A 128,705-nucleotide genomic window follows, 5' to 3' on the forward strand; every position below is an offset into this window, starting at 1 on the left:
CTGAAACAAAACCAACAATCATTACCACAACGGTGACAAATATATGAGATGGCAATTTCCAGTTCAGATAAAAATTGTTCTTGCATCGAAGTTTGTTCTTGCACCTTTAAAATCCACAAGCCCCTGATCTTCAATTCTTCATTATTGTGATATACGAACAATACATCCATTAAAGGGTTATAAGCTATGTGACACATAAAGCAGTTATAAAATTAACTTTGAAAATAATAGACAGCTACTCCTAACTCCCATTGATAAACTCAAAGATACATCTCAAAATTAGTAATTACTAATGTTTTTCAACAATAAATTCTAAATAAATTAATTACGAATTCATTGCTTCCTTTCAAATCCTATTTTTTTTTAAATAGGGTTTGGTGTGTATTACTGTGAAAATAAACACCCCATATTTATTGTGAGGCCACATTATACACCTCAAAGACTCTAACAGAGCACATGACTTTGATGTAAGGTTTGTTAGACCACTCAAACGGGCTGGATAGGTCGGCTGGTGAGGCGGTTCATACATGTTAAACTCGAATACGGGTCAGACTAAATATATATGGGTGGGCTTATACGGGTCACGGGTTGAAAAAGTTACATTTTCCAGATGCAAAAAAAACTACATTTGTACAAAATCACGGTTCATACATGTTAAACTCATTAGTTATTTATTCTACGAAGAGAAACTTACATTTTCCAGATGCAAAAAAAAACTACATTTGTACAAGCTCACTTACAAACAGAACACTATTTAGTTACTCGTGCATGGCGATTATAACTTTTATATACACAAATCATAAAAAAAAATGTTAATTTATTTGTATATACTCATATTCTTAAAAAATTATTTCAATATATTTGTATATACTCACATTCTCACGAGAAAACTAACGTTAAGAAAGTAAACATAGCTTCTCAATTGCGAAGATACAATTAGAGACGAATCAATATTATAACCCGTACAACGTACGGGCACAAAATCTAGTACATTATATATTTTGGTGAATAAATATTATTTGATAAAATTATAATTTCTTTGTATCATATTAGTTTATTTTGTAATCCGTATGAAGTATGTTATACATCATACATTAATAAGTGAAATGGGACAAAAAAAAAGCATTATATAATCAAGAGTAAAAAATCGGAATCGAAAAATAAACCGACCGAGATAGCAAAAAAAAAAATAAGAGGCATATTCGGAAATCGGAAAAAAAAAACATTTTCATCCTCACAGTTAGGGCTGAGCATCGGTCCAAGACCGGACCGGACCGGACCGGACCAAACCGGACCGGACCGAAGACCGAAAATAATTTTTTTGTGGACCGAAGACCGGACCTAAAACTTCGGTCTTGGACCGGACCAAACCCGAAATATTCGGTCCGGTCCGGTCTTAGACCGAAATGGACCTAGAACTAATTCTTTCACTATTTCGTGTATGATAATTACATTTAAGTTTCACTAAATTAAATGTCGATGAATAATTAGACCATTGTTTTTGAGAAAAAAATACTCAATATTAATTTATAATGTCTTGGTAAGATAAAATGGTAATTTAGTTTATAATATTCTAATGATAGCCTTTGGAAACATAAAATTCGGTCCATTTGGTCCGGACCTAAAATATCCGGGTTTGGTCCGGACCGGACCGAAGACCGAAAACTCAAAAAATGAGGACCGAGGACCGGACCTAAAAAATTCGGTCCGGGTTTGGTCCAGACCAAATGGTCCGGTCCGGTCCATTTTTCCGGTCCGGACCTAAACTTGCTCACCCCTACTCACAGTCATATTACATTCCAAAAAGAAATGAAAGCTCTCATTTTTCTCTCTCTCCACAACCAGTTCATCTTCCTTCTTTTCATTTCATCAAAAGAAGATCGATCCACACAAAAACAACCTTAGATTCGATTGTCATCTTTTCAAATCAAATTAAGGAGTTGTTAATTACAACTGTGCATGTTCGCTTCTTGAGATATCGAGTGCTTGATCGAATTTGGCAATAGGGAAAGGGCCAAATTGATATTGTTTCCTCACATATTTTATTTTTACTGGGAAGCTGATAAAATGTGAGTTTTTTTTTTTGTTCCAAAGATTTGATTTTTTTACCGTTTTAATTTCATTTTCCCCTTTTATTAACTGGGTTTTGGACCAATCTTGCTGATTTTTGTTCTTGGGTACTACGGAGTATTAATTTTGTTTAGTTTTATTGCTTCAAATTTTTCCACCACATTGTTGAAAGTTCAATTACTGTTCCAGTTGGTCATACTTAAGACCGTCTTTACTTAAGACCTCTCAAACCGCCTTTTATTCTACGTCTATTTTAATCGGGGTGAGAGCCGTCTTAAGTTAATATGGTTTTAATAAGAATTGTAGTTATTTATGAGCAAATTAGCTATGATTAATTATGATATTTTCTCATGGTTTTTTTGAGCAGATTGCCTCCCTTGAAATTCACAAAGAAAGCTTGCAAGACGTAGAAGAGCAACTACGTTTTTTTGTTCACATTCTGAAAGGAGCTAGCATAAATGGTCATCTTTCTCTACTGGGAGAATCGTTTTCTGTGTGGATATGGAGAGTGATTGAAGTCCTGGTAAGAGAGGTCTTTTTTGTGTGTGTGCATGTCAATGTATCCATCCTGCCAAATTATCAGTTTGCACTTTGTCGTTGCATTTTGGTTATTGTTCATATCTTGATGCTTAGATGTTGTCTTTTCATATGCATGGCTTGTAGTCGCTAATTTTGTGGTGTTTATTGCGGTTCCAAAGGTTAAAGCTTTAATATACTTGCAACATTAGTGAATTTTTTAATTGTTTTTAACTATGTAGACGGTCCAACCACCCTTCTTCGAGAACGCAATAACTTTTTAACCGAGAAAAACGATTCCAGTTCTCAATTTATCACAATTATAAATGGAAAGAAGGTATGTTACGGATATAATTGAATAAGGAGATTTTTATGTACAGTATTCGTATTCGTATAATATACTTGTTCATGTCATTATATTTACACGGGCATATTCGTATTCGTATAATATACTTATGTTAAATTAAGCATAAGAATAGAAACCTTATTCTCACAGGTGTATCAAAACCAAACCAAAATAACATCGTAAGAGTTTGACAATCGTGAAAAATATGAAAGTAGATCACTAAAATAAGTCGTAATATTTGTCGAAATAGGTTTAGGTTGACTTTGAGATGAACTCAGCCTGATCTGGAGCATGTTTCTTTGTGGTGCTTAACTGTGCATCATCTTCAAATTCATATGCATCTAGTGAACGCTTTGTCGGCGTGATGGTCATTGAGCTTGTGACGGACTCATCCTCAACAATACTTTGGATTGACTCCTGAGACATAAATGCTGATTAGAATAATCGAACTGATATCCTATTAATCAAAATGGTTCCTGTAATTTCTATTGAAAATGAATTATCACCTTTCCTTTAGTATTCTGAACTACGCTCTCTTCTCGAGAATCCACTTCCAAGCAGTCTTTCTGTCGTATTTAAAGAAATCAAATATGCTACAATTTTTAACTTATTTCAAAGTAAAGTATCAAAGTTTCTGAGAGCATATACAAACTTGTGATGTTGTGCAAGTTTCAAGGTATTTCAGGATTAGATCCTTGTCCTGAGAAAGTTTATTGACACCATATGATTTCCAACCATTGTTAAAGTTATACTTTTCATCAACCTTGACTTTGAATATGAATTTTCTGTTAAGTAATACATCAAGTTCACTTGGATGTGCATTTGGATCCTCTTGCTGTCATTAGAGAATGTTTATGATAAATGTAGAAGCCTCATTAATCAATGTTATGATTGTTTGTGCATGAGCACTATTGCTTGTTTGGAGTTTGTTTGGAATACATACAATCAGATTGATTAAAACAGAAACAAAGTAATACTCTACTGTTAAAAGTATAAAAGATTAGGTATGATGCATACCTTAAGTTGGTTATCTCGTAGTTGCTTTGCTGATTGCTTGATCAAATCGGTAGCTTGAGTATAAAATAGTATGAAGGTTGCGTTTCCGGTATGATCGGCAACTTTGACTCTGACTTTATACCTACATAAGGAGTTATTTAGGACATTTTCGAAGAGCATAGATTATGAAGAAAATAAATTACATTTACTTCAGCGTCTCAAATTTAATGTACCTGAGAATGACATATTTTTGCATATCCTTCACATTTGCCAGTACATAACCATTTCTCTTTATCATCTAACTCCAGTGTCGATTTACATTTTTTGCAGCTCTCAATGTACCACATGAATTCTGTGTCAATTGCTGTTATGGTGGCCAAGGTAACAAAAAATCCCTCCTACATAAAACAGAATAACACAGTAGTGTATCAATAAGTTATTATTACTAATAATAATACAAACTTGGTTATGTTTAATAGTTATTTGGTATACCTCTTGGATCTCTCTAATTTCATCAATTGTCCGTCTGGTAGGTAAATCTAGAAGTTCATTAGCGACTGATTCACAGTAGCTTGTAAAAATTGTTGAGCTCGATGATGAAGATTTCAGACCAACTTCTATCTTTCTGGAAATTTGGTAAGCATGATATATCTCAGTCATGATATGTTGTTATTAATATGATTTTAGTGAAAAATATTATGTTAAGAAAAAAACCTTTTTATGAAATTGCGAACTTCGTGTATTTCAGCATCCAATAATAATATCTTCGAACAAAGTGAATTAGATACGTTTGAATCTGCATCGACAATGAGTGTTAGTACAAAAGTATTTTTAATGCTAAAATCTATATACACACAAGTTTGAAAAATATTCAAAGTACCTTGAAAAGTTTTTATCTTGGCATAACGGATTATAACAATGGGACGGTGTTCATATTTGTCAAACTCGGTTGTGGAGCTTGCCATTTGGTCAGCTAACTTTTCCCAAAGTGTCAGAATCAGTTTTTGACCCCTGTAACAGAATATGTTAGTAATTTTCGAATAATTATTTGTGGTCATATTAATAACAATGATCAGGAATAGGAATAACGACATCACTTGTGGGACTAAAAATAGTTTTTGCAGTAAAAACTATTTTATATGGATGTTTGGTTATTCGATACTCCCCTGTGTTTTAGCTGACACTAAAATTGGTAATGAAACAAAGGTCACCTTCTTTCACCAAAGACTTATATTTGAAGAATAGTCTTTTGGCTATAGTGGCTTGAATTTCAGTACCCTGTAAATTTATACATATTAACAATAGTTATTGAGTTAATTGATTAGGTAACTATGATATGATACATGCATATTAATAGTTGATAATTATAACTTGTATTACATGTGAGTCCCTGATTATGAAATCGAGATCTCAGATCTCCCCAACCTTGCTTCCAGGAGTATATTATACGTCCCTGGATACGCCATGATTCTTTGGCTTGGGTTATGTCTTTAATCATGTCGTGAGTTGTATCAGCCATTATTATTTTTGCTTGAGTAATTTTTTGTTCTAATCAATTGTAACGTGTAGTCCTATTTATAAGTTATTTGTAATATATCTCAATCGGTATGGTTGAAATTATGAAAATATAATCTTTGCTTTAGTTGCAATGTTTTTCATTCAGAATTAAGGAAACAAATATTTGTTCCCTTGTTATTTTATCTCATGAGGATGTCGCAATATTGAACGATATATTCTTTCAGATCAGTCGCAATATTAGGTAGGCTATAATTCTTGTAAATGATATGCTAATATGGGAAAATAAATCAAGGATATGCAAAGAAATAACCATTGCGACTGATTTGTTTGTATTAAAGAGCATACTCAGGATATGCAAAGAAATAACCAACCATTGCGATTGATTGATTTCTCAAAGATTAGTTGGCCCCCCTTTTTTTTGCAGTGTTTGATTGATTAATCAAATATATCTTTCTTATTTTTTTCTGCAGTGAATCGCTTGATTATAAGGATTATGGAAAGATTTCATAGTTGAATGGGTTGGAAAAGGATAAAGGATTTCCAAGAAGATAGCTTGCGTTTTTTAGAGTGTGTATATTGTTTAAAATGATACCAAAAATTTATTATGAAAGAATATCCAAATATTTCTTTCTAATGGTTAGTTACTTGTGGTTTTTAGTGTGTATATTGTTTAAAATAATGTCAAATATTTCCAAAGATTTATTTCCTCAAAAGATTCCTTGATTGTTTACTGGGTTGGAAAAACAAAACGAACTGGCTGTTATTGGGCGTGTAAATAAATGGGCTAAAATGATGCCCAATCTAGTGATAGTTAGGCGGGAAAAGTAAAAATGAGATTGATTGTGAGGCTGACACGTGTCAAATATAATGGATGGTGGTTCCTCTATTATACTTTTATATAGATATAGATACTAGTGCCAAAAGACAGGAAATTGTTTCGATGTTATTTACCAAGCCCTATAAAAATATCGTTTGTAATTTACGGGTTTGTATATGAGTATATAACATATAGAGATCGAAGAATATACATATTGCTATAAATAAAAATTCACATTTATTTTAAGCCATATCTCCCTTTAAACTCGTCTAACATCTAGGTGCGGCCGAGTAGCCGTTTCCCTTGGTCCAACTTTCGTCACCAAGTGACTTACATGAAAGTGACAAAAGTTCAAGCATCACCATTGCATAGTAAAAGTAACGAAGGCAATGAATCACATGATCGATCATTACATAGTAGAAGTAGAACAAACCCGTTCGTGATGTACTAGACCATTTTCTAACGGTCATCAAATCGTCAATAGTAGCAAGTCTCTCTTGTGCTGCGAGCAAGGCAATGAAACAATGCTTGGGTACACCAATAATATTTGAAAACCAATTTTCTTTGTCCTTTGGTCATATTGCATAAGAAGTCCTAGCAAATGTTACTTATTATATGGAGTAGAGCTGGATATCGGTGAGGGTTGGCCGCCTAGCCCACACTAGGTGAGCCCGTTAACATGCTCACTCCTCCCCCATCCCTGGCCGTACTGTGGGTCGACCTGACTCATTCTTAGCCCACACTACACAGTCCGCAGTATGAAGTCAGACAATATTTCAGGAAGATGATGCTGCCACCTTTGCTCAGCTGCCACCGTCGTCTTCTAGAAGCTTCCACTGACACCTCGTGCACAGCTGTATAGTTGACTCATTGTAACCGCCTTTGACTTAGAGTTAGTTAGAAATTCTTGTATATAAACCTTGCTTGTAACAGAATTCTTTAAGTTAATACAATCATTACATTCTATTTACTCTTTCTTCTTACAATTCTCTCAAACAAATATCTAGATATTTCTTCTTTCATTAAGCTTACAAACACCATTAATGGCGTCCTCAAGCTCCTTCAATGGAGGTTTTACTCAATACTCTGTCCAATTTCACATGGTATCAGAGCAGGAATAGCCTGTTTCTGCTTACCTTCTCATTTCTTCCGCAAATACTCTGATTTTAGCTTATTTTTCTTGTTACTCATTGTTTTTAATTCAATTTTCTCTGATCATCATTTCGGCTTCATTTTTCTTCTGATTATCTCCGATTTTCTTCGCGATTCTTCGCTCATCAGAATTACCTAAAAATCTGTTGTTTTACTCTTTAATTCATTCAAAATCATTATGACGAACAATGAAACAGTTGCTTCTGATGCTTCGTATAGTAATCCGTATGATGATCCGACTTTTCTTGCTCCTTCTGATGCACCTGGTATGGAGCTCAGTAATACTAAGTTTTCTGGTACTAATTTCATCTCTTGGAGTAGATGTGTGGTAATGGCGTTAGGAACGAAGAATAAGCAAGGATTCCTCACTGGTGTTGTTGCTATGCCTGCTCTTACTTCTCCTAAGCTTCAGCAATGGTTGCGTAGTGATAATATGGTGCGCTGCTGGTTGCTGAACTCAATTGCATCTCCGCTCAAGGAAAATTTTCTTACTTGTAAATCTGCTAAGCATCTTTGGACTGATCTCTGTGAGAGGTATGGTCAATGCAATGCTCCTCTATTGTTTCAATTAAAAAAGGATTTAAAGAACATTTCACAGGGAAATGATTCTGTTGCTGAGTATTTCACCAAATTGAAACGTTTCTGGGATGATATTGATGAATTAGAGGTCATACCTGAGTGTAATTGTGGTGCTATGAGTGAATGTTCTTGTAATTTGTACAAGAAATTGTTTGATATGGCTCAGATGGAAAAGGTCATGAGTTTTCTGATGGGATTAAGTGATATATATGAATATCCTAGGACGAATATACTTGCTATGGATCCTATTCCTCCTCTTAATAAGCTTTACTCCATTATTCAGCAAATTGAAAGTCAGAAAATGTTGTCTAATATTGTTAATTCGTCACAAGACAACAGTGTTATGCATGCTTCTAAATCAACTGGTAAAACTCCTTGGAATGTGTGGAAAAGAGGTGATAAAGACAAAGATGATGCTAAACCTAAGGTTGATGACAGATGGTGTCATCACTGTAAGAAGAAAGGTCATTTGCCTGATGCTTGTTTTGTCAAGTATCCCGAGTTAAAGGCTAAGTACATGGCTCGGTTCTCTCATGCTAATGGTGTTTTTTCTGGATATATGCCTGGTGGACCTGGTTTCAATCAGCAAACATCAGGATTTCAGTATGGACAGTCTTCTCATCCACAGTTTGCTTAAGGACAAAGTTCAGGACAGTTTGTTCAAGGGCAAGCCACTTTACAGAATCAGAATCAGCAGGGTTTTGCTGCCAATTCCTATAACCAGCAAGGATTTGGAGCTCAGCAATCTCAACCTGCTCAGCAAGTTCAATTTGATCCTGTGATGTTGACTGCATTGTATAATCATATGATGCAAGTGGCACAGGCTAAGGATGAATCTCCTATTGATATTTCTGATGCTTCAGTCAACTTTGCAGGTATCACTCTAGCTTCTAATAAAGCTTGTGATGCTTGTTATGATGCCTGGATTATAGATTCAGGAGCCACAGATCATATGACAGGCCATAAACAATATTTTGATAATCTGAATTTGTTAAGAAAGCCTGTTTTAATTGGTTTGCCTGATGGTTCATCTCAATTAGTGACTCATGGTGGTTCTATAACTCTTGAGTCTGGTATTAAGTTGCATGATGCTCTATATGTACCTGTGTTTAAACACAACTTACTGTCAGTAGGAAAATTGTTAGCCACAACTGGCTTACTAATTCAGTTCTATGTGGGCAAATGTGTTATTCAGGACCCTGCTTCTAGCATTCCTGTTGGCATTGGTCTTCAAGAGAAGGGTTTATACAAGCTCAGACATAAAGCCGTCAAGATTTTGCATTCTGCACATCTAAGTTCCATTTCTGTTCAAAATAATACCAGTTGTAATTGCTCTAGTAGTGTCAATTGTAATAATGTACCTGATCTAGATACTCTTCATGCTAGGTTAGGACATACTTCTCTGTCAAAAATGCAGCATATAGATGGTATTCATTGTAAACATCTGAAGCAATATCAGTGTGAGACTTGTTTACAAGCAAAGATACATAGGTTACCTTTTCCTGGGAGTGTTAGTAGGGCTGCTTGTAAATTTGATCTCATTCATGTGGATTTATGGGGCCCTTATAAAGTGGCTACTATTACTGGTGCACATTATTTTTTGACTATTGTTGATGATCATACTAGAGTTACTTGGACTTTCTTACTTAAATATAAGACCCAAGTGGCTTCTACTTTGGAAAATTTCTTTGCTCAAGTTGGCAATGTGTATAATTCTTCTGTTAAAATTGTAAGAAGTGATAATGGTACAGAAATCATACAAGATACTTGTCTTGGTATGTTTGCAAAGAAAGGCATCTTGCATCAAAAGAGTGCTCCAGGAGTACCCCAACAAAATGGTAGAGTGGAGAGAAAACACAGACATTTGGTTGAGACTGCTAGGGCCATGCTCTTATTTGCCAAGTTGCCTAAGAGATTTTGGGGAGAAAGTATTCTGACTGCTACCTACCTGATTAACAAACTCCCATCTCCTGTTTTAGGGTGGAAGAGTCCTTTTGAGGTTTTGATGGGAAAATTACCCACTTATGAGGAGTTAAGGGTTTTTGGATGTTTATGTTATGCTCCTATAAATGCCAGTCATAAGGACAAATTTGCCTCCAAAGGGAGAAGATGCTTGTTTATAGGCTATCCTTTTGGGCAAAAGGCTTATAAATTGTTTGATTTAGACACTAAGAAAGTTATTATTAGCAGGGATGTGATATTCTTAGAAAATAAATTCCCTTTCCATAATAGTGTTTCAAACACTGATAACATTTCAGTTTCTTCCCCTTTTGATGCTTATACTTTCCTGAATTCTCCTAGCATTGATACTGAGTCTTCTCCCCCTGTTGAGCATAATGCTCCTGCTACCTCAGAGATTCCTGCTACCTCAGAGATTCCTGCTGATTTTACAGCTAACACTGATGAGCCCGTTCATCAGTATAGTCCTAATAACACTCCTGTATCACACAATATCAATCCTCCACAAAATAATTCGTCTATCTTATCCCATAACTCTCCTGTCATTCCTAATCCTACTACTGGTATTCCTGAAGACACCATTTCTAGACAGTCAACTAGAAATAAGAAGATCTCTTCTAGGTTGCAGGGTTTTGTGTTACCCACAAATATTCAAAATATGCTAAAAATTGATCATTCTGATAGTTCTGTTGCTCATTCTCAGTCCTTTTCTGTTTTTGACTCAGATAGTCATACTCCTGCTTTAAAAGCTTCTTTAAATGCTGTCATTTCTACGTTTGAACCCTCTACTTATAGCCAAGCCAAGAATGATCCTAATTGGGTAGCTGCTATGGGTAAAGAGTTGAAGGCATTAGAAGATAATGGCACATGGGAATTGGTACCCCTTCCTAGTGGTTTTAAAGCCATAGGCTCTAAATGGGTGTACAAAGTAAAGTTCAGACCTGATGGTAGCATAGAAAGACACAAAGCTAGACTAGTAGCAAAGGGATATAGTCAGGTGGAGGGAACAGACTATAAACACACTTTTTCACCTGTTGCCAAGTTTGTAACAGTCAGGATTTTTCTAGCTGTTGCTGCAGCAAAGATATGGCCCATACATCAATTGGACATTAACAATGCTTTTCTTCATGGTTTTATTGATGAAGAAGTGTATATGACACCACCAGAAGGTTATAATAAAGCAACACCAGGGCAGGTGTGCAAACTGAAAAGGTCATTGTATGGCTTGAAACAAGCCTCTAGACAGTGGAATTTGGAATTAACCAAATTGCCAACGCGTCTTTTACGCGCTAAATATCGTTAGCTACGTATTTGCAAAAAATATAAAAGTTAGATATTTTTAATGTACTCGTAACGACGAATAAAATAAGATCCCACGTGAATATATTTTCACTTATATATTGGGAGAAAAATCAAATTAAATGCTTAATTATGAATAGTGTACAAAATAGATAATGGTAGTGTGGAGTTGAATGGAGGGAGTAGACCAGAAATCGGAATTGACTAATTTTTTTTTCCAAATTGATTAACTCTTCGAGATCTATAAATTGATAAAACGAAATTGGTCATTCGGAAATTTATGATCGAAGATATGTTTGATTTGAGGTTTTCGTTAAAAAAAACTCTATAAAATGTCAGTCAACAATTTTTTTTCTTAAATCGTAGATTATGACGAGATAATCATTTAATGAAAAAAATTGGCCGATTCTGAATTCCGATCTAGGAGTTATGCGCAATTGAGTTTTTTTACAGCGACAAAAAGGATATGTTGTGCATGAAAATCAAACATAGAGGGTATAATGTACACAAACTTAAAAAGTTGGGTACCATGTGCAAAATGGCAAAGTTCAAGGGTACCACGTGAATTTTCCGTTTTTTCTTTGGAGAATTTCAAATACAATTTATCTTCCTAATTTAAACAAACATAGTCTAATAACGGTATAAAAAAGTTTAGGTTTAAGGTAGGTTTTATCGGGTCCAAGGCTAAAATAGACCACCGGACTCTTTGAGTATTGCTTAAAGTGGTGTTTACAGATTGCCTATTAATAAGACTATATTTTAACTCAATGGAAATCAAATTCGTGACTTTATAACCAGGAGATGGATTGGTAAAATCAAAAAAAAATATAAATAAGCATAAATCTGTGGGCTAACACAATTATAACGTGTGACCGACTTATATAAGATTTCCGGTTGTCATTCCTTTCGCAGATTATTACCTTTAAACATTCAATAATGGAACAAAACCCTAGCGGCAAACGAATTGCAGAACCCAAAAGATGGAGCTCCCTTCCGGACGACATAATCTCCAACATTTTCTCTCGCCTCGATTTTCCTCAAAACTCCATTAATACGATTTCCGATACTACTTTCGACATCAATTTATGGAATCTAATAAATAATATGTCCGAAATAAACCCCATTCTTGATAACCTCTTTACCATATTCACCACACCCTTACTCAACACCGTCCGTCTACACCTTTACCATATTCACCACACCCTTACTTTATTCCATGTTATAGACTCATGGGCTGGTCGACTACGTTTTTGTAACGTCGAGCACGTCAAGATTACATCGAATGATGGTTTATTTCGCAACCCTGGTCGCCTACGTTTATGTAACGTCGAGCACTTCAAGATTACATCGAATACTAGTTTATTTGGCAACGCTGGTCGTCAAGTGCACGTGCCAAACGTTTTCCTAATCCAATCGTTGGTATCACTTGAGTTGGATTTGAATATTCATGGGTATGTTTGGATTTTTCCTGATTCGATTAATCTTCCAAATTTGAAGAAATTTAGTTCGATTTTTGTCGACCTTAAATGCATTGAAAGGTTTATGAGCTCTTGTCCATCACTTGAGGACTTGTCCTTCGTACTACTTAATAATAATTCTGGATGCCCTAAACCTTTTGCAGACGGGTCTCTAACCATCGCCGGTAAGAATTTAACCCGATTATGTATTACATTATTTGGATTCTATTGTTTAAACGACTTTACCGGTCTGAATCTTCACGTCGATGCCCCAAAATTGGATCATTTCAATTTAACTGCTCCTCGATTAATCTTGAAACATGATCAAATAATAAGGCAGATGATCTATTCAGTTTCACATGTCAAGTCGCTTGTACTCGATATCGCTAATCATATGATGATTCGTAGCAATATTCCTAAGACTAAGACTATCTTCCCTAATGTGACTCACCTTACTTGGACTATGTGGCTATTCGAACGATTGGAAACATTACGTTTATTGCTACCTTGTCCTAAATTGGAGGTTCTTGTGTTAAAGATTATGGGTGTTGGTAATGTGGATGTAATTCCGGATGCTAAATTTAAGTTATATGAGCATATGAAGCGACTAGAGTTGGATACGGGTATGGTTCAATTAGACGAACAATTATTGACGCTAGTGAAATATTTCCTAACGAGTGCATTGAGTTTGGAGAAGCTCGTCCTAGGTGCTAGTGTTTCGTGTCCTTATAATAATCGTCGCTTAGCAGAAGCAGCTCGATTTCATCAAAATTTGTTGGATTGTCAGAGGTGTTCATCATCATTATGTGAAATCGAATTTGTAGGAGCCTATCGATCTCTCATTTATCCAATAAATTTTGATTCGGAGTAGCTTCGTACTCCGCTTATTAATTTAGACTCCGTGTTTTGACTTTTGAGCATGGTTAAGAACTTTGATTTAAAGATGGTAGTTTATCATTGGTTTCTTTACAACAACTTGTTTTATTTGTTTATTTTTTTATTCTGAGGTATTTTTTTTATCAAGGATAAACAAATAATAGGGACGAAGGGTATTTATTTACTTTTCTATATTACGTTTAATAATTGTCGGGTCATCAATTTAATCGGGTCAGGTCAATCGGGTTTTGGTCACTGATCATTATCGGGTCATGTAATCATAAGGTTGGGTCGGGTCAGTTTAGGGTTGCAATATTCTTGGGTTCTGTCGGATTAGATTTGGTTGGGTTCAGGTCGAGTCAGACTTGTCAGCTCTAGTTGGGTACAGTAGTATATACCATATTATATTCCATCACTATCTCTCCCACTACTTTCGACGTTAAACTCGAGGATTTTCTTCATGAAACGGACCTCGTTTGGAACATCCTGTAAGATATTTCCATAAATCAAATAAGTATTATATTAGAACATGTTATTTTAGACTATAAAACTTACACATCCTTGATAACCTCTTCACCATATTCGCCAATTCACCGTTACTCAACACCTTCCGTCTTCAACTTCCCCATGATTTATATCTGAGTTCTTCTTACTGGCATATGATTGGCTCATGGATTCGTCAATTACGTGAACATAACCTTCAACACTTCAAGGTTACAAGTAAGAATTTAAAGCAATTAACCATATATCTATATGGGTCGTCTATCCTTGAAGTTATAATTGAGACTCCGAAATTGGAGCACTTGTACTTTTATTCTGATTGCTTATCTTATGATGAAATAATGTTGGATTCAATCACCCATGTCAAGTCGCTTGCTCTCCTTCAACTCTCACCGCGGCTCTACAATTATCCTTCCCCTAATAAGATCATCTTCCCTAATATGACTCGTCTTATATTGGCTTTGGGTCCTTTTAGAAGAATAGAAGATTTGAGTTCAATGCTACATTGTCCCAATCTCGAGGAACTCGAGTTGGAAGTCACTGATTTTTTTGGATGGTTATTACTCGAAAGCCTAAAGTTGCGCCTTTCGAACATGTGAAGCGATTGAAGTTCCAAATGGACGCGATTTGACTTGACCAAGTATTGTTGGATCTAGTAGAATATCTACCAAGTCTTCCAAGAGCTATTCAACTAAATCTCTTTCCTAAATTGGTCTACTTCTCTTTCCTGCGTCTTTGTGCCAAATCCAAAGTTAAACAGATGATCAGGACGGAGGGAGTATCAATTAATCTCACACAAATCCATTACTCTATATTTGCCAAGACATTTCCTTACGTTTTCTTTATTTAAATATCAACTCTTCAATTTTCTCCTCTAGGCTTTGATAATGTTCTACTCCCTCCGTCTCGACAATTGTTGTCCTTTGGTTTTGGCACAAAGACCAAGTAAAGGGAAGAGAGCCAATTATAAGATGACAAGTGGAACAAATTGAGTGTGAATGATCAAATTGCTCATCAAATACAATCCTAAAATAGAAAGGACAACAATTGACTGAGACACCCTAAAATGAAAAAGGACAACAAATGACCGGGACGGAGGGAGTATATAATAGTTGGGTCTTGTGATGGCCTTGTATGCTTGTACCACAAATTAAACCAACATCGTACTTTCTATGTTTGGAACCCTACTATTCGACAATATCGACAAATTGAACCAACATCGTACATTCACTTCTCAAAGAATGGGAAGTGCTTGGTCACCATATGAAGAAGCTCAAGGTGGTTGATCAAGGTAAAGACGGTCTAGAATGTAACGTAAGGAAAACTAATTTTGGTGGACATTACGACGGTTATCTGTGGGATGTGGAAGATTATATTGAGAGTTTTTCTCGCATTTTGGAACGAAGATAGTACTTAATGGAGGATGAAGAACTTAAAACGGTCTTAAATAAGAATCTGTATTTAGGTAAACAAATGTGATAACAAGACAATAATTATACGAAATAAAAATTGGGAACTTACTATACTATGCTATCGAATAATTAGGACCAACATGAACAGAACTTGGAGATCGAGCCAATATCCTATTCCATGCATCATCGTCGTCACAGATTAGTAACTGAGTAAATAGTAACAGAATTCGATTTCACAACATGAAGTATCCTCTGCACAGTTAAGTAAATTTTCGTAAAATTGATCTTTATCCAAAAAATCATCGCTAGAAAGAGTACTTCTAAATCCACTGATGAAGAGCTTCTCCAAAATTGGGGCACTTGTTAACAACCTTGTCAAAAAATTCAACGTTCGTTGGTTGAGTCGAACGTAACTCATTTGCAACTCTAAGTGCTTCACATATTCAACTAGCACAAATCTACCCTTTATATCCCAAATGTTATCACAAGCACCTATAAATGATAACACAAGAAGCTCTAAATTGGGAAAATAATAGGGCAGCATATGTTGTTCAAATACTTCAGACGAACTCACACTTAATGTAAGTTTCGTCACAAAAGGGAAGATCGTTTTGCTTGGACTACTGTAGATCATCGTCATTGATACACTACCAATGAGTCCAATAGACTTGAGGTTGGATATCAAACCGATTATCCGCATTGATTGAAGGGGAGAATTAACATTAAAGTACAAGTTGTCCAATGTTGGAGCATCGATGATAACCTCGACGTCCCCACTGACCCGCGATTTATCTGGAGTTTACTCAATCGCTTCAAAGTCTTACTCGATATTGATAACGAAGGATTTGTACCGGTTGGTGATGGGCTTATCGTATACCTATGCAAAGATAATTACCCTAAACAACAAATGAATGTAGCAATAGGGGTCGAATACAAGGAAACGGGAATTACGCTGTGAAATGCTATGGGAAGATTTCTATCAAGATCGATTTCGTTTTGGGTTTGTTTGGTTGTTTGATGATTAACAAAAATTATGATGTAAATTATATAATAGAAAGGAGTCTAAGGGGGTCGAGTCATACATGCAAACGTAAGTATATAATTATGTTAAACTCGGTATTAAAAATATTGTCAATTGCTTAGGCTTAGAGACACCCACCTTACGGCATTAGTGTCAACCATAGACCGGGTCCTAGAGAAACTCTAGTCCATGACTAGGTCGTCCTACTATACATGCTTAGTCTAATTCAATTCTGTGCCTCTCGACTTTAGAACGAATGAACAAACTTAATCAATTGAATAAGGCCTTAAACAAAGATTAAACATTATGGCACAAGCATGTGATAGAAGCAATATGAACAATATTATTATCTACCTATTTTAACATGTTATACACTTGATTTTGCATGGCTCCTCTAGCCCTTAGACTAGGAAATTTAGCTACTCATATTAGAATGTGAATTGCAAACTATATTGTAAGAAATGTTAAACATGATTGTATGATTTGTATAAACTAGGTGATATAACATGTAAAAGAAATAATGCTAATGTAATCTAAATTAAGTACTTTAAATATAAACTATGTGTAAACTAAAATAGAAATGTAAAATTGCAAGCTAGAAATAAGAATACCTTAATAGAAGATAACTTGTATAGAAGAACAATTGTAACCAAATGCTTGAAAATGTATTAAGAACTAAATGTTTAAGAACTATAAGCTTGACAATATTGAAAACTAACGATGAAAACTATTGAAAGAAATTATAATGCTTAAGGCTATTGTAAGTATATGAGATGTAGAATATGAGATAAGAGATGCCTAAGCCTTGAAAAGCCTCTCCTATCTATAGGAGGAGTGAAACGTAAATCACCAAGAGGCATGCAACCCCGATCGGGGACGTGGGATTCCGGGTTGTTTGCCTTAATTCTCCTCTTAATTACTTGGAGAATCCTATGTTGGTGATTAATTATGCGATTAATCACCCGGTTAATCACTAATCCCTTGGCATCCTAGGTAGCTTGGAATCCTATTTTCTTCCACTTTAACTTGGACTTTGAATTGGGCTTGACTTTGGTTTGTTGACACAATTGCATTGCACACATTAGTCCATCAACTTCCTCATGAAAAACCCATGCAAACACTCCATGCTAGTCCAATACTTGGTCTTGTTTAACTTAGTGAACTTGGTGTACAAAATGATAGGAAAAAGCCTCTAAATGCTTAGATTCCTACAAAAATGTAACAAACACAACAATACAGCTAGAACACAAGATTAGCTCAAAAATATACTAATTAAAGTATGATAAACAATAGAAACCGAGCTAAAATGAGGGGTAAAAGTATATATAAAATGAACATATGACAACTACTTAATAGCCGTCCCAAAAATTCGTGATTAACCGAAACAAGACGAAGTCTTTTTAGGTTTGGAAGAATAATAATAACGGGATGTTGTGAAACAAACTTAGCATATGACAAGTGAAGTGATAGGAGTGATTGAATTTGGAAAACGCTAGGCGTAGGCGGGCAAACGGATTCAATCGCGAAGTGTTGGATGTTACGAGCACGTAGTCGACGAGCCCATGAGTTTAAGATAGGCCTTGCACAAGGTTCCTCATAGAGGGCATGGTGGAGATAAATACTAAAGGTGTTGATAGAGGATGTCGTGAATAAGGTGAAGAGGTTATCAAGAATTTTCCAAAATTCGAAAATATTGGACGTAACATCGAGAGGACGACAATGGAAGAAAAAATGGACTATGAAAGTAGTGGCGGAAATCGTAATGGTGTATAAGTATCCAGGTCGATGAACAAGGTCGAGATGGGAAATAATCTTGGCGATAATGTCGTCAGGAAGAGAGCGCCATCTATCTTGTTGTAGCATTGTCTTTGGTTTTTTCTTTTTTTTGCCTAAACCTAGAGAGGAGCGGAGGGAACGTTTTGTTTTTCTTTTTTTTTTTCTTTGTTGAATGTCGGTGCCTAAACCTAGAGAGGAGCGGCAGCAGGTAAATAGACTGGAGTAGATCCAAAATTATCTTCTCCCTTCTATAGTAAACCTAATAGCTGGGAGTCTGGGACTAGTGTTAGGTGAGAATTACGTAGGATAACAAGTTGTGGACTTTTAGTAGACCAGGTCAACCGAGTCAACTATTAGATCAGGTTTTTTCGGGTTCAATTATTTTCGGGTCAACTATTATCAAGTTATTTGTGTATAAATAATCAGTTTGCAACAATAAATATTCGGGTCAGATTATATTGTGTCGGATTAATTCGGGATGGGGTTTTGAGTTCGGGTGTCGGGTACGGTCAATTTTGCCAAATCTAATTATATTTTATGTCCACAGTAGTTGCAACTTGCAAGTATAACGAGGCACTGGTTGTTCCCACCAGGGATGGTCAACAGGCGAGGCTGGGTTGACCCGAGGGCAGGTCGGGCTTGGACGGGTTGCCCGAAACCATCCCGAGATAGGGACGGGCTACATATATGTCGGGTCAAGGGAAAGTCCGGGTATGGGGCAGGCCGGGTTTAATATTGTGGATCGAAGCCGGCCCGGTATAGGGGTTTGAAAATAGTCTCACTTCAAATCCTCGTGGGAGTTTTGACTTGATCGTATGCCAAGGTGAAAAGGGCGATTGATTTCATATATGTGAATTAACCTGTTTTAATCTTAAGACGGAATATCTGTCTTAAGAGAGACTTATTGCTAATTACGAGGAGACGATTAATAAACATATCAACTAAAGACGATCATACCTTAACATGATTGATGTAGGAATTATTGTGGGTTTCTAATCAAACAAGTAAAACGACAAACCTGATGACATGAGAATTATAAAACGGTTATTTTGGCAACTACTACTCTCAGAAGGGTCATAATTTTCTTTCGATTTTATTCATTCACGGTGCATAAATATAAATGATAAATTATCAACAAAACTTCAAAATATGGTAACAGAAATTCCAAAATGTAGTTGGAATGGCCCAAAAGAATTCTTGATATTTTCTGAGGAAACATTTCTACATTGAACATTAGTACAGGTATAAAGATGACTACAGCAAGATCTCCAGAAGTCTCCGTCAGAGAAACCCCACTTATTACGTTCAGGAAAATGCTCTGCAAAACACCAAACCTTGAACATTAGTACAGGTATAGAGATGACTACAACATCGAGTACCTACTACATACCTATTACAATAACCTTTTAATAGCTGACAAAATAGTAGAGTCTTCGTCCTAAATTTATCGTCCTAATTTATGATGCTAACTTCGACCACTATTTTTTTCCAAAATAGATAGAGATACGATGTCAATGCCTCTTTACGAAAGCTCATAACGAGTGTCATCATAACTATTCTAATTCTACAGACAATAACTTGATCTAGAGTACTTATGAGTTTTTGAATAATTGACAACGGAGAGCAATAAGCAAAGAATGATTACATGATCGTCAAGCTTTAGTCCCGCTTGCTTCTTAAGAACCTGCAAGTAAAACAACAAAGCATCAGTCAGTTGTGTTTCACTCATGAAGGTTAAAACTAAACAAAACAATCATAGACAATCAGATATGCCGCACTTATAATTAATGTTTGTTCCAAATTACTCACTCTGTCCCGGTCATTTGTTGTCCTTTCTATTTTAGGATTGCATTTAATGAACAATTTGATCATTAACACTCAATTTCATCCACTTGTCATTTAATAATTCATCATCTCCTCTTTCCTTGGTCTTTGTGCCAAAACCAAAGGACAACAAATAACCAGAACGGAGGAGTACATTAATAGGAATAATAATAATGGTTGGACCTCAACCATCACCAGGGCCGGCTGAATGGGTGTACAACCCGCGCGGTCGAACAGGACCCCCAATTTAAGAGGGCCCAATAGTAGTCTGTGAGCTTGTTACATATAAATATTAACGAGATATCATGACATAAAACTGTTGGTGTCTTGGTGGTAATTGATCCATTTATTGTCACCAGTGACTCAAGTTCGACTCCTATTACCTTCCTTTTTTAACTTCAATTTTGCATTTATTTAAAATAAATTAAAGGAACAATATCAGGATTTAACTTTAATTTTGCATTTATTTAAAATAAATGAAAGGAACAATATCAGGAATCGAACCTTAGAAAGTTCTGGAAATCATGGAGATCTTGGTCATAAAAACACTGCAAACTTCTAATGGAGGTTCTGAGTCTGATAGCCAGAATTATAGTAACTTTGTTTTACTCTAGTGATTAGATATAATCACAATTCACAAATACAATCAAAAACAGTAGTTATGAAATTGAATGCAAAACTCTAGGTTTTGGAGTCCTGCACTTTGATTTTACATTTGCCTGTTCCTGCACATACTGCACACTCGTCCACTTTCCCGTCAACATGGCTTAAGCAGTAATCAATTCTGTCCTTCATAACATCCTGCAACATCAGAAAACAAACCCGAGTAAAAACAACATTCCTTCTTATAATCCATCTTATCATTCTATTAGTGTTTGCATCATATGTTAGGTAAGATGCTTTTGGGAGGATGAAGTTGTTACATAAGTCTGAATTTGAACAGTTTTCTTTCAGTAATATGTTTCTTTTCTGGAGAAAACTGCTTTGTTATTCCCCATCGAGGATGAATACAAATACCTTGCTCGTACTAGGAAATTAAAATTGAACATATACCTACATCACTTGCTTTGAAGCATCCTTTCGTTTTCAAAATTTTAAGTTGAAGGAACGTGAATGTGTGAAGCTAAAAGAAATATATGTTGATAAATCCAGCTGCCAAATTAATTTTGTTCCCTTCATATTTTCCAAGAAACAAAACAGGCTACGTAGGCGGTAGGCAGACAGAATGTAAGCATCAAATACAATGCAGTTTCAAAAAATGAAAGAAGATGAAGGACATACAACAAGTAACTCGTGAAGAGCCAAAGGTGCTGTGACAAGATAAGGAATACCAGGATACTCGGAGGCAGCGGCTTCTGCTAGTAGAGGAATATCCTATTCACACCCATGAAAGAATTAGGACAAGCATTCATTTGGAACCTCCCTAACTCCTACAACCCCAGCTGTAGTGCATGCAGTCTAGAGGGAACACTGATCGTCTTACCTGATTCCAATGACGTCCAGGAAAGAGAAAGAATGGGCTTATAATCACACGACTTGCCCCTTGTTGGACACATGAACCAAAGGCATCTCTGATAGACGGTTCTGCCAATTCCTAGAAAACAGTAAGGATAAAATGACAAAACGTAAGGTAAACATCAAAAACATTAGAATTGGAATAACGAATCAGTGAATTGGTGTTCTACAAAAGTAACTTGATGTCTAGATATTAACTGACAACTACTCCAATTCTATTTCAAGCCATTCACCATATACTATGGTGTATTAACCCGCAGTACCCATAGACCATAATGCCTATTCTTTGGGCGAGAGGGCCAAAGTGCCAAACCACAAATCAGGGGATGGAACACCATAGTCAGTAATACAATGCATGAAGATACATCTTGCTGTGAAAAACTTGTACCAAATTTGTCTGCCTACGATGACTACACCATCTTTATAAGCCACGCCAACAGCCCCCTCATGAAGGCTAGTATCACTCATTACACAGCGTACACTTTTTGACGAGCAACTGTGCTGGATATCTTTTCTTAATCTGACAAATCCAGGTGCAGCTTCTATTGGTCTGCCTCTGGCTGATTTTGTCGATGTCAAGCTAACCGCCACACCACTTAAAAAATAAATACGAATGATCAACCACCATTTAAGAAAAATAAAACAAAGTGAAAGAGTTTGAGGCTCAGGTACCTCTTAGGGTTAGTAAGTTGATAACTGTATAATAACTTTATTGCCATCTGAGCTCTTTGAAGCCTTGATACTCCCACTCATCAATTGAGAAGCCTAGCAAGATAAAAATGAAGGATCGATAGAGGCGAAATATAATAAAATGACTAAAAGGCAACCAAAGTCAATAACTAATTGTGAAAATAAGAAAAAAGAAAGTAATGTTTGTCACATTTTCATTATAATGGAGGACCATATGTGATACTAAACCTTGATACTATTCTTTTTACATGTTTGATGTTGATAATTGGAAAATACAAGTTCAAATGTCAAGAAAGAGCACACAACAATACGGCAAATGCTGCAAATTCATCTCAAAATTTAGTGTCCTTCCGTAATGTCACCATATACGATTTGAACGAGGGCACTGGAGTAGCTAGGATGGTTTACTTTTGAGGTCTGAACTCAAGAAAAACCCTTCCATATGTCAAAACAACACACGTAGTCATGTTACTCATGTAAGGTAGGATGTAATTCCAGTTTCCAACTACGACGTAATCGATTAATTTAGAGTAGTGTTTTAAAACTCAGAAATGATTTTGTTTCCTTGAATCCATGTTTAGAAATTGCAATGTTTCAATTTTTCATCCAAATTCGTAAACTTGAATGGAAACCATTGGAATTCAACTAAGAATCCGTGGATGAGAAATCTACCCCAGTGGGTACCGAATTACCCATTTCACCATTAAAACGCTCGATAAAAGCAATATACATGCTGAAATACAAGGAATTTGAATGCCTTTAGCCAACATCTAAAATTTGTTCACTTACAAGGCCACAAAGTCGTAAAATGACAAAACAAATGACACATAATACTATAATAGCTAGCAACTAAATGTACTCAAACAAATGAAGTTACAGGCAGGCAGGCAGTGAGTACTGAGTAGTAGTAATTAGCATCAAAAATTAAAAAAATAAAGAAAAAGGAATCAGGCAACAAGTAGACAACATGAACAACAATCAACAAGTTTCAAGTTGGATACTGGGTAGCTAACACTGCCGGATTATCCAAAATCGAATTAGGAGTTTATTAATTTAGGGTTTGAGAGTTGAGAAATTAAATTGGGGGTTATTAATTTAGGGTATAAAGGTGAGCCGGTGAGGTCATACCTGCGGTGAAAACGGCCGGAAAATTCGACGACGGCGAGTTTATCTCCGGTAAAAAACCCAAAAGCAACCGTTAAAAGAGTTTGAGAAAGCTGCGGTAAGGAGGGTGGTGGTGCCGTGGTGGTCACTGGCGAGGGGTGAGGCCGGTGAGTTTGACGGACGATTTTAAGGAGGAAACGTCGTTCTAATTTTTGACGATTCAGAAATTTGAGATATGAATGGAAACAGGAAACCCGGGACCACCCGGGTCCCTCCTGCATAATAGCTACTCCCTCCGTTTAACTCTACTTTACATGTTTGTATTTTATACGGGTATTAAGGAACGGATTAAAAAAACTATAAAAAGTACATAGGAAAAGAGAATGATGAGGTTAAAAATGTTAAAAAAATATAAAGGTGGTGTTTTATGGTGGATTAATGTGGGGTATAGATGACATTTTTTGTAAATATGGAGTGTGAATAAGGATAGAATGGTCATTTTCTTGTCTAAAAAGGAAACATGTAAAGTGTAGTTAAATGGACGAAAAAGGAATACATATAAAGTGGAGTTGAATGAAGGGAGTAGCAACTAAATGTGAAATTAAGTGTCAAATGAAGGTGGTATTTTTCACAAATAAGACAAATTGATCATCTCACAATTAAGACCCTAACAATTCTTCATCTAGCAATCAACATTAAACACCTTAACAAATAATTGAACCAAAACTAGTTTTTTAATATGTAAGGGTTTTGTATAGCTTAATCTCAATATTAAGACTTTCAAGAGTGAAGTTCTCACTATGGACTATAGACAATCGTTCTTGGGCAGATTGAGGAATGTGAAGCAAGGTAAAATTAAAAAAGCAAAATTGGAAAAAATGGCTTCGCCCGGGCTCGAACCGGGGACCTTGATGTGTTAGCGACGTGATAACCAACTACACCACGAAACCTTGGTGTTAGTTAATGGCGCCTTAGGGTATATTATCTCATCTAGGTAACCGTAGTCCTGCTTCAGTTTAAGCATTTTTCTTGGCCTTTTCGATTCTTAGGTTCCTCATGTCTTCCAAGTTTTGTTTCCCCTTGCATGGCCTAAATCATAGCCAGGAATTGATCCTAACCGGGAAAAACCGGTAACGATGTAAAAGAAACTTTAAAAAAGTTAAAATATCTTAACTAAAAATTTTGAAATTCTAACCACGACATGTCATATATTCGTCGCATTTTATTTTGCTTTGGTCGGTCTACTTCGAATTTAAGGAATGTCAAATTTAATTTCATTTGTTCGAGTATTGCCAATTTGGTTCGGGTTGCTCCCCTTGCCTATTCTACTCCTTCAATCAAGGAGTGCAGCTTGTATATTTTCCATAATTGCTTGGTGTTCATGCACAATTGTACACTATATAAATACCGCATATTCATAAGCGAATTAGTGGCGTTTTCCCCTAACTAAATTACCTCTTGATGACTAATTGACGGAATTAAAGTGATTATGAATGTTGTTAGTTTAATCGTGCCCTAGGCTTTCCTTAATTGTTTAAGCCATTATTCGATTACTTATTACTTAGTTTAGTAGTCTTAGTTAATTTAGGCTTTGTTTGTTACTCAGCAGATTAATAATAGCAGAGGTAGATTGGTCAAGCAGATTATAAATAATGATTGGATTTGAGGTTTGACTAGTATATTTCAATTAGAAAATTTAATAAAAGTGTGGTAATTATCCAATTTAGGTTAATAGATTGTTGTATCTATGTGTAAATGGTTGATAGATTCAATTTTCTCAATCTACTAATGTGAATATGCTGGGTGGAGCAACATATTGGAATACAGTAGATTGAAACTCAATCTACTGTTTCAATATGTCATTTACCAAACACGTAAATTAGGGGTTGTTTGGTTCACTATGGGAAGATGAAGTTCCTAGGAAGTTAAGTTCATGTGAATTTGTAATTCATGTGAATTGTAAAAATGTTGTTTGGTTGTCATGTGGGAAATGAATTCATGTGGGAAGTTGCACTTACCAAGGGGGGGCTAGGTAAGCAACTTCCTACATTATGGAGGAATTGAAGTTCCTTGGGAAGTTCTAATTCCCATGAAATGGGCAACCAAACAACATCATATTTAAGCAATTCATGGGAATTTCTACTTCCCATGATTTAAGAGGGTAACCAAACAACCCCTTAGTAGATTGATGAGTCAAATAAACATGCTAAAAGGCTTGAATATGCTGAAAATTCACCAATCTACTGTTTACCAAACACCCCCTTAGTTTAATGGTTTAGCTTAATATTTCTTGATTCATGTAGCTAACTTTTAATTTAAGACAAAACTAGTATTCAATCTTTGATCTCCTTGTGGTTCGACCTCGACTACCATTACTAATTGAGAATTTGTTTGATTGGGTACGACGACCTCTACCCATTATCAGCGGTCAATCAAATATGTTCGATAATTTGATTGGTCAAAGGCTTCATGCCACACTTAGATCCATGGTATTAAATCTTGGTCGTTAGAGACTTGATTTGGATTATGTCATTGAGGCCTAATCTCGACTGTTCTCTATAAATGTGGTTGATACCGCCTCAAAATAAGGAAAAATTTTCACTCCAAGCTTTATTTACTTAAACAAGAAAACAAATAAACATTAAAAAACTAATTTATCATTAAAAAATAACTTCTCATCAAATTAGAACAATTTTTAATCAAAATGAAATACAAGTCTAAATATAAATTGCTAAACTTTATTAGAGAATAATTTGACGCATATTACTTGGTATCTATAAAACAAAAATATAAACTGAGATTATTAGATTTGTGGAAAGAAAAAATCATTAAAATAAGTTGAGAAGTTTATAAAATTAAATTATTAGTTTTGTGACTGAGAAAATAATTAATATATAAATTTCACGATATTACTCAATTTTCTTGATTAATTTTACAGTTCAATTTTTTTTTCTCATATCAAAATATAATGACGTGAAATATAAAAAATTATTGAATTGTTAATTGAACATGAATAAGTAATACAAAAACAACTATATAAATACCGCGCATTCATTGCGCATGATCTATACTAGTTTTGTACTCCATATTATTTATGTTAATTTAATCTGATAGTCAACCCTACTACCAAAGTCTGATAACCATATTCTAGTAATGTTATCCACCATTATAATTTGCTTCTATCGTTAACAAAAGGTCAAAATAAAATATTTCTCCGTCCTATCAATTCTTCACATAAAAAAAAAGTAGAACAGAATAGAGTTGGATATCGGTGTCGGCTGGCTCAGCCCACAATAGTCGAGCCCGGTAACGGGCTCACTCATCTCCTAGCCCATCATCCCAACCTAGGCCCGTACTACCTACTCGGGCTGGGCTCGAGCTCACTCATTCCCAACTCACACTAAACAGCTCGCCAGGCCCGCATAGCCCAAGAGCACAACTAGACCGTTCTAGGGCCACCACATCCCAGCCCGACCGCCTAAGCCCGCACAGGCGCCCGCCATCAACCCGCAATGTGGGCTCGGGCTTTTTTCCATAACCCGGCCCACTGCCCATCATTTAGAAGGGAGTAGTTTAGAATGGGCCTAACTAATCATACCAAAAGTTTAGGCTAAAAACTAGAACCATACTTTGCTCGTTACTTCTAAATCTCCAAATATATGCATAGCTGCCGATTAACAATGGAACAAAACCCTAGCCGATTAACAATGGAAGAACACCATAGATGGAGCTCCCTTCCGGACGACATCATCTCGAAAATTATATCCCACCTTAACCTTCCTGATTTCATCATAACCATTTCATCAACTATTTTCAGCATCAAACAGATTTACACAGAAACGTTAATTGCAAACAGCGTTTATGAGCCTCGTTACTGGACCATTTTCGATAACCTCTTCAATTATTTCACCACGCCCGTAATCGACACTTTCTATCTTAATCTTCACGTTAGCTTCTATAAAGACCCGCTTTGCTGGCCTATCATCGATACGTGGGCTCATCGACTTCGTTCTAGTAACATCCGGCACTTCACGATTAATACGTTCGATAGTTTTGAATTTAGCATACGAATGTGGCCACCGAGCATTTTCCGAATGCATTCTTTGGTATCACTTACATTGTATATCTCGTTTAAAGAGATTGCTCGTAGTGATGATCGACTTTCAATGATTCTTCCTCCGAACCTCAAGAAACTTCATCTAGTTTCGTCGAATTATGAACTTTTGGAAGAGTTAATAAGTCGTTGCCCGTCACTTGAAGACTTGTCCTTGACCCTTGATATTGATCAGAAAAGGAAAAGTTCGATATCAATTACAAGCGAGAAATTAAAGCGATTATATATAAATCTATATAAGGTTTCCAATTATTATTGTAAGGTTATTATTATTATTGATGCTCCAATATTAGAGCATTTTAGATATTTTACTAGGGACATATTATCAATGCAGATGTTGGATTCGATTTTGAATGTCAAGTCGCTTGCACTCCGTGTTGAAGATTATTGGGACCGGAAGTTTTACACTAGTCCTAAGAAGACCGTCTTCCCTAATTTGAGACATCTTACGTTATCTTTGCCTTGGAAATTATATCAAAAAATGTTTGACGAACAATTGCTTTGTTGTCCGAATTTGAAGGTTCTTAAGCTACATTTTAGTAATTATTATGATGAGTACAAGGCGATGATTTTGAATGTAGATGCCAAATTCGCGCTAGTTGAACAAGTGAAGCGCTTAGAGGTGTATATGATTGACGGCAAATTTAGCAAACAAAGATTGAATCTATTGACATGGTTGCTAAGAAGTGCCAAGGTTTTGGAGAAGCTTGTTCTTAGTTCAGTTAACCTTTGGGATTATAATAAGTTGGCAAAATCTCAATTTCTCGAAACTTTATTCGAGTGTGCTGAGAGTACATCGCGTTGTCAAATCGAACTTCTAGGAGGTTGTAAGCTAGACTGATTCTTTGTTATCTTTTTTTTTTGCCATGAAATTAATTTTCTGTATTTGCTTTTAGTCAAGTTCGTTTGTATTCAAAACATTATGTTTATTGCACAATGTGGATTTAGTTCCGGATGCTAAATTTAAGTTATATGAAGCGGCTAGAGATGAATAGAACCACGGTTCATTTTGACGAAAAATTATTGAAGCTAATGAAATATTTCCTAACGAGTGCATTGAGTTTGAAGAAGCTCATCCTATGTCCTAGCGTTTCGTATCCTGACGATAATGATCGATCACTTAGTAGAAGCAGCTCGATTTCAACAATATTTTGACGATGAACTTCGTTGTCCTTCCACGGCCACCACGGCAACAACATCACGAAATCAACATGGAAACACGAATAGAGGGAGTAATTAACACGAAAATAACAAAATACGAAATCAGCACAAAATAACAAATTACAATTAAAATCAAGCCAAACATAGAATCAAAACCTTGTTTGTTAAATGTTAGAAGCAGATTTGATTTATAATTAAAGATGATATTTTTAGATTACGGTTAGTATAGGGAGGTGTCAATCGGATCACTCGGTCCGATTACGGGTCGTGTTAAGGCGGTTCGGGTCTGTCGGGTTAGGCTTGACCGGCTTAGATTGCTTATTCGGTTCGAGTTGGGCTCAGGTCGGTTCATTTACAATCAGGATAACCGGGTCAGTAACTACAACAATTCTACCGGGTCAGGATATATCTGGTAAATATGCTTGATTAGATCAAGTCTGGTTCAATTCGGTTTCTGGTCATTCATGGGTCGATGGGTCGAGTCATTTGTATTGTCGAGTTTTCCGAAATATTGTTTTGATACTAAAGTCTAAATGTAAATATATTCGTTTTATTTGGAGATAAAAAATTTATATCTTTGACTTATTCATGGTCAAAATTTTCTAGCTTTGACCATAAACCCTAACACATCTTGCCTGTTACTTCTAACTCTTCAAATATAACAATGGAACAAAACCCCAGCCGATTAACGATGGAAGAACACCAAAGATGGAGCTCCCTTCCGGACGACATCGTCTTCAAAATTATCTCCCACCTTAATTTTCCTAAAGATCAGTTCGTCATAACAATTTCAACAACTATTTTCAGCATCAAACAGCTATACGGAAGTGACAGAAATGCATACAACGTTTATGAGCCTTGTTGCTGGACCATCTTCGATAACCTCTTCAACTTATTCACCTCACCCGTAATCGCCACTTTCTATCTTAGTCTTCACGCTAGCTTCTATAAACAGCCTCTTTGCTGGCCTATCATCGATACATGGGCTAAAAGACTACGTGCTCGTAACATCCGACACTTCACTATCAAAAAGTTCGGTGGTTATCGATTTTTGAAACCCGTGTGGCTACCAAGTATTTTTCGAATGCATTCGTTGTTATCACTTACATTGTATTTCCATTTTAAAGAGATTTCTTGGACTGATCAACTTTCCATGGTTCTTCTTCCGAACCTCAAGAAACTTCATCTAGTTTCGTCTAATTATGGACTTATGGAAGAGTTAATAAGTCGTTGCCCGTCACTTGAAGACCTATCCTTGATCCTTAATCACGATCCTCAGAAAAATTCAATATCAATCACAAGCAAGAAATTAAAGCGATTATACATAAATCTACATTATTATTATTATGTGTCGTCGTCTATCCTTAATGTTATTCTTGATGCTCCAATATTAGAGCATTATAGATATGTTGCTGGTTCTATATTATCAATGGAGATGTTGGATTCGATTTTGAATGTCAAGTCGCTTGCACTACGTGCCCAACCGGATCAGCTGAAGTTTTACAATAGTCCTAAGAAGACCGTCTTCCCAAATTTGAGTCATCTTACGTTATCTTTTCCTTCTAAAATATATCTAAAAATATTTGACGAACAATTGTTGTGTTGTCCCAATCTGAAGGTTCTTAAGCTACATTTTATTATTTATGACCCCAGGGAGATGATTTTGAATGAAGATGTCAAATTTGTGCTACTTGAACCAGTGAAGCGCTTGGAGGTGTATATGAACGACTACCAATTTAGCAAACAAATGGCGAATCTCGTGATATGGTTGCTAAGAAGTGCCAAGGTTTTGGAGAAGCTTGTTCTTAGTTCACATGACCTTTTTTCTTATTCTAACTCGGCAAAATCTCAATTTTTTCAAACTTTATTTGAGTGTGTAGAGAGTACTTTGCGTTGTCAAATCGAACTTCTAGGAGGTTATAAGCTAGACTGATTCTTTGTTATGTTCTTTTTCTCATTTGGCATGAAATAAATTTTCTGTTTGGTTTTAGTCGTGTGAATTTGTATTCAATCATAAGAAAAAAGTTTACTCTCTTGCGTTCAATAACGAATTTGTTCTTAAATATTGCTCTCTTCATATTCTTTTTTTTTTTTTTTGGAACGAATGAACTTAAATTAAACACATAAAGTTCGGTTATATCAAGGGAGTGGATCGGGGGAACAGGGGTATTAGCCATTACAAAGTCTATTGTACAAATCTCAATTACAAAAAGGGGAGCATCCGCTACATGATTTGTTGATCTCCTCTCAAAGACGATCTTCAAATTAGGGGAGTTCTCTAATAGTTTCCTACACTCAAAAATGATGTTAGTAAATGGGCCACAAGAAACGTCCAGTTTCACAATATTATTTACGGCAGTGGTGGAGCTGGGGGAGGCTAGCAGGGGCGGTCGCCGCCTGACGGATGAAATTTTCGAAGTTTTTAGTTAAATTTTTCGAAATTTTTTCAAGGGTGCCTTATGAAATTAGCCGTTCCCCCCCCCCCCCCCTCCCCCCCAAATTCAAAGCCTGGCTCCGCCACGGCATTAATACAATCCGAAGCAATCAAGACATGATTTCCAAAAAGACTAGCACGACATAACCCTTCCCTAATGGCAAGCACCTCGCAAATGAAAGGGTTAGGGGCAAACAAACGAGTAGACCTTCCATGTTTATCTGTCAATTGCTTAGCTTCCATCTCGAACCTCATTTGTCATTTGTTATCAACTCATGGGCTTGCAAACTACTTGATATTGACATCCGACACTTCAAGTTTACATCTAATGGCGTTCGCTTGTTTCATTGTAATAGAGTTTAAGAATTCTTGAAGAATTGATGTTATCCCTGTCGCTGCCCCGAAATTGGAGTACTTGAATTTAGTTTAGTTGCTATTTAGTTTCCCTAATGTTATGCGGCTTTGCCCCTCTTTAGCACCAAAAAAAAAAGGAAAAATAGTACAATGACTCGTAATATTCCTAAAATATTCCGGAGATATTATGTATCTCATGATAAACTCCTAACTATATTTTCCTAAAATATCTTTCCTAATAATATATCCTCTCTAATATATATAATATTTCCGGTTGTCGTTCATCTCGAAGGTTTACCATAAAACATTCGATAATGGATCAAAACCCTAGCAGCGAACTAAGCGCAGAACGCAAAAGATGGAGCTCCCTTCCGGATGACATAATCTCCAACATCCTCTCTCGCCTCGATCTTCCTCAAAACTTAGTCATTACGATTTCCGACACTACTTTCAACATCACACAATCGAATAAAGTGAAGAATATACCCAAAATAATTCCCATTCTTGATAACATCTTTACCGTATTCACCACACCCTTAATCAAGACCGTCAGTCTACATCTTCACCGTGACTCGTATACACATCTTAGTTTAGACCGCGCTATCGACTCATGGGCTCGTCAACTACGTTGTAGTAATGTCGAACACTTCAAGAGTACATCGAATAGTCGTCACTATCACAAGGGAGGTCAAGTGGACGCACCAAGCGTTTTCCAAATCCAATCGTTGGTATCACTTGACTTGGATTTAAGTACTGGTGGATTTGCATGGACTTTTCCTGATTCAATTAATCTTCCAAATTTGAAGAAACTTAGTTCGATTTTCTTCAACGATGACGTTAAATGCATTGAAAAGTTTATGAGCTCTAGCCCATCACTTGAGGACTTGTCCTTCACACTTATTAAAGAATCTGGATGCCCTAAACCTTCTGCAGACGGGTCTCTAACCATCGTGGGTACGAATTTAACCCGATTAAGTATTACATTACATGGATTCTATGGTTTCGAGGACTTTACTCGTCTTAATCTTCACGTCGATACCCCAAAACTAGAGCATTTCAATTTTACCGCTCCTCAGTTAGCTTTGTCATATAATCAAATAATAAGGCAGTTCATCGATTCGATTTCACATGTCAACTCGCTTGTATTCGATATCGCTTATAATATGATGATGCCTTCCAGTAATCCTAATATTAAGACTATCTTCCCTAATGTGACTCATCTTACTTGGACTTTGGGTCGATTTGAACGATTGGAAACTTTACCTTTATTGCTACCTTGTCCGAAATTGGAGGTTCTTGTGTTAAAATGTGTAAATTCTGACAATGATGTGGGTGTAATTCCGGATGCCAAAACCACGTTATATGAGCATATGAAGCGGTTAGAGTTGAATATGACCAGGGTTCGATTCGACGAGGAATTTTTGAAGCTGACGAAATATTTCCTGAGGAGTGCATCGTGTTTGGAGAAGATCGTCCTAAATGCTAGCTTTACGTGTACTTATGATAATTATCACTTAGCAGAAGCAGCTCGATTTCATCGATCTTTATTGGATTGTCCAAGGCGTTCATCGTTCTGTGAAATCGAATTCTTAGGAGTATATCATTCTCTTATTTATCCACCAAATTTTGATTCTGACTAGTCTCCTATTTTTTTAAATTTTTTTTTTTTTGTCAAATAGCGCATTATATGTGGGAGTATCCTAGTTATTAATTACCTAGTAGAATTTTGTGTCATTTGTTAGAACATCCGTAAGTGTTACTTTTGAGCATAGTTAAGAACTTCGATTGGAATGATGTAATTTATCATCGATTATCATATATGCTTAAAATAATTATCTAAATAAATATCTTACCAATATATGAGATTTTGAAGAATAAGATCATGTATTGCTGTCAAGGAATATGGGTAATTAGGTTGATCTAGGGTTACTGTATTATGTTGTTTATGTAAATAAAATATATAATAAAATAAATACGGGCGTTTGGTTGGGGGAATAAGAAAAGGGAAAGAGAATAAAAATGGTTGATTTCTTTTATTGTTGTTTGTTTGACACAAAGAAAGGGTAACCCATACCCCCCTTACCCCCAAAACCATTCTCATCCTTACCCCTCCCCCCTTGGGTAAGCCCATAACCCCATAATCCCTTCTTCCTCCTACTCCCTATTTCCACCACTCCACCAACACCCACCACACCCTCTCACACCGACAACCACTGCCACCAACACCCTACACCCACCACACCGACACAACCACCACCAGGGACGCCGACACAACCACCACCAGGGACGCCGACAGTCCACGCTACCCCATATCCTCAACCACTAAACACCACACCAACACCTTCAGTAACTCTCCCACCCCACCAACCACCAACACCTTCCTCGGCCACACCACTGCAACCGCCCGACGCCGGCCACATCAGATCTGGTGTTTTAAGGGGTGGGGTTTTCGAAGGGTTGTGGTGGATTTTTTTTAGAATGAATAAGGTGTTTGGGGTCGGGATTGTGGTGTTTGTTGATGGCGTGAGGCGCGGTGATTAGGTTCGCCGTGGGGTACCGTGAGGAAGATCGTCGGCGCCGCTACTTGTGGTAGTGTCGGTGTAGATAATGGTGGCAGGTGGTGGGTAATGGTGGTGAGTAATGGTGGTGGAGGTGGTGGATGTTGGCTTTTAATTCCCTTTTCCTCTAATTGTCAACCAAACACCCAAGTATAATATGGGTGATCTCATTCATTTCCCTCTCTTACCCTTTCTTGATTTCATTCTCTTACCATTTTCCGTACCAAACGTCCCCTAATTAATCATATTTTGACAAGTTTCTATTGACCACTATTAGGTACATTTGGAGTCACTTAACATATAATAATTCTGTTTTAAACTTTTAATTAAGCAGTATCAAATCCATTACTTTTGTTATTACAAACAAAACGATATGATATGATATTAAGATAGTGTTAGTGATTTTATTGAGTTTTTATATTTGTTTTATTATATCATTGTGTATAAAGTAATTGAACGTTATGAGCTAATCAACTTTTGGCATGAAAGGTCGTCTTACAAATCTAAGGACTAAAACACGAGTTAGGAAAAGAGGAAAACCGAGTTACATCCACACATCTTTATTTAATAACACAAATTCTCATTGAGGACATGACATTACTCACTTCATCCCGATCATTTGTTGTCCTTTAGTTTTGGCACAAAGATCAAGGATAAAGAAAGGGATCAATTATTAAATGACAAGTGGGACAAATTGAGCGTGAATGATCAAACTGCTCATTAAGTTCACTCTTAAAATAGAAAGAACAACGACAATTCACTGAGACACCCCATTATAAAAAAAGGACAACAAATAACCGGGACAGAGGAAGTATATTATAATCATATCTAATTGTTTACCATATTTCCTTAATAACTCTAACGCAAATACAAAACTGTAACCGATTTTCTACACACAAAAATCCATGACTCCATGTCTAGGGATGCCATTGGGTGGGGCGGGGGACTGGCAAGTCTGACTCGGTCTGAACCCGGGTAAAACCGACCCTATCCTACAGAACCCGGAAATATTACAACTCGAAATCGATTCGACCTGTAACCCGACATGACCTGAGATCAGTGACCCGAAACCGATCCGACCCAACACGATGACGACCCATAACCCGACATAACCCGATAATCAGTGAGCCGTACCCGACCTAGACTCGATCCGATAGTGATCCGATTAAACTGATGAACCGACGATTATTAAGCATAATATTGATCAAAACGAAAGTAATTTTATATTTGGATTGATATGGTTGACTTAATAATGAAGTAATTAAACCAAAATAATGGTTAAAAACTAAATTTAATGATTAAAATTGAAGTAATGTGATAAAGTAACCGGACTCGATAGTGACCCGACCTAAACTTGACCGACCCGATACATCGTTTACCCAAAATGACCCGACCTAAACCCGGCCCAACCCGATACATCATTTGGCCGAAATGATCCTACCCGATAATGACCCGAACCTGGCCCGAAAGAGTTGGTTGACCCAAAATGACCCGACCCGACTTGATCCAACCCTAACCTGACACGACTGACCCGATTGCCACCTACCTCTACGGGGAGGTGCTCAATGTAGGCTCTTCTACACCCGTACCAAGCGAGCAATTCTCCTACCCATATTTATTCCACTACCCATGATTAGTACAAGTTTTCCTACATGTACCTGCCCTTAACTGGTGAAAAACGAGACATGTACGCTCCCCATTTAGTCATTTACCCACCAGCAAACTATATCATAATTTTAGATACTTTTTCTATTAGATGTTGTAGAAACAGTTTTTGTGTATAATTTTTTTTTTTTTTTAAGAATTCCAAATTCAATTGATCTTCCTAATTTGAACAAGCATAGCCTAATGATGATATAAAAAAATGTAGGTTTAAGGGTAGGTCGTATCCAGTTCAAGGCCATGACAGACCACCGGACTCTTAGAGTACTTAAAGTGGTGTTTATATATCGCCAAATCTATATTTTTAACTCAATGGGAATCAAATCCCTGACTTTATAGCTAGGAGATGGACTCTTTATTTTTGGGGCCAACAAACCTTTGTTGGTAGAATCAAAAATATAATAAAGTATAAATTTGTGGGCTAACGCAATTATAACTGAGACCGACTTATATAATATTTTCGTTTGTCATTCCTCTCGAAGATTATTACCTTTTAAACATTCGATGATGGAACAAAACCCTAGCGGCGAACTAAGCATAGAACGCAAAAGATGGAGCTCCCTTCCAGACGACATAATCTCCAACATTTTCTCTCGCCTCGATTTTCCTCAAAACTCCATTAATACGATTTCCGACACTACTTTCGACATCAATTTATGGAATCTAATAAATAATATGTCCCAAATAAACCCCATTCTTGATAACCTCTTTACCATATTCACCACACCCTTACTTTATTCCATGTTATAGACTCATGGGCTCGTCGCCTACGTTTCTGTAACGTCGAGCACTTCAAGATTACATCGAATACTAGTTTATTTGGCAACGCTGGTCGTCAAGTGCACGCGCCAAACGTTTTCCGAATCCAATCGTTGGTATCACTTGAGTTGGATTTGGATATTCATGGGTATGTTTGGATTTTTCCTGATTCAATTAATCTTCCAAATTTGAAGAAATTTAGTTCGATTTTTGTCGACCTTAAATGCATTGAAAGGTTTATGAGCTCTTGTCCATCACTTGAGGACTTGTCCTTCGTACTACTTAATAATAATTCTGGATGCCCTAAACCTTTTGCAGACGGGTCTCTAACCATCGCCGGTAAGAATTTAACCCGATTATGTATTACATTATTTGGATTCTATTGTTTAAACGACTTTACCGGTCTGAATCTTCACGTCGATGCCCCAAAATTGGATTATTTCAATTTTAATGCTCCTCGATTAATCTTGCAACATGATCAAATAATAAGGCAGATGATCTATTCAGTTTCACATGTCAAGTCGCTTGTACTCGATATCGCTAATATCAGAATCAGAATACTAATACTTCTGAAAGGCAGCTTTACTCAAGTAATATCACTATAATTTTCTCGCTTTGTATTTCATAATATATGGTACTCCTATGACTGTACGAGTCTAGCCATGCAAGTGCAATGAACGGATAGTTTCACAATATTTTACTACAAACCGTTTTCCAAGAGACTTTGTATCTAAGAATTACGAGTACGAAGCAAAAGGATTTGAGCAACAGCAGTGAAACACTTGATCTGCAAGGAGCAAAGTCAATACCCCTTGAGTCCTTGACTACTCCCATAATTCGGATTCGGGAGAGCTACCTTCCTCTTACTCACATAGCAGGAGTGAGTAAATGATAAACAAAGGAGAGAAGTTCAGCTTGATAAAGACTACCACTCACATAGTCACATCCGTTAAAATCTTAAGAAATTCAATTAACTTGGTACTTACCCTCCGTATACAGCTCTCATGTCCATCACGTTTCTTATGTTAGACCAGCTGATGCCCATGCCATTTAGGTATGATTGGCTGACCACATGTTTCCAGTGCTGGTAATCTGCGCTGAAATCCTCAGGTGCCGGCTTTCCATACACTCCAACCTGAGAGCTAGTTAACCACATGTTTCCAGTATGGTACTTTCTGTACTCTTTCAGGCCATTGCTCGGGCCACTGACTACCCCGTTCTACTTCGCCTTCTGGAACTTTATGCAAGCATGATTGCAAGGGGACTAGCCTGTCAAGTGTTAAGACACAAAAAATGAACAATTTGATAACCTGTTTTGCAGCTTTACTTGAGTAAAGCTGCCTTTCATGTGATGATTCGTAGCAATATTCCTAAGACTAAGACTATCTTCCCTAATGTGACTCACCTTACTTGGACTATGTGGCAATTCGAACGATTGGAAACATTACGTTTATTGCTACCTTGTCCTAAATTGGAGGTTCTTGTGTTAAAGATTGTGGGTTTGGCTAATGTGGATGTAATTCCGGATGCTAAATTCGTCTTATATGAGCATATGAAGCGACTAGAGTTGGATACGGGTATGGTTCAATTAGACGAACAATTATTGAAGCTAGTGAAATATTTCCTAACGAGTGCATTGAGTTTGGAGAAGCTCGTCCTAGGTGCTAGTGTTTCGTGTCCTTATAATAATCGTCGCTTTGCAGAAGCAGCTCGATTTCATCAAAATTTGTTGGATTGCCCAAGGTGTTCATCATCATTATGTGAAATCGAATTTGTAGGAGCCTATCGATCTCTCATTTATCCAATAAATTTTGATTCGGAGTAACTTCGTACTCCGCTTATTAATTAAGAACTTTGATTTAAAGATGGTAGTTTATCATTGGTTTCGTTACAACAACTTGTTTTATTTGTTTATTTTTTTATTCTTTGTGAGGTATTTTTTTTATCAAGGATAAACAAATAATAGGGACGAAGGGTATTTATTTACTTTTCTATATTACGTTTAATACTTGTCGGATCATCAATTTAATCGGGTCGGGTCAATATCGGGTTCTGGTCACTGATCATCGGGTCATGTAATCATAAGGTTGGATCGGGTCAGTTTAGGGTTGCAATATTCTTGGGTTCTGTCGGATTAGATTTGGTTAGGTTCAGGTCGAGTCAGACTTGTCAGCTCTAGTTGGGTACAGTATATACCATATTATATTCCATCACTATCTCTCCCACTACTTTCGACGTTAAACTCGAGGATTTTCTTCATGAAACGGACCTCGTTTGGAACATCCTGTAAGATATTTCCATAAATCAAATAAGTATTATATTAAAACATGTTATTTTAGACTATAAAACTTACACATCCTTGATAACCTCTTCACCATATTCGCCAATTCACCGTTATTCAACACCTTCCGTCTTCAACTTCCCCATGATTTATATCTGAGTTCTTCTTACTGGCATATGATTGGCTCATGGATTCGTCAATTACGTGAACATAACCTTCAACACTTCAAGGTTACAAGTAAGAATTTAAAGCAATTAACCATATATCTATATGGGTCGTCTATCCTTGAAGTTATAATTGAGACTCCGAAATTGGAGCACTTGTACTTTTATTCTGATTGCTTATCTTATGATGAAATAATGTTGGATTCGATCACCCATGTCAAGTCGCTTGCTCTCCTTCAACTCTCACCGCGGCTCTACAATTATCCTTCCCCTAATAAGATCATCTTCCCTAATATGACTCGTCTTATATTGGCTTTGGGTCCTTTTAGAAGAATAGAAGATTTGAGTTCAATGCTACATTGTCCCAATCTCGAGGAACTCGAGTTGGAAGTCACTGATTTTTTTTGGATGGTTATTACTCGAAAGCCTAAAGTTGCGCCTTTCGAACATGTGAAGCGATTGAAGTTCCAAATGGACGCGATTTGACTTGACCAAGTATTGTTGGATCTAGTAGAATATCTACCAAGTCTTCCAAGAGCTATTCAACTAAATCTCTTTCCTAAATTTGATCTCCACACTAAATTTAATCCATTTGTCATCCAATAATTGGTCTACTTCTCTTTCCTGCGTCTTTGTGCCAAATCCAAAGTTAAACAGATGATCAGGACGGAGGGAGTATCAATTAATCTCACACAAATCCATTACTCTATATTTGCCAAGACATTTCCTTACGTTTTCTTTATTTAAATATCAACTCTTCAATTTTCTCCTCTGGACTTTGATAATGTTCTACTCCCTCCGTCCCGGTCAATTGTTGTCCTTTGGTTTTGGCACAAAGACCAAGTAAAGGGAAGAGAGGCAATTATAAGATGACAAGTGGAACAAATTGAGTGTGAATGATCAAATTGCTCATCAAATACAATCCTAAAATAGAAAGGACAACAATTGACTGAGACACCCTAAAATGAAAAAGGACAACAAATGACCGGGACGGAGGGAGTATATAATAGTTGGGTCTTGTGATGGCCTTGAGCTTGTATGCTTGTACCACAAATCTAACCAACATCGTACTTTCTATGTTTGGAACCCTACTATTCGACAATATCGACAAATTGAACCAACATCGTACATTCACTTCTCAAAGAATGGGAAGTGCTTGGTCACCATATGAAGAAGCTCAAGGTGGTTGATCAAGGTAAAGACGGTCTAGAATGTAACGTAAGGAAAACTAATTTTGGTGGACATTACGACGGTCATCTATGGGATGTGGAAGATTATATTGAGAGTTTTTCTCGCATTTTGGAACGAAGATAGTACTTAATAGTACTTAATATCCTATTCCATGCATCATCGTCGTCACGGATTAGTAACGTTCGTAACAGAATTCGATTTCACAACATGAAGTATCCTCTGCACAGTTAAGTAAATTTTCGTAAAATTGATCTTTATCCAAAAAATCATCGTTAAAAAGAGTACTTGTACTTCCAAATCCATCGATGAAGAGCTTCTCCAAAATCGGGGCACTTGTTAACAACCTTGTCAAAAAATTCAACGTTCGTTGGTTGAGTCGAAAGTAATCCATTCGCAACTCTAAGTGCTTCACATATTCAACTAGCACAAATCTACCCTTTATATCCCAATCATTGTTGTATGAGAAACGAAAATATAACACTAAAGTACAAGTCGTCCAATGTTGGAGCATCGATGATAACCTCGACGTCCCCACTGACGCGCGATTTATTTAGAGTTATACTCAATCGCTTCAAAGTCTTACTCGATATTGATACCGAAGGATTTGTACCGGTTGGCTTATCATTAAGGGAAAAGGACAAGTCTTCAAGTGACGGACAACTACTTAATAGCCGTCCCAAAAATCCGTGATTAACCGAAACAAGACGAAGTCTTTTTAGGTTTGGAAGAATAATAACGGGATGTTGTGAAACAAACTTAGAATATGACAAGTGAAGTGATACCAGTGATTGAATTTGGAAAACGCTAGGCGTAGGCGGGCAAAGTCGGTCTTTAATCGCGTCTTCAATCGCGAAGCGTTCGATGTTACGAGCACGTAGTCGAAGAGCCCATGAGTTTAAGATAGGCCTCGCACAAGGTTCGTCATAGAGGGCAGGGTGGAGATAAATATTAAAGGTGTCGATAGAGGGTGTCGTGAATAAGGTGAAGAGGTTATCAAGAATTTTCCAAAATTCAGAAATATTGAACGTAACATCGAGAGGACGACAATGGTCGAAAAAATGGACTATGAAAGTAGTGGCGGAAATCGTAATGGTGTATAAGTATCCAGGTCGATGAACAAGGTCGAGATGGGAAATAATCTTGGCGATAATATCGTCAGGAAGAGAGCGCCATCTATCTTGTTGTAGCATTGTCTTTGGTTTTTTCTTTTTTTTGCCTAAACCTAGAGAGGAGCGGAGGAAGCGCCATGTATCTTGTTGTAGCATTGTCTTTGTTAAATGCCAATGCCTAAACGGCTAAACCTAGAGAGGAGCTGCGGCAGGTAAATAGACGGGAAGAGATCCAAAATTATCTACTCCCTCATATATAGTAAACCTAATAACTGGGACTAGTGTTAGGTGGGAATTACGTAGGATACAAGTTGTGGTCTTTTAGGCCTGTTCTTTCTGACTTATTTTCATCTCACTTCAGTTCAACTCAGCTCTATTCAGTTCAGTTCGGCTCAACTTTATTCAGTTCAGTTCGGCTCAGCTTTATTCAGTTCAGTTTAGGTCAGCTCGGCTCTATTCAGTTCAGTTCAGCTCAACTCAGCTCCATTTATTTCAGCTCTGCTCAACCCCATTCAGTTCAGCTACTAAATTCAGCCCATTTCAATTTTGCACATCTTAAACTTAAAAGTTTTTATTAATATTTTTAATATTATTTATTTATTTATTTATTATTATATTTATTATTATTATTATTATGAAGGGATGCGCACAACTTTCATAGATAGAAAAATAATCACCCTCATTATTGTTATCATTTTGAATATTATAGTTATTAAAATCAATAAAATTCATACTAAAAAAAATTAACATTATTACTAATATTATTATTAGTGTGGAACAATAAATCAGGTCTTTTCGGGTTTGATAATTTTTGGCCAACTATTAACAAGTTATTTGTGTATAAATAATTAGTTTGGAACAATAAATATTTGGGTCAGATTATATTGTGTCGGATTAATTCGGGATGGGGTCTTGAGTTCGGGTGTCGGGTAGGGTCAATTTTGCCAACTCTAGTTATATTTATGTCCACAGTAGTTGCAACTTGCAAGTATAACGAGGTAGTGGTTGTTCCCACTAGGGATGGTCAAATGTGCAGGGGAGGCCGAGTTGACTCGAGGGCGGGTCGAGCTTGGACGGGTTGCCCGGAACCGTCTCGAGATAGGGACGGGCTACATATAGGTCGGGTAATAAGTTACTCGAGAGACGGGCTTTGAGTGGGCCTATGTCGGGTCAAGGGCAGGTCCGGGTATGGAGCAGGCCGGGTTTAATATTGTGGATCGAAGTCAGCCCGGTATAGGGGTTTGAAAATAGTCTCACTTCAAATCCTCGTCGGAGTTTTGACTTGAGAGTATGCCAAGGTGAAAAGGGCGATTGATTTCATGTGTGAATTAACCCGTTTAAATCTTAAGACGGAATATCTGTCTTAAGAGAGACTTATTGCTAATTACGGGGAGAAGATTAATAAACATATGAACTAAAGACGATCATACCTTAACATGATTGATGTAGGAATTATTGTGGGTTCCTAATCAAACAAGTAAAACGACAAACCTGATGACGAGAATTATAAAACGGTTATTTTGGCAACTACTACTCTCAGAAGGGTCATAATTTTCTTTTGATTTGATTCATTCACGGTGCATATATATAAATGACAAATTATCAGCAAAACTTCAAAATTCTGGTAACAGAAATTCCAAAATGTAGTTGGAATGGCCCAAAAGAATTCTTGATATTTTCTGACGAAACATTTCCATTATTGAAATACTGGCAAGGGCCAGCCTTCCTTGCTCCTATCTTTCTATGCTCAATAAATCGAAAGGTTCGATTCATAGCTTGAGAACTTACAATTTACAAGTACTATATGGTGAGATACAATGGTGAAATTGAGTATGTGTCTCGTCTCTTGATGTATGTAGTCAATAATCTAGTCTCCTGAAAACCTTATCAATGACTTCTTTCAAATTCTTGCAGCCGATTATCTGAATTTCAGAGCTAATGGCTCCTAGAGCTTTTTCAGCTGATTCGGGAACAACACACTTCTTATATCCAAGTTTCGCCAATGTAATAACTCTCTTTTTTATTCTTGGAACCTGCGATTAAGTTTGATGATTTAGAACCAAACACACCCTCGACAACAAAAATTGAGACAGGAGGAATTAGCTCCATTGTATACGGAAATGCAAGTGACCTCCCAAATAGTGTGACATTATGCGTAAGTAGCTTTCCTTAATGTATAATAAAGAATATTAAACTGGAGATGCTTACCATTAGAAGCTCGCCACCAAGGCCAATTTCTCCGATAAATGCCACACGATTAGGAAGAGGGAACTCTAAGAAGCTGGAGATGGAACAGTTTGAGAAAATGTTATTTAACAATCAAATGAAAACAAGATTATAACTAGCATTACAGAAAAACACCATGGTTCATTACAACACCAAAATTACTTAGTAAGAAGTAAGAACCAAAGTAATTGGTAAACCGACTGCTACTTCAAAAAAAAAAGGTTGTGATTCTAACTAAAGGAATGCGTTGATAAGAAGTGATGACATGCCTGCTACAAATTGCCACTGCCACAGCAAGATCTCCAGAAGTCTCCGTCAGAGAAATCCCACTTATTACGTTCAGGAAAATGCTCTGCAAAACACCACCACCAACAACGACAACGACAACAACAACATCAGAGCCCAATGTACAGAACCTTACCCTCAAAAATCACTCTAATAATAGATGTGAAACTGACTTTAGAACCTATCAGAAAGTACAGTACAAAAAATATACTTAACACTATAGAAGAGAACATACGAACACAAAGCAATAAGCAAAGAATGATTACATGATCGTCAAGCTTTAGTCCCAGTTGATTCTTAAGAACCTGCAAGTAAAAGAACAAAACATCAATCAGTTGAGGTCCTTGACTAATGATTAAACCCCCCATCAACAGATATGTATGATCAAAACCTTTCGAGTCTAGGAGGTACAGAGTAATTCCTAACTCAACCCAAACAACACCCAAATGCAAAACCGAAAGTCAAAAGCTGTTGATCAACTCATATACTCTATTACATTTTAATTAAGCTGTTGATCAAGGACGTACCGAAAGAATTAAACCAGCTCTGCTTAGTTGAACACCATTAGCAAGCCTACTAACACCAGGTCTGGAAACACATAAAGCCTACAAGTTAAAGTCATAAGACCAAACAGCAACTCAGGCATTGGAAATACAAATGACGCAAATGGTGTATCCTTCCTGAATAGACAAAAGAAGGCTATGCTTCTACAGATATGAATATATGACGCAGGCTTATGTTATTGGCGGTCGGACTCGCGTATGGGTATTGGACACGGGTAAGTATGAACGTATCCAAGTGATGGACTTGTCATGACACAAGCATTGAGACACGGGGAGGAGACTGTCCCCAAAAATGACGGCATAGGGGACATGTCCTCAGATCAGATATTTAATCAGATATATGAAATAGCGAAGCTATTTAAAGTGAAATTGAATCTGTATGAAACAACAAGTCTTAAAATACAAGACTTCTTTGTGCATCCACTAAGAGAACTGCCAACTATCCACTGAGGATTCTGTAGTCATCCTTAAGGGTCCGTTTGGATTGAAGGAATTGGAGAGAAGGGGAGGGGAGGGAAATGGAGGAAGTTAATTTCCTTTGTTTGGATAAAAAATATGGGAGAAAGGAAATGGAAGGGGAGAGAAATGAGAGGATTTATTTTCCCTCCTATAGAACAAATTATAGGCCCTGTTTGGTAATCAGCAGATTGATATTAGCAGAAGCAGATTGGTCAAGCAGATTATAAATGACAGATTGGATTAACAGGTTTGACTAGTATATTTCAATTAGCAGATTTAGTAGAAGTGTTTGGTAATTAGCAGATTTTGGTTAATAGAATGTTGTATCTATGTGTAGATTGTTGACGGATTCATATTTCACAATCTACTAATGTGAATATCTTTGGTAGAGCAAAGATATTGAAAAAAGAGATTGAGCTCCAATCTACTCTTTCAATATGCCATTTACCAAACACTCAAAATAGTAGATTGGTGAGTCAAACATGCTAAAAGCCTTGAATATGCTGAAAATTTTTCAATCCGCCGTTTACCAAACACCCCCATAATCTTTCCAAGGGTGGCAAGATTTGGAAAGAAAACATTATTTGGACTCTAATTATACCACCAACATCTTTCAATCATCCATCCATTCTTCATCTCCCTCCTTCCTCCCCTTCCATTTCCCTTCATAATTTTTGTTATCCAAACACCCACATCCCATTTGCCCTTCCCTTCTCTCCCCTCCCTTCACCTCCCCTCACTCCCCCTCCCCTCCCTTTCCCCCCTAAAATTGTATCCAAACGGACCCTAAGTGTTGCGTGACACGATTACAACCATAAAGTTGAGGAGTCATAGGATGCAGTCAATCAAATATGTTCGATAATTTGATTGGCCCAAGGCTCCACGCCACACTTAGGTCCATGGTATTAAATCTTGGTTAGAGACTTGATTTGGATTATGTCATTGAGGCCGAATCTCGGTTGTTCTTTTATAAATGTGGTTGATACTGCCTCAAAAGGTGGTCACAGTAACCTTGATAACTTAATCGCGCTTGGGTGTTGCAGGCAATATTTAGCACCATGACCAAATCTGTAAATTACCTGAACTTTAACAAGAAATGATAGAGACCCATCGATAATTACAGCAACAGCAAGCCCAACTAAGTTCTCTGAATCTGAATGTTCTTCACTTAAAAACATCTCACTAGGATTTGAGACAGCTTCTAGTCCAGATTCTGACATTTCAAAAACTCCCAGCTGCAACCAGGAGTGAATAAACATGTGAATAATCAAGCAGCTCATCTTGTTGTAGGGTATAAGTGCTCTGAGTACCGAGCCAATCAATAACATGAAAGGAAAACAATAAAGTTGAATTTCACCAAGGAACCTCCAATAAATTTCATAATCATTCAGAATTCTTTGTAAAAATAAAACTTCGTACCATTTATTGCAATGAAGTTATACTCAGGGAAGAGCTCAATCAAGAAAACTAGGAGAAGCATAGAAACACATGGACATTGTTGGGCCTGGAAGGGAAAAAAAAGTACTCAAAAACGAGTAGAATAAATTAAGAGAGCCCCGCATGTATCTCAAGTTTAACATATAGAGACACTAGCAAGCTACCGTTCACGACACGGGATCACACTGCTATTTTTGCTTACAATCTGATTGACATTTTATCGATAAATATTCTAGCATTTACTCATTTAGCCATATGAAAGTATTTGCAATGAATATCCACAAAGTTAGACCGTGTGAACCAATGGAAAATGTACAGCAGACATATTAGATCAATCAACAATGATTTTTACCCTCTCCTCAAAAAGTGGATGGCGTTAAGAAAGAGATGCAAGGGCATTTAAGCCTTTAAGATAGATAGATCTGAAGGACGGGTCATTACAGGTTCCGTTTATTTTGGGCACGCTACTATCAAGTCATTTACGGTATAGGTCATTTCGATTTGGGTCAGATCAGCCGGGTTGAGTTAAGTTTTGTACTCCCTCTATTCCAATTTTATTGTCCCCTTCTCCCTCTCATTTTTTTTCCAAATTAATTGTGCCCTTTCTCTTTCGGAAGGAAAACAGTTGCACAACAATAGTGGAATGAAGGGACTAATGTCTAAGTAAAGATTCATGATTGAGATGCAACTTATGACCATATGACAACAGACGATCACTTCAGGGATTCTTCATTTCACCAAAAAACATCACGAGAGTTCTAACAGCTTTAAAATATTAGTATGTGGGAACAATGAAGCTATATTCAAGCAAATGTAGACAACAAAGGCGTGCACCAGAAAACTTAATAAAATCGTAAACAAGATTCGAAAATGGATTGATTGGTTTTGTAGTTTGTATGACAGTTGCACATGGCTAATACAACCACCTAAAGCTTCACAAGAATCCATAAATTCTAAACAATTAGAAATCAGAATAATTAGGTGAGGTCCAAAAAATACAAATGATATATTACCTCATCAGTGGAGCCAAAACGGTTTTTAACAGAACGAAGCAATCGATGTGATGGGTGCTTTTCTCCCTGCAGGATCAGGCAATAAATGGGTTATGTGAAACAAAAAAACAGAATAAGAGACATACCAACATAATTTCTCCGAATAATGAGAAGTTTAGGGAGCAGAAGATCTAATGTTTAGTTGATGCATTTAATATTCTTGTCATCACCAGACATTAAGTGGCGCTGCATGAAATAGTAATGACATTCACATTGTGAACAATAAACAAGTATTTTGACAGCACTTGCAGGAAGAAACGCCATAAACACTGGATGCACATAATAGAGTGACAGAACTTGACAACTAAACATCCATCCAACCTATCAATAGATCTCATAAAGTTTCCTAATTTTGATTTTTAAATCCAAAAACTCCGAGAATTTTGAATCTGCAAATGAAGAGAAATTTGCAACTCCTTGTGGTGAGAATTCCATTTGTCATGTAAGATCAATCTCCGCCACTACCAATCAATGGACGATCATGGATTCATGGCCTTCATAGGTTTCTGAATGCACATTGACATGTGACTCTCTGACACGATGTCGTGTCTGACATGTCAGAGTGTTGGACGGCCCTTTTGAGCTAGGTTTTCTATTTTGTGGTTAAAAGTGAAGTGGCGAAGTGTCAGAGTGTTGGACAGCTCTTTTGAGCGAAGTTTCTATTTTGTGGTTAAAAGTGAAGTGTTGAAGTTTGTGTTGTAGCGGACACACGACACGGCAGCTAAGTGATGTGTCGCCGTCGGAGCAACCTATGCACATTCTACCCACTAGGCCCAAGTAAAGAGGTATTTTAAAGCCTAATCCATGGTATGATATGAATTAAATATTTGAATCCCCTTGTCTAGTTATACTTTTTTGAGACTATTAAACCATTTGCAGCTCCTATGGCAAGAAAACGACCAAACAAAAGGATTTAAGTCGACTACAAAATAACAGGAACAGAAGAGGAAGAGAACCATCAAGAATATTTACAAATGAACAAGGCAGAACCAACCTCCATATATAAAACGACATCAACTATGTCCTCCAGAACACGAGGTCCGGCAATTTCTCCATTTTTGTTCACACGTCCAATCTGTCACAGAGAAGAATACTATTGTGAGAGAAAGTTAAACTGAGGACACACAATAGGTTTGAGGCCGTCTTGACCGAGTATATTACAGCCTTCATACTCGGTCAATCAGTACCACCTAAAGCGGTGGTGGGCAGCCGGTACACGATGGCGTCGCTGCTAGGCGAGGGTCCGGGGAAGGTCCCACCACAAGGGTGTAACTGGGGCAAGCCTTCCCTTGCCACTTTGGTAAGAGGCCGCTCCAAGGACTTGGAAGCCGTGACCTCAAGGTCACAAAGCAACACCTTAACCGGTGCGCCAAGGCTCCCCTTCTCACCTAAAGCGGTGGTATCAGAATAAATTGTATTCACTAGCTCTTTACAAACCAAGTGACAACATTTCTTCTACCATTAAGAGACAACGAAAATGACGTTTTTAACCACTTTATTATTTGATATTAGATCACTTGCAGTCATCACAGCAAATTTAAACCTCTCATATGTTTCTCGACAATTTTCATAGTGGTTGTTCCTCATGAGGCTGTCTTAGCGTATATTAAAGGGGCAAAGTAGCAAATAGCCCCCAAAGGTTTACCCCTATGTGCATTTCACCCCCATAAGTTTTAATATGTGCCAATCGCTACCACCCGAAGTGATGGGAGACACCTTTGTACCACATGGGTACCCGGTAAGCAGTCTTGCGGTGTTTCGACGAACCGTTCTACGATGGGAGACACCTAATATGGCGTTTATGAGCTCATTATTATTTGACATTAGATAATTTGTGATCATCACAGCTATTTTGCACTTGCAGTATTATTCTCAGACAGTTATTACTCGATTTTGACACCAACTCGCATGAGGCCATTTTGAATGTGCATTATATATCCTTAAAATTCGCATTCGGCACCGCCCAAAGCATTGACATCAGAATGAGGCAAAAAACCATGTTACACTATCAAATCCTTTTCTTACCAATAAAACAGGGATATTTGTCTTCTTTGCAAAACGAAGCAATGCTGAAGTACATTCCTTCACCTGCAATAAAATATACGCAACAGGAAACCATCTTTAATTGTTCTAATCAAAATGTTACTTAAGGGTATTCCAAACCCTTAAGTTTTACAAAATAGTTTTAATCTTTATTCTCGTTTTAAATTCTAAGTTTTTATACAAGAAATGCGGGCAAAAGGTTGTTAATAAGGCTCGAACTCAGGACCTTTTGTTTTTCACTTTTCCTTTTCAATATTTTCGCTTTTTGGAGGTGTGTCAGCCGACCCCAAATCATTTTGGGATTAAGGCTCTGATGTTGTTGTTCTTGTTGTTGTTGTTGGTTATTGATAATAATGATACTTAGAGAAAACTTGTACTTTGAGGGAAAGCACGGTAAACATGTAATTTTTATTCATGTAAGCATACTTCTATTTTTTTGATATATTTATGTCCGTAAATCCCAGAAGCAAGAACTGAAAAGAGGGATAGTAAGATAGTGTTTGGATAGTGTTCCAATAAATTATACATTCATACCTGCATCAACCCGCCAGGACTTCCAGCCACCTCATTTAGATACACAGATTGAATGGAATCAACAACAAGAGCACGTGGGGAAAGCAGTTGCACCTTTTCTAAAATATCCTGCATGAAAAGGGCAAACACCTTAGACTTTACAATTGTCGAACAACGGATTTAATATATTATCCCAAAACCAGAGTTTCCAATAATTCGAAGAAACAATATAGCCGTCAAATAGAACAGCTGATGAGAAAATAGCAAGTGTAAGATAAAACAAAAGGTGGAGTTTTTGTTTGCTTGTAAGCATACAATGAGTAAGGACATGGCTATTTTTGGGGGAAAATCAACTGATAACTCGTAGCAAATTCTTGGAAGAACTTAATAAAAAGTTATCAGGAAGAACAAGTTTACACATCAGGAAGAACTTAATAACCAACCTCAATAACAGTGCTTGAATAAAGGAAAAGGTCCTCTGTATCGATGCTCAGCTGATCTGCTCTATTTTTAATTTGCTTAACACTCTAGAGATGAAAATATAATTAGCATCTTGTCACTATTGGGTTCAACCAATCAAAACAGAGAAGGCTTCACAAAGTCATTAACAATTCCCAAATAAACAAAATCAAAGTCAGAGATGCCGTCGACGGTTGGAATCCATAAAATGAAAGGTAATCAAGAACGTATTGTGAAGAAAGTGTTCACAACAAACAGCAATAATTAAAAATTTTAAACAAGTTGGACCAGCAATTAAATTCTAGTTCATATACGCTAAAGAATCTCCTCTCTTTTCAGGATAATTTGAGTGAACTATTTTGCACATTGTAAGGTCATCGAATGACTTTGCCTAACAATGTGCTCATTCTCAAAACAGAGGTTTTTAAGCTTATATGCAATTTCTCGTAGCTTCAATAAGTTTAACTAGCTTCTTGGATGCCTGTCTGTAGAGGAAAACCATGACATAATCCAGAAAATCACTAAGCTTTCTCTATCTAGTGACCAAATGTACGGTCCTTGTAAGTTGTACCATTGCACAGGGTATATTCTGGCCTGTTCCACCTTCCACATATTGGAAACTAATGTTCCCTGGGAGATAAACAAAATTTCTTACTAAATCTGTATGCGCGGTTTTATTTTCAATGCCCAAACCCCTTGATGAATCATGACTTCTGAATAGAATCAAAGATAAAATTTCCATAGTAATCATTCAGAGCTGCAACACCGCATCACGACCAGTTCTAAAGGTCTTGAAGATTACCATGACAGCATGACTTCAATTAAGGAAATATACCACTGCATTTTTAAGCGTCGCGATCGAAATGAAGGTGTGGCGTTCGATACTAAGATCAGGATTGAAACCCAGGTTTAATGCCATGAATATCCCTTACTCATTTTTGCACCAAACATTCACTCTCTTTTTAGTCAAGTTCGTTACCGATATTATGTGAGCTAGACAGTACTACCCACCTTGTCCTGTACCCTTCACTTGCTTTCAAGTATATCATTTGGCCTTTTTCCCTAGATGGGAGATATTATTGTCCCCCAGCATAATAGGTGTTCTCTGTTCTACAATTATAATAATTAGCAGAGCACTAAACATTAGAATAATGGAAGGGGGTGTTGCTTCTAGTGCACTGACCTCTTCACCGGATACGTAGAGCACAGGCGCTGCTCCTCCAACGTCACAGCTTTCTGCTATAAGTGCAGCCATCTTCATTTCGAACATAACTCATTAGTGAAACATGCAATATCGCAGCACTTGAACGAAATCTCCCGAGATAAACAACTTAAGCAGGTTTATGTGACAAAAATGGATCTTACCTGTAATGCCAATGTACTTTTGCCCACACCAGGATCACCACCAACCAAAATCAACGAGCCTATAAAAACTCGCAAGAAAGTTTGTTACAAGAGTTACATGCTGAGCAAGCTCATCTTGGGAAACAACAATAGTGTAAAGCTCGTAAGAAGCTAGACTGCTAGCGAATTAGAAGGCAAACCAATGTACTCCGTCCGTCCCGCTTTTGGCACAAAGACCAAGGAGGGAGGAGTGAACCACTTGTACTTAATTGTTATTGGATGCAGGTGGACTAAAATGTACTCCCTCCTATTCACCATTTTCTTCCCTATTTCCTTATTCGGATTATTCGGGTTTTCTTCCCTATTTCCTTTTTTGGGTTGATTTGTGTGGTCCAAATTAAATTACATGTGGGGTAGTATGTTTTGTGTGGTCCAAAATTAGTTTCTTATTCCTTGTGCAAAAAGAAAAGGGGAAGAATATATTGAATAGGAGGGAGTATGTGGGTAATTACCCAAAAACACGCATTCCTAAAATAGAAAGATAAACAAATTATCAAGACACTCTAAAATGGAAAAAAGTAGGACAGAGCGACTAGGACGGAGGGAGTAATTGTCAAGAGAGAATCTTGTACAATAAGTCAAGAGTTCTCTCCCAAAGCAATGGGGATGTCACTAACTACGGCTACTATGCTATCCCTTGAAGCCTCACGCTGATACATTAACATGCAAGTAAGATGAACATGCTAAAACAGAACACAATACATGAGAGAGATGAATGGGGGGAAGATAATTTGTAATGACCAATGAGAGAGATGAATGGGGGGAAGATAATTTGTAATGACCAATGAGAGAGATGAATCGGGGGAAGAAAATCTGCTAAAACAGAACACAATACATGCACACGTAAGTGAGAAAGACTATGATGGTACAACTTCATTGACTAAGCCTCAACTACAAGCTAAGGCTTTTGCTTGAGATAATAATTTCCCAATAAAGTATTAACCATACTATCTCAGTCATTTTCCAGGTTTCCACATTCAAACTATTGTTAAAGACTTAAAGACGCCAAGGACATATAAGCCAACGTAAATAAACAAAAAAGACAGAGCAAGTATTCGTCAAAAATACATAAAAGGCAATATAACATAATTAGACACTCAATCTGTACCTGGCACAACACCACCACCAAGCACCCTATTAACTTCCAATCCGAGCAAGCCAGACCTGAAATCAGCCAAATCAGACCTTAATTTTCAGCATTTTGCAAAATATTCGCTTTTACAAACAACATAACATAATTAAATTTCTCTGTTAAGTCTAGGCTGCTAGAATTGCACCACTAAATCCGATATAGTTGACTCCCAACCTAGCTACATGTAATGAAAGCAATCAAATTAAACATAACCTTATCAATGTTTTAACCAAACATCCAACTTACAATCGAATACGCCATTCCATATGGTTAATCCCTGGATTCACATCCATCAACCTAACCGGTGCATTATGCCCAACCATTTGCTCAGGCAATGAACACGACTTCATCATATTCTCAGAAGTCTCGTTTTCCCCACTACTACCTACGCCCTTAATTGAATTTGTTGGGTTACTCGGAGGAGAACTGAAGATTGACCAACCCCTATAGCTCGGTTCAGAAGTTGATTCTTCCGATGCACCCTTGACGTGGATGAGAGGCGATTCGGGAAATGAATTGGGGGTAACTGGATGAACCGGTGCATTATGCTCGGGCAACGAAGACGACCTCATCCTATTCTCAGAAGTCTCATTTTCCGACACAGACGACAAGTTCACTCGAATCCTCGACCCCTCTTCCCCATTACTACCTACACTCTTAATTGAATCCGTATGTTTACTCTGCGCATTACTGAAGATTGACCAACCCCCACATCTAGGCTCAGACGCTGGTTTTTCAGGTGATGATTCGGAGGTAATTGGATGAACCGGTGCATTATGCCCAACCATTTGCTCAGGCAACCCAGACAACTTCATTATATTCTCAGAAGTCTCGTTTTCCGACACCGAAAACTTATTCAAAGTCCCAAATTTATTACGTAATTCACAGGTTCCCTGCCTTCCTTCTCTTACCCAATTCTTCGACCCCTCTTCCCCATTACTACCTACACAGCTTGCCTTCTTTCTCTTCAACACCCTCAACAGAAAACGACGGGAAAAATTAGGGTTTTGATTCTTCGACCCCTCTTCCCCATTACTACCTACACTATTCCTTCTGTTATCTCTCCTAATCACCCGATTCTTCGACCCGTCTTCCCCATTACGACCTACGCTCTTAATTGAATTTGTAGATTCACCCGATACTTCGACCCGTTTTTCAGGTGATGATTTGGGGGTAATTGAATTAATTGGGCGGAAATGACGGGAGAAATTAGGGTTTCGATGGTGTTGAATGTGTTGATTCTTCGACCCGTTTTGCCGATTACGACCTACACTCTTAATTGAATCTGTAGGTTTACTCTGAGGATTACTGAAGGTTCGCCAACCCCCAGGGCTAGACTCAGAAGCTGGTTCTTTGGGTGATGATTTGGGGATAATTGAATGAATTGGGCGGAGATGTTGTTGATTGTGGATGATTAGAGAGTTAATTGAAGGGCGAATAAGTTTGAATTTGGAAGAATTAAGAAGGGAAATTTGTGAACGAAGTAGATGAATTGCTGCCATTTTTGAAGCTTGAATGTGAGAGAATTAGAAATTAGGGTTTAGGGTTTGGGGACGGGGGGAATCCTTCAGTAATACTCAGAGTAAACGTACAAATTCATATTATCTTCTCACCTGGAAGCAACAACAATGGCGGCCATACTCCTTCGAAACCCCAAATTCAACCTGCGTGCTGCCGCAAGTGCTCCGTATAATTTAGTTTTTTTTTTTTTTTTTTTGGTGAAGTCCGTATAATTTAGTTGTGAACTTGTGATCTTCAAGCTTCCACATTTTATAGTCATTTTTTTCAGCATGAATAGTTGACCATTGTTTAGTAGACTACCTTACATTTTCATTACAATAATAACAATCGTGTTCTTAATCTTGGGTGATTATTAAGAATCCAAAATAAAAAGTTCTTTTATTATAAATTAAAAGTTGTTCTTAATTTTAAGAATTGAGTTCCAAAATAAGAACTTGGTTGTTCATACTTGAGAATTTAAGAACCAATAAACATACTTTGATTAACATTAGTTTCAAGTTATAGGGTAATTCGTGATTAGCAACACTAATTCAGAAGGCACCCCAAATTTCAGATTTGCCTAATTAATTTGTGATTAGCATTTAATTAATATCATATTTTCAATCCTAATGGTCATCGCTAAGTTTTCTTATTTCAACTTTAATTGCAAAATTCTTACACAAATAGTCAAATACATAAATTGGAAACAGAGATAATGAGCAATTATTTTCCTTGATTAAAGATAAAAGTGAAGAAGGTAAAAAGAAGGGTAATTTGGTAATTTAATCGGGTGATATTACTAATTTATGGGCGATAATTTTTTTTTTTTTGTTACGATACATCCTTTATTACTAATCAATCCTAAATTCCTAATCATAATCCTAGCACTACTAGTAAATCCCATATTCCCCGCCGACATTCTTTACTAATCCTAGCCCTACTCGTAAATTCCATGTTAAACCTACTATAAATACGGTCTTCTACATGTTTAATTTATTTGTGTTTATTGTTGTTTTAATTTAATTATCATACTAAAAAGGCAAAAAAAAAAAAAAAAATGGAGGAAGATCGGCTATGCGTTCCTTCTGAAACAATGATGGTTGAGATCATGGACATTATGAGCTTGAAATTATATAAATGTCTTAAAGAGAATGATAAGGTTGATGGCGAGGTCCTCTTCATATTCAAGCTTTGTAACTGTGAGTATGCGGGTCAACCCGGCATGTCAAACCATAAAATCATCAGCCATCGTCCTCAATACACACAAGTATCTTTGGAATCTCAACGGCTTTATAATGTAAATGATGATCAGTTTTTAAAGACCGTTTACGAGGTTATTTCTACGGCCGATTTATTCTTCTATACTAAGACTGATGAACAATTAGCTTGCACTTTAACTCGTTTAATTAGGAGTTGTTATCGATTTAGTCTTGGCATGTTGAGCACTTTCACTACTACAAATCCAGGCAACTACAACGCCCCTTTAACAACGATTATTCACGAAAATCACAATAGACGTTGTAGAATGTATGGCGCGAATTTTACTAAACTAAATTACAACGGGTATGGTTATAAAAACCGTTGTTATTAGTTTTAACAACGGGTCACCCATGCACAACCGTTGTTAATAATTTGGCGCAAAATTGGCGCAAAGTTAGTGAAAAGTAATCACAACGGTTATTTTTGAAACCCGTTGTTAAAACTTATTTAACAACGGGTGTTTTTTACAACCGTTGTCAAAACATATTTCACAACGGTTGTTGTTTAATAACCGTTGTCAATACCTTCCATACTATAAACCACACAAACACAAGTCTGCTGCAGCCACAAAACACAAACCTTAATACACAAACACAAACCAAAGCCAAGATGACCAAACACAAACACAAAACACAAACACAAAACACACACTTTCTCATCGTCTCTTTCTCTCTTTCTCATCGTCGCTTTATCTTCTCGCCGTCACTGTTGATTTCATCGTCTCTTTACGTACGTTCTGTAATTATCAGGTTTGTTTCATCGTCATTATTTTATTGTTCTAATTATTTCATTTCAATGTATGTGTTTTTATCGACCATTAGGTTCCGTTCAGCATCTGCTAATTATTTCATTTCCATGTATGTGTTTCTAATTATTTCATTTCCATCTTCTTTGGCGTCCTTCAGTACGGATCGAGCATGTTTTAGCAGTTAGGGTTTGGAGAATATATTGAGATAATGGAAATGCATGTTAGTTGAGATAATGCAATGTATTTATACTAATGTGTGAGTTGAGTTGTTTTTTAATTAATATATATGTTAGGAAGTTGTGCCATATATGTTAGGAAGTTGTGCCATAATCAGATCTTGATGATGACTGATAGATCTATGGAGTTGAAAAAATGGAAGCAAATCAAACAAGCATAACTCAACACTTTCAAAATGATCATTTCATTTAATTTTAAACCAAATACATTACAAAGACAATTATCGAAATCAAAAGATGTATAATAAGCCGGAACAACCCCGGTTAAGCGTAAAAAGCGCTTCTCAACCCGCCACCAATCACGCCACTCTGGTATACCGCTAACTTCCGGGTCATTGGCTTCATATTTTGCAATACCAGATTGAATATATGCAAGGACACGACTTGCATGTGGAGATAAGGTTGGAAGAGTACAACTCAACATATCTGGTCGACCAAGTTGCGAAAGTAACAGCCGACTAGGGTATGAAGATGATGATGATGATGAGGCTTTGTTGACAAGCCGGACTGCTTCACGCCTCTTAATCCAATAATTCCGTTGATGTTCAAGGGATGCTTTGATTAATGGGTGTTGATCGCGGAAGCTTGGCGAGAACCTTCCCATCATCTTCAATCGTTTGTGTAAGCCATTCTTCGTTGTTGATAAAATTAGGGTTCATTGCCATGTTGTTTCAATTAATGAATGTTAGTAAAGGATGCTTTAATATGTTGGTAAAGGATGCTTTAATATTTATAGCTAGTAATATTATATTTAATTTTTTTTTATTTTTTAAGAACAAACAACAACGGTTATTTACAAACAACCCGTTGTCTTTAGTTATAACAACGGTTTTGTATATTAAAACCCGTTGTTATAACTTTCCCCCCAAAATTGAGTCACACTTTCCACAACGGGTTTTTATACTTAAAACCGTTGTTAATATTTTTAACAACGGTTTCCGTAAGAAAACTAACCGTTGTTAAAACCTTCTACAACGGACGCTTTAACAACGTCCGCTTTTTTATATAACAACGGTTTTTGACCGTTGTTATAGCCTGTATCTGTAGTAGTGTTTGAGTGATTATTCTTTGGTTTTTGTTGTGGAAGTTTGGAGGGCATATGCTACTAAAGGTTATATCGAGGCTATGCAGAGGATATTGTTAGATGACCATTCGACTACGAGACTAGAATCAAGTGCTGATAATGATAAGAAAAAGGGTGAACAGGTGATTGTTGATACCTCCTTAGTGAATAATGGAGATGTGTTCGATGACGAGGGTTGTGAAGAACCGAGTATGAGTGATGAGATGGACAAAGACGAGATGACTAATGTGGATAATGCCAATGTGGCCATTGATGACGCGGATGATTTTGATGAAGATACAGAGGAGTGGGAGGAGGGCAAGACGAGATAGATTGGGAAACTATTCAAAAGGAACAAAAAGAGATGAATGATATAATCAACGAGGTAAGGAGTTGGCAACAATTACCTAATGATTCTGGGTTAATTTTAGAAGAGATTAAGCGCTTCATTACATTTGAAAATTTGATTTGGGATATAATTGGGAATGAATATGTGATAACCAACGAAGAAAAGAAGCGAGGTAAATGTGCTATTTGTCTGTCACTCTATACCGGAAAGGTAAGGAACAATCCTATTTTCAGATTTTTCACATGGAATCAAGAGACACATTGTTACACGCTTGTCGTATTGGGTTGCGGACACTCGTTTCATCATCGTTGTATATTCAAGTGGCTTGAAAAAAATCCGACCTGCCCTTTGTGTAAATTGGTCAACTATGTCACTGTTTGATCATAATGATTGACGTGAAAGAACAAGATGCTTGTAACCCCCCTTATACTAAAATAATTAGAGATTACTAAAAAATTTCCGCCTAAATGATTTATTCTATAATTAGATTTCACAATATTATATCTACAATGGGCCATACTTTCCAACAATAAATATCTCTATTTTGTAATATATAATATGTAATATGTAATATATAATATATATTATATTTTTCAATTTGCATAAATATATTAAAAAGATATTCTGATTTTGTCATAAATGAAACTGTACTAATTATACGTATGATGTGATAAAATATTTTATTGTTATTATTTTTAAGACTAAACACGATGGCTACGTACAATTATTTAGCAAACATTTTCATCCCTCTTATACTATAAAAGAATAGGAGATTAATAAAATTTTCCCGCTTAAATGAAGTATTCTATAATTAGATTATATCATATTTACACATGCTATTACAAACAATAGATATTGCAGTTAAAAGGGGTATAATATTTTTTCAATTTGCATAGACATATTAATTAGATATTCTGATTTTGTTACATAAATGAAACTAGTTTTAAACCCGTGCAAAATTGCACGGGTATGTATTTGGGCCAGTATTAATGTTTTTGAATGTATATTTGTTTTTGCATTTCTATTGTACTTATCTAGTTGGTCTAAATCTACGATCTACATAATTTATGTTTAAATTTGTTACAAACACGTGTTCACATACACTGGTTTATAAGGAAATAACGTAATCTACTCTTGTAAATAAAAATTGCATACATAAAAAACTTTACATCCGGATAAAAGAAATATAATCCAATATGTTGAAATATGTCGAGATATCGAGATATCCTAATTTAGGAATATGACATATCATAATATGTCATATAGAATAAATGAGATATTATCGAATATTTAGAATATTCTAGATTATTTTCTAGGCTTGTGTGTTTCGTTATATATATGATCGAGTCATTGTATCGAAGCAACACGAACGATTATCATCAATAATACAACAATTACTCTTATACAATTCTCCCTTCTCGATTCCTAACATGGTATCAGAGCCTCACGCTTTTGAGGCCTAAAAACAATCTTCCGCTGCCCTGTCGGAGGGACTAATAAATTATAGTGCCCTCCGGCGGGAATTTACGAAAATATAATAATTTGTGTTGGCGAAAATTTGATATACAAAGAAAAAAAAAAACGATTGAATTGTTTTGGCTAAACAATTTGAATTGGCCAATAATGGCTTCAATTTGAGCAAATCTATCATTTTGATTCATATACACCGCAATGGTGTTGCTTTCATGGCTTTTTTTAATCATCTGATGAGATGGTATTTCAATGTCTAGACTGCGTTCATCACATGATGATCGGTGATATGGGACGTTATAATTATTGGCGATTTACTCGAAACTCGGTCTGGCGAGTCCTATACGCATCGACTGGCGAGTTACGCACCGAAATTTGTCAAGTTCGAAAAATGCGAAGTTCTTGACAACGAAATTTCAACGATTTGGTGGGTTCGAAAAGCGACGACGTTCCCACCCGACGAAACCGATTCAAAAAGAGTGGTGTTCCTTTTGAAGATCGAAATCGAAGAAATCGATTTTTTCATCATATTTCTACGAATTCGAAAATATTGATCGTTTTGACGGGTTCGACACGTTCCCGTTCCTATCGAAGTGTTGAAGATCAGAGGTCGAAGAAATATAACTTTTTCTTCTTACCTTTTTTTGTTATTTGTGTGCAAATTAACTCATGGAAATTTTTACAAATTGCCATGAGTTTGAGGGGAGATGTTGAAATATGTCGAGATATCGAGATATCCTAATTTAGGAATATGACATATCATAATATGTCATATAGAATAAATGAGATATTATCGAATATTTAGAATATTCTAGATTATTTTCTAGGCTTGTGTGTTTCGTTATATATATGATCGAAGAAACACGAACGATTATCATCAATAATACAACAATTACTCTTATACAATTCTCCCTTCTCGATTCCTAACATAATATAATCAACTTTAACATATGTATGTAATTCATTTGCGTTTGATGTTCGATCTCGTATATAAATGTTATTCCTTCTTGAAATTATATATGTAATTTTGTTTTAAAAATTATGTAATTCAATTTCATTTACTCGCATTTATAATTCATTCTACGTATATGTTATTAATTTTATTTACACGGAATGTATAAAACTATTTCATAATATTAATTCATAGAATTTTTTCATAATATTACTTCATAGAATTTGTTGTAAAACGGAATTTATCGTATGTTTGAAAAGACGGAAATCTGAAGAAATAAATACATTGCACACTCACGGGTCCCACCATAACATGAATTTCGAAAAAAAAAAAAAAAAAAAACTGCATTAGTGACGTGGCGCGCCGAGAATTGAGTATTGTCTTTTGTATTAATATAGATAAGATTGTATTGAACTAATTATAGTACTATACGTATGATGTGATAGAAATATTTTACTTTACTGTTATTATTTTTATATGATGGTCACGAGCGCTTTTTTAGCAAACACTTTCTAAATAATTCTATTATTCTATCTTTTGATAATAACTTACAATGATGTAATTATTAACTTTTCTAATATAACTATCTAAAAAGCACGCATTCGCGCGAGATCTATACTATAGTTATAGGATTATATTGTATTCCAGTTTTTATTTAATTTCATTCTTTGGTAATAAGTATTTTTTCAAATTATTCTTTCAAATTATATCATTTTGCGTTGCAATTGGAACTGCTACGGTCTTCACTCCAAAATACTGAATAATAGTCGACTTCCGGAAATGTGAGGGTGCAAAAGGTTAACAGTCTCACTTCTCCAGTACGAATTTTCAGGCTCTATATACGTTCCACTCAGAAAAAAAAAAAAAAAAAAAAATCTTGTCATCATAATTTTCTGGTTAAAGTATACCAAACCCGAAAAACCGATCGAAAATAACTGAATTGACACCTGACCGTACATCCGAAAGGTATAATGAATTTCACCCCGAAACACAGAATCGACCTAAATTGATTGAAATCGAACCGAATTTTTAATATCCGAAATAGACCCAAGATCGAATGAACTCGAATCTGTTTCAACTCGAATTGTTTTAGTCCGAACCGATATATACCTGAACCGATTTTAACCCGTACATTGACGACTGAAACCCAACATTGAAACCCGAAATGACCCGAATGTACCTAGGCGTCACATTTAAGGTGTCATTTTTTTTTACATGAGTGTCACCCATTTGACGTCAACAAATTAATATTATATCGTAGTTGTACAAAAAAACATTATATATTACTTTTTTGAAAAAAAATTATTTGTATTATGTCCAATTTTTTGAATAAAGACCTTATCCCTTGACATCCGATCCGATTATGACCTAACTCAAATCTCATCTGCTCTGATATTGACCTGACTCGAACCTTATTTGCTCCGATATTAAACCGACTCGAACCTGAACCGACCTGATATATCTACAACCGATAAAAAGTGAAAACTGAATCCAACCTGAGTTGAACCGAATTGAAATCGAAAAAAAAGATAAATCGAAATAACCCGATCCGAAAGACAATTAATTAAAAACTGAACCACCATGTATTTCTGTTTTTACAAATAACCCCCAAACTTTTACGTATACTCCCCAATTACCACCGTATATTTGTACCGATACTCGTTTTTCATATTTTCCGACTCGTTAATGAAAAATTTACGCAAAATACCCATATTACCCTTACTTACCTACCTCCACTAATAACTTTACCCAAACATAACATACCCCGTATTCAATCACTTTTCCCCAATTTTTCCAAATCAATTTATCTTTTCAAACCCTAAACCCCCCAAATCACTCTATCATTTTCCAACTTCTAGCAAGGAACAACAAGAAATGGTGCTGTGAGTATCGTTTCAAAACATCTAAGCTATGGAGTTTCACGAGGAACAACAAAGAAAAGTTCTTAATGAACACCCATAATTATTTGTCAAGCCTAAGGCCATTTTAATTACTCCGTAGACTGTTAGTTCTATATAAGCACACTCTATCATCTATATTATGGCTAGTACTCTTGTTGCACCTTCTCTTCCTTTTTCGCCCTCGGAAACAGTAACCAAACGTAACGAACTAATCTGGTACGTCATTTCCCATGATGACACAATATCTGCTCGGGCAATGATATGGTATCATCAGTAACTACAGTTGATGACTTTGCAATTCCGGACTCAGACTTATACACTTAAAATCACATAAGCTTTAGTTGTCAAATAATGTACTTAGAAAGCCAAATGTAAAAAGAAAATGCAATGTAAAAGGCGTAAGGAGGTTAATAGTAATGGTTGTGGTATTTTGCACCATTTACTTTTAATTGGGGTGTATTTTGGGTGGAATTAATTTGGGGATTTTTGAGATTTAGGGTTTGAAAGTATAAATTGAATTGATTTGGGGGAATTGGGGAAAGTGATTGAATATTAGTTATGTTATGTATTTGGGTAAAGTTAGTGAATGTAAATAAGTAGGGGTAATATGGGTACTCTGCGTAAATCTTTCATTAACGAGTCGGAAAATATGAAAAACGAGTATCGGTACAAATATACGGTGGTAATTGGGGAGTATACGTAAAAGTTTAGGGGTTATTTGTAAAAACAGAAATACATGGTGGTTATTTGTAAAAATACGCAAATACATGGTGGTTATTTGTAATTTTTCCTTTTTTTATTGAGTATATTGATTTTAGTATGTGGGGTTTAATTTGTTGCAGGATGGATTGAACCAAAATAAACCCAGAAATTATGTCATGATGTCTTAGTTTAGTTTTACACGTTTGATCCGTCTTAAGATTAAGACGAATAATACAGCCTTAAACAAACAAGAATTTGTGCTAAATAATAATGTCATTGTAAATCCCAACCAAATTTCATGAACTAACTCCCTAGTTCCCAATTATTTATTTAACTTTAACTAAAATAATATCCCTTACAAAGAATAAAATAAGGTGAAAAAATAATTGGGACGGAACAAATTTTTATTTATAACAATACGTATATTCTTCGATCTCTATATATTATATATATACTCATATACAAACCCATCTAAGTAAATTACAAACGTTATTTTATAGGGCTTAGTAAAATAACATTAAAACAATTTCTCGTCTTTTGGCACTAAGTATATACGCCCTCTTATTCAGCCTGATATTCCCCTCTTCAAAAAGGCCAGACGAAATTCTCAGGGTGTGTTTGGATTGACTGATTTGGAGGAAAAAGAAAGGGAGGGAGAGTAAAGGATTTAAAATCCTTTATTTGGATAGCAAATGAGGGTGGAGGGAAATGGAGGGGGAAAGATTTGGTGGGATCCAATTTCCCTCCTCCACGGCTAATCAAAATCTCTCCAGTCTCCACAATGGGCAAGATTTGGAGGGAAATTGTATCCAAACAACCACACTTCATTCCCCCTCCCCTTCCCTTCTCTCCCTTTCCCTTCCCTTCTTCCCTCCTTCCCCCCCCCCCCCCCCCTCCCTTTCCCTCCATATTTACTATCCAAACACACCCTCAGTATAATCTTCCACATCCCATAAATGACCGTTGTAATGTCCACCCAAATTAGTGTCATCCCCTTGGTGACATTGTGTACCGTCCTGACCTTGATCGATCACCTTGAGCTCCTTTAAATGGTGTACCAAACACTTCCCATTCTTTGAGAAGTGAATGAAATCGACATACCCGACATTAACATAGAACAATTTCTTCCAGGATTTCCAATCATTTCGATCTTTCAACATCCAAACATCGAAACAAGTATTATCTATGTACCGACACAATGACAAGCAACCTAGTATCCCTAACAAAGGTAGGTTAGCTTCGCTCTCTTGAAGCAACCAACTCATCCATGGGTGTACCTCTAATTTTTCCTCGTAAATTAAATCAAACAATGCAATTTTCTTGATTTTCTTGTGTTAAGGAGATATTAGGGGAATGCTTAATCTATTAGGTTAGCCATAATTTGGCTTAAATAGAGTACAAAGGTAACAATATCCACCGTAAATCAAGGCTAGGATAATGCTATTTAGGAAATTACAACCACGTAATATTATCTATAATATAATTTCCTAATACCCCCCCCTCAAGCTGGAGCATGGAGATCAAGAGTGCCCAGCTTGCGGAGTAGAGCAAGAAACTGTGAACCCCCAAGAGCTTTGGTAAGAATATCAGCGAGCTGTTCCTTGGTTGAAACGTGTGAAGTCGTAATCAACCCTTCGGCTATAGCGTCACGCACGAAATGGCAGTCAATTTCGATATGTTTCGTGCGTTCATGAAATACCGGGTTACTAGCAAGTTGGAGAGCGGACTGACTATCGGAAAAAACATGCATTGGCCGAGACAAAGTGACCCCAAAATCCGAAAGAAGCCCCTTCAACCATTTAAGTTCACAAACAATATTTGCCATAGCCCGGTATTCCGCTTCAGCAGAAGACAAGGATACGGTGTGTTGCCGACGAGTCTTCCACGAAACAGGGGACTCACCAAGAAAGATGTACCAGCCCGTGACTGAGCGCCGACTGCGGGAACACGTACCCCAATATGAGTCGCACCACCCTGAGACGGTTAAAGAACTATCAGCACGCAGGAGGATGCCCTGACCCGGACTACCCTTAAGATAACGGACAACCCGTTGTGCGGCAGCCATATGCTCGGGTCGTGGATTATGCATAAATCGAGACAGAACGTGTACAGCGTAGGACAAGTCAGGCCGGGTAACAGATAAATAAACCAAACGACCAACTAAACGCCTATAAGGTTCGGCATCCTGTAATATATCACCCGTGGCATCTTCCAATTTGTGGTTTTGTTCCATTGGTGTAGCAGCGGGTTTTGACCCAAACAAACCAGTTTCAGAAATAATGTCAAGGGCGTACTTACGTTGAGAAATATAAATACCTTCAGCACTGCGTGAAACTTCGAGGCCTAGAAAATATTTTAAAGATCTCAAATCCTTCATATTAAAGCAAGTCCCCAAATATTCCTTGAATTGCGCAACAGCGGAAGAATCGTTACCAGCAATGACTAAGTCGTCCACATAGATAAGAATAAATAGACGTACCTCGCCTTGCAAGTAAGAAAATAATGAATAATCGGAATATGACTGCTTGAAACCATAGGCCTTAAGAGCAGAAGTAAGTTTAGCGAACCAACACCTAGGAGCCTGTCGGAGACCATATAATGACTTCTTGAGACGACATACTTTTCCCTCCTTTCCACGACTAAATCCAGGAGGAAGCCGCATATAAACTTCTTCATTTAAGTCGTCGTGCAAGAATGCATTATGGACGTCCATTTGATGTAGCTCCCATTTATTAATAGCGGCCACAGCAAGGAAAGCGCGAATAGTACCCATTTTTACTACTGGAGCAAATGTCTCTCCATAATCGATCCCCTCGACCTGATGATTTCCAAATACCACGAGTTGAGCTTTGAGGCGTTCAACAGTACCATCCGATTTAAATTTGATCTTGTACACCCATCGACACCCAAGAGCCTTTTTATCCGTCGGTAAATCACACAATTCCCAAGTATCATTACGCTCAAGAGCATCAATCTCTTGGCGCATTGCATCACACCAGCCGGCCTCTTTTATAGCCTCTTTAAAGGAAGGCGGTTCCATGCCCGCGGTCACGGCTGCAAGAAACTCACGATGTTTGACGGAAAAAGAATTACAATTGACATAATTAGCTAGAGTGTATGGCGTACCTGAGGAGGACGTTGGAGAGCTCGGTGTGCTAGAAGAGGAGGACGGACTAGTAGTGATGTCAAGAACGTAACCAGTAAGACGGGAATTAGGAAACTTCAAGCGGCGACCTTTACCCATTTTTTCATTTGACCCTGAGGAACCCGAACCAGAATTCTCTCGGAGAACCGGACCCCAGAGGGTCGAGCCGAACCGGAGGAAGAATTTGGAGCGAGAATCGAGGCGGAATTCAGAGTCCGATGTTGCATTCGGATCGGCGAGAAAATTAGCGCGAAACGAGAGGTTGAATGCGGGTGCATTGTTGCATTCGGATCATGTACGGTGGTGTGTGGTGCTTGAAGGTCGGGTCCGAACCATTAAACGGCTCATCGGTGAAGATTGTATCGGGGGCGGAAGTTTCGGTAGGTGTGGTAGCAAAAGGAAACTTGGACTCATGAAAGACAACATCACGGGAGACATAAATGGATTCAGTTTCAAGGTCGTAAAGTTTCCATCCTTTTTTGTTATGTGGATACCCAATAAAAATGCTACGACGACTCCGTTTCTCGAATTTGTCACCATTGGTTTTTTGATTATGAGCATACGCCAAACAACCGAAAACCCGTAAATTATCGTATGAAGGGGCTACACCATAAAGACACTCATATAGAGTTAAATTATTAAGCAAAGGTGATGGTGTCCGATTTATCAAGTAAACAGCCGATAATATACATTCGCCCCAGAAAGTTTTTGGTAAATTGGCTTGAAAACGGAGTGCTCGTGCTACATTCAAAATATGACGGTGTTTACGCTCCACCCGCCCATTTTGTTGGGGCGTACCCACACAAGAAGTCTCAAATTTAATACCGTTTTGAAAGAAATAGCCAGCCACACAATTGAACTCGGTGCCATTATCACTACGGACACATTTTATGGTTTTGGAAAATTGAGTCTTAACCATGTTAATAAAACTCATAAACATTTCGGTTACCTCAGTTTTGTCCATCAATAAATACACCCATGTTGCACGAGAATAATCATCGACAATGGTTAAAAAATATTTCGCACCACAAGACGAAACAGTACGATAAGGGCCCCATAAGTCGCAATGGATCAAATCAAATAAATTCAAAGCACGCTTATTGTTCAAAATAAAACTATAAAGAGTTTGTTTGGCCAAATGACAAGCATCACAAATGACGTCTTTATTGCAAAATAAACTGCTAAAAGAGGGAATAGTCTTGACCACTTTATATGACGGATGTCCAAGACGCCTGTGCCAAAGATCCAAACTCCCGTGCCCAGACACCGTATTCACCGTCAATGGCCGCTCCCCCGCTGTAATCCAAAATAGTCCGTCCCGTAGCTCACCGGCTCCAATCGTCTTCCTCGAAGAAAGGTTCTGAATAAGACATGATTTCTTAGTAAATTCAAAAGAATAAGAAGTATCCACTGTAAGTTGGGAAACGGATAGTAAATTGCATGTTAGGGTGGGAACAAATAAAACACAGTGAAGAGTAAGAGACTCGTTGACATAGACCGAACCCATCACAGAAGACACGACCTGCTGGCCATTGAGAAGCCCACGGATCGCCGGAATCATTTTTGATTTTCCAAACATGACAAAGTGCCAGTAACATGATTGGAGGCACCCGTATCAATGATCCAATTAAACATACCACTTAGACGATCCGAGGAGAGCAGGGAATGGGCCGAAGCAGTTGTGACCACTGCATTAGCACGCACTGTCGGGTCTGATTTGGAAGAGCTACTGGATGCGCTCGTACCAGAATTAGCAGAGGTATTAGTAGTACCCCCAGAACCACGCGAAGCAGCACGAGCCCTATAAATACGGTACTCTGCTAGGTTACGAGGCCTATCACTCCACCATTCCGGAAAACGCATGGTCTTAAAGAAACAGCGAGCAGCCTCATGACCCGTGTCTCACAGGCCGAGCAAAATAGAGTGCGTTTTTCAACACGTTCTTTGTCACGAAGTGTACGCCAATCGACATTAGGAGATGGGGTAGCAAAAATTGCAACATCAGACACATCAGGAATAGTTTCAGCACGCAAACGTTCTTCTTGGAGAACGAGATTGTAGGCACGGGAAAGAGCAGGCAGAGGATCCAATTGAAATTGAGAGGATCGGATATTACCGTAAAGGGTGGGATCAAGTCCCATGAAGAATTGATGTAACCTTTCATTATCCTGGCGTTGAATAGCCTTCTCTCCGATACCGCACTTTTCGCATTTCCCACGACGACAAGCAAACGGCGGTTCATGCTTAACAATTGAATCCCAAAGAGACTTAAGCTTTCCGAAATAAGTAGTCACGTCCATTCCCTTGGTTTGCTTACAAGTTTGTTTAGCGGGTTTTGAGTCCGTGAATCATCGTTCCATCAATAACAGCGTATTGTGCTTTGAGTTCCGACCATAAAATGGCAGCGTCATCAGGGTATGATATATTATCAAGCAAACTTGGATCAATCATATTGCGAATCCATTGGACGATGGTGCAGTTTACAACCACCCAATTTTCAAGATCGAACGCGACAGTGGGCTTCTTAATCGTCCCGTCAACGAATCCGAACTTGCGACGAGACTTGAGAGAAAATGTCATAGATTTCTGCCAAGAATCATAGTTGTCGCGGCGAAGAACAATGTTTGATATTTTTGCACCCGGAACATCGTGTGAACCAAGGTAATAAGGGCTAAGAGGATCGATTTTGGGAAAGGCGTCTGAGTCAGCATCTCCGGCCATGGTGTCTGATCGTATGATTTTCGTGATGAGGGAATTAGGTTAGTTTTTTTGAGAGGAGAGGAATCCCTGATACCATGTTAAGGAGTAGAGCTGATCAAAAGCGGGCTTGGGCCGGACATGGGCCGGGCCTAGCTGCTAAAAAAGTGTCCGGCGCCCGAGCCCGCTAAGCGGGCCATTTTCCACTGTCCGTACCCGCCCACTTCAAGAGAGCGGGCCGGCCCGTGGGCCTGACTAAAATAAAATACAAAAATTAGTGTTTTTATTAAAACACGAGTTTGTTATAGCTACATCCCCTAAATCTTAACAATTATCTTTAAAAGTCTACCCTTAAAAAAGTATACTAATTTTCAAAAGATAAGTTTACTAATTTTGGAAAAAACACAAATTTGGCAATGTTCTACTACAAACATCAAAAGTTCATTTTTGCCTCGATATTTGTGCAGCACTGTTAGCGGTTACATACATTCCCGTGTAGGGATGTCAATTTCACCCGCATCCATCAAAACCCGATTCACCCGATCCTAAAAGATGGATGAAAACCCGATTTAAATGGATGATGGATGGATGACGGATGAAACGGATGATGGATGACGGATGGGTTGGATGAAGAAATTCCACCGCCATCCACCCGCCATCCATCCATCACCCGATTTTATTATTTTTTATTTAATTTTTTTTACATATAACACATTATTAAGATATAAAATATTTAAATTTTCATATTTTTCTACTCTCAATATAAATATTTTGTGAACCTACCCACTAGAAAGTTAAACTAAAATAATTATCTAACTTTATTTTTGTAGAGAAAAAAAAATCATCATTTTTTTTAACTTGAAATATATAAATACACAACACCCGTTTATCACCCGATCCACCCGTTTCATCCATGGATGATAGATGGATGGATGACGGATGATATGTTTCACGGATGACGGACGGGTTGGATGAGATTTTAAAAGGACGGATGGATGACGGATGAGGCTTCACCCGACCCGAACCCGATCCATTGACATCCCTATTCCCGTGTAAATACTTGAAAGGTACTATCTTTATACGACAATCCCGTTAGCATGTCCAATCTCGGAGAATCTTTATACGACAAGTGTAAATACCGACAATCTCCCACTTATATGTAAGGCATAAGTATTCATTTGCGCTACCTAATTGATTTAGAGTGTACAAATTGCAAATGAAATGAGCATAGAACGTCTGAGATTGAGGGTTTGAGAACTTTTATGAGGTTACTAATAATAGCGGGCCTAGCGGGCCGCCCATGAGCAATTTTGTTTAGTCCAAGCCCGTCCATTACTTCTAGTGGGCCGAATTTTCTTGTCCGTTACCCGTTTAATTTTTGATTTTTCTTGTCCAAGCCCGCTATTTTAGCGGGCCGAACGGGCTGGGCCAAACGGGTCGGCCCGCACTTGATCAACTCTATTAAGGAGATATTAGGGGAATGCTTAATCTATTAGGTTAGCCATAATTTGGCTTAAATAGAGTACAAAGGTAACAATATCCACCGTAAATCAAGGCTAGGATAATGCTATTTAGGAAATTACAACCACATAATATTATCTATAATATAATTTCCTAATATCTTGATCTCCATGATCGCGAATTCTAAGGGGCCAGTACACAGCGTTATCGATCAAAACACCCTTATGAATTCCTATCGTAGACACACGATTATTATCTAAAACATAAGTTATTCTTCGCCATTTTCCAGAGAGCGAAGAATATACATATAAATGAGTATTGAAATCATTAGTATAACTCGTAAAAATGGCAACAATCTTGTAGTCATCAATGGATGATCCATGACCGAACCCATAAGCTGCCGTGAACATAAAGGGTTCGATTTCTTTAAGTTCAACAATTTGGTCAATTTCTCGACTTTGTCGAATAGCAGGGTTCCAAAGATAGAAAGTACGATGTTGGTTTAATTCGCGGTACAAGCATACAAGCCCGTCACAAGAATCAACTATATCTACAACCCCACCTACATCATTATCAATGTCTAGGGGAAGTATTACGGGTTTTAAATCGTGTTGAATTTCGTCGTAGAATATCGTTCTGAATCATTTGCAAGTAAAAGAAAGTTATGAGGGCGCCAGGATGAATATCTAAGGTGCGATTTTGCAAAATCATGGCTCGAAATGGCGTATAACCAATCCTTACAAACGGACTTGAAGTGAAATAGAGATCTTACCGGAAGTCTTGGTAATATATTTTCTAGTATCAGTATCAGGTGATCAGGAAGACGCGTCATTAGAACGGGTTTGGAATGGTTTGATTAATCACCGGTAAACTCGTTTTATAGGAGACTTACTAGTATGATTATAGATGGTCGTTGACCTTGTAATTAGTACAAAGATGTGTAAAGGAGTTTAATTAGATGTTAGTTAGAAGAGAAGAGATGGGTTGATTATAATAGAGGAGACGTTAACATTATTGACAACCAACTAACTTCCAAGGCATCGTTGGCAAAATGACAAGGTATCACGTTACAAGCTATCTTATTCAAATCGTCACGCAATCAAGTCCACTAAAGTAATAATTGGAATAATAATGAATGAAATAAAAGTTAAATTATACTCGTATATCATTAGTAAAAAAAAAAAAAAACTGACATGTTTACATATTTTTGAAATAACGACAGGATGTACGTACGGTATACCCGTGCAAAAAATGCACAGGTCGTAATAGCAGGCGTTATCATTAAATACATGAACATATAATTGAGAGTGATTAAGTGTTAATACCGTGACAATATAAATAGTTCATATTTGGAGATTCGAATAATTGATAAATATTAGATACGAATATCAGATAATATACAACCGTAATTTATTAGAATTATGTTAAAGGTATTTGACACGTTAGACCCGTTGAATGTATGTAAATTGCAACATTTTATGTAAATTGTGACATTTTAACTTATCTTTTAAAAGTAATTAAAATAAAAATAGGAGATAGTAATAGGAATTAAATAGAATAGGAAATATTTACTCGTAATGAAGAATGTAGATAGGGATAGTAATCAACTAAACCCGAATAATAAGAGAAGATACGAAGAATAGAACCGAAAGCATGAAGACACAAGAAGGTGGAGAAATAGTAGAGGCATAGCCTGCGCTTTTGTATTTGTTTGATTCTTGCTTTTTCTTGGAGTTCCTCGGCATGGTTGTCGTTTTCATGACACGACGGTATAGACTATCTTGACGGACATTTCCGACGCTTCTTCTAACTGCAACTTCTGGACTATATTTTGGATGTCCTTCAACCACATGAACGAAAAGAATTGTCGCAAACACTAAGACACTTAGTATTGTCCTTCCTCTTTTATTTAAAAACGCCATTTTAAATTGATCTAATTTTCTTGTGATTTTCCTTTGATCTATTTTTCGAAATGTTACTTATATAAAGATATTAGATGTTCTATTAACAATAATTTATGGGGTTCTTTGCCGGGTCCTATTGTCACAAACTCACAATGATAACATACTCTCACGTTAGTTGCTACTTTTCTCCGGATGGTTGGACTTTTGATAAAACGTGCATGCATGTTGCAATTGAATTGCTCAAATGTACATAGCGTTATTAAGGCGATTAAGGCCCTGTTCTTTCTGGCTTTTTAGAGTGAATCGAATCGAATAGAGTGAGTGAATCGAATCGAATGAGAGAATCAATCGAATCGAATCGAATCAATCAATCGAAATGAGTTGAATCGAATCGAATGAATAAAGTCAATTGAATCGAAATAATCATATTAATAATAATAATAGTATTCAATATTATTGTTATTATCAACTATAATGTATTAATATTCATAGTATAATAGTAATACTAAAATTAATATTTATAAGAAAAAAGTTATAATATTATTAATGAATAATCATAAACTATAATAATGAAAAAATAGTATTTTTCTACTAATAATATTTTTAATAACAATAATAAATAATAAGGTCATATTAATAATGATATTAGTAAAATAATTGTTTAGAATAAAAACACTCAAGTAAGCGTTGCTCGAATTCAGGTCGAGTCAACGCCCTACTCTCATATGGCATCTCGAGCCTATGCTTGCTCTTTTCGGATGGATCTTTCACGCGTAACAAAGGCCTTAGAGGGTATGCAAAAGGTCCTTCTCTGATGCCTTACGGTAATGGTGGATAGTCGGGACCTTGCTTGAAGTTAAGTTCTTTGTGCCCTCTTGTAGTAGCTCGAGTAGTCTTACTTCTAGAGAGAGGAAGTTGTTGGTGAGAAGTTTTTACCATTGATTGGTGAATAGTGAGATATTTATAGGTTTTATGTGTACCTCAAATGATGGTTTGGCAAGCACGGTTACCATATTCGCTATGAATACGCCTTACCGATTCGCGATTCGCTTATAGAAAATGTGTTACATGTATTTTCAGTAATCAACTTGATAGAATTCCCTTTTAACAATTTGTGATTCGTAGGGTACCAAGCGAATTTTTAACCATGTTGGCAAGCGTGTTGACTTGTAAGACCCCGTATTGGCAAGTGAGTCAAGTCGGTTCGGTCTGCCTCATTAATAATATTAATAATAAATGTTATGAATTTTAATAATAATACCAATAAATGTTATGAATTTTAATAATAATTATAAGAACAACGACAACAACAACAACAATAATAATAATAATAATAATAATAATAATAATAATAATAATAATAATAATAATAATAATAATAATATCAATAATTCTCTGAAATTAAGCGATTTTCGAGTGGTACACTCAAACCCTAGCTTGAGAGTCTCGTCGGCATGCCGAGGGGCCGGCCGCCCAAAATTCCGGTCGCTGGTCGGTCAACTAGATCTACAGAAAAGATTGTTGCAGGGAAACACGATGTGGTTGTTAATCGTTCTCCAGGATCTGTCGTTCTTGGTGATTTTATGGGACCTTCGTCTCCAGTTACAACGCCGGTGGTAGTTGATGGGGCTTCCACGTCAGCTGTGCCAGAAAAGGTATCTCCTATTCCCTCTGTGAAGACTCCTGTGGCTAATACTGCGGCTCCAAACCCTCCTTTGAAGAAACCTTATGCTCAGGCCCTGAAATCATCTAGTAAGGGGATGACCTTGTCGTTTGTCAGGGGTGGGGAAAAAGAGGTGACTATTGATGAGGCTGATATTGCTACAGAAATTGAGTATTGGAGTTGTACTTTGGTGGGAACAGTTATGGGTAGACAAACTTCCCTTGTGGAATTAAATTCCCTAATTTCTAAGCACTGGAACCATATCACTACACCTGAGGTTCTCTACTTCTCTCGTGGGTGGTATTACTTTCGTTTTCTGTCTAAAGAAGATATGGATGCTATACAGACAGATTCCTGGAATGTTAATGGTTACCCTCTGGTCTTTAAGCCATGGTCACCCACGGTAGCTGAGGAATTGGCTGAATTGACCACAGTTCCTATCTGGGTTCTGTTTCCAAATCTTGACCCTTGTTTTTGGTCTCAGGCTGCACTTAGTAAGGTTGCCAGTTTCGTAGGGAGACCTATCTGTGCAGATGAGCCAACAACTCTTAAGAGTAAGATTGCTTTTGCTAGGATCTTGGTTGAGGTGGATCTTTCAAAGGACTTACCAAAGGCTATGACACTCCAAACTCCCTACAGAGGTACTGTTCTCCAAAAGATTGCTTATGAATGGGTGCCACACTTTTGCCATACCTGTAAAAAAATTGGTCACACTCAGGATAGATGCAATAGAAATAAGCCAAAGCAGGTTTATAAGGCAAAGGAATCTGTTCCTGTTGCTGCCCCAATTGCAAAGGTTACTGAAGCTTCTAGTAGTACCCCTGCTAAGAAGGGTTCTCCAAAAAGAAGTTCAATCCCTCAAACTGATCCTGTGGTTACTACTCTAGCTAATAAGTATTCTGTGCTAGCAGAGGAGGCCCCTGTTATTGTTAACCTTGATGTGGAACATGAGAATGTTCACATTGAATTGGAAGTTGGAAGTGTTGTGGAGATTGAGCCTGGAGGGCAACCCCCCCTCTTTCACCTCAATGATCATTTCCTCCTGGAATGTGAGGGGGATGACTGACCCCCTAAAACAGCAGGAGGTTTTAGGCTTTCTGCAACATCATAAGGTTGATTGTGGTGGTATTATTGAGACCCATGTAAAATCAAATTATGTTGGTAATATTCATAGGAAGAAATTTCGTCATTATCACTTAGTAACTAACTATGATAAGCATTCTGGTGGTAGACTTTGGATTTTTTGGAATCCTTCAACTGTTCATGTGCAGGTTTTAGATAGTGGGGCTCAGTTTATGCATTGCTCTCTTCTTTCTCATGCCACTCAGTTGAAGGTTGTGGTTACCTTTATTTATGCATTTAATAGGGCTTCTGAAAGGATGGTGTTATGGGATAGGTTGAGACACCTCTCTGTAGGTCTTACCCTACCTTGGGTTTGTCTTGGTGATTTCAATGTTTCTCTAAATCTTTGATGAGAGAGTGGGGTGTGTTATTCATGAAAGGGATATCTTTGGAGTTTAGGGCTTGTACATCGATTGTGCTCTTTCCGATCATCCTTATCTTTGGAGGGGTTTTCACTTGGCATAATAAGAGAGATAGCTCTCCTAAATGGGCTAAATTGGATAGATTATTGGTCAATACTAATTGGTTCCTTCAAGTTGCTTGTTCAACAGTGGCTTTTCTTCCTGCTGGTGTATCTGACCATGCATCTATTGTTCTTACTATTCCTCAAAATTATTCCAGACCCAGGTCTTTCAAGTATCTAACTTGTTGGGCTCTTTCTCAAGGCTTCCCTCAGCTGATTGCAGACCAGTGGAATAGACATGTGCCTGGTACTAAAATCTTCTCTCTGTTCTCTAAATTAAGGGGGCTGCGTGAACCTTTGAAGACCATTCATGCTACGAGTTTTGGAATTGCAAAGAGGGTGGGCCGAGGCTAAAGTGAACGACTCGAGTGCCAGTTTGCTCTTCAAAGCTCCCTCGAATCAACTCCTTTTGGCTAAAGAGAAGCTTCTTACTCTGTCTTACCTTAAAATCAAGGTCTTTGAAATGAAAATTTTGGCTCAAAAGGCTAAGGTTCAAAGATCTTACTCTTAGTGACACTAATACTAGGTATTTTTATGCCGTATTGCTTTGCTAGGAGAAGTATTAATACTATTGGTATTATTGAGGATGCCCATGGTCATGTTTGTAAGGGGCAAAATGAGGTGGCTCAAGCTTTTGTGGATTATTATATTCAGTTACTTGGGACTGAGGAGAGTCATACCCCCCTGCCAAGTGATCTTTTCTCTACTAATACTCTTCCTAGTGGGACTGATCTGGATGGCATGGCAACTATTGAGGAAATTAGAGATGCTCTTTCATCTATAAATAGGCATAAAAGCCCTGGGGTGGATGGTTACTCCTCTGGGTTTTTTCAAGACACTTGGGACATTACTGGTAAAGCTTTCACTGATGCTGTTCAGGAATTTTTCAGAAAGGGTAAGATGCCTCGCTCTGCTAATTCTACTCTTATTGCTTTGATCCCCAAAAATGAGGCTCCTAGGACTGTAAAAGACTTCAGGCCAATTTCTTGCTGCACTGTCTTTTACAAAGTGGTGATAAAATTTTGGCTAATGAGACTTAAAACTGTGTTGGGGGCCTGGTTGGTTTGGAACAAGCGACTTTTATTGAGGGGAGGGATCTCTTTGATAATTCTATCTGGCTCATGAGTTAGCTTTTAAGTATCATAGGAGTCTTCTCACACCTAGGTGTATCCTCAAAGTGGATATACAAAAAGCCTTTGATTCTGTCAGTTGGTCTTTTTTGGGCAACTGCCTTCATGGATTTGGTTTCTCTGCTAAATTTTCTGCCTGGGTCCTCGCTTGTGTCACCTCATCTTATTTTTCTCTCAATGTGAATGGTTGCCCTACTGGTTTTTTCCCTGGAAAAAGAGGGCTTCGTCAGGGGGACCCTCTTTCCCCTTATCTCTTCACTCTTTGTATGGAAATTTTATCTCGATTTGCTCGAAGGCTTCCTACTTATCCTGGCTTCTCTTACCATCCCAAGTGTGTGAAGGTTAAGCTCACCCACTTGGTTTTTCCGATGATCTCTTGGTGTTTACAAGGGGGATCTTCCTCTATTCAGCTTTGTTGATTGTTGTTTGGCTCGGTTCTTTGCTTGGTCAGGGCTTAGAGTCAATCCTATGAAGTCTCAGTTATACTTTGGTGGGGTTTCTCCTATGGTGAAGCAGCTAATCTTGTCCACTACTGGCTATGTAGAGGGAGATTTCCCTGTCAGGTATCTTGGCATCCCCTTATTTGGAGCTAGGCTTACTCAAAGAATGTTTATTCCTATGATGGATAAAATTAGAAGTAAAATTTCTCATTGGGCTAATCACCTTTTGAGTTATGCTGGCAAAGTGGCACTCATCAACTCAGTTATCTTTGGGATTCAGAATTTTTGGGGAGCTAGCATCCTCTTACCTAAAGGGATTGCTAAGAAAATCCATAAACTTTGTAAGGACTTCCTTTGGGGGATTGAGGATGGGAAGAGAAGATTGGTTTTAAAAGTGGGACAGAGTTTTGCAAGCCTGGCAGGGAAGGAGGAGTGGATATTAAGGAGATTTTGAGTTGGAATAAGTCTCAGATGATGTCTTGGATTCATAAACTTGAAACCAATACTCCAAATGTCTGGGTGCAATGGGTTAGGGCTTACATTCTTAGGGGTGCAAACTTCTGGGATTTTTGTCTTACTGCTGCTCATTCCCGGTTTTGGAGTAATATTATTGCTTGCAGGGACACTCTCATTCAAGTAGCAGGTACAATTGACAATGCCAAACATCTGCTAAGCTATTCTGACTATAAGCAGCGGGTTTATGATTTGCTAAGGCAGAAAGGGTCCATCTTTCCCATGTACAAAACTGTGGGAGACTCATTCAATTATCCTAAGCATAAACTCATTGGCCTTCTTGCTATTCAGCATAAGCTCCCTACTTTGGATAATCTGAGCAGGAGAGGTCTGATAATTGCTAACGGATGTCTTATTTGTGTGAGAGCCAATCGAAAGTGCTTCACACCTCTTTTTTGAATGCGCTTTCTCTGCTGTTGTTTGGTGTCTTGTGTGGCACAGTGTGGCTGGCTATTCCTTCTATGCTCGATGGCTGCTATATCTACGTGGTATAAGGGCCATAATAGGGGGAAGAGCTTGGTTAAGAGGCAACGTAGATGTCTTCTTTTGTGTACCATCTATCAGCTATGGAATGAACGCAACAGAAGGATTTTTAAAGGAGTGAATACTCCTCCTGCTAGCATCATTTGGAAGATCAAGTACCTTGTAACTCTTCGTCTGAGTCATATTCAGAAGTAGTTGTTCAGGAGTAGTTGCTTGTATGGTTAATTTTTACTTCGTTGTTTTTTTGGAATAGGTGACCTCTATGGTTCCCTTGTAGAAGTTTTCGGATCTTGTACTTTACCTCTTTCCTATTTAATGAGAAATGATCCTAACCTTTCTGCAAAAAAAATAATATCAACAACAACGACAACAACAACAACAATAACATTAACATTAATAACGTTATTATTCATTTTAATAATATTCATCATCATCATCATCGTCATCATAATAATAATAATAATAATAGTAATAATAATAAATAAATAAATAAATAAATAAATTATTAACAATATTATTAATTATAATTATAATAATAATAAATAATAAATAATAAATAATATTAATATTAAAAAATAGTATTATTGTTAACAAAATTAATAATAACTATTATTTAAATTAGTAAAGCTGAAATGAGCTGAATTTAATGGAGTGATTTGAACTAAATCGAATCGAATGAATGAATGAATGGAGTCTGAATCGAATGAATCGAGCTGAATCGAATCGAATGAATAGAGCTGAGTTGAACAGAAATGGGCTGAAAATAAGCCAGAAAGAACAGGGCCTAAGTATATATAGAATCAAGATCTTGTGTAAACTATATTACGGTGTTAACCTATGAACTAAAGAAGGACCATTAGATGAAAAAAAAAATAGAGAAAAACAAGTCATATAAGAAAGAAATTAACTATGCACTTCACCAAAGATAGACGCAAAGAATCGCGTATACTATTATAGGTTTTGCACGCAGATGTAACCTAGTTTAGTTGATAAAGTCATGAGAGTTGATGCTCATGAAAGAATTCATGGATCATCATGTTCAGGAAGATGAAGATAACAAAATATGATTGATTAGATGAGAGACGAGAGAAGAATACTGAGAGAATTGTCTAAGAAAGAATTGCTTATAATTGTATTAAATGAATAGAATGAATTGTGTTACGATGTAAGAAAAGCATTGCCTTATATACTAAGTGCTAAACCGACATAAGGCAGAGTAACAAACTCCTAACAAACTTTCCCTAACAGCTTTCTTAACTAACTTTTAACCCTAGTTTAGTTAAGTTAACTAGTGCTGAATTTCATATATTCCTACACCCCCCCCCCCCTCTCAAGTTGGAGGGTGTAGAAGACATCCCCAACTTGGACTGCAATAGACGATGCTGAGGACCATTCAAAGCTTTGGTAAACATATCAGCAGGCTGCTCTTTGGTAAGAATGTGGGAGAGACTGATGAGACCTTGCAGTAACTTTTCACGAACAAAATGGCAATCAAGGTCAATGTGTTTTGTTCGTTCGTGAAAGACGGGATTTTTAGCAATATGGATTGCAGCCTGACTGTCGCATTTGACTGGAATGCTGAAATATTAGGAACATCCAGTTCAACAAGTAGACGGCTTAGCCAAGCCAATTCTCCAGTAAGCCTTCTAAGTGATCTGTATTCAGCTTCTGCTGAGGATAGGGAGCCTGTTTGTTGCTTTTTAGACTTCCAAGAGAGTAAGCTGCCACCTAGAAAAATCACAAAACAACTGACTGATCTCCTTGTATGAGGACAAGCTGCCCAGTCAGCATCACAGTAACCCTCTAACTTGAAGCTTGAATTATTATTCAGGAGAATCCCTTGATTTGGATCTTTTGAGAGATACCTTAGAACATGGAGAGCAGTTGTCCAATGATTTTCCATTGGAAAAGACATGAACTGACTTAATAACTGGACTGAAAATGCAATGTCAGGCCTTGTGTTGGTGAGGTAATTCAATTTTCCCACCAACTTTCTGTAGTCTGCAGGATTATCAATTAGGTTGCCTGACTCTTTATCAATTTTGATTGTTGGGTCAAGAGGACAACTAACTGGCCTGCTATCTTGACAACCAAATTTAGTCAACAACTCTGTGGTGAATTATTTCTTCTAAGAAATAGCCATTCATGTGGTTGTCCTTGTAAACTCCATACCCAGGAAATAATTGATGCTACCAAGGTCCTTGATCCTGAAAGTCTTGTCTAAGAAAGATTTTAAATCGTCAATTTCAGTAGTATTGTCTCCAACTAGCAGTATGTCATCAACATAAACTGCAAGATAAACCACTTTCCCATTTGTCTTCTTCTTGAATAGGGAATAATCATTTAAAGATTGCTCATATCCTCTAGATTTTAAAGCATGACTTTTGCAGTTTACAGACTAAGTTCTTGCCTTGAACAATCATGCCAGGAGGAACCACTAGTAGAAAAAACCCCTATCACGACGCAGTTATCATGGCGGTTCTAATAGAAACGACGCGAAAAGCCCAATAAAATGGCGGGAAGGAAATTTTTATGTATCTAAGAGGTCTATAGTGGCGGTTTAAGTAAGAACCGACGTGATAACATAAACTTTTTATGGCGGTTTCGAAGTAAGAAACGCCACCACAGATCAATTGTGACGGTTCTATTAACAACCGACGTTAAAAATGACGCTAAAAGTTGATACAAAATTATAATTTTTTGGGCTAAAAAACCGCCATAATATGTTTTTGTGTCGGTTTCTAATTAAAACCGACTTTAATAAGTAAAATAAAAAAAATAAAACCTCCAAAAACCCTTTACATTATACTCAGTAATCAATATTGATTTTGTTAATTCCTTCATCGTCTTCTTTATTTCCAACCGCCAAAACCTCACAAACCCCTCACAATTCAACCCCGGCAACCAAAACTTCCTTTCCTTTCGCCGCCGTCGACATCATTACGCCGCTATAAACTCCTTGTCACTAGGTTAGTCACATACTTTATTTCATCGATTTTATGGTTATAGGGTTTAATCGATTTCGGCTAATTAATCACCATTTTATTTCATCCTTTTGTTTTCAGTTATCGTCGACCCACCTGCCATCCAAGCCGTTCGTCAGCTACCAGTCACTACCCTTGATTTCAAGGTTAGTATTCTTCTTTTGTAAAGCTATTTTTTGTTTTTAATTTGTGTTTTATATGTTGTTTTATGATAATTAGTATGGTTTAGGATGTGTTTTGTTGATTTATTATATAATTATTGTAAATTTCAGATTTTAATTTAATATTTTTTTTGTGAATTATGGTTATCAAAATTGGAGATTTTGTATCCTAATTGGCGAGTTACTGGATTCGTTGTGAATACGCCCTTACCGATTCATGATCCGGCCTTGTAGAATATGTGTTAATATGTATATTCACCAAACGACATGATAGAATTCGCTCAGCGATTTAGAGAACCCCGAGCAACTGCGGTACTATTGTAGTATGCTGGAAGAGTAATTGAATATGTCTAACCATGTAATCGTGTTCATTCTAATTGTTTTTCCTGGGATGGGAGAGAGTACAAGTAATATTTTGCATAATGAAGTTTTCAATCTTGCATATTTTGACTGGAGTGATACACCTAAACAGCTAGAGCTCTCCTATTTGGGGTAGACAACTAAGTCCTAGATCATAACAAATTCCTATCTAAGCTATGTCCTTTGACAGAAAGCATGTTCTGTTTTCCAACACATTTGTGGAAAACTATTGACTACATGAGACTATTGACTACCAGATTGAATTCCTTCGTCTTCTTCATTTCCACACCGACAAAACCCAAAAACCCTTTACAATCCCCTCACAATTCAACTTGGGCAACCACCGACGTCAGGTCTCCCCCACCTGCCCACCACCGCATCCCGTCTGCCAGACCACCAACAAAATGCCGACCACACTCAGCTCTCCTTCCTCTCTCCTTTCTTCCACTCGCCGCTGCTCACGAGCACCAGTCACCCTACAATCACCACCAAATATTTGTAATAAGCTGTCACAGATGCATATATGGAAGATTACAGATTCGATTACACCGACAACGATGCCGATGAACTAATTGTCGGCATTGAGACCAATACTACAATTCCAAAGGTTGCTTCTTTTAATTTGAAGCTTTTCGAGTTTATTTAGTTCTTAATTGCTTGATCGCTTTTTAAGGTTTTAATTATTTGTTATAATTTGTTGCTGGTGTACTATAGAACGAAAACAAGTTTGCTGTTTTCTGACGGCTCAATATCAACAGGTCGCAAACTACTTTATTTTCTTTTTCTCATACCTTTTGTTTACATCTCCAATTTCTCATCATCACTTTATTTTTAATCAAGCAATCCATGATTATTATTTTTGTTTTGTTTCTTCCAAATTCAAGGTTTTGGTTTTTTATTTATTTCCAGTTCTTCAACAATACATACAAGAAAATAGCAGCAGCTCCAATTTCTATTTTTTCTGATCAGGTAAAAATTGTCACTTGCTTCTCTTATAATGTCAGATACTCTTGTTCCGGGTGTAATTCCGAAGCAGAGTTTGTGACCACGTAAGCTTGATGAATGACGTCTTTTCTTGTCTCTTTCTCTCGGTCTCTCCTGTAAAGATGTAAAGATGAACAAACTGAGGGCTCAGCTTGGTACCGAGCGTACTCACTCCGACGCTCAAGTCAGTAAACTTAAAGTGATTAAGTTGTGTGTTACTTGGCAAAGTATTTTGTAGAGAGATAAGGGAGGTAATACCAGATTAATAGTGAGTTTTATGGAAGAATTGTGGATTATTGGATCGTTTTCTCAATGAGGATTGAGGAGTATTTATAGACTTTCACCTTTTGTCACGTAGTGGCCAAGTGGCAGAGCAGGTGGAAAGACTGTTCTACCCTCGGCCGAGGGACCCATGGCAGGCGGCGGTGCCTGGTTGACTCCATGCCGAGGGGACTTGGATGTGAGTACGCGGATATGTCTCCCGGATGGCTAGTTGCTTAGCCGAGACCCAGTGACAGCCGACAGCCGAGTCGGTTGCAGGGTCTAATACGTTGACTTGCTGTTTTTTGACTTTGACCTTGCTCAATATGTTGACTCGGTCAGCGGGTGCAGAATATGCCCCATCAACTCTACTATAGTAATATTTTGATTCTATAATTGATTGATAGGCAGTTGTTTTAATTAGCTTAAATAGTCAAAATGTTAAATGTGATGCCAATTTTGCATCACTTATTTGATACGTCTTGTTTAATAAGGAGTAGTATGATCCCAATTTTCTTGTCTTTTCCACAATTGCAATCAAATGCCTATTTGCTTGTGTATACTGCAGCTCAATATGGTCATTTATAGTGGGTTTCATTCATTTACTGCTTTTTTTCCTTTTTCTTCAGCATGGTTAGTCAGTTTCTTAGTCATTTACTCGCTCACTCTAAACATCTGTAAATTTGATGTTCAACTTTTGCCGAAATTGCGCTCTTAGGTTTACAAGTTTATTGGAGAATGGGTTGGTTTGCATTTTATTGACTTGATTCAGGTTATTTTGTTTTGCAACTGCACGCCGAAGACTGGACTTTTAAAAATGAAATTAGGTAATAATGCAGACTTAACTTTTTTTTTTCTTAATATTATTGTTCTTCTTTCGAATCTTATTCGGATTTTGCTATGGAGTGAGAGGTCTGTTGATATTGAGCTATCAGAAAACAACAAACTTGTTTTGCTTCTATTAATAAATAAATGAGCTTGGCTTATAGTGATATGTTGATAACGTGCTCAACTTTTTCTATCCATATCATGTCCATCTCCTTCAGAGGGTGATGTATTCGACTGCTACATCTTTGCTTCATCTCCACCTTGATTCGATCAGCATGGTTGTAGGTCTGTCAATGTATCCCTACACTCTACTCTTATTCTTTTTGAGTCCATACCTGGTATATGCAGGAGTTAAAAGAGCCCCTACATACCTTATCTGAATTCTTGATTTTTTGTACTTTAGGGGCTCTGATCTGACAAGTTTAATCCCCAACCATGCCTCACAATCGGTCCCATCATCGTAAGGTGAGGTTTAGTTTTGTTGTGATTTTACTTTTACGCTTTTGTGTGTTCCCTTTTAATTTATTTAACTATGCACGTGTGCCGCTTGACACTGGCGAAAGTGGTGCAAGAAAAATTGAAACAGCTAAATAGGCAATGTAATATTTGGCTATTGTTGGTGGCGGAGGAGATGGAATGGAACATAAAGTTCTTCAAATAAATTGTATACTGGAATCATTTGGAAACGTTAAAGACATTGAGGAATGATAACTCTAGTCGATTTGTAAGGTTCTTCTACCACCTTTTGCCTCCCTGCCACTGTTCTAATATTTTATTCTGTGATTAATTTATTTGTATATGACTTAGACAACACTCTTCTGTACATGCTTCATAAAAGATGTTACACTGAGTTTCTCATGTTTTCCAGGGGAAATTAGTCGAAATTCCTTTTAGTGGAACTGGAAAGATGTGTGGCGCTACTATTCAAACATGTAGGCTACACCCGTTTAGGTGTATCTGTATCTGTATTGTTTTTTTTTTCTTTTTTCTTTTTTCAGAAATTCACCCTCTTTGTTTTATCATGACTGACTACTACTTGTTGCCCCTGCTTTCTGCTAAACTTAAACCTATGACCAGTATTGCTTGAAAATGCGAGATTTGCTGTAGTTTTTGAATCGGAACTTTGCTGCTTTATATTCCTTTTTTGATCTAGTATTGTTTATCATGCAGTCAAGAGTGGTTCAGTTGGCCCCTGCGGAACACTCATATCATGTCTTTAACCAACTTTGTGTTGGCACCCCATCCGATCTAAGAGGTATTTCTTTTGTCCCATATGTAGTGATAATAATGTCATAGGATACTTTTTTGTTCCTCTTAATCGTAGCAATGGTTCTATTTTTCAGCCTGACATACTTTTTTGTTTATCATGTCTGTCTCTAAAAGAAAGATCTTGGTAGTTATTAGCATCATTTGAATGTCATTTTCACTGCAGGTAAATTGAACATAAGAATGACCAATGAGTACAATTATCTTAATGAGAGCAAGTGCTTGGCGATTAATGGTATTGATGACGCTCTGAACTTCCTAAAACTAGAAGCAATGTTAAAGAGGTGTGGGATATCAAAGATGTTAAAGAGGTGTGGGCTATCAAAAGTTTAGAGAACATGTAATGTTGATTAGTTTATTAGCTAAGACGTGTATGTGATTATTTGTGATTATTTATACACTTGGAAGTATATTGTTTTTTAACATCAACAATACTAATTTGTTGATGTCGGGTGATACACAAGTTTGTTGGTTGCCATTCTCTTGTATGTATTGTTTGTTCATTTCGGTATTTGGATTGTCAAATCTCTAGGATATTGCTACCAAAATTTTGGTAGCAAATTTTTTTTTTTTAAAAAATAACTACTTATGGTGGCGGTTCTTCACCAAACAACCGACGTTATAATTACCTTTAATGGCGGTTCTGTACGAACAACCGACGTTGTAATTACCTTTAGTGGCAGTTCTGTAACAACAACCGCCGTTATAGAGAACATGTAGGGGATATAATGATATTATTGATATACCTATGGTGGCGGTTTTCAAATAATAACCGCCACTATAGGTGAGTTATAATGGCGGTTCTTGTCTAACAACCGTCGTTTTATATAAACCTATAATGGCGGTTATGTTGAAAAACCGCCACTGTAGGTAAGCTATGGCGGCGGTTGTACAACCGCCGCAAAGTGTAAACAACCCCGTGATATACGGCGCACCCAAAATTTGTAAAAACCGCCACAAAAAGGTCATTTATGACCGCCACTATAGGGGTTTTTTCTACTAGTGAACCTTCATGTAAACCTCTTCATCTAGCTCTCTCCATGGAGGAAAGCATTATTAACATCTAATTGAAGCATGCTCCAATTTTTCTTAACTGCAACAACAACAAGGCTTCTTATGGTAGTCATCTTGACAACTGGTAAAAATGTTTCAGTATAGTCTATACCCTCTTTCTGAGTGTAACCCTTCACTACCAATCTTGCTTTATATCTCTCTATGGACCCATCAGATTTGTGTTTGACTTTGAATACCCACTTGCAGGAAATAACTTTCTTCCCAATGGACAAAGGAATAATGGACCAGGTGTTATTGTCAGCAAGTGCCTTGAACTCTGCTGCTATGGCTCCTTGCCACTCTGGGAAAGTTGTAGCCTGTTCATATGAAGTGGGCTCTTGGATTGGTACCAAGGCCTTGTCCACAGATGTGGCATTGAAACAAACAGATAGAATTTTGTTGCTAGAAGACAAATATTCACATAAAGCTGTGAGAGTGTTACTACAATATGAATCATTCACTGCAGCATTACAAGATTTTCTTGTTTTATGAGGACAGACATACTGATCTAGATAAGCAGGTGGCCTAGATGTTCTAGCTGATTGTCTAGTGGCAGGGTTAGTAGTTGTACTTTGTGGTTGATCAGAATGAGCATTTTCGTTATTAGTAATAGGAGAAACAGTTCTAGTATCATGGGTATTTGTGACAGTTTCAGTGTTTTGATCTGTATTGTTAACCATATCAGGCACAAAACCAACAGTGTCATGTATAGCAATGGGTCTGAAACTGTTAGAAGTATCATTAATGTATGGAAAAATTTCTTCATGAAAAACAACATCTCTAGAAATAAGAATAGAATGATTTTCTAAATTCAACAACTTATAGGCCTTCTTTCCAAAGGGATAACCCAAGAAAACACAGGTAGAAGCTCTTGGAGAGAATTTATCTCTTCCTGGTTTAGTGGTAGAAGCATAAACAAGACAATCAAAAGCTCTCATGTGAGACAAATCAGGAATTTTGCCAAATAATACTTGAAATGGTGAAACATTCTTAAGAACTTTTGAAGGTAATCTATTTACTATATATGTAGCAGTTAATACACAGTCATCCCAATACTTAGTAGGCAAATTAGACTGAAACTTTAAAGCACGAGCAGTTTCTAAAAGGTATTTATGTTTACGTTCTACTACTCCATTCTGTTGAGGAGTGTGAAAACATGTTGTCTGATGCAAGATGCCATTGTCAGTAAAAAATTGAGCAGTAGAATCACTAGTACCTAATTCAAAGGCATTATCAGACCTGATGATCCTGACTTTATAATCATTTCTGCCATCTGAATAAAGGATTTAATGAAGGAGAAAGCATTACTCTTGCAAGATAAAAGGTGTGTCCAAGTGCATCTAGTGAAATCATCCACAATAGTAAGAAAATACTTATAACCATTATAAGTAGAAGTATGATAGGGGCCCATAAGTCTACATGAATCAATTGAAAAGGATGCATAGAAGTGGACAAACTAGAGGGAAATGACAATCTGTGTTGTCTAGCCTTGGCACAAATAGCACAAGATATTATACCATTTTCAGTAACAGGCAGTACATTACAAATTTGCAATTGTTTCAATTTATAAAGAGGAACATGTCCCAGCCTATGATGCCAGGTTTTACAAGAAATTTTTGAAGTAACAGAATGAACACTACAACTATGATCTCCTTTATTCTCTAGTAAAAATGGTCTAGAATTATCAGACTGAAGCAGATAGAGATCATTGTGATTTCTACCAAGGATCAAGTGCTTCCTGGAAGAGTCCTGCAGGTAGCAAAGGTTGGGAGTAAAACTCACCACTGAATTCATTTGTTTATTTAACTTACTGATAGACAAAAGATTGTATTTAAAGCATGGAGCATAAAGCACATTATAAAGAACAAAATCTGGTGTGATATGGACAGTGCCTATGGTATCAATAGTGACTACCTCCCCATTTGGTAAGGTCACACTATATGGTTTGTCAATGCTTCGAAAATCAGAAAATAAACCTTTATTTGAACAGAAGTGGTCACTGGCACCAGTGTCTAGAATCCAATTACTTGCAAGATTTGAACAACAAGCATTACAAGACAAAGAGGAGGATAAAGAATTCATACCAGCAAAATTAGCAGAAGAAACTTGACTGTTATTATTATGGTTGCTAGAAGTACTTGCTCCATCTCCCCTTCCCTGACTGGATTGACCCTGTGCAGTATTGAAATTGGATACTGTACCAGATACAGCACTTGAGAACTGACCACTGTCAAAACCAGAACCTGCAGCTTCTTGGTTGTTATAGAAAGCATTAGCAGCAAGCTTTCTTTTCCTGTTCATCAGATGATAGCAATTATCAACAAAATGACCATACTTCTTGCAATATTTACAAAAAGGTGGTAGTTTGTCTTCAACAGCAGAAGGATTAGGGTTCTGAGATATGCCCTTATTGACACCATTGAAATTATTGAAATTGCCATGATTATTATTGTTCCCATAGTTTCTGTAATTTGCATTAGAATTGTTGTAATTTCCTTGATGATTGTCAGAATTCATGTTTCTATTACCCTGATAACCCTTATTATTCCAGGAATTTCCTCTATTGCCCATGTTCTTGGCCATCATTGCAGAGGATTCAGCCTGAAATTGTGTTGCATTATGAATCCCTCTCTGTCTTTCCTCTTGCAGAAAGTTGTTATAAATGATGGACATCTTTATTGCAAGTACAGCAACATCTAGGATTCATTCCCATGCTGGCTATCTCATCCCAAACAGACTTCAACTTGGTAAAATATGTGACGATATCGTCACTTCCTTGAGAAAAATCGTTCAATTTCTTCTGGACACCATAAAATTGTGCCTCGTTTGACCGTCCAAATCTTTCTTGAAGCTCATCCTAGGCATCTTTAGCTGAGTTGTTGAAGAGGATTGAGTCAGCAATAGTGGGAGAAACAGAACTCAGAATCCAAGAAAACACAACATCATTGCATCTTTGCTAGGCTTTAGCTGTTGGAGCAGTTGATGCAGGCTTTGGAATAGACCCGTCTATAAACCCAATTTTATTTTTAGCTGAAAGAGCTATCAACATAGATCTCCTCCAACCGCCATAACCAGTACCTTCAAACACATTAGCAACAAGTTTGCCACCAGGAGCATCAGACAGATGAACATAATGTGGATCGTTCACATCAATGTTATTATTCTCAACTTCAGGCATTCTGATCTTTGATTATGAATTTTCTTGAAAGAATAGAGAAGAAAGAAAGAGAGAAACAAACGTATGTGCGGAAGCGTAAAGACAAAAGAAATGAAAAAGAGAGAATCAATCAAAGTAATCGGAAACAGAATCAGAGAGATCCTGCTCTGATACCATGAAAGAATTGCATAATTCTTACACAAATAGTCAAATACATAAATTGGAAACAGAGATAATGAGCAATTATTTTCCTTGATTAAAGATAAAAGTGAAGAAGGTAAAAAGAAGGGTAATTTGGTAATTTAGTCGGGCGATATTAGTAATTTAAGGGCGATAAAAAGAAAAAAGTTTTTTTTTTTTTTTTTTTTTTGGTACTATACATCCTTTATTGCTAATCAATCCTAAATTCCTAATCATAACCTAGCACTACTGGTAAATCTCATATTCCCCGCCGACATTCTTTACTAATCTTAGCCCTACTCGTAAATACCATGTTAAACCTACTATAAATGCGGTCTTCTACATGTTTAATTTATTCGTGTTTATTGTTGTTTAAATTTAATTATCATACTAAAAAAGCAAAAAAAAAAAAAAAAAAACATGGAGGAAGATCAGCTCTGCGTTTCTTCTGAAACAATGATGGTTGAGATCATGGACATTATGAGCTTGAAATTATATAAATGTCTTAAAGAGAATGATAAGGTTGATGGTGAGGTCCTCTTCATATTCAAGCTTCGTAACTGTGAGTATGCGGGTCAACCAGGCATGTCAAACCATAAAATCATCAGCCATCGTCCTCAATACACACAAGTATCTTTGGAATCTCAAGGGCTTTATAATGTAAATGATGATCAGTTTTTAAGGACCGTTTACAAGGTTGTTTCTACGGCTGATTTATTCTTCTATACTAAGACTGATGAACAATTAGCTTGCACTTTAACTCGTTTAATTAGGAGTTGTTATCGATTTAGTCTTGGCATGTTGAGCACTTTGAGTGATTATTCTTTGGTTTTTGTGTGGAAGTTGGGAGGGCGTATGCTACTAAAGGTTATATCGAGGCTAGAGCTGATCAAATGGCCCAAGCTCATTGGCCCTACCCGGCCAAGCCCGCTTTTTACAAGGGCTTGGGCCTTTTATTTTGGCCCCCAAAAGCCCATGGGCTGGTTTGAAAAGGCCCAACATATTTTTGGGCCGGGTTTGGCCCAAGTGTTTGGCCCAAATTTTGGCCCGATCCGGCCCATATTTATTAATAAATGAATATTTTTTTCTAATAAAATCTATTAAAATAGTGTTAAAGTTATAAAAAACTTTTTAAAAATTCAAATATATTTTCTTAGATTTAAAAACAATGTTTATGTAACATAAATCATATCACGAATGCATGATTAAGCATTATAAAGTGGCGGTGTTTGTCTTTATTTTTATTTTGGAGAGCAATTTATAAGCATTTCATCATATTTGTACAATTTTATAAACTACGTATGTGCAGAAGCGTAAAGACAAAAGAAATGAAAAAGAGAGAATCAATCAAAGTAATCAGAAACAGAATCATGGAGATCCTGCTCTGATACCATGAAAGAATTCATGGATCATCATGTTCAGGAAGATGAAGATAACAAAATATGATTGATTAGATGAGAGACGAGAGAAGAATACTGAGAGAATTGTGTAAGAAAGAATTGCTTAGAATTGTATTAAATGAATAGAATGAATTATGTGTTACAATGTAAAGAAAGCATTGCTTTATATACTAAGTGCTAAACCGACATAAGGCAGAGTAACAAACTCCTACCAAACTTTCCCTAACAGCTTTCTTAACTAACTTTTAACCCTAGTTTAGTTAAGTTAACTAGTGCTGAATTTCATATATTCCTACAGCTCATGACCTGGTTTCCAACCTCGTCAGCATCAAAATCGCCCAAAACAAAAAAACGCACATATAATCAATCTCTTGAACAAATGGGAGACCCATATGCTCCCGAAAGTTGGATTTGGCAGTGAGAGGAAATCCTTGGATACTTGTATAAAGATCGATAGAACTCATCTTCCAGGAGGGAGTTCTTTGAAAGGATGAATGAAGACCTAGCATACAGTATCAGCTTCTCCAAAACAAGCGCACTTGTTAGTATATATATGCTGCTAGCTCCAACAATTCTCCGTCAAGTCGAATCCCGTCCATTTCCAAATTTCACATTTGCCTAATTAATTTGTGATTAGCATTTAATTAATATCATATTTTCAATCCTAATGGTCATCGCTAAGTTTTCTTATTTCAACTTTAATTGCATAATTCTTACACAAATAGTCAAATACATAAATTGGAAACAGAGATAATGAGCAATTATTTTCCTTGATTAAAGATAAAAGTGAAGAAGGTAAAAAGAAGGGTAATTTGGTAATTTAGTCGGGCGATATTAGTAATTTAGGGGTGATAAAAAGAAAAAGTTTTTTTTTTTTGGTACGATACATTCTTTATTGCTAATCAATCCTAAATTCCTAATCATAACGTAGCACTACTGGTAAATCCCATATTCCCCGCCGACATTCTTTACTAATCTTAGCCCTACTCGTAAATACCATGTTAAACCTACTATAAATACGGTCTTCTACATGTTTAATTTATTCGTGTTTATTGTTGTTTAAATTTAATTATCATACTAATTATCAAAAAAAAAAAAAAAAAAAAAAAAAAAAAAAAAAAACATGTAGGAAGATCAGCTCTGCGTTTCTTCTGAAACAATGATGGTTGAGATCATGGACATTATGAGCTTGAAATTATATAAATGTCTTAAACAGAATGATAAGGTTGATGGTGAGGTCCTCTTCATATTATTCAAGTCAGAATCGTGAGTATGCGGGTCAACCCGGCATGTCAAACCATAAAATCATCAGCCATCGTCCTCAATACACACAAGTATCTTTGGAATTTCAAGGGCTTTATAATGTAAATGATGATCAGTTTTTAAGGACCGTTTACAAGGTTGTTTCTACGGCTGATTTATTCTTCTATACTAAGACTGATGAACAATTAGCTTACACTTTAACTCGTTTAATTAGGAGTTGTTATCGATTTAGTCTTGGCATGTTGAGCACTTTGAGTGATTATTCTTTGGTTTTTGTGTGGAAGTTGGGAGGGCGTATGCTACTAAAGGTTATATCGAGGGCTTCGAGGCTATGCAGAGGATGTTGTTAGATGACCATTCGACTACGAGACTAGAATCAAGTGCTGATAATGATAAGAAAAAGGGTGAACATGTGATTGTTGATACCTCCTTAGTGAATAATGGAGATGAGTTCGATGACGAGGGTTGAGAAGAACCGAGTATTAGTGATGAGATGGACAAAGACGAGATGACTAATGTGGATAATGCTAATGTGGCCATGGATGATGCAGATGGTTTTGATGAAGATACAGAGGAGTGAGAGGAGGGTGAAGACGAGATAGATTGGGAAACTATTGAAAAGGAACAAAAAGAGATGAATGATATAATCAACGAGGTAAGGAGTTCGCAACAATTACCTAATGATTCCGGGTTAATCTTAGAAGAGATTAAGCCCTTCGATCATTACATTTGAAAATTTGAATTGGGATATAATTGAGAATGAATATGTGATAACCAACGAAGAAAAGAAGCGAGGTGAATGTGCTATTTGTCTGTCACCATATACCGGAAAGGTAAGGAACAATCCTGTTTTCACATGGAATCAAGAGACACATTGTTACACGCTTGTCGTATTGGGTTGCGGACACTCGTTTCATCATCGTTGTATATTCACGTTGCTTGAAAAAAATCCGACCTGCCCTTTGTGTAATTATAGGATTATATTGTATACCAGTTTTTATCTAATTTCATTCTTTGGTAATAAGTATTCTTTCAAATTATTCTTTCAAATTATATCATTTTGCGTTGCAATTGGAACTGCTACGGCCTTCACTCCAAAATACTGAATAATAGACGACTTCCGGAAATGTGAGGGTGCAAAAGGTTAACAGTCTCACTTCTCCAGTACGGGTTTTATGGCTCTATATACGTTCCACTCAGAAAAATAAAATAAAAAAATCATGTCATCATAGCAGGACATTTAGAGGCGATATCTCCAAGCATTACCACAATAACTTAGCTCCCAATATTCCAATTTCGACGCCATCCTTTCACATGCAATAAGTGGGGACTCACATAATAATTGTTAGATTTTGAGTATATACGAAAAAAGAATTGACAATAAAACTACACCGAATCGACTCCGCTTTCCTAATAGAATAATTCGACCCTTAACAGTGTCTGAGTATAATCAAACTTTCTATTGAGATAAGACGGTGCCCTCTGATTTTTGGCACAAAAATCAGAGACGTTATATAGAAATTATTTTGTTGTAGAATGTTAAACGTTCTTTTAATGCAGTAGAAGATTATGATTTTTTATATCTTTTCTTCTCATCCTTTATCTATTTATATAGAAAGGATTGGGATTGGCTGGAAACAGGGGGATGCATTTGTGAAAAGTTGTAACTCTTCACAAAAGTATTTAAATTACGCGGAATTTAATTACTACCACGTTGCGTCCCCGAACCCCTAAACCAGGGCGCTTCGCCCCTGGACCCAAACTCGCTGACCGGTCAGCGGGACCCCGTCATAGTTATTCGAACGAAAACTATTTCGCAATCCCGTAAATAATTATACGAGTGTACACTCCGTACTTCCCGAACTCGTATTATATTATTTAGAAATTACCCTTCAGTGAACCGATCTTAATTACGCCAAATGAACCGGTAATTACTCTTAAATCACCAACGATAATGGATGTAACTATTAATATTAAGTGGGGACCCCAATAATAAATGGTGCATAAGAGAGGGTGGCGTCGAGATTGAACGTCATCCGATGACACGTCATTATCCTTATCTTAGTTAAGGTGGTGGTGGTTGTTGAGTCTGTACTTTGTACTTTTGTAGTATATGCTTTATTTGACTATTTTCAAATCCCTAATCTCAAAATTCCTTCCTATTCAGTATTAATTCGCAATTCAACAGTCAAAATCAAACACATTCATACTTTCATAATTTCGGCGCTTTACTTAAAATTGGTATCTCATTCTTCAATTGGTCTCCCTTGTGACGGGTTACCATTTGTGACGGATATTTTGTGAGATAAAATGGTAACAAAATGGGTTAGTGGAGAAAGGGGACCACATGAATAGTGTTGCAGAGAGAGAAAAAGTGGGTACATTGTGAGGTAAAATGGTATCCGTCTTCAGCTTGTGACGGATATGTCATGTCTTCAATGAGAATTTGTGCTCATTCTTACTGTATTTTAATTAATTGTCTTTTTTTTTATTGGGTATATTGATTTTAGTGTGTGGGGTTTAATTTGTTGCAGGATGGATTGAACCAAAATAAACCTAGAAATTATGTCATGACTAGGTAGAATCCCGTGCTTCGCACGGTCTGTTTATAAATGCTAATTATATACGCCTATTTGTTTTTATGGAAATATAAGTGAAGAGTTTGTTTTTATTTTATCTTTCCAAGTAAGCTTTTCTTTTGTAAGGGATATTCTACATGGTACCCCTTAACTTTTCGACTTTCTACGTCGTATCCCTACACTTTTTAAAACATACATGGTACCCCTAATTGTTGTCATTATCACTAAGTGCACCCCTAAACTTTATTTTCCGTCAATTAAACTCAGTTTTAGGCGTTAAATGATGACTTGGGCGCGTAACCAAGCTTGTCATTTGTTATCCCATGACATATGGACTCTATTAGGCTCAATATCCATCTCGATTCTAATATTTATTGATATATATGGGCTAAAAAATTTTTGACGGAAAATTTATTGATCCCATGCCAAATTATCACGTCCAAAGATGGATATTGAGCCTAATAGAGTCCTTGTAACGCCCCGTAAATTTCGGACCGTTAATATATTTCGGAAATAATTTATTAATCAAATAAAATTTGATATTTAAGGTAATTAAAGTAAAAATAATTCAAAGAAATATAATTTTATTATATTTTGAAGAAAAGTATTTATTTTGATAGTTTTGAAATGTTTAAAAATAGTTTAAACCGTGTAAAATCTTTTATTTCGAAATAAGGGCGTATCGGGGGGAAATGACAATTCGTTTGAACGTTGGGTAAACGAAATTGGAAATGGGTCGTATGAATACTCAATTTTATTGTAATCTCGTGTTTAAAGACTTTGGACTTGACGGAATTTGCGTTTGACTTACGGATTTAATTATTATTGAAACAAGTCAAACCCGACTCGTAAATCCCGACTAAAAATCCCGACTCCCTCCTTTCCCTTTCTCCCTTTCCCGCGTGACAGCCCCCTCCCCTTCCATATTCTGTTTTTTTTTCTTCTTCTTTCATCTTCCTTAAGCTTCCAAAGCAATTCCAAACACCATTAACATATTTCAAGCTCAAAATCGCCATAAATTCTTCGTTACTAGTCCGTTTTTCGCATAATTTACCTTTCCGGAATCCCCTCGACGCGATCTACAACTTGGTACAATTTAATTTCAGTTTTCATTAAGTTATTTTAAGACCAAATTTCGGAATTTTCGGTATATATGTTTAATTATTGTGTTTTAATTGTTTATTTAGGTGAAGGATTGGAAGACGAGTTCGGGGACTCGTATATTGTAGAGGATAGCGGCTAGTGTCGTTAGGGTTTGGGTTTTCAAGGTGCTAATTGCTCATTTTCTAGCTTAAGGTAACATATTTCGAGTTACTCGACGAAAGATCGTCACATGTTTTTGATTCTTGTATGTTTGGTGAATTTTTGTTGGGTAGTAATTTTCACATGTTAAACTTAGTTGCATGCAAGCTTAATTTGTGCCTTTTGGTAGTTTAAATTATCAAAGTTGAATTGGGGACGATTAATTAATTTTTAGACGGTCTTATAATGTATAAAAATGAAAAAAAAAGAGGAGAAATGGTGCGGCAGCGGGCCCGGCAGCAGCCGGCAGGCCCACGGCAGCCCCGGCCGGTCTTGGGGTTGGCCCGGGTTGGACCGTGCTTGTTTTGCGGTTTTTCGTACAATATTGGTCATTTCGGGTTAATTAATATTAGAATAGAATAAATAACAAAAGGGTAGTAATTTGGATTGAAGCATGCTAGTAACTAAAAGTTAGGTTAATGGTAGAAAAATTATGTTATATTGATAGTTATCACATGTTAGGATAGTTTACAAAATGAATTTTATAGCGATAATTGTAATGTTTTGTTGTTTGTGCCGAAACCTGAGCCTTAGTCCCTTTGACTGATGCGATGTCGATTAATGAGTGATTGGTCACCGCAATTTGACCCGTACTGTCGCCGCAGGTGGGGTTGCGGGTAAAAATTCGGTTGAATGATTTAGATAATCGGCCTTTTTCTTGTTTTAGGCCATTTATTATATCTCTATTTCACATGTGTAATTAGTTGAATTTAAATAGCTTCTTATTTAGTTAGTTGAATTTAAATAGCTTCTTATTTTGTAGTAATGGCCCTAGATTTCCCTAAAGCCTTTAATATTGTTAAAATTGCTAGAATTGGAAGTTAGTATTGAATTCTTATTGAGGAACTGTTGGGATTGTATGCTGTAAATAGACATTTATATAGCCTTTCAAATGATAGAATGTTAGCATTTAGGTTGGTAAGTAGGACTTTTGCCCTCTTAAGGTTAAGTGGGTGTCTTACTTGACTTGTGTGGTGAGTCTTGTGTGGTGTGGGCTAAAGTATTCAAGCTGGGACTAGCTGTGACTAGGTCCTAGGTGAGTATTTCGTCCTTCATCATAGATAGGTCTTTATAGTCTTTGACGAGTATATGTTCACTGCTTGATAGCCTTTGTGTTCCTGACTAGTGGATGTTTATCCAAGTTGGGGCATGACCTCAGGTACTTATTTTGATAGTATGGGGTTAGCTTTAGTACTAGCCAACCCTTCGGTGGTGTCCTTAGGGTACTCACTTCACTTTGTTTTAAAAAAAGTTGTGGGTCTTGGGTGCGGTGGTGTGTATCCGCATGTCTAGGTCTGCGCAGATTTTAGGCTAGGGTTGTGTTGTCTCTTGGCCATGTTTTCTTAATAGTAACCGCTGAGCCAAGATACCGGTTCGATTACCTTCCCTACCTCGTGGTATAGACTAGAGTTACAAAGTGACTATTGACGGTGCTAAGAACTTATGCCTGTCTTTGATATATTGCCCTTTCTTGTATGGTGATTTTATGAACTGTAATAGGTGAGATGTAAGCCGGTTACAGTTGATAAAGTTTGGATTCCTATTTGAGTGATATGATTCACATGATAGATTAGTGGTCAGTTTAGGGGTCATAGGTCAGAATTACATGATAATCACATGGTTTATCATATTGCTTACATGTTTTACTACATGTTACATTAATTTTGACGATTCGTAATTTGGGAGGACTCGAAGTTACTCCCCACTGAATTGTGGCTTTCGTGTTTGTATAAAATGCGATTGATAGGTTGTTGATGCTTTGTTTGGGGTCACAGACGGCTAGTGAGCAATGAACCTTGGACCTAGTTTTTGGCTATTATTATAGTAAACCTTTTATCTTTTGGTTTGTATATTATTTGAAGGGACATATATCTCCCTTTTTCTATTTTGGGTTTGTATCATTCTACTTTCTATTTAGCTATGGCATGTAAATTAGTTTATCAGTTGTTGCAGGGTTTTTGACACTCTTCTTGAGTTGGAATTGGTTGTGAATGGTTTAGTTAGAAATTTTTTGAAATTGCAGGTTTTTGGACTAGTTGGACCATTTACAAACATATCCTACCAGTTTTTCTGTAGAATTTACGTTTTATTTTAGGCTAGAATTAAGGGTGTCACAGTCCTTATGTCATGGGATGATAAATGACAAGCTTGGTTACGCGTCCAAGTAATCAATTAACGCCTAAAACTGAGTTTAATAAAGTTTAGGGGTGCACAAAATGGGACACAAAATTGGGACAGAAGATCCTTACTGCTAGTATATACTCCCTCTTATTCAGCCTGATATTCCCCTCTTCAAAAAGGCCAGACGAAACTCTCAGTATAATCTTCCACGTCCCATAAATGACCGTCGTAATGTCCACCCAAATTAGTGTCCCCTTGGTGACATTGTGTACCGTCCTGACCTTGATCGATCACATTGAGCTCCTTCAAATGGTGTACCAAACACTTTCCATTTTTTGAGAAGTGAATTAAATCGACATACCCGACATTAACATAGAACAATTTCTCCCATGAATTCCAATCATTTCGATCTTTCAACATCCAAACATCGAAACAAGTATTATCTACGTAACGACACAATGACAAGCAACCTTGTATCGCAAACAAAGGCAGGTTAGCTTCGCTCTCTTGAAGCAACCAGCTCATCCATGGGTGTACCTCCAATTGTTCGTCGTTTAAATTAAATCCAACAATGCGATTTTTCTGATCTCCTTGATCGCGAATTCTAAGAGGCCAGTACACAGTGTTATCGATCAAAACACCCTTCTGAATTCCTATTGTAGACACACGATTATTATCTAAAACACATGTTATTCTTCGCCATTTTCCAGTGATCGAAGAATATACGTATAAATGACTATTGAAATCATTAGTATAACTTGTAAAAATGGCAACGATGTTGTAGTCATCAGTGGATGATGATCCATGACCGAACCCATAAGCTGCCGTGAACATAAAGGGTTCGATTTCTTCAAGTTCAACAATTTGGTCAATTTCTCGACTTTGTCGAATAACAGGGTTCCAAAGATAGAAGGTACGATGTTGGTTTAATTCGCGTTACAAGCATACAAGCCCGTCACAAGAACCAACTATATCTATAACCCCACCTACATCATTATTATTAATGTCTAGGGGAAGTATTACGGGTTTTAAATCGTGTTGAATTTCGTCGTTGGATAACAAGTTGAACACATAAGTACATCTTTCTGAATCATTTGCTAGCAAGAGAAACTTATGAGGGCGATGAGATGAATATCTAAGGTGCGATTTTGCAAAATCATGGCTCGAAATGGTGCATAACCAATCCTTACAAACAGACTTGAAGCGAAATAGAGATCTTACCGGAAGTCTTGGTAATATATTTTCTAGTATCAGGTGATCAGGAAGACGCGTCATAGAACGGGTTGGGAATGGTTGATTGATCACCAGTAAACTCGTTTTACAGGAGACTTAGTAATATGATTAGTATGATTATAGATGGTCGTTGACCTTGTTGTAATTAGTACAAAGATGTGTAAAGGAGTTTAATTAGATGTAAGTTAGAAGAGAGTAGATGGGTTGATTATAATAGAGGAGACGTTAACATTATTGACAACCAACTAACTTCCAAGGCATCGTTGGCAAAATGACAAGGTATCACATCAGGGGCGGATCCAGGAATCGAATCCACCTAGGGCTAAATTTTAAAATTTTATAAATGGATAAGAATTTTTTTCCCGAGATTTGAAATATAAAGTAGAATATAAGATATGATCAGCCGATAGTTTCTAAAAGTTTTAATGGGTATTAAATTTATTATTTAACGTGTCACTTTCGTAATATTTAAACGGAAAAAAACTACTGTTCACAAGCAATTATTTTGTAGTGAAATTATACTATTTATATTGAATGAAGCTAATTTATAATTGCTCTAACTATTTTAACGACATATTATTTAAATTGAACCTCTAAAAGATTTTAGCAAAATTATTTAAATTGTTATACTCATACAAGGGAAGTTATGAAAAATATACACACTTAAATTATTGTACACATATAAGGGAAGTTATGAAAAATATAAACACATCATTGTAATAAAGTACATATGTTTTTCATATATTTAACTCATTTATTATAAAATTATTGATGAGAAGGGAAAAAATCATGAAGAAGAAGACACACCCCTATAAAAAAATATAAGAAAGAAATAAAAAAATATCTGCGGTAACATACAAACATGGAGGTAAGGGCTAACGGGTAAGTAGAAACAAAGTAGAAAAAGGCAAAATGAAAGTAAAAATTTAGTTCACTGTGCAATTCGAGCGCGGGTTGTTTGTGTAGAAACTAAATACCAGACCACCAAACCACAGGGATAGCACTGATTCTCTATTAATAGATATAGTAGATATTGTTTTCCTAAAAACTACTCGGGCTTTAGCCCGAGTAGCCTAGCCCTAGATCCGCCCCTGTATCACATTTATAAGTTGTCAAAATCGTCACGCAATCAAGTCCACTAAAGTTTTTGAATGGACATGTCACATGTAATTAAATATACTTTGGCACACACAAATAGGATGTATCCAGTTGTACCATAAGCATGGTACAACCAAGGTATAAGAATCCGAGTTTATATGTATTCTTTCTGAGCTAATTTAAAGTTCATGTTTTTAATGTGTAAATGGATGAACTGAATACTTTCTAATAAAGCTCATATTCTTTAACATAAAGCTCGGATACTTTATTACAGAGCTCAGATTCTACACCGTACAACATATACAACTGGTTGTATAGTCTATGAATTGTTTGGCACATATTTAAGTTTTAGAGTTTTCGTTGAAAAATCATATTTTTTTTATTTCAACTCTTTATTTACCTATTTTATTTAGTCGAGTTATTAATTGATTCTATTTCTATTTAAAAAATGTCTTTCATATATAAATTGATCAAATTGTATAAACCAATTTTGTCTAATTGTGTCCAGAATCAATAGCTGAAAATATACGTAGTAGTACTTCTCTATCCGAGACTCCGGGTCAATAAATTTAATTTAATTTACTTGAGTAAACGTAAACACTTGACTGGTAAATTACGAAAGCGTGCCAGTGTGCCTTTATGAGTATTCTTGTTGGGCCACAAAACCGGGCTTTCTGGCTCCATTTTGCCACTCATGAAACGTGCAATTGTTGGGCTATACCAAGGAACAAGCCCATTAGCCCAATATTCATTCTGAAAATGAGGTGAAACTCAAACCCTGATATATTGGTTGGACGTTGGTAGCTAGAAAATCCTTAGGAATGGGTTCAAACCTGTTTCAGCACATACGAGCCTTCGTGATGATAGTTATATGCGAGTATTCGAGATTTCGTACTTATGTCCCAGTCGATTGTTTACTTAGTTTTTGGCGAGGGATTTTTTTGTACTTATGACGAAAGATACCGTTGCTTTTCTGGGTAAGCCAATAGCGATTATTCTTTTGTTGTATATTACTCCGTATTCGGTTTAGTCTATATTCGAGTTGGGGAGAATCACTAGGCGGTAAAGCTCTTCCTCATGACTCATGATTTTTAACACGACTGACATTTTTACAAGGCTTAAACTCGGATTTCTGGTTAACATATGCAAAGAGCCAAAGAGAACTGTAATAAATAACTACTATAGTTTTCATGCATGCTTTAACCTCTCTATGCCATAGTCTATACATACTGACCCTCCGATTTTGTTTCGAGCCTCGACGATTCTAAGTTTCATAGTAAAAACAAGAGTATGCATTCATGGCAAAAGAAATAAAAATAGAGAAAAACATGTCATATAAGAAAGAAATTAACTAAGCACCTCACCAATGATAGACCCAAAGTATCGCATATACTAATTATAGGTTTTGCACACAGATGTAACCTAGTTTAGTAGATAAAGTAATAAGAGATAGTACTCATGACTGGTTTCCAACCTCGCCAGCATCAAAATCGCCCAAAACAAAAAAACGCACATATAATCAATCCCTTGAACAAATGGGAGACCCATATGCTCCTGAAAGTTCAATTTGGCAGTGAGAGGAAATCCTTGGATACTTGTATAAAGATCGATAGAACTCATCTTCCGGGAGGGAGTTAGTTGAAAGGATGTATGAAGACCTAGCATACAGTATCAGCTTCTCCAAAACAGGCGCACTTCTTAGTATATATGCTGCTAGCTCCAACAATTCTCGGTCAAGTCTAATCGCCTTTATTTCCAAATCTAATCGCTTCAAATGTTCGAAAGGGTTAACTTTAGGCTTTTGAGGAATATCCATCCCATAAAAACTAGTAACTTCCAACACGAGTTCCTCGAGATTGGGACAATGTAGCATTGAACTCAAATCTTCTAATTTTTTAAAATAACCCAAAGCCAATGTAAGACGAGTCATATTAGGGAAGATTGTCGTCTTTGTCGTTGTAGGGTAATTGTGAAGCAAAGGTGACGAGTAAAGGAGAGTAAGCGACTTGACATGGGTGATCGAATCAAATATTAATTCATCACAAGATAAGCGATCAGAGGAGAAGTTCAAGTGCTTCAATTTCGGAGCATCAATTATTATAAGTTCAAGGATAGACGACGATCCATATAGACATACATTCAGTCGCTTTAAACGCTTACTCGAGATTTGTATCGAATCCTTGTTAGCCTTTTGACGCTTATGAATGATGAAGTTCAAATCTCTAAGTGACGGGCAAGAACTTATTAGAATTCCAAAATTTGTATAATCGGCCAAAATTAGACTAAGTTTCTTCAAATTAGGAAGATCAATTGAAATAGGAATGCACCAAAGAAACTCGTACATAGACAAGTTCAAGTCAAGCGATACCAACGAATTAATTCGGAAAGCACTTGGTATGTTCACTCGATAATAATCACCATATGGTACACAACTACGATATGATTTAACCTCAAAGTGTTGAAGGTTATGTTGACGTAGTCGACGAGCCCATGAGGCTATAACATGCCAAGAAGAAGGTTTTATTACATATAAAGAAGTATTGGGAAGTTGAAGACTAAAGGTTTTGAGTAAGGGTAAATTAGCGAATATAGTGAAAAGGTTGTCAAGGATATTCCAAAGGAGGGGCGTATCATACAGATCATATTCCCCGAGTTCAATGTCGAACGTAGTGGCCGAAAAAGTGACGGAAGTGGTTGGACAAAGGCCAAGACGGTTGAATATGTCGGCGAGGATGTCGTTCGGAAGGTAGATCCATCGTGCCACGGCCAGGTTACTAGGGTTTTCTTTCATTTTTTTTCTTTTTTTGGTGAACAAGGGGTTTTTTCCCATTGTTGTGTAGTGCCTAAACCCTAATCGCCTATGCTTGATTGCTTCTTGATTTTTTTTTTTGTAAACCCTCAATATATATTCGTAAAAGCGTGAATGCAAATCACTTATACCAGTCCCAGGGCCGGCCCAGGGGTGGTCAACCCGTGCAACTGCACAAGGCCCCCAGTTTTAAGGGGCCCAATATATACCATCAAATTTACACTGCCTCAATGGTTATCATATGTATCCTTCTATTCCTAACATCTTGTGTTCGACTCCACACAATATCTTTATAATGAATCACCCTCGTTTAATTTCATATGATGAAAACTTTAATTCTTTGTGGAAAACGACTTGACTACCAGGGGGCTCATTCATGTTTTAAAGTTTATTGTTATCATTTAGACAAAGTCCATGTCTTAATGATATACGTATATGTTTGTGTTCTTGTTTCTGTTTTTCATGTAGCATTGAGATGATATATGACAAATTATTTGCGAACCTGCTTATAATAATACTTGTGTACACATTTCATTCCACACCGTTATTCCTCTCACTTTTAAACCAAGTTACGAAACTTACACGACTAAAATCAAACAGAAAAATTTCATTCATGCCTAAAAAAAACATAACAAAGAATCAATCTAGCTTATAGTCTCCTAAAAATTCAATTTGACAACGCGATGTGCTCTCTACGCACTCGAATAAAGTTTGGTAAAATTGAGATTTTGCCGACTTATCATAATAAAAGGGGCCATGTGAACTTAAAACAAGCTTCTCCAAAACCTTGGCACTTCTTAGCAACCATGTCACTAGATTCACCGTTTGTTTGCTAAATCGGTAGTCATTCATATACATCTCTAAGCGCTTCACTTGTTCAACTAGCACGAATTTCACATCTTCATTCAAAATCATGTTCGTATGGCCAGAAAGATGTAACTTAAGAACCTTCAAATTGGGACAACAGAGAAATTGTTCGTCAAATATTTTTTGATATACTTCAAAAGGCAAAGATAATGTAAGATGACTCAAATTTGGGAAGACGGTCTTCTTAGGACTATTGTAAAACTTCAGGGGACAATAATCTTGACGGAGTAGTGCAAGCGACTTGACATTCAAAATCGAATCCAACATCTGCATCGATAATATGGAACCAACAACATATCTATAATGCTCTAATATTGGAGCATCGAGAATAACCTTAAAGATAGACGACGACCTATAACGTTGATTAATATATAATCGCTTTAATTTCTTGCTTGTGATTGATATCGAATTTTTCTGAGTATCACGACTAAGACGAATAAGGGTCAAGGTTAAGTCTTCAAGTGACGGGCAACGACTTATTAACTCTTCCAGAAGTCCATTATTCGACGAAACTAGATGAAGTTTCTTGAGGTTCGGAAGAAGAATCATGGAAAGTTTATCACTCCAAGAAATCTCTTTGAAATAGAAATATAATTTAAGTGACACCAACGAATGCATTTGAAAAATGCGTGGTGGAAACACCAGATCACATAATCCAAAACCACCGAAATTATTGACCGTGAAGTGTCGGATATTACAGGAACTTAGTCGACGAGCCCATGTATCGATGATAGGGCAACAAAGAGGCTGTTCATAGAAGCTAGCGCGAAGATTAAGATAAAAAGTGTCGATTAGGGGTGTGGTGAATAAGGTGAAGAGGTTATCGAAGACGGTCCAGCAATAAGGCTCATAAACGTTGTATGCAGTTCGGTTACTTGTGTATAGCTCGTTGATGCTGAAAATAGATGTTGAAATGGTTATGACGAAATCTATAGGAAGGTCAAGGTGGGAGATAATTTTGAAGACGATGTCGTCCGGAAGGGAGCTCCATCTATGGTGTTGTTCCATTGTTGTTAATCGGCTAGGGTTTTTCGGCTAGGGTTTTGTTCCATTGTTAATCGGCTATGCTTATATTGGAGATTTAGAAGTAACAGGCAAGGTATGTATTACAGTATTAGGGTTTATGGTCAAACCTAGAAACTTTTGACCATGAATAAGTCAAAGATATAAAATTGGGATATTCAACTGCGTCTTCAATTTTTCGGTTTTACATGTTGTATCCTTATATTTTTATATAATACATTGTACTCTTAAACGTCTTACTTATTTCTCTATCATGAGATTCATGACCTCCTTTAACTCTCCATTAACTTTATTAATATCAAACAACCGTATTTTGATTTTTATTCTGACTCGTTAATATTCTATCACTATCCTATGTAAAAAGTATCACAAATCACTTTTCATAAGCTTAAATTACTATTAAAAACCTTAGTTATGATTCATGAAATGATAACTTCAGATTTGATGAATTTTTAGTTAGATTCATATACTATTTGGTGGGTTAATGGGTAATTTGGCGAATCCCCTATTTACTAAATAAATAGATGATTCTACGTTTTTTCCCACCTAATTATATTATCTTCTATTTGCGCCTTTAAATTTCCATTCTATTAGACACACTATGGGCCAAATCTGCAAGCTCAAAAAAATAAAATAAAAAATATAATGTAAACTAGATAATCATCAACTAGTATAGAGCTCGTGCAATATATTCACGGTATTTATAAAGTTTTAGTTTTCAGTGTATTATTTATTATCTATAAAATTTAAATTGACAATTCATTTATTTTTCATGTTTCCTCATTGTATTTTGATTAGAGCAATAAAAATTAAATCGTAAGAAGTACAGAAATAAGTATTTTTTTTGAAATTTTTTGTTTTGTTTTTTTTTTTACCGATAAATTAATGATGTCAATTTACAAATATTTACTAATAACATATTTTTTAACCGCAACTTTTATCATAAGAAGTTAATGAATTTTTATCATAAAGTTCTTTAAAAAAAGAATTCCTTTACCATAAAAAGATCGAAGATAAATTTGTGTAGAATGCGAAATATTAAATGTTATAACTTATGAATATTTAAATACAAAAGATTGTGTGCATTTATAACCTATCATGTCCATACCTATAGTATATACTAAGAATATCAAACACTATTCTAGGAAACATGTTTTAGGCGAGAAAAATTGGAGTTGCGCCTATTCTTTTAGTAAATGGGGATCATTGCTATAATTAATTTATCTCATCCCCTATATAATAAGAAAATAAAATTCTCTAAGATTTTCCCTCCAAAATCATCAAGTTAAATAAGAAAACGAAAAGACTTATTCATTACAATTATTATCATTTCATCAAAATATAATCTTTTAATCAAATAATAATATTTTTATTAAAATCTTAATTATAATCATTTAACTAAACTAAGATAAATTTGCTATAATTTGATAAACTATAAATTTCTAAGTTTCTATTTTTTTTATTGTTATATATTAGAGAATGACCTAACATGGATATTATTGGTTTCACCAAAAATAAAGATCATTTAAATAAATTGTAAAAAATTATAAATTGTAATCATTAGTTTTATTGTAAAGAAAAAATATATTTTTTTCCCAGTAAATATATATTTTATAACTTTAATTTTCTTGATTAGTTCATAGCTCAAATTTTTTTTTTCTCATATCGAAAAGTGAGGTGCATGTATGACAAATAATGAAGAGTCAATTCAAAATATAAATAATAACTAAAAATAAAATCTCTAAATATACCGCACATGTGCGGAATCTTTAGTTAATAAGTAAATGAGTAGGTTATCGAGTAATTGGAACGGTAAATAAACGATCTAATAGATCAATTAAGAAAATAACATATCAAAGACAATAAATAAGGTCATACTGTAGACTAATGTATAGAGTTCAGGGGTACACCATAGAATTTCAAAAATATAGGGGTACAACATAGAAAACCGAAAAACTCGAGGGTACATCGTAGAATATCCCTATAAATTTTTTATCAAATAAAATGAATATATTTACATTTAGTATCAAAACAATGTTTCATAAAACTCTACAATACAAATGACTCGACCTATAAATGACCCGAAACCGAACTATACTCGATCTAATCAAACATATTGACCCTATATATCCTGACCCATTGGCCAACAGACCTAGACTCGAGAGAATTGTTGTAGTTATTGACCCGGTTATCAAATTTGGTGCACAAGTGGCAAGACAAAATATCGAAAAAAAATTAAAAAAAAAAAAATTATGAATTAAAAATTTCAATAGTATTGAGCTTGTTGCATAATAATAATAATAATAATAATAATAATAATAATAATAATAATAATAATAATAATAATAATAATAATAATAATAATTAAACGAAAATAGCGAAACAAAAATTGAGTAAATAAAAATTGCTATGAGTTCAGCGTAAAAACTTAGATAACAAGATCTTTATAATTAATCAGTTAAGAGAATAAGAGTTAGCTCAAGTGATAATAGTTCTCTTACCCCAGTTATGAAGTTGAAAGTTCGATTCTCACCCACAATCATCCGCATAATGAACATTAGAAATCACGTTCAATAACTACGTCGTCAGGAAGGGAGCTGTCCATCAATGGCGTTTATTGAACGCAAGACGGTAAAATTCTGCCATGTTAATTATGTGTGGGAGATTACTTGACTCATTCATGTTTTAAAGTTTATTATTATCATTTAGATAAAGTCCATGTCTTAATGATATATGTTTGTGTTCTTGTTTATGTTTTTCCTTCGTATCAGATCTCTTATAATGTAGCATCTATAAAATCTTAATAAAAGTCTAGCCTCAAAAGGCCATGTAGACAATGCCATGTAGGATAAGGAAAAGCCACGTATGCATTTACAATGCCACATTTTAATCCACGTGTCACTCTAATTTATAAAATTTTATTAAATGTCCATTTGAAACACCTATTAAATGTCACGTAGACATCGACTAAAAGCCACCTAAGATTATAAATATCACGTAGACATCGACTAAAAGCCACCTAGCAATAAATTATTTTTTAATCCACTCTTTTTTTCTTCTTTAAAAAAACCAAAATCGGATTAATAATCCCTGGTCTTTTACTCCACCCACATATGAATCAACTACATATACAATTTTCAAAATATCATCTTCCCCATTTTTTTTGCCAAAATGCCTTTGGATTGCCGATGACCGCGTTGAAATATATTTCTATCTATACAATATAGTTAAATGACTAGCTAAATCATTTATAAAATACCATTAAAATACTAACTTGAGTAGTATTTAATTGCCATGTGACAACTCTCAAAAACCTCCTAATATGCTATAATATTTCATGTCTAATTAAGTTATAATAATAATAATAATAATAATAACACATTCAAGATGTTTTATAATGCATTTACTCCACTTTTTTTTTTTCCTCTTCTCACATTCATTGTAAGTTCGTAACCTAATTTCAACCTTTCATCTTACTCTTGAATTCTTAATCTTAATGAATGTTATAGCATTTTTTTATATATATATATACTTCATCTCTTAAGTAAAATTACATATATTTTGTGTATATATTGGTATTGATTTTTTTTTTATGGTTTTTTTAATATTTCTATTAACAAATTAAGTCTAACCTCTTTATTTTGTTGTGTTTTGTAGGATTCAATGTCATGATCTTCTTTGATGTGAACGCTTTATTGTTATGTTGTAAGTTACTACTTTCGCCCGTTGTTTTATTTTTCCATTTTTTTAATTTGTTTAACCCTTTCATTTTCATATATGTATAGTTTCTATTCTTACCAGGTTTGAGTTTAACATGACAAACAAAACCTTATATTTCACCTCATTCATAAATTTTTTAAAAAAATTAAAAAATATAAGTTGCAAATACAAAAAAAAAAAAAAAAAGTAAATTGATGCAAACCTTTTATCTCCCTCCCATAACTTTGGCTATCAATTTACCCTATTTATTTAACTTTATTATTTTCTTAATGTCGATCTTTTTTATTTCCCCTCACTATTATATAACAATAATCATAATTTCCATGTTATTCAAAAAATTGGTATGTAAAGTACGATATTATAAAAAGGCAAGACTAAATATTTCAATAAGTCATCTCACTAAGCCATGTGTCATAAAAAGAATTCATTTTTTATTATCATGTGTCACATGCTTATTAGTAAAAAAATTTAAAAAATATAAAGTCTCAAACATACAAAATTAATTAAAAAAATTTGATTCAAACTTTTTATCTCCCTCTCATAACTTTAGTCATCAATTTACCCTATTTATTTAACTTTATTACTTTTATTTAATAATGATCTTTTTGCTTTCCCCTCACTATTATATAATAATCAAAATTTCCATTTTATTCCAAAAATTGGTATGTAACGTTTACATAGATAACTAGAATATTTTTTTACTTTTTTTCTTTATTGTATATTGAATTAAGGTATATTCTACATGGTACCCCTCAACTTTTCGACTTTCTACTTGGTACCCCTACACTTTTTAAAACATATATGGTACCCCTAATTGTTGTCATTATCACTAAGTGCACCCCTAAACTTTATTTTCCGTCAATTAAACATAGTTTTAGGCAATAAGTGATGAGTTGGACGCGTAACCAAGTTTGTCATTTATTATCCCATGACATATGGACTCTATTAGGCTTAATATCCATCTCGATCCTAATATTTATTATATGGGCTAAAAAATTTTTGATGGAAAATTTATTGATATCATGCCAAATTATCACGTCCAAAGATGGATATTGAGCCTAATAGAGTCCTTATGTCATGGGATGATAAATGACAAGCTTGGTTACGTATCCAAGTAATCACTTAATGCCTAAAACTGAGTTTAATTGACGAAAAATAGAGCTTAGGGGCACACTTAGTCATAATGAGAACAATTAGGGGTACCATGTATGTTTTAAAAAGTAAAGGGGTACCACGTAAAAAGTCAAAAAATTGAGGGGTACCATGTAGAATATCTCTTGAATTAGTTATAATCTTATTTTTAATTATTTTTGTGTTTTCAAATTGCAGGAGGATGATACATACTCACATATCAAAACAACTGTTACCTTAAGCAACTTTTTATTAGTTGAATATGAAATTTTTTTCACTATGAAGTTTCATGCAGCGGCCCTAAAACCCCATCTATAATCTATACAATCTAATTAAAGGGGTACTTAAAATGACAAATTTAATTAAATGTAACATGAAAATTTTAATGTGACGTGGATTATCAATTTATAGTTACATGGGATTGATTTCATTCACTCATCTATAAATAAATCTATACAATTTAATTAAATGGTACCTAAAATGACAAATTTTAATGTGACAAAAGAATGTAAATGTAATAAACTTTTTAGTTTCCTCTCATCTTTATACCTATTAATAATTAATACATTCTACTAATTTAACATCTAACTTTTTTCTTAAAAGATGAATTTTTGGTTTCCCTCCTCATTTATACTACCTATACACATTGCCATATTTTTGTCTACGATTATCATCTCTTGTGTTATCACAATATCTCTACTTGTCTACCTTAAACACCTTTGAGATTTTATTTTGTCGGTCTAAACACTCTAATTCATTCAATCAATAAAGAGAACTTAAAATAACGCCTAAATATTTGTTGGAAGATAAACATTCATAGTCCATAATCTTTAAGCTGATTAAAACAATAAATTATTAACGATTCTGTGATTTTCACGGGCTACAAAACTAGTTGAGAATGATATACTCACTAATTATTTTTATGAATTTGAGTGGAGCATATTTATTTCTAAAGTTAATGAACTAAGAAAGAAAGAAGTCGAGTTGTTGAGGGGAATGGGGCAAAACTGCAAAGGCCTATTGATTGAGGAATTTGTGATGGATACTGGAACTTACTTATGCAAAGAGGGTCTAACGTAGCCATAGATAAACTCATACTTGTGTACACATTCCATTCCAAACCATTTTCTCTCACTTTTAAACTGAGTTAAGAAACTTACAAGACTAAAAGCAATCAGAAAACTTATTCATACCAAAAAATAACATAACAAAGAATCAGTCTAGCTTATAGTCTCCTAAAAATTCGATTTGACAACGCGATATACTCTCTACACACTCAAATAAAGTTTCATAAACTTGGGATTTTGCCAAGTTCTTAAACTCTTTATAATCTGGACGAAGGTGATGTGAACTAAGAAGAAGCTTCTCCAAAACCTTGGCACTTTTTATCAACCATGTCAATAGATTCAACAGTTGTTTGCTAAATTCGCCATAAGTCATATAAACCTCTAAGCACTTCACTTGTTCAACTAGCTCAAATTTCACATCGTCATTCAAAATCATGTTCGTCGGGCCAGAAAGATGTAACTTAAGAACCTTCAAATTGGGACAACAAAGCAATTGTTCGTCAAATATTTTTTGATATACTCCGAAAGGCAAAGATAATGTAAGATGACTCAAATTAGGGAAGATGGTCTTCTTAGGACTATTGTAAAACTTCAGCGGCCGATAATTTTCAGCACGGAGTGCAAGCGACTTGACATTCAAAATCGAATCCAACATCTGCATTGATAATATGGAACCAACAACATATCTAAAATGCTCTAATATTGGAGCATCAAGAAGGATAAACGACGACACACGTTGTAGATTAATATATAATCGCTTTAATTTCTTGCTTGTAATTGATATTAAAATATTCTGAGGATCATGATTAAGGGTCAAGAATAAGTCTTCAAGTGACGGGCAACGACTTATTAACTCTTCCAAAAGTTCATAATTCGACGAAACTAGATGAAGTTTCTTGAGGTTCGGAAGAAGAACCATGGAAAGTTGATCAGTCCAAGCAATCTCTTTAAAATGGAAATACAATGTAGTAAGTGATAACAACGAATGCATTCGAAAAATACTTGGTAGCCACACGGGTTTCAAAAATCGATAACCACCGAACTTTTTGATAGTGAAGTGTCGGATGTTACGAGCATGCAGTCTTTTAGCCCATGTATCGATGATAGGCCAGCAAAGAGGCTGTTGATCGCGAAGTGTCGAATGTTACGAGCAACAGCATCAACAATCCATTTGGGGCAATGATCCACCCAAACCCGAGAGGAGTAATCCAGTGGAATGTAATGGGCCATACCATGTGCCGCCGAATTGCCCGATCGTTTAATGAAAACAAAACTTAAAGAATCAAAAGACGACCTTAGTCCTAGAATTTCCTTCACCACGACATTTAGTATCAAAACAATGTTTCATAAAACTCGACAATACAAATGACTCGACCCATGAATGACCCGAAACCGAATTGAACCAGGCTCGATCTAATCAAGCATATTGACCCGATATATCCTGACCTGAGCAGAATTGTTGTAGTTACTGACCCGATTATCCTGATTGTAAGTGAACCGACCTGAGCCCAACTCGAACCGAATAAGCAATCTAAGCCGGTCAAGCCTAACCCGACATGACCCGTGTTCCGGGTGTAATTCCAGAGCAGTTATTTGTCACCACCCGTGCTTGTAGAATGACGTCTTTTGTTCACTCCTCCTTGCGGTCTCCTGAAACAATGAGCAAACTGAGGGCTCGGCTTTGGGCCGAGCGAACTCACTCCGACGCTCAAGTCAGTAAACTTAGAAAGATAAGTTGTGGTTACTTGGTGAAGTATATATTGTAGAGAGATAAGGAAGATATTACCAGATGAATAGTGATTCTTAGGTTAAATTGTGGATCCCTTACTCAATGAGAGTAGAGGAGTATTTATAGACTTTCACCTTTTGTCACGTAGTGGCCAAGTGGCTAGCAGGTGGAAAGACTGATCTACCCCTCGGCCGAGGGACCTATGGCAGGCCGGCGTGCCCTGTTGACTCACCGCCGAGGGGTCTTGGATATGAGTTCGCGGATGTGTGCCCGGCGATTGCCCCGGCCGGGACCCATCCGACAGCCGACTGAGCCTCGTCGGTTAGGGCCGCCAAGCCGTTGACTTCTTTGTGGATATCTTTGACCTTGCTCAATATGTTGACTGGTCAGCGGGTGCAGAATATGCCCCATCAATTTGCCCCCAGCGTAGTCTATGCCGTGGTATGGGCTCCGATGTACGTTGAGCGTATATTCTGCGTAAGACGAAATTTTCTGCCCCGGCTTCTTCTACCTCGGCGTGGTTCTGCTTAGGCCGTACCATATCCCCCCTCCACATGGTTGTGTAATGGACATCCGATGTGGAAAAGGCAATGACGCCGGGCCGAGACCAGGGTTGAGAGTGCCGGTTGTTTCTGATTGCCCCCTGGCCGGTGCTTTCTGGCTTGGTTGATCATGTGGCCGGCGGAGAGACGGATACTTAGGAATTTGTTGAGGAAGATGAACAGGCAGAGAGATATGAAGGGGCGTGTTGAAGACGCTTAGTCACTGTTGCATTGATTGACATTCAACTGTTGCAACGATTGACATTCCGTGGTTGCATGTTCGACACGTGTCCGTTTGTTGATTGGTCGACGTTTCATGGGTCTGTGCCCTGATTGGTCCCTCTTCATGGGCTTTCCTCTATAAATAGGGTACTTAGTCCCTGAAATTGGCCACCAATTTCATTTTCTCAAAAATTTTCTTCTTTCTAGCCCTTGTGACGAAACCTCTCTCTAGCTTTCAGAATCATTACTCCGGCGTGGCATTTTTCTTCAAGGTAAACAAATAAATTCTCTTTTTAACTCGTAAGTTTTGTTGTAACATGTCTTCTGGTGTCTTTGGACCTAGTAAGCCTGCGCCGGGGTTCCCGTCGCGTCTTGATGAGGAGGAGATACTAAACGCCATTCCGATAAGGTTTGGGGGCCCTAGGTCTCCGTCTCTTGAAGTCGATCCAAAAGCTCCGGAGGGTGGGGAGGATGATGATGTTGATGATGACTGTGAGGAAGGGATCCTTCGGTGAAGAGAGGCCGCATATCCTGGACCACGGCGAGGCGTGCATGACGGGTCCCGACCGCGCCGGACCAATAAATTCGCCGATTGCCCGGTGGAACTCTTTTCGAGGGTCATTTCTACTTCGGTGAGGGGTACAAAATTGTTATCCCCGGGGAGGGTCGGGCGGTCTGCTGCCCTCCTCCGGTCATATCGGCGTATATATCGGCATCGGAGTATGGCCTCCGGTTTCCTTTGAATAAATACGTCACGGCCATCATCAAAGCTATGAACGTTGCCGTGGCTCAACTGCATCCGTTGGCCATTAGGACGATAGTTGGCTTCGTGTGGCTCTGTCTTTTCAAGGGGGAGGTACCTACAGTTAACTTATTCCGCCGGCTTCATCATCTTCGGGCGTCGACCCCCGGTAAGGTGGGGTGGTACAGCGTGCAGATGGAGCCGGGCGTCCTCTCTGTTGATAAGCTTTCTTCCTGCAAGGACTGGAAGGGGCGGTGGGTGTATGTCGAAGTCTTTGGATGACTATCCGCTGCCCGGTCCTTCCAAAGACCAAGTCAACTTACGGTGCGAGAGTAAGAGGGAGCGTGAAAAATGGGTCTCCCAGAGTAAGCACAAGATGGATGCGGCAGGTTCCTCTTGGTGCCGACGAGGAGCGATCGATGTTGTTTGATCCGAGAAGGGATGGGTGCCCCGACTCAGATTATTCTTCAGGATGAGCTGCTTTGCCGCGTCGGCCTCATACCGGCCCTCAACCAGGGTGAGTAGGGTCGGTGTGAGGCCCATCTTTGCCTATTACGCTCCTGTTTTTAGAGCTTTGTTTTACTTCTTTTATGTAACCCTTGTCTGGTTTCTTGCAGACCGGTTTGGCCAGGATCTGTCTGAGGAGACCTTGAAGAGGTTAGGGCTTGATAAGGACGAGAACGTCGTTGAGCGGCACCCTCAGGCTGACGCGCGTGATCGTAGATTGGCTCCCACCGAACTTATGGACAAGCAGCTGAAGGCACTGGATCAGGCGGCGGCTCAAGCACGGGTTCTCGGGGGCGTTCCGAAGAGATCATCAAAGGCAAGGTCCAGGTCGGCGACGTTGTCGATCCCAACTCCCTCTTCAACCCCAACGGTCCAGAAGGAGCATGTGGAGGTCATCGATGTCTCCGAGGAGATGGTGACCGTTGCGAAGGGCCCTCCTCCTCCAAAAAAGAGAAAAGAGTTACTGCCGGCTTCTGCCGCTGCCGGGGAAAAGAGTGATTCACCCGGTCCTCCAACTAAGAAGGTCCAGACTGGTACGGACCTAACCTGTGGTTCAGACTTAGCTGGTTCATTATGCATTCCCGATGACAGACTCTCTGATGTGTCAATGAATGTTGACATGGATGCGCTGTGTAAATTTTTTGTAGATCCGCCGTTGGTAGCCGCCGTTCTTACATCGATCGGCAATTAGACAAGCGACACGAGAAGGCGGGTGATAGGAATGTCACCGTTGACTCCGCACTCCAGAAGGTTCCCCCGCCGAGCTTGTGGCAGAGGGTGCAAAAATATCCAAGAGGTCGGCGAAGTGGATCGGAATCGGCGGCTCCTACATTATGGAGCAAGAACAGGCCATGGCCCAGGCTGGGCCACTGATCCAACGGCTTAATCTTGATCTCTCCGCGGCAAAGGGGGAAGCCGGGAAGGCTAAGCTTGACCTCCTAGCTGCTCGGAAGCGTGCGGAGGAAGCTGAGAAGCAGCTACTGGCCGAGAGGGCCAAAGTCGAGGCTGCTGATACCACCTGTAATACCCGGTATTTTAACATGATATTATATTAGGACGAGTTACCAGCTTGGTCGCGTAGTGTATTTGTGACTCGGGTAATTATGTGACTCGGGTTTTAATTAATCTAACTAGGCTAGGCCCATATCGTCTTATTAGCACCTATCCTATATGTATAACTCATCTAACCAAACCCTAATCTCCCTATCACCATATTCACTCTAACCATGAGAAAAGAGAGAAAAAGAGAGAAGAGGGAGCCGTGTGTGAAGGGAGCCGCGTGAGGCATTGCGAGGCGATTTCTCAGCCTATTCTCATCCTATTTCGTAAGTAGACTATCCTATTACCTCTTTATTCAATTATTAGCATAATTATAGTAGTGTTGGGATAATTTTCGTAACCCTAGAAATTGGTTTGGGGGTTTTGATTATAAATTGTATGAGATAAATGAATAGAATAGTTACAGCAATTTACAGATTCGTTGGTCTGTGTTGTTTGAGTGTTTTACCTGTCTTAAGGTCGTGAGATGCAAAAAGTTAAAGAAGAGACTCATGTTTATTCCAAGCCTAGTTTATGCCTGTGAAAATTGGTAGCATTTCACCGTGTAGTTTTTCCTGAAGAAATTATTTGTGAACGTCTATCTAAAAAGTCCGCGAATCAGTAGAGGCTGAAAGATTACTTCTAAAACATAATTTAGATATTGAATTGGTGCTGGGTCTTTTTCATATGTTTAATTTAAAGAGTTTAGATGAGTTAGGCGTTGGTTTTACTTAAAACTCATTTGTCAAACTCGTTTTATGAATCAATACTCTTTATGCGACGGTTTCTGTCAGTTTTTGGAAATCAGTCTGAAAACCCTTGATAAGTTTGGAATTTGAGAAAAACACGTTAGATATAATTTGTAGCTAAGACTAATGGTGTTCCAATTCAATTAGATTTGCATCAATTCGAATTTTCTGGAATTAGTTATTCATTTTATACCGAGTCTGCCATGCGCAGGAAAATCAGGGAAAGTCGTGTTTGTTCCTTAAGTTAATATTCCTATTAAATTTCGATGAGTCTAGGTTATGTGAATGATTAATTGACTGAGTAGGTGGTAATTATACATAATTATGTTATGTAGGTGATGGATATGTGAAGGATCATAATTGATTGCTTGTGCGTGCTTGGATTGCGAAAAGGTAGGGAAATACACTTGACTTCTTATCGTGTTATTGAATTGTGTTGACTTGTTTGTGTTTCATATGACCAAAATTGTGAACGTGACTTGATTCGTGGTTGTTGATTACGCTATGATATGGTTGACTGAATCACGTGTTGAGTGTGTTATCACAACATTTGGTAGTCGGCATGATTTCATTCATTGATATACATATTGTATTGCATTGTTTTCTGTTGAGCATTCATATGCATTGGAGATGGAGGATGTTGAGGTGATGTGGTGTGGTGATGATGATGTTGTGATAAGGCCCGGGCGGGTTCTCGCAGACTTGCCCTGGTGTCCTCACAAGGAAATGAGCGAGATCGGCTACGGTCGATATCTATAGTCTCTGGGGATCGGTATGGTGGGTTGTCCGGTTATGAGTTATGAGATATGAGTTATGAAATATGAGTTGAGATGGAGATGGAGGTGACGGAGGAGCATGCATATCATATTTTTGTTGTTTCATTGTTTTCCCTACTCAACCTCGTGGTTGACCCTGTGTATTCGTGAACACCTGTGATGAACCTTTTAATGGGGAGCAGACTTGACAGGTTTAAGAGATAGAACGGGAGCTTGATGGGCGTGAGACACTGGATCGGAAGACTTAGTAGCTAGATCATCATTTAGAAGACTTTCACTTTTATTTATGTTAGTTCTTTGTATTTTGACGTTAAAGAGGTTTTGTAATAATTAAGTTAAGAATAATTATATAAATTGCCTTGGAGTTTAATTTGTTATTCACTACCTCGGGAAACCGAGATGGTAACAGTCCGGTTTATTAGGGAATGTCTTGCTAAAGGCTCCTTCATAAACCGGGGTGTTAAAAAGTGGTATCAGAGCAAACGATCCTCAGGCCTAAACCAATGAACCCAATGAACGTAGGATGTGTCTAAATAAAATGAACCCCTGGGAATAAACCGTTAGGAGCTCACAGTGCGGTTAAGAAGGCGCCCTTAATGCGTGCTCTTTTGCCCTCTCAGTTTTGAACCAGGTAACCCGAGATAAATTGAGTGAATGGGGTAGTTAGAAGGAAAACCTTGGATATAATCAAGTTGATGTATACCTTGAGACCCATATATTCTAACCATTCTGCAGGACAACGTTACGGTAAGTATTTTGTATGAATGATGACGTGATCATATGATGTTGTGGAGATGAGAAATAAATTTTCGTGTTCAGGTTGATAATCAATTAAGTGTTGGATTGTGGTAATCGTGAGCGTAGAAATAATTGCGAATTGATGATATGTATCTGGATGGATGTTGAATGATGTGTCGATAGTACTATTATGTCTAATGATATGCGGTTATGTGATCCCGAAGCCATGCTAGTATAGTATTGTGATAGTAATCAGAAACACTATTGAATTGCATGTTTCTAGTCATAGCAATCGTGATTTAGATGTAAGGAGTAAATCGAGATGCGAAGGGATTCTATGGGATAGATGTTTATCTAAGTACAAAGTGTGAGATTTAAGTTGGGATGGGTTAGTATACATAGTATGTTCATAAGAGCTTGTAACATAGTAAAGGATGACCTAGTGCTGAAACTCGTTTTGTTTGATTTTACTCTTTAATTGACCTTACTGCCATTTCTTTTCTGTTTATTGGCTATGGATGACAATTTTATGGGAGATAGCCTCGTGAGTTAGTGTTCATTTGGCGTTGGTTTCATGCTTATAGGATATACGAATTAGGAGTAATAAATATTTTAGTGGGCTGTGGTCAGGAAGTTCCTGTGCAGTGTTGTTTTGACCAACGATTTTGTAAAAATCCTCATTTAAAATGTATTACTAATTTTTGCATAATTCCAACTCCATCGATCAGAAGATTCGCATATGTTTTCAAATTGATAAGCCACGAAAATTCTTGATGTCTTTATATTAAATGGTAAGTTTTGCAAACTGACCCAAGTTTCGGACCAATTGCTGTCACATACTTGTTTGGACCAACTGAGTTGTAAAATCCTTTAAAAATTGAATTCTTGAGCTTTGGACCTCATTCTTTTTCTCACGAATTATTAACTCTCTGTATGTTATAAAAAGTAATATAACTCAAGTTTTCGTTGAACGGTTATTTATTCGTGATTTTTGGAAGTTACAACGTGAATCATAACTTTTAAAATGTGACTTCTATGTTGAGTTTTCATACAGTTGTTCGATTATTTCATGAGCCTTATTAATGTGAAATTATAGTGTCCTCATATGATGATAGTACCACACATATTCATTGGTAATGTATCTTAACAAGTGATAAAAAAAAAAAAAAATTTAAAGTTTAGTTTATAACATTGTTGGCATGATAGTATGAGTGAAATTGAATAGCTTAATCTGATCCTTAATCGAGGGTGAAATATTTTATACGAGTCCAGTTGTTGCATATTTTATATATGTTTGGCATGTTGTAATATCTCTGGTGTGTTCATCATATTTGTATAGTGCTCGGATATATATAAATATAAAACTATATTGTCATATCTTGGTAAAGTTGGTGGCGTTAAATGTTAACTTGATTGTTCTAATATACTCGCGTGAATATTTATAATAATTATGTTTAACTGTTTACACATGGATGGTAGTAATGAGTATGTCTAAATGTTCACACCTGTAGGATGTCATCTGAGTTTTCATGTCTTTTATGTGAGTCTGTGTGCCTATAGTTATACTTATTACTTTCATTGCATTAATTTATTTCAGTTGAACCTATACTTATGAGATGATAATTAAATAGTGTTGTTGTTCCTTATTGGATATGTTCATAGTTGTATGGTCATGAAATGCTAAGGTGATTGTTGCAATTGTCACGATATTTGAAATATAGTTGATATAGTTACGATATAGTTACGATATTTGACATATATTCTCGAACTGTCGAATTATAATGAGATAACCCTTTGATGATTCACATGTCATGCGTATGTTTAAATGATAATCGTTATAGTTACGTTTAAATGAGCCGCGAGTTGCCTATTTGTTCAAACCGTGCAAACCAGAGAACTTGTTCACCTTACTAATCTTTTGTCATAGATAATGTTTTACAAGTTATATGATGGTATATGTCCATGTTTAAGTTGTTTATGCGATATCTTTTATTTTTCTTTGAAAATGAATTATCTTGAGTTGATGGATACAATTGAATGGTATGGTTGCTAAAATGTTAAACATATGTGTGATATGGAAGTAATTTTGTTGTTATTGTGAATCATATAACTATTAATACTCAATTGTAATTTCAGTTGTTTGACTTCTACATTATTAAGTTAATTACTCATGACGCATACGATCGATGGTTCCGTAAGGAGTTTAACTGGGAATTTTATAGTGTGCCTCCGATCTAAACTAATAATCTTCTTATATTGACTATATGGTTAGACTCTTGTCTAGTTCTTATGACGTGATAAATCGTTTTAAAATTTAACATGTAATTGAGTTGGTACTTATACTTGGTGTGACCATGCAACTTTTGTGATAAATAGATCGTAATAAAGAGGTAAAATTTTGATTGAACACGTTAATTTGTAGTTACTTGCTTTACATTATGGTACGAATCGTATGCTTTGATGAGACGTCACCAGGGAATGTGTACTATCTAAAAGGTCTCCGATTAAATGTTGTAATCGTGTTAGCCGTGAATATAACTGAGTAAAGAAGTGCAACTAAAATCCTGACGTTGAGGTAATAGTCGTTCATTAGTAAAGATAGGACTGAAATGAATAAGATGAACCTGTAAATTACGATATATGAGTCGACACCTAAGCTTGTATTGTTTGAAGGAAGTGAGTTAAGTTTATCTGATATTGAGTTAAGTGGATTCTATGGACGGCTCTGTTATAAGATTTATGTTAAGCAAGTTATTCACCGTCCAGTATGAAAGTAAAAGTTTTGAAAATGAAGTTAAATTTTGTCGTGTGAATATAAATTCGGAATGAGGTTCCCAGCCAGTGTCTGGTTGTATGGTTTCATGATATTTGCTAGTCTGGAGGAATGAAGCTAGAACGGAGTCACAAATAGTGGATTAATTTAGTCATGTTGTTCGTTCATGTAGTGAATTGGTGGGTTGTGATTAGTTACGAATGTCAAAACGGGAAATGTAATGTGGTGATTTAAGTGAGTTGTGTGTTAACATGGTATGTTGATATTAGCATGATATGTAATGAATATTTGTAAAAATTGGTGTAGATAAATACATTTAATCTTTTATGTCATTGTGTTGGGTGCAGTTTAAATATATTTAACACCAAGAACAAAATTTTATGTATGATAGTCTTGTATGTTAACTTTCCAATATCATTTGTTTACTCGCTTGATCGACTCGACCAATAAGCTTGTAAAATTTGCCAATCAATGTGCATTCGTAATTCGTGAATAAATCCCAACCCTTTGTTATGAAGATTAAAGATATTTCTAGGACGATAAGTCTTTAAACCGGTTGTCTTCATTTTATGGGTGATTCGTGTCTTGACCTAAATCGGTACAGATTATGTAAAGGAAAGTCGATCGACCTATTAGGTTACAAATTTTCATAAATCGATTTATTAAGTTTTGACCCTAATTCCTTTCTTATGTTGATTGATTCCCTATGTTTCTAAGGTATGAGATTACAATGATTAGTGAAATGAATAATTACTAATGATTTTTACTAGTAACCTTATAAAGCATTGTTCCATCCATAATTTGATTATTCACATGAATAAATGTTACCAATATTCCTTGGAAAATATGCTATTTGACATGAACCATATGTGAGCACCTAAGCATCTTCGTCTTTGTAACCTGAGTGCTAATGTATAAATTAGATTGACAAGCAGATCCTGTGAATGTTATTGCATTTATTGATTGATATGAAGAGTGTTTAGATTAATACTGAAATGTCTTAAGTTATTCAACGTGGCTTTTGCTCCGATCCGTGGCGATGTCTGTCAGAAAGCGAAGAATCGTAGCTTCCTTGAGAGAGCTTGTATATTGATTGTCTTTAGTAGGGATTAGTTAACTTGAGCGTGAGTTGTGAATCTTTTATCCTCTTTCAGTTGTTAGCAGTAGTTTGAGAACTTTTGTTATAATAATGAGGGTTACGAGGACGTAACCATGTTTAAGGAGGGTAGGATTGTAAAATCTTTATACTTTCATGTGTGATTTCTCAGTTTGGCTATATTGGTTATGCGTTGTGTGGGTTATGTTGGAGTGTTACATGATGTGTTTCTGTTATGGTTAAACTTCGGGGACGAAGTTTATTTTAAGGAGGGTAGAATGTAATACTGCGTTTAATATTCAATTTGGTGGGTGCCTTACATACTTTTGTATATGCGTTTCATAATTCGTTTGCGTTGGTTGGTAGAGAGGGTAAACTTCGGGACGAAGTTTCTTTTAAGGAGGGTAGACTGTAATACCCGGTATTTTAACATGATATTATATTAGGACGAGTTACCAGCTTGGTCGCGTAGTGTATTTGTGACTCGGGTAATTATGTGACTCGGGTTTTAATTAATCTAACTAGGCTAGGCCCATATCGTCTTATTAGCACCTATCCTATATGTATAACTCATCTAACCAAACCCTAATCTCCCTATCACCATATTCACTCTAACCATGAGAAAAGAGAGAAAAAGAGAGAAGAGGGAGCCGTGTGTGAAGGGAGCCGCGTGAGGCATTGCGAGGCGATTTCTCAGCCTATTCTCATCCTATTTCGTAAGTAGACTATCCTATTACCTCTTTATTCAATTATTAGCATAATTATAGTAGTGTTGGGATAATTTTCGTAACCCTAGAAATTGGTTTGGGGGTTTGATTATAAATTGTATGAGATAAATGAATAGAATAGTTACAGCAATTTACAGATTCGTTGGTCTGTGTTGTTTGAGTGTTTTACCTGTCTTAAGGTCGTGAGATGCAAAAAGTTAAAGAAGAGACTCATGTTTATTCCAAGCCTAGTTTATGCCTGTGAAAATTGGTAGCATTTCACCGTGTAGTTTTTCCTGAAGAAATTATTTGTGAACGTCTATCTAAAAAGTCCGCGAATCAGTAGAGGCTGAAAGATTACTTCTAAAACATAATTTAGATATTGAATTGGTGCTGGGTCTTTTTCATATGTTTAATTTAAAGAGTTTAGATGAGTTAGGCGTTGGTTTTACTTAAAACTCATTTGTCAAACTCGTTTTATGAATCAATACTCTTTATGCGACGGTTTCTGTCAGTTTTTGGAAATCAGTCTGAAAACCCTTGATAAGTTTGGAATTTGAGAAAAACACGTTAGATATAATTTGTAGCTAAGACTAATGGTGTTCCAATTCAATTAGATTTGCATCAATTCGAATTTTCTGGAATTAGTTATTCATTTTATACCGAGTCTGCCATGCGCAGGAAAATCAGGGAAAGTCGTGTTTGTTCCTTAAGTTAATATTCCTATTAAATTTCGATGAGTCTAGGTTATGTGAATGATTAATTGACTGAGTAGGTGGTAATTATACATAATTATGTTATGTAGGTGATGGATATGTGAAGGATCATAATTGATTGCTTGTGCGTGCTTGGATTGCGAAAAGGTAGGGAAATACACTTGACTTCTTATCGTGTTATTGAATTGTGTTGACTTGTTTGTGTTTCATATGACCAAAATTGTGAACGTGACTTGATTCGTGGTTGTTGATTACGCTATGATATGGTTGACTGAACTGTACGTGTTGAGTGTGTTATCACAACATTTGGTAGCTGGCATGATTTCATTCATTGATATACATATTGTATTGCATTGTTTACTGTTGAGCATTCATATGCATTGGAGATGGAGGATGTTGAGGTGATGTGGTGTGGTGATGATGCTTTGTTGTGATAAGGGCCAAAGGGTTCTGCAGCAGACTTGCCGGTGTCCTCCTGAGTGCGAGATCGGCACGGTCGATATCTATAGTCTACCAGGGGATCGGTATGGTCATTTGGGTTGTCCGGGTTATGAGTTATGAGATATGAGTTATGAAATATGAGTTGAGATGGAGATGGAGGTGACGGAGGAGCATGCATATCATATTTTTGTTGTTTCATTGTTTTCCCTACTCAACCTCGTGGTTGACCCTGTGTATTCGTGAACACCTGTGATGAACCTTTTAATGGGGAGCAGACTTGACAGGTTTAAGAGATAGAACGGGAGCTTGATGGGCGTGAGACACTGGATCGGAAGACTTAGTAGCTAGATCATCATTTAGAAGACTTTCACTTTTATTTATGTTAGTTCTTTGTATTTTGACGTTAAAGAGGTTTTGTAATAATTAAGTTAAGAATAATTATATAAATTGCCTTGGAGTTTAATTTGTTATTCACTACCTCGGGAAACCGAGATGGTAACAGTCCGGTTTATTAGGGAATGTCTTGCTAAAGGCTCCTTCATAAACCGGGGTGTTAAACCACCTCTGCCCGGTTGCTGGAGGAGCGGGATAGGTATAAGGGTGGCTACGACGCCGTTGTTGCCAAAAGGGAAGAATGGAGGGGGATGTATGAGGCTCAGTCGCTGGCACTTGCGGACACTAGGGCTGTTCTTGCCCAAAGGGAGAAAGATATTGAGGTGCTTCAAGATAAGGTCCTCCCTGACTTGTGCGCTCAATTCCGGGATCTGGCCGAGGAAGCGACCAGGGAGGCAATCAAGAGGCTCATTCCTGAAGACTCCTTCCCGTGGGAGAAATTTGAACAGCTTCTGGATGAGATGGCCGATGCCGCGGAAAAGGCGGTTGCGGAAAAAGAGGAGGCGGCGAAGGCGGCTCAGATAGCCGAGGCCAAGGCGGCTTATGATGCAAAGGTGAAGGAGGCCGAAGAGGAGGCTGAAAGGCTGAAGGCTGATGACAAGCTTTCCTCTGGGCCGCCATCGAAGTTGACGCGCGCGTCAATGGTGGGCAAGCATCAGCGTAGGGAGACGGGCGGTCGTCACCGGACTCACCCCGCGTCTCGGATAGCTTTAGCTTGTTCGGGGCCAACCTCGAGCCTTTCCTCCCCGCCATCTTTTGGCGCTTCAAATATCATGTCTGTAATCTTTTGCTTTTCTTTTCCTTGTTTATGTAAGACTTTGGTAGGTTGCGTTTTGGCTTATCTCTATGGGGACGGCCGTCGTCTGCATTCTTCTCGCTTGTAATCTGTTGTCATTAATGAAAGTTTGCTTGTTTTGCCTCTGGCTTGGCCGAGGTCTTTTCTTGTCTTCTTGCGTTATTAATTGAGCGCTTTTTATTTTTACCTTCACTTAGCAAGGCGGCTAGAACGCGTATCTCAACTGCGTTTAACGTCTTTTTCTTGAACATGTTAGCGTGTTGGTCGCTTCCTCTTTCACTCTCGGTCTGACCGAGGCGTCGGATTTGCGCTTCTCAACCGCCATTGTGAACATGTTAGCGTATCGATCGTTGTGTCCCCTGCCAGGCCTTCGGCGGGCCGAGGCGACTAGGGGTTACGACGCGACAGCGTAAGTTGGCTTATCGATCGTTGTGTCCCCTGCCTGGCCTTCGGCGGACCGAGGCGACTAGGGGTTACGACGCGACAGCGTAAGTTGGCGTGTCGACCGTTGTGTCCCCTGCCAGCCTTGGCGGGCCGAGGCGACTAGGGGTTACGACGCGACGGCCGTAAGTTGGCGTATCGATCGTTGTGTCCCCTGCCAGGCCTTCGGTTGGCCAAGGCGACTAGGGGTTACGACGCGACAGCGTATGTTAGCGTATCGATCGTTGTGTCCCCTGCCAGGCCTTCGGTTGGCCGAGGCGACTAGGGGTTACGACGCGACAGCGTAAGTTAGCGTATCGATCGTTGTGTCCTCTGCCAGGCCTTCGATTGGCCGAGGCGACTAGGGGTTACGACGCGACAGCGTAAGTTGGCGTGTCGACCGTTGTGTCCCCTGCCAGGCCTTCGGCGGGCCGAGGCGACTAGGGGTTACGGCGCGACAAAGATTCTTGGGGTAAATCGCCCGGCGGCTGGGGCGGGCGTCTATCACGATATGACCGCGGAGGGGATAAACACTTTGATGGAAAAATTGGGTGATTCTTCATTAGATGTAAACATGCGTTGGGGTGCCAACAATTGTTTTGGACACCTCCGCCGCTACACAAAGTATTTCCTGAGATTGTCAGTGTTCCAATGGCTCATCAGAGGCACACCCTCCATGTCGGTCAGCCGGTATGTACCCGGCCTCATTTCTTCAACCACTTTGTAGGGACCCTCCCAGTTGGCCGTTAGTTTACCATGAATGCTTCCCTTGTTGGTGGCGGCCGACTTTCTTAGGACTAGATCCCCTACTTTCAAGTCCCTTTTGTGGACTCTTCGGTTGTAAGCTCTTCTCATTCGGTTTTGGTACACCGCCAAGTTGAGGCGTGCTGTATCTCGGCTTTCTTCAACTAGGTCTAGGGAGGTTCTTAAGCCTTCCTCATTTTCAACCGGTTGAAGGTGGCGTTCGAATGTCGGCACCGCCGCTTCAATTGGCGGGACGGCTTCGGACCCGTAGACTAAGTGGAACGGATTTGCACCCGTTGCTTCTTTCTCCGTGGTTCGCAGGGACCATAGGACGCCGGGTAGTTCATCGGCCCATCTTCCCTTTAGGTCTTCAACTGTCTTCTTCAAACCATTGAGGATTGTCTTATTGGCCGCCTCCGCCTGTCCGTTGCTCTGTGGGTGGCAGACGGAGGAGTATGCAAATTTGATACCGAGCTCTTCCAGCCAGCTCATTATTGTGTCACTCCAAAACTCTCGGCCGTGGTCGAATACCATGACTTGGGGTAACCCAAAACGAGTTATGACATTTTCCCAGATTACCTTTCTTACGGCTGCCGTCGTCTTTGCAGGTACTGCTACAGCTTCAACCCATTTGGTGAAGTAGTCGACGGCGACAATCAAGAACTTTCTTCCGCCGGATGCCGTTGGAAATGACCCTAGTAGATCCATCCCCCACTGTGCGAAAGGAAGGGGATTAAGCACCGGCTGCAGGTCTCGGGATGGAGCATGTATCACCGAGCATGCATTTGACAGTTGTTGCATTTTTTGGTCTTGGCTCTGGAATCTGCAAGCATGGTGGGCCAGAAATAGCCGGCTCGGAGAGCTTTGTGGGCTAGTGTTCTTGCCCCCATGTGATGGCCGCAGATGCCTTCGTGTATCTCTGTCAGTATTAGCTCCGCGTCGGCTGGACCGACGCACTTTAAGAGTGGCCTCGTCACGGACCTCTGTCTGATTCCCCTTCAAACACCAAGTACCTTGCTGCGATCCTCTTTATTTTCTGCGAGAGACTGCGGTCCTCCGGTAGTTCATTTGTCAATTTGTATTTCATTATCGGAGTCATCCACTCGGTCTCTATGTTACCCACCATGCCGACGGCCTCAGTAATGCTCTTGGCATTCCTGATGTCCACCAGCACGGTTCGGCTGACATTCTTGATGGTTGAACTGGCGAGTTTTGAGAGAGCGTCGGCTCGGTTGTTCTCAGACCTGGGAATGCATTGTATCTGAAAAGATTTCAACTTTGAGGTGTCAGCTTTTACCCTTTCCAGGTATCTTACCATTCCGTCGTCTCGAGTCTCGTACTCTCTCTCTCGATTTGATTAGCCACCAAAAGTGACTCTGTTTTCAAAATGATGTGCTCCGCCCTGCGGCCCCTAGCTAGCTCGACTCCGATTATCACCGCCTCGTATTCGGATTCGTTGTTTGAGGCCGAGAAGGTAAATTTCAAGGCGTACTCGAACTCGTCCCCGTTTGGGTGATGATAAGTATCGGCTCCCGAGCTGTTCGTCGTGGAGGACCCGTCGGTGTATACCTCCCATACTCCGGGGTTTTGCTCTTCTTGGTATGTGCATTCGGCCAGGAAATCGCCGCGTCTGTCCCTTTATTGAGGGCCTTGGCTTGTACCGAATGCCGGCCGGATAGCTCTACTGCCCATTTGATGAGTCTGCCGGATTGCTCAAATTTTTCCAATGCTTTCTCCAACGGCTGGTCGGTTAGGACCGTCACGGGATGTGCGTCGAAGTAGGGTTTCAGTTTCCTTGCAGCGACGACGACAGCAAAGGCTGCTTTTTCAATCAGCGGGTAATTTCTCTCGGCGGGCAACAATGTATGGCTGACAAAGTAGATTGGGTGTTGTTGCTTGTCCTCTTCTCTGACGATCACGGATCGACCGTGGCGAGGTAAATCGCTATGTACAGATATAGTGTTTCCCCCAGCATCGGCCTGGACAGGGTTGGGAAAGTCTGAAGATGAGCTTTCAGTTGTTTGAAAGCTGTGCTCTGCTCCTCCTCCCAGCCGAAGTCTCTATTCCCCTTCAACACCTTGAAGAATGGGGTGCTCTTGTCGGCTGACCGAGAGATGAAACGGGCTAGAGCCGCCATCCTCCCGGTCAGCATCATGACCTCCTTTCGATTCCTCGGCTCCGGCAGGTCTAGGATCGCCTGGACTTTGTCTGGATTGGCGTCAATTTCCCTGGCACTGACAAGTACGCCGAGGAACTTACCTGCCCGGACACCGAAGTTGCATTTCATTGGGTTGAGCTTCATCTTGTACTTCCTTAGTGAACAAAATGTCTCGTGCAAATCGGCTAAGTGCTTGCTGTCGGACTTGCTTTTTACAATAGCATCGTCGACGTAAGCCTCAATGTTTCGCCCTTTTTGATTTTGGAACACTTTGTCCACCAGTCTTGTGTAAGTTGCACCGGCGTTCTTTAAACCAAACGGCATCATTTTGTACATGTATGTGCCGTTAGCAGTGATGAATGCGCATTTAGGCATGTCTTCCTCGGCCATGAACACCTGATGATACCCTGAGAAGGCGTCCAGCTCAAGATAGTGTAGCCTGCCGTCGCGTCGATTAAACTATCTATTCGAGGCAAGGGATAGCAATCTTTGGGGCATGCTTTATTAAGATTGGTAAAATCCACGCACATCCTCTATGCCCCCGATGATTTCTTCACCATTACAACATTAGCTAACCACTC

General features: G+C 37.3%; 9 protein-coding genes and 1 long non-coding RNA gene across 12 annotated transcripts; 4 read left to right on the forward strand and 6 right to left on the reverse strand.

Annotated features, from left to right (window-relative positions):
• Positions 1–3,184: 3,184 nt before the first annotated feature.
• LOC141612856 (uncharacterized) lies at positions 3,185–5,394 on the reverse strand. Its single transcript, XM_074431606.1, has 9 exons — positions 5,354–5,394; positions 4,809–4,939; positions 4,643–4,724; positions 4,421–4,553; positions 4,211–4,326; positions 3,950–4,070; positions 3,585–3,767; positions 3,439–3,498; positions 3,185–3,349 (listed from the first exon to the last, which is right to left on the reverse strand). The coding sequence occupies exons 1-9, from the start codon at positions 5,392–5,394 to the stop codon at positions 3,185–3,187; spliced, it is 1,032 nt and encodes a 343-aa protein (XP_074287707.1).
• Positions 5,395–20,632: 15,238 nt separating this feature from the next.
• Positions 20,633–23,694, reverse strand: LOC141610939 (uncharacterized). Of its 2 annotated transcripts, none has more exons than XM_074429253.1 (6): positions 23,453–23,694; positions 22,307–22,399; positions 22,023–22,229; positions 21,603–21,713; positions 21,451–21,493; positions 20,633–20,920 (listed from the first exon to the last, which is right to left on the reverse strand). In XM_074429253.1, exons 2-4 carry the CDS (start codon positions 22,351–22,353, stop codon positions 21,647–21,649), a joined length of 321 nt encoding a protein of 106 aa, XP_074285354.1. In that variant the 5' UTR covers positions 22,354–22,399; positions 23,453–23,694; the 3' UTR covers positions 20,633–20,920; positions 21,451–21,493; positions 21,603–21,646. The 2 variants fall into 2 exon arrangements, with proteins under 2 accessions (XP_074285354.1, XP_074285352.1); XM_074429251.1 differs by having other exon boundaries at positions 21,401–21,493; positions 23,453–23,693.
• A 3,441-nt stretch (positions 23,695–27,135) lies between these two features.
• LOC141612858 (F-box/FBD/LRR-repeat protein At5g22660-like) lies at positions 27,136–28,383 on the forward strand. Its single transcript, XM_074431607.1, has one exon. The coding sequence runs from the start codon at positions 27,136–27,138 to the stop codon at positions 28,381–28,383; it is 1,248 nt and encodes a 415-aa protein (XP_074287708.1).
• Positions 28,384–29,394: 1,011 nt separating this feature from the next.
• Positions 29,395–30,636, forward strand: LOC141612859 (putative F-box/FBD/LRR-repeat protein At5g44950). Its single transcript, XM_074431608.1, has one exon. It carries the CDS (start codon positions 29,395–29,397, stop codon positions 30,634–30,636), a length of 1,242 nt encoding a protein of 413 aa, XP_074287709.1.
• A 1,169-nt stretch (positions 30,637–31,805) lies between these two features.
• On the forward strand, positions 31,806–33,131 carry LOC141612860 (F-box/FBD/LRR-repeat protein At5g18770-like). The gene has a single exon (XM_074431609.1). The coding sequence runs from the start codon at positions 31,806–31,808 to the stop codon at positions 33,129–33,131; it is 1,326 nt and encodes a 441-aa protein (XP_074287710.1).
• A 9,635-nt stretch (positions 33,132–42,766) lies between these two features.
• Positions 42,767–54,510, reverse strand: LOC141610940 (uncharacterized). 2 transcript variants are annotated; one of them, XM_074429254.1, is made up of 15 exons: positions 53,035–54,510; positions 52,765–52,820; positions 51,618–51,676; positions 51,436–51,507; positions 50,237–50,320; positions 49,815–49,922; positions 49,263–49,325; positions 48,232–48,312; positions 47,199–47,264; positions 45,828–45,983; positions 44,254–44,331; positions 43,993–44,031; positions 43,711–43,793; positions 43,424–43,496; positions 42,767–43,248 (listed from the first exon to the last, which is right to left on the reverse strand). In XM_074429254.1, the coding sequence occupies exons 1-15, from the start codon at positions 54,288–54,290 to the stop codon at positions 43,075–43,077; spliced, it is 2,448 nt and encodes an 815-aa protein (XP_074285355.1). In that variant the 5' UTR covers positions 54,291–54,510; the 3' UTR covers positions 42,767–43,074. The 2 variants fall into 2 exon arrangements, with proteins under 2 accessions (XP_074285355.1, XP_074285356.1); XM_074429255.1 differs by lacking the exons at positions 42,767–43,248; positions 43,424–43,496; positions 43,711–43,793 and having other exon boundaries at positions 43,987–44,031; positions 44,254–44,314.
• A 13,929-nt stretch (positions 54,511–68,439) lies between these two features.
• On the reverse strand, positions 68,440–68,835 carry LOC141612861 (uncharacterized). Its single transcript, XM_074431611.1, has one exon. It carries the CDS (start codon positions 68,833–68,835, stop codon positions 68,440–68,442), a length of 396 nt encoding a protein of 131 aa, XP_074287712.1.
• A 26,389-nt stretch (positions 68,836–95,224) lies between these two features.
• LOC141612682 (uncharacterized) lies at positions 95,225–97,749 on the forward strand. The gene is made up of 3 exons (XR_012529145.1): positions 95,225–95,555; positions 95,654–95,762; positions 97,516–97,749. It is a non-coding gene; the product is annotated as an uncharacterized LOC141612682 (long non-coding RNA).
• A 5,919-nt stretch (positions 97,750–103,668) lies between these two features.
• LOC141612862 (putative F-box/FBD/LRR-repeat protein At5g25850) lies at positions 103,669–104,904 on the reverse strand. The gene has a single exon (XM_074431612.1). The coding sequence runs from the start codon at positions 104,902–104,904 to the stop codon at positions 103,669–103,671; it is 1,236 nt and encodes a 411-aa protein (XP_074287713.1).
• Positions 104,905–110,985: 6,081 nt separating this feature from the next.
• On the reverse strand, positions 110,986–112,067 carry LOC141612863 (F-box/FBD/LRR-repeat protein At1g13780-like). The gene is made up of 2 exons (XM_074431613.1): positions 111,881–112,067; positions 110,986–111,782 (listed from the first exon to the last, which is right to left on the reverse strand). Exons 1-2 carry the CDS (start codon positions 112,065–112,067, stop codon positions 110,986–110,988), a joined length of 984 nt encoding a protein of 327 aa, XP_074287714.1.
• Between the last annotated feature and the right edge of the window lie 16,638 nt (positions 112,068–128,705).

The sequence above is a fragment of the Silene latifolia genome, chromosome 11, assembly GCF_048544455.1.
Source record: "Silene latifolia isolate original U9 population chromosome 11, ASM4854445v1, whole genome shotgun sequence".
NCBI lineage: Eukaryota > Viridiplantae > Streptophyta > Magnoliopsida > Caryophyllales > Caryophyllaceae > Silene > Silene latifolia.

What these genes read in the sequence shown, in the direction of transcription:
- LOC141612863 (XM_074431613.1), bottom strand. Translation starts at nt 112,067, where the DNA reads ATGGCCCATTACATTCCACTGGATTACTCCTCTCGGGTTTGGGTGGAT. An exon ending in CGACACTTCACTATCAAAAA is followed by an intron (nt 111,783 to 111,880) that starts GTTCGGTGGTTA and finishes TCCATTTTAAAG; the next exon opens with AGATTGCTTGGACTGATCAA.
- LOC141612860 (XM_074431609.1), top strand. Translation starts at nt 31,806, where the DNA reads ATGGATCAAAACCCTAGCAGCGAACTAAGCGCAGAACGCAAAAGATGG.
- LOC141612856 (XM_074431606.1), bottom strand. Translation starts at nt 5,394, where the DNA reads ATGGCGTATCCAGGGACGTATAATATACTCCTGGAAGCAAG. An exon ending in CAAGATAAAAACTTTTCAAG is followed by an intron (nt 4,725 to 4,808) that starts GTACTTTGAATA and finishes TTGTCGATGCAG; the next exon opens with ATTCAAACGTATCTAATTCA. An exon ending in TACGAGATAACCAACTTAAG is followed by an intron (nt 3,768 to 3,949) that starts GTATGCATCATA and finishes CTCTAATGACAG; the next exon opens with CAAGAGGATCCAAATGCACA.
- LOC141612862 (XM_074431612.1), bottom strand. Translation starts at nt 104,904, where the DNA reads ATGGAACAACACCATAGATGGAGCTCCCTTCCGGACGACATCGTCTTC.
- LOC141610939 (XM_074429253.1), bottom strand. Translation starts at nt 22,353, where the DNA reads ATGGCAATAAAGTTATTATACAGTTATCAACTTACTAACCCTAAGAG. An exon ending in CAACTTACTAACCCTAAGAG is followed by an intron (nt 22,230 to 22,306) that starts GTACCTGAGCCT and finishes TTATTTTTTAAG; the next exon opens with TGGTGTGGCGGTTAGCTTGA. An exon ending in ATCGTAGGCAGACAAATTTG is followed by an intron (nt 21,714 to 22,022) that starts GTACAAGTTTTT and finishes ACTGTTTTCTAG; the next exon opens with GAATTGGCAGAACCGTCTAT.
- LOC141612861 (XM_074431611.1), bottom strand. Translation starts at nt 68,835, where the DNA reads ATGGCCGGAGATGCTGACTCAGACGCCTTTCCCAAAATCGATCCTCTT.
- LOC141612858 (XM_074431607.1), top strand. Translation starts at nt 27,136, where the DNA reads ATGGAAGAACACCATAGATGGAGCTCCCTTCCGGACGACATCATCTCG.
- LOC141612859 (XM_074431608.1), top strand. Translation starts at nt 29,395, where the DNA reads ATGGAAGAACACCAAAGATGGAGCTCCCTTCCGGACGACATCGTCTTC.
- LOC141610940 (XM_074429254.1), bottom strand. Translation starts at nt 54,290, where the DNA reads ATGGCAGCAATTCATCTACTTCGTTCACAAATTTCCCTTCTTAATTCT. An exon ending in TGGTGGTGGTGTTGTGCCAG is followed by an intron (nt 51,677 to 52,764) that starts GTACAGATTGAG and finishes GAGTTTTTATAG; the next exon opens with GCTCGTTGATTTTGGTTGGT. An exon ending in CATTTCTTGTTAAAGTTCAG is followed by an intron (nt 44,332 to 45,827) that starts GTAATTTACAGA and finishes TTTAACTTGTAG; the next exon opens with GCTTTATGTGTTTCCAGACC.